We start from the raw sequence: 121,896 nt of genomic DNA on the forward strand, positions 1-121,896 counted from the left end.
TTTGACGCAACTAGATCTTATATTAGTAATATATAGATTCTACTTCTAGATCCAGAAAGCTACTTCTCTAATTCAGTTTTCTAGTTTAATTCTAGTTAGATCTAGATGTCTAGATCACTAGATCTAAATCTAGCCAGGGTTTTTGTCATGGAATAGATTTATAAAACTTCAGCCACCTACTGATCACGATATGACAGATAGGCCTACTCTCTCTACTACTAGTACTAGACTAGATCTAGTACAAGTAGATCACTACATTTGACTAGATGATTACTAGATCACAGTAAAATTCAATGTGTACTTCCGACTTTAGCTCAACAAACAAGTCTACTCCAAAGTATAGATCTACTAGTAAAGTCACAAAGTGTAAAGGATCATTATATATTCACATAAAAAAAAATTATAGGCCTAAAATGAATCGAATAATCAGTCACTAATTTGACTAATCAGTAATCTAAATTGTTTTTTGTTTTTTTTTAAATGGCAAATGTTATTGATGACTTCTGACTTGTAAACCAGTTGCAGAGATTCTAGTTTTTATTTTGATGACATGTTACGATACATCAATGATATTTAGATAAACCTAGTGGAACAGACAGAAGGACCATTTAATATAAGGCAAAGAAGTAAGATGTTTATGTGGTGGGTTTGGCACAGAACAAACTAAATGATGAAGGCAACTCGTAGGACGATTCGAAACTGTTTATTATAATATACTAAAGACCTGCAGCCATACGTGAACACATGGTGTAGAACCAAGCACAAAAGGGAGTGGAGACGACTTAGGTCCAGTAACATACGGACATTTCAGCGACCAGAGATGCCGGTCGAATGGACAGTGCCCACGTTGGTCTGCCTTGTCATGCGCGGACACAAGGTGCCATCTAGGGTGAAGGGTCACGTGAATATCGGAGTGGCCGGTATTTTCTGACAAGATATCCACTCCACTACATTTATAATCCATCAAACTATGATCAAACTCACAGAGGACTTGTGTCATTTGTGACGGCATTTCATGCATTTACAGAAGCTACAAACTATTCTACAAAAATGATAGGCTTGTCTTTGATTCCGAAGACTTATGAGGAATGCTATGTTTCCAGTGGCTACTCAGCCCCAGCTGTGACCTACATATTATGCCACACTGAGCACAGGCATAACCATTGTCCACCTGTGGTAGAATCAGTTGTTTTTTTTTCTTTTTGCCGTCTACCCTCGGCAATTAATTTTCATTGGTGTATACCGCACCTTTGTAGGTGACCTCCAGCTGTCTCGCTCTGAAGCTGTATGCAACCAAGTGCTCTCTTATTCTATATCAGTTAAAGCAAGTTGGCGCCTAAGCTTGTCTTTAAAGCATTTCTGTGGTACCTCTTTATGTGCATATGACATGTTAGGCAAATAGGTTTCGGAATATATAGGTGTTTAAAATGAAACTCCAAACATCTGGACTTCCAGTAACCAAGAAAATAAGCTTAGGATTCAAAGAGACGACACTGGCATTTCAGCTAAGACAATCAGTAAAATTAATAGCAACTTTAATTGCAGTCCACCAAACAAGATAAAAAGAAACAAGTGTGGCTTCAATAGCATTGATGATATTTAGTTTACTTTTATCTCATTTACTAGTATTACTATTTCATTGACTAAGGTTTTTTATTGTCAAATATGCATAAGTACATGTACTAGTTCCTGCAATTTGATGAAAAATAATAATTAAATTGTGTGTAGTCTATATACAAATGTTTATAAGAGATGACAGCTTAGCTTAATTTACTTAATTTCAAAACTATGATTTTGTGTTCTGACTCTACTCTAAATAAATTATATTTTATTTTAAGAATGCAAAGTTGGAAATTCTGTTCTGATGAAAAAAAATTATTAAAATAAAGTAGATGTTTATGGTTTCTTTGTATTTATTTTTAAATTATTTATTCATTAAAAATTAATTGTTCATTAACATTTACTTGAAGTAAAGATCAAAAACACAAATTCAATTCATGCAGATCACAGCCCATCACTTAAATGTATTTACTGTCAATTCTGCACACTATTCATTTCAAAATGTTGCTTTAAATTGTTATATGACACAATCAAAGTACTGGTACCTCACATTGATGTAGGCCTAAAGCACCTGAAATAATGACAAATTTTCATTCAATAACTTGTACTGTCATTTATTATCAGACGTGTTAAAACTAATGACCTGTATCATCATCATTGGCCTCCTTCAGTCATAGAAATAGAAAGACTAAGGTTTCATCTCAGAGCACACTTCCTCGTGTGGTTGGGGAGCCCTATTTCGGAGAGACACTCCTGTCCACAGATAGCGCAGGTTAAGGTGGCTTTTGCTTCGGTGGTAGGAAGGAGCTGGCAGTTTTTCGGATTGTACGTTTTTCTTCCTGAGCTGAGACCTATGTACTTTCACTGTCCATAGCTTTCTTGGTCACTGTCTCTCCATCTGTTGCGGTCTAAAGCTATGTCTTCCCAATTGTCAGTATTGATGTTCACTGATTTGAGGTCACGTTTTATTACATCTATGTAATGGAAGTGGGGGCGACCAGTTTTTCTTGTGTCAGTAGTGTGTTAAAACTAATGACCTGTGTATATAATTTATTAAGCAGGAGCATCAACAAATCTTGAACAATAATTGTCTACAGAAAAACTTTATTCTTATCCAAACAATATACATTTACAATGTATTTAAGCAAGTTAATTTATATTTATACAAATCTATATGGCCTAAAGATTATAGCGTATTTTGATGTGTGAATACCAAGTTACATTATTACATGAAAATAGTGTACTCATTTTTAAAATATTCTGGGTAATAAAAATAAAAAACTAATGATACAATAAAATTGAAGCATTAGTCAAAAAAAGAAAAATTTCACTCAAGATCTATGTGAACTCTGCTTGAAAATTAATTAATTAATTTTGAAATTAATTAAAAAAAAAAATTATGGTTCTTTAGTCAATGGAATGATAGCAGCAATTATTTAACAATTTCATGATTATCCATTCATTTCAATATACTTATAACTGAAAAATAATTCATAAGGTTTAGATACAACCATTTGAAATAATGATTATAATTTTTTTCTTAATTTGCTTAATTCAAATCTAATATAAACAAGATTTCCTCTGTCAAGAAACTTATGAGGGAACAACGTGCATGTTCTTCTCAGTAAGTTTTGCAAAGGGAAATAAAAATATTTAATTGATGTTGCTTTTTTTTTTGCCAACATTTTAAACCTTTGCACCAGGTTTTAGTTTTAAGGAGAATGCACCATATTTTATATGTTTACTTTTGTTAGATTCTTATTTTAATTTTAAAAAAGTAAAATTTCCCTTACCACTCATCCACTGCACTCCCTCTTGTTTTAATGCGGCTCAGATTAATAGTTTTCAAGTACAATATCAAACAGATTTAAAGAAATACTAAATCCAAACCTGTTGGCTGAATGACAGGATATACATAAATATGTATACAGCTTACAGTATAATATATATATCTTAAATTAAAATTGGTCCAAGACTTTTTGCAACATGATGGGATTTTCCTTTCTGGTGGTGCTATGCAGGAGTCCAAGAATCTCATCTTTTCTCATAACAGAAAGTTATCTAGTTATAAAAATAAATAAAAGGATTTTTAAAAAAATTAAAAAATATGTGTGACATGTGTTGACCATGCTAAACGTATATATGTTATTAATTATAGTTATATAATTTTGCCATTCTAAAAATAGTCTGTACCTAAAAGGAGCTACTGCGTTAATGTGTAGACATGGCCCTGACCTTAATAGTTATGAATTATTACTATAGCTGAAGGCAGATGTTCAGTTAATTTGATGCACATTGAACTAATCTAAAAGCAACTATAACATATATTATGATTTACATTTTCATGGAAAACTAGTTTTTCAAAAATACAAGTACTTCAGCTTATGAGAAAAGTACATGGGAAAAATTGCAGTACCTTACCTTTAAGAGGTGCAACCAATCATTGACTTTTCAGGAATGCATGCCTTTTTCTTGCATTTCCAAACATAACTGTAATTATACAATTAGGCATACTGGTTAATTTCTTTTGAAAACATTAAAATTAAAAAATAATATTATTAAATTGAAAACATTGTTGTATCAAACATACAAATTATCAGACAATTTTGCCTAATTTCATCTAACAGTTTATTGTAAAGGAATGGCCTGCACAACAGCCAAGGTATATTAGGCATTCATGAAAGATGAATGTGCTTAAGAGTGTTATAAATAAAAAAAAAAACTAGAGAAAAATGTTAAATTCCATCCCAGATAATTGGATGTTGCTTGACCATGAAAATCACACAATTCATAAAACATCTATTATATAACTAAAATAAAAATTGTATAGTAGTACTTACATTAAATATTGAATGGATGCCCAGAGAGTAGAAATAGTATAAGTATGATCCTTGAGCCATTCTGGGACATCATCAGAACTGGTTGCCATGGTTCTACTTGTTAATAACTGAAACATTACAAACATTTTTTTTTATTTATAATTTATCACAGACTAGAATAGAAATGTTGCCAGGAAAAATACTAATGGTTAGAATACACCTGATGCTACTTTTGTAGCCTTATTACTGGTTAAAATGCACCAAAACTTCATTAATTAAATCTGATAAGAAACATATATGTATCACACAAGTCCAAGTTTATCAGAGTGTCATAGCAAATAATTAACTAGATATGTGAGTTTTAAATTAAAGCACTGAATTTCAGGGGATAGATCCAACTTGACACCACATCATTTATTATTTCATGAACTCATGGGTCTGGGTATGGCATGGAATGGAAACTATTATTTAATATATATGGGGTGTAGGCAAGGCATGGATTATAAATTGTCTTGTATAGATTAGATTGGGTAAAACTGCCAATCGAAGATAACTTTTACTGATAGATCTGGATCAATTATAAATTTATGGGATCTAGGCCTGCATAAATTGTATCTTTTATTTATATATTTTATGTACATATATAACTAGTCTAGAATCTATAATTATATCTTAATAATAATTTTTGTAGATGTCATATAATATCTAACATATTAAGTATAGATCAGTAGATTTAGAATTTTAGCTATAGTGGAATATTTTTATATCCTAATCTGAACTGGATCTATATATCTAGAATTTAGATCAGTAGATTTAGTATTTTAGGTAGTAAAAACTTGTATATATTCTAAATCTAAACTGGATCTAGATCTAATTAATCAAGAAGCTTGGATATAGAAGACTAGTTGTAAAGATTTGACTACACTATGGCTAATGCACTAGCTTAGTAGGCCTACTAGATAGATCAAGAGACATAGTACTAATAGACTCGTCTTGCCTCGTTGGGCCTCTCAAATCAGCTACAGACTTTAGAGACAATTTAGGAAGGTGAATATCAATCCAATTCAAAGATCTACAATCTACATGTTAGAGTCTAACTAGAGATGCTAGATCTAGACAATCTAGTCTAGAAGGCTTATCAATAAAAAATAAAATCAATCATTTCTAAAGTTTGTAAAATTATATGTAGATCTAATCTATCTATTTATAATATAATAAAAATCTATGTCTACTTTTTAAATATTTAAAATGATATGGCTGATGATATTAATTATTTTAATTGAGACATTGACATACTGTCACATACAAAGTAACAAAATAATTAGATCTTATACTAACTCATAGACTCATACCGTATTGTATTAAACCTTCGAGTTTACGTTCCACTATCTTGACTTGACTATATTGACTAAATAAAGGGCACTATGATTATAGATGTAGATTATTATCTATGATGATGATGTTTATCAACTGGTAGATCTGTAAGTAGTATCGTCACTTTAAGTATAATCAGTATAACCACTGCATTTGTTTCATTCACTGTCTCGTCTGTATCAATAATCGTGTGAATGTGATGTGAAAGTGAAGTCTAGATTTAGATAGAATTGATAGATTATAGATCTACTATTAAAAAGTATTAACTATACTTAATACTAACTATAGTGTCTATACTATAGTATAGCCAGTATGACTCGTATGAGTATACTCATATACTGTAAAAGTGTATAATAGTAAGTATAAGTATAGCTATAGACAGACTAGATTCTAGATGATCGATAGATCTAGACTCTAGACTAGATCTATAAATATTCATATTGACAATTATTGATCTCATGTATGGTCTAGATCTAGATAAAATAGAGTGGATCTCATGACTGTCTATATTAGATCTATTGCTTTTTTTTTTTTTAAACGTTAAATAAATCTAGACCTTAGTCTTTAACTTTAGTCTAGGTGTTGTAGATCTATATTATTCTAGATATTATACAAGAGATCTAGAATCTAGATCAATATAAGTTCGGTTTTTTAAAAATTCGCATTCAAAATTTTAAATACCCAGATTTAAGTATTTATATACCCATATTGGTAGGTCCGAGTTAATCATTTATTAGATCTATTAAAGCATGTCTATATACAAGATTATTATTTTAAAAATATATTATTATATAAAAGATATAGTTATGAATATTTACTTTAAAAAATTAAACAAAATGAATTTTTTCACTTTTACCAATTAACACTCTGGCTAGCAAAAAGGATGACTCCTCAAAACTGTGAAAAGACGATAACTGCATGATTTGGTTTGGAATTGTATTTTGTAAGACTAATTTTCAAAACATATCCTTCATGAGAGAGAACGAAAAAAAGGTTGTCAAAAAAAAAAAAAGCTGGCTGGACTACGCAAATAATGGACCAGCCTCTCTCTCTTGATATCTTGTTAAGAACATTGGTGACCGGGAAAAGTGGATGGTTTTGTTGCGCGGGACAGATGATAAAAATGACATGTACATAAAAAAAATTCCAGATTTTGTGTAAAATACCCAAATGAGGAAGTACTGGAAACACCTATTTTAACGAAGTGGCCTTAAAAAAAAATCTTTTGTGACGATCCATTATTCAGGGAAATTGTATCTATTTTATCAGATAGTCAGAAAATTGATAAAGTTTTTACAGATCTAATAAAATATAGTGTGGGGAAGTTTTACTCTCAATGAAGGTCAATCCAAGTGGCTCTCGGAGTAAATTTCTTCTTTGGCATCCTCATCGATTTTTCAAATTGGTATGGTGCGCGAAAATGATGCGCGACGGCACTCTGATCATAAAATCTCGAAGCTGGTGTTCCATTAGTATAGTTCCATGGTCTAACTTATAATGCATACTAATTAGCTTTTTGTTGACAATCATAATGATCGTTGTTACTAAAATCACCAATGATTGTAGATAAATAAGTTTGCCCTTTGCATAAGTTCTCATTGCCTCAACACTATAAATGTTAACCAGATTCTGGAATCTAGAAAAGATCTCATTTCTAATTAGCATATTATCATGAGCCTTGTGCTTATCTGCAAAACATCCATATCCTGTTTAAAATTGTTTGACAGCTGTCATCTGAATGTCCGTGATTGTTAAGAAGATGGCGTACTGGATCAAATAGCTTGATCTCTGCTCAGAACTAGATTTAGCCATGTTTAGAGGCTACTTAGTTCTCCCGTCTCTTGCGTCACTTCCGCTTTGAACTCGTTAGATTGTTTACTTTTCAACAATTTCTCAAATCCCATCGATTCGGAAGCCATTTGATAGATCTATAGATGTGGATTCACTGTTTTCAGTATAACTGAGTTTTTAATTTAATTAATGTTAATAATAATAATAATAATAATAATAATAATAATCTTTATTATCCGTAAGGAAATTTGTCTTACAATTTGTGCATTACACCAAACAAAAAACATTATAACTATAAGAAACCAAAGTGTACATTCACACCAGACTCACTCATAATTTACATGTGACAAAGTTTATACCAGATTGTTCTTATTTAATGATTTGATTGCCAGGGGAACAAAAGAGTGTTTGTGTCTGTTTGTCTTTGCTATCGGTGTCTTGTATCTCTTTTGTGATGGTAAAATCACAAAGTCCTGACACAAAGGGTGATTCTTTATTTCGAGGATCTTGTTAGCTTTTTTATAGATGTTTGTCTCAAACAACTGCCCAAATGGGGTTTGTTTTTTGCCAATGATTTTGCCAGCAGCATTTAGGATTCTATTAAGTTTATTTTTATTTTTAATGCTCAGATTGCCATACCAGGCAGTGATATTGAAACTTAAAATATTGCAGATGTGAGCGTGATAAAACATAGCCAAGGCCTTTTCGCTAACATTAAACGAGGACAGTTTTCTTAGTAGTCGTAATCTTTGCTGCCCTTTTTTGCTGATATAATCAGTATTTGCAGTAAAATTTAGTTTATTGTCTAGGATAGTACCAAGGTATTTAAAGGTTTGCACAATTTCAATAGTCTCTCCAGCTACAGAAACAATATCATTTCCCTTCTTGTCCCTACGAAAATCGATTATCATTTCTTTGGTTTTTTTTACATTTAATAATAAAAAATTATCTTTACAGTATTCCTCAATGTGTTCTAGTTCTTTGAAATACTCATTTACGTCTGAGCTCTCTGAGAGCAGGGCAAGAAGAGCCGCATCATCAGCGAATTTTGTGAAGGAGCAACAATAACTATCGGATTGAAAATCATTGGTGTACAAAATGAACCACAATGGCGATGTTACAGCCCCCTGGGGCGCCCCTGTGTTAACTATGCGTTCATTAGATATAACATTGTTTACCCTAACCCTCTGAGCTCTCTGGGTCAAAAATTCATTAGCCCATAGTATTATGTATGGACTAATCTGCAACGCTTTCATCTTTTCAATGAGTAAATGAAGTTGTATAGTGTTAAAAGCTGATGAGAAATCCATAAAGAGCAATCTTACATAAGTGTTCGGTAAGTCCAGATGTTTGTAGACATAGTTTAAAATATTTAGGATGGCATCGTCTACACCTTTACCCTTTTGGTAAGCAAATTGTAAAGGGTCTAACTTATTACAAAGATCATTCAGAAGAAACATTTTAACCAATTTTTCTAAACATTTAGACACAATGGAAGTAAGTGAAACAGGTCTATAGTCATTCATTTCCTTTGGTTTGGAAACCTTTGGCACAGGTACAATTATAGATGACTTCCACACAGGTGGTATCTCATGGTTTAGTAATGAAGTAGAAAAAATATCTTGGAAAGGTTCAGCTAGTTGTTTAAGATTTAAGATTAATGTGAAACTAACTATAAGACAATGGGAAGTGGGAGAAATAACGTGTACACAATTTGTACCAGACTGACTGACAAAGTGAGCTCAACACAGTTTGTACCAGACTGACTGACAAAGTGAGCTCAACACAGTTTGTACCAGACTGACTGACAAAGTGAGCTCAACACAGTTTGTACCAGACTGACTGACAAAGTGAGCTCAACACAGTTTGTACCAGACTGACTGACAAAGTGAGCTCAACACAATTTGTACCAGACTGACTGACAAAGTGAGCTCAACACAATTTGTACCAGACTGACTGACAAAGTGAGCTCAACACAATTTGTACCCGACTGACTGACAAAGTGAGCTCAACACAATTTGTACCAGACTGACTGACAAAGTGAGCTCAACACAATTTGTACCAGACTGACTGACAAAGTGAGCTCAACACAATTTGTACCAGACTGACTGACAAAGTGAGCTCAACACAATTTGTACCAGACTGACTGACAAAGTGAGCTCAACACAATTTGTACCAGACTGACTGACAAAGTGAGCTCAACACAGTTTGTACCAGACTGACTGACAAAGTGAGCTCAACACAATTTGTACCAGACTGACTGACAAAGTGAGCTCAACAAAATTTGTACCAGACTGACTGACAAAGTGAGCTCAACACAATTTGTACCTGACTGACTGACAAAGTGAGCTCAACACAGTTTGTACCAGACTGACGGACAAAGTGAGCTCAACACAATTTGTACCAGACTGACTGACAAAGTGAGCTCAACACAATTTGTGCCAGACTGACTGACAAAGTGAGCTCAACACAATTTGTACCAGACTGACTGACAAAGTGAGCTCAACACAATTTGTACCAGACTGACTGACAAATTGAGCTCAACACAATTTGTACCAGACTGACTGACAAAGTGAGCTCAACACAATTTGTACCAGACTGACTGACAAAGTGAGATCAACACAATTTGTACCACTGACTGACAAAGTGAGCTTATATAAGCTTTATAATAACTAAATCTAATTGACACAAAAAAAAAACAGTTTTTCAAAAGTAATAGAAAAAAAAAATTAGTCAGTTGGTCTTTACCATCATATCTTAACAAATAGATGTTCTTACAATACACTAGCATTAAACGGTGTCGATTGAACCAGAAATCATATCTTCGTATACCAGCTGTACATGTGTTAGCCTAACATACAATTTTTCATCATGTGTTAGATATACATAAAATCATTTCCTCTAATACCGACAGAGGCAGTTGTACTAAAAAAAATATTTAATCAGATAGCAGCTATGTAAGTTGTATTTATGAGGAAGTGCTACGAAGAGCAGGATGCCAGGACATCCGCTCTGTTATCAGCAGCAGACGCCTTGGTTGGCTTGGCCACGTTCGTAGAATGCCAGTAGGTCGACTTCCACAGGACATTCTCTATGGCGATTTAATAGAAGGCAGGAGAGACACTGGTCGCCCACTTTTACGTTATACGGATGTATGCAAACGCGACATAAAGCTTTTCAAAATCGACACTAGCAGCTGGGGAAAAGTAGCACTGGATAGATCTACATGGAAAGAGAGCATAAAGGAAGGGTATCGGATTGCAGATGTCATACAGAACAGAAGCAGAAAGAAGGGTGAAAATGCAACGGCACCTGGTGATTACATATGCCCAACCTGCGATCGCAGCTGTGTATCAAGGATTGGCCTCTTAAGTCACAAAGTTGCAAAGGGAAAAGGGGGATGTTTTATTGAATAATAATTGAGGATTTTTTTTGTTTGAAACTTTTCTCTTTTTTTTTTGTAATTCTGTTCATCCAAATTTGTGTTTTCAATCTCACAAACTAGGCAACAAATGGCTGGACACTCACGTTAGACTAATTATACTGTTTAGACTTCTATTATACTGTTTAGACTTCTATTATACTGTCTAGACTTCTATTATACTGTTTAGACTTCTATTATACTGTCTAGACTTCTATTATACTGTTTAGACTTCTATTATACTGTTTAGACTTCTATTATACTGTCTAGACTTCTATTATACTGTTTAGACTTCTAGTATACTGTTTAGACTTCTACTATACTGTCTAGACTTCTAGTATACTGTTTAGACTTCTACGGATTGCTTTTTCACCCTACCGCTAGGTTTTTTTTCATGGATTGTATTTTGTGTATTCACCCATGATGGATGCCCTAATTGTCTAAGCCGTGTTAGGTCCCCAGATCAATCCTGCCCACGTGCCAAAATAACAACATCACAAAATCGATCCATCATATTTTAAAATAAATATTTTTAAAAAGCACCGTAAAATGACATGCAATACTTAAGCCATGTTATCTGACATGGCGCTCCACGGCACGAGAGGATCTTGCTACTTAGAGGAAACAACCTGAATGACACGCTCCACGGCATGAGATGGTCTTGCTACTTATAGGAAACACCCTGAATGACGCGCTCCACGGCACGAGAGGATCTTGCTACTTAGAGGAAACAACCTGAATGACGCGCTCCACGGCACGAGAGGATCTTGCTACTTAGAGGAAACAACCTGAATGACGCTCTACACGGCACGAGAGGATCTTGCTACTTAGAGGAAACAACCTGAATGAGGCGATGCTCTTTTTCATCTTCTCTCCACTCTCTCTCTCTCTCTCTCTCCACTCTCTCTCTCTCTCCACTCTCTCTCTCTCCACTTTCTCTCTATCTCTCTCTCTCCACTCTCTCTCTCCACTCTCTCTCTCCTCTCTCTCTCTCTATCCACTCTCTATCTCTCTTTTCACTCTCTCTCTCCACTCTCTCTTTCTCTCCACTCTCTCTCTCTCCACTCTCTCTCTCTCTCTCTCCACTCTATCATTCATAACTTTTTTTTTCATCTCCTATTATAGATAGAAAGCTTTTTGAGGTTCAATTTTTTGTTCTGTTTCCAAAGTACAAATCAACAACTAGATATCTGATACCTAGATGTAGACAAAGTTTAAATCACATGACTTAACCCCCTTGGACTTTGGTGACCGGTTTGCTTTGGGTTTTCTCAGGCCGTTGCTCGGAGTCTCGTAGCTTTGCTTTATTAATGGTGTCCAACGACTGGCAAGGAAAACAGATCCATTGTTCAGACTTTTCCGAAGGGGAGGACCCCCCCTCCCCCAGCTACGCCCATGTTTTACTTAGTCCTTTCATTGAGTCTCTACTTGATTTCATTATTTTACCTCATAATGTCGCTACAATATGCGAGGTGTACTTTTAAAAACAGAATGATGCGGGGATGATGGCGGTTGTGTCGACTGTTCTTTGACTCAGTCCTTCCCCCTTAGTTTTATGTTCGAAAACAAAGTTTGTGACGTCACTTCCCATTTTGTCAACCTAATGTAATCACTTTTGATAAAACGAGAGCCTTATTCAATCTATGAAATGTGTGTGTGTGTTGTTTCAACAACCCAAATGCCCTTCTGTTTCTCTTGTGGTGACACCCTACAAGTCACTGCTGCACTATCAGCCTACGATAAATAATCAGACGAAAATTTAGAGCAAAACCAGCAAGTAGTTGCTACTTCAGTAGATCCACACAACCCGCATCTTAAGTGTTATAGGCGTAATAGAAAGAAACTCGGACTCCACTGCCACCGTTGGATTCTTGGGAAATAGATTGAGCTCCGACCACAAAGGAGGAACATATTATTAACTACTTAGTATGTACTAATAATAATTCATGGGGTGAAATGCTCCCATTAGTTTCAATATATAGCAAGGAGGTATGTGGCTTGGAGAAACAATCAAATGAAACATACATACTACTTGGCAAGGAACAACATCATGTGAGTTGAAACTTAGCTGAAAGTTCGGCTCATTTCCTTGGCAGTGCATCAAACAATGAAGAACAAATAAAATCAAGATTTGGTGCCATTTTTATGAGAGCTGCCACCATAAACTATTAGAAGCATCATTAAGTTACAACACACTGTCACAAACATATTGAAGAACAAGAAACAAGGAACTTGAACACTATGAAACATAAACTTGACTATAAACAACACACAACAAATGTGCAAATACACAACAAATATATAACTTTCAGATTTCTACATAATTCTCTCTCTCTCTCTCTGTTTTTCTCTTTCCCACACACAAACACATACAAATACACACACTACACACACATGCACATGCACACCTGATAATGAAAGCCCCTGGGTTACGTTGGAAGAAACAACGGGAGTTCCACATTAAATCAAGATGACCAATGAGGCAAAGCTCTTGATAATTTTTTTTTTATCTTATTCTCATCATGGTTTATGTGATTCATTTTTAACCAATTTCGAGAAACACATTTTCTGAGATGGCAGTTTACATCTAGATCTTGATCCCCGTACAGTTTTATATTTATTTATATGTATATTAAAACTTATGGGAATATATGCATATTTGGGAAAGTTGTTTTCCGACAAAAGTAAATGTCGCAGTGATAAATCCTTGGCAGGGCGACTCCATATTCAAATAGAATCCGTTTTATTTTGAACCCATTTGGTAATGTAATTACTTGTTTTAAGGAAAACTTATTAAATCATTTGAGTTAATTCTTAACGTTTTAGACTTGCATTTTTTTTTTTTTGAAATAGAATCTTCCAGCCTTCAAGCAAACAAGATGGCTGAATGTGTGCTCGGGGCTACATCCCATTATTTCATTAATGGAAGAGATGGAAATAATAGAAAAAAAAAAAAAAAAAAGGAAGAAGGTTAAAAAAAAAAAGAAAGATAAAACTTGTGTGGATGTTGCTGAATTAAATTTGATTTTTTTTTTGTTTTCTTCTTCTCGTTAACTCCAGCTTGTCTTTCCTCAAATATATGTTTCAGCTCTGTTTCAGCTCTGTTTCAGCTCTGGGAATGTGAAGCGAACTTGGGGAAATGACTAAACCACAGAAGAGAGAGAAGAATAGAAGATTGAATGAACAGAAGATAAAGATAGCGGGACGTCTGACTCTACGACGTCACAAGAGCATGCGCATTGATTAAACGTCGGCTATGGGATCTGCTTTCTTTTTTAACTCTTTTGGTCAGAAATACAGCGCTTGTATTTCTCCGCCATGTTGTTTAGTCAAGACAGTCAAGCCTATATTTAGGACACAGTGGTTCTCAGTCTACGATCCTCAATCTTAGTTTATGAATTGGTGGACAGAAGGTGCGTCTTTAGTGATCTGTTCAATTAAAAACAAATACGTTTTGATTTTTTTTAGTGATGAATCTACTTGAGGCGGTCCACGACTAGCAGGACATAAAACAGTACCAACTAGTGGTCCTCTAAGCTTGACCAATTTGAAACCCACTGATACCAAGAAACACGTTTACTTTAAGATTGACTAGTTTCAGCTGTTTATTTTTCACGATACTACTTTTTTTCCATATCAACCAGCGCACAGATTTCTGTTCAGCGTGCGGGCCCAATATTTGAATATTGAGGATGATTGATTGTTGATGTTGGCTAGCTCTCGGCGCATGTTTCAATTTGAAAACAACCACAAGTGAAGAAAAAAACGAAAGATCAATGTTGTTTTGTCATGCCCGGAAACAGTTGTTTAAACATTGTAAAATACAGAATTGGTACTCTGTTTTTGGCCTACAGTTACATTAGAGATCTACAAGGACATCGCTCTAATTAAATTATTTAGTTATTACAAAATCGTCGTGTCTAATTAATAGTTAGAGAAACGGGTCTTACATTTTAATTCCGCGAGGAGGCACGGACATTAAAACCAAGAGGAAAAGAGTGCATTGTGGGATAGAGACTTCGAGTTGGTTGGCTACTTCTAATGGTAATGCTGGATAGATAGGTTTAGGGAAACTGAAGAGATAGAAAATCCTTTATCATCTGAAAATCATCTGCGCTATAACTGAAATAGTTTGTGAATGAAGCATTCAAATGTTTACATGATTATTACTGCATCCATTTCTTAACATATTACTAGATCTAAATAAATTATATGTGCAGGATTTCAATGGACTTATTATTGTGGACTGTCATGTTAGTATGATTGTCAATAGAAGGATGAAGGCAGGGGAATGCTGGAAGTTAAACATAATTATATAGTGTATGTATATGTATCAGCCAAAATACAAATCCAGGTTGATATATCCATAATGGTACAAATAATGAAGTTCTAATTCTAGTAGTGAGCTCAATGTTTTGAAGTGTAAAATGGAATGGCGTGGTTGATATATAACCTCTAATGACCCAAAAAATTAACGGTGTTTCCTGTGATACTTCTTTTAAAATATCAGGAATCCTCTTTACGAATTCACAATTTTAATTCACAAGCTAAAATCGTGAAAAGATTAAACATATATTATAAACCCACAATAGAACTTACATTTCAATTATAGATTCACAACACTAGACTTAATATAATATACGAAATCACTGTAACTGACACTTGCTTTATATCTTTATAACCTTGTCTATAAATCTTTACTACATTTAACATCTCCAACAACGTTTTTTAAAAAACTTTCTTGGCTATTTTTAGTATAATGGGGAAATTATGTGTCTATTTTTAGTGCTATGGGAAACATTCGTAGTTTCTCGATGATAATAAACATTTCACGAGACCTTGACGCGTACATTTCGTGTCACCTTAAAAGAAAGAAATAGATTTACATTAGGCCATCTTTATTTTGTGGAGAGTCATTTAATCTCCAGTAGTTTTAATTCTCAAGAGATTTTAACCCGTCACTTGATTCCAAGACATCTGATCTTTTTTTCAATTCATAATGTCTCGAATAAGTCAAGCAACAAGAGTCTTTTCCTAGTTTTCAGTGACGGTCAAATTAAAATCAAATGTGAATCTGATGATGCTGTATATTATACACTATTCAAGGAAAGGCTTGCCTGGTTGAGTGGTATGCGCTCTGGACTGTCACCTCGATGTTCCTGGGTTCGAACCCTGTCCGCCGCCATCCCCCCGCCGTCCTGCGAGAGGTTAGAGCTAGGATCCTCTTCAATTCTTCAGAACACCCACCAACGTGTCAAACATACAAAATGTCCTCACGGTGTAGCACAGAATGCGAACAGAAACTAGGAGACTGACTTGAACATGCAGCTCGTGACTTGAGTGACAGATACAGACTTCAGTGACAGATACAGACGTGATGAGCTACTTTCCAGAATCGTGTCAGTTCTGCAGAGCTGTTTGAGTCTAGTAAGAGTAGAATCAAGACAAGTAAGACAATGGGTTGTGAGAAATACTTTTAGTGGAAACAAGTTTGGACCGCGTTCGATCCCGTTCTTGGGCTATGTCTGGAGAACAAGACATTGTTGAATGTTACCAACTGCATAGCAGACTTTATATCATAACATAATGGCAAGTCCTTTTCTACTTTCAAAATACTTTTTTTTCCTATGTGGTCGCCGAAGCAGGGGAACTAACAATATTTCAGATTTTTTCCCCCTGTAAACCGGAAACAAATATTTGGAAGGTTGACATAATGCTGTCCTGGTGTCATCATATAATAAAGTAAACATTCAAAAAATAAATAAAGGTAAAACTAACCAAAGGTGCTATATCAAGGATTTCAGAGCTGAAAAGAGTCTAGTGATGGGTTGATCTCTTGGAGGATGCTAAACAAAAAACGTTTGGGGTTGTCATTATAATAAAATAAAAAAGGGCCGAAAAGCAACATATATGAAATATTTCGGTATTGAATTGAGAAGTGGAAGAAAAGAGATTGTACGTAGGACTAACTTTTTGTGTGGATGGAAGCGGTGGGAGATAAGTAAAAGTGATACTAGAATGCACGGACCATGTGTGTGTTGGGTGGTGGAGCGTTATAAAGTGGGTCGTTCCTACTCAAGCCAAAAGTCTACGCCAGAGAACATTACGATGCGCATGGTGACAAAAAAACAACAACAAAAAGTGGGCGCCAGGGAGAGAAGAATAGAGAAATAGAGCGTGTCGTTTCAGTTCAGTGATACAGAAACTAGAATTCATGGGCTGAAATGTATGTTAGTGGATAGCTAAAATGTGGCCCGTTTTTTTTTTTTTTTTGGAGGTTCAAAAAAAAAAGGAGGGGATATATAGAATTTGAATGCATGAAATGAGCATTTAACTTTTGTAAGTTTGGGAACCACTTCTGTCTGTCCAGACTTACTCAATTGAAGAAGTGAATTCTATGACTTAAAGATTTTAAAAAAAGGTTGGTGCAACTCAGATCGAACCATAATACTTTGATCAGAGATCCCCGGTCCCAGAATAATCTCTGAAGGTGTCACTTAGAAATTCCCTTTTAACTGTTGACGAACGAGAAATTACAACGACTAGGCCATTGGAAATGTGAATATAAGGGGTGATAATTCTCTTTAGAGAAAGTCTCCAATTACTTCCCTCTACTCCGTCATTACGTCTCGTTTGAAGCCCAACACATGAAATAGATTCGTTTCTTTGTATCTGTTTGTTGACAGAGCTCAAGTTGTCACAGAGTGAAATTACAGTCACGTCCAAAACCTAACAACAATGTTGGACAACTGACTGGGATAGTGCGCTGAAATAAAGAACGTGATTATTAGACCAACTATTAGACCAACTATTGGACCAATTATTAGACCAATTATTAGAACAACTATTAGACCAACAATTAGACCAACAACTATTAGACCTACTATTAGACCAATTATTAGACCAACTATTAGACCAACAACTATTAAACCAACTATTAGACCAATTATTAGAAAAACTATTAGACCAACAACTATTAGACCAGCTATTAGACCAATTATTGTGTGAGAGGAAGAAGCAGTAAGTAAACTGTCACCCTACCGTTGGGGTTTAGACGATAAAGTATGGCACTTGTCACAGTAGGGTTTTAGGTCTAATGATAGAGAATGGTTTATAAATCACAAATGTCACAATACTGAAGCATTGTGTATTAATGCTTGTCAAACAGAGGAGAATCCATTATATACGGATGGGCTTGTCGGAGTCAAGTAGATACATGTGGACGAGATTTAGATCTAGGGAGATATCGGAGTCATGTAAACGGGGGTTAGGGAGATATCGGAGTCATGTAAACGGGGGTTAGGGAGATATCGGAGTCATGTAAACACATGTAGAGGGGAGTTTGGTAGATGCCGGAGTCTATTGAACACATGCAGATGGTAGTTAGGGGGATGTCGGAGTCTATTGAACACATGCGGACGGGAGTTAGGGAGATGTCGGAGTCTATTGAACACATGTAGACGGGAGTTAGGGAGATGTCGGAGTCTATTGAACACATGTAGACGGGAGTTAGGGAGATGTCGGAGTCTATTGAACACATGTAGACGGGAGTTAGGGAGATGTCGGAGTCTATTGAACACATGTAGACGGAAGTTAGGGAGATGTCGGAGTCTATTGAACACATGCGGACGGGAGTTAGGGAGATGTCGGAGTCTATTGAACACATGTAGACGGGAGTTAGGGAGATGTCGGAGTCTATTGAACACATGCGGACGGGAGTTAGGGAGATGTCGGAGTCTATTGAACACATGTAGACGGAAGTTAGGGAGATGTCGGAGTCTATTGAACACATGTAGACGGGAGTTAGGGAGATGTCGGAGTCTATTGAACACATGTAGACGGGAGTTAGGGAGATGTCGGAGTCTATTGAACACATGCGGATGGAAGTTAGGGGGATGTCGGAGAAGAGGCAGACAGAAAAAGCGATTGGAGGACAACATTAAAGAATGGACAGGCCTGCCATTGAGAGAGGTTCTGAACAAGGCAAAAAAAGGGAGGAATGGAGAAAGACGGTCGACAAATCTTGCCTGGTGCCCCAACGGTCCAACAGACTAAGGGATAGGTAAAGGTAAAGGTAAAAAGGGTAATTGAGCACATGCGGACAGGAGTTAGAGAGATGTCGGAGTCTATTGAACACATGCGGACGGGAGTTAGGGAGATGTCGGAGTCTATTGAACACATGCGGACGGAAGTTAGGGAGATGTCGGAGTCTATTGAACACATACGGACGGGAGTTAGGGAGATGTCGGAGTCTATTGAACACATGCGGACGGGAATTAGGAAGATATCGGAGTCTATTGAACACATGCGGATGGTAGTTAGGGAGATGTCGGAGTCTATTGAACACATGCGGATGGAAGTTAGGGAGATGTCGGAGTCTATTGAACACATGCGGATGGAAGTTAGGGAGATGTCGGAGTCTATTGAACACATGCGGATGGAAGTTAGGGAGATGTCGGAGTCTATTGAACACATGCGGATGGAAGTTAGGGAGATGTCGGAGTCTATTGAACACATGCGGATGATAGTTAGGGAGATGTCGGAGTCTATTGAACACATGCGGATGGTAGTTAGGGAGATGTCGGAGTCTATTGAACACATGCGGATGGAAGTTAGGGAGATGTCGGAGTCTATTGAACACATGCGGATGGAAGTTAGGGAGATGTCGGAGTCTATTGAACACATGCGGATGGAAGTTAGGGGGATGTCGGAGTCTATTGAACACATGCGGATGGTAGTTAGGGAGATGTCGGAGTCTATTGAACACATGCGGATGGAAGTTAGGGAGATGTCGGAGTCTATTGAACACATGCGGATGGAAGTTAGGGAGATGTCGGAGTCTATTGAACACATGCGGATGGAAGTTAGGGAGATGTCGGAGTCTATTGAACACATGCGGATGGAAGTTAGGGAGATGTCGGAGTCTATTGAACACATGCGGATGGTAGTTAGGGAGATGTCGGAGTCTATTGAACACATGCGGATGGAAGTTAGGGAGATGTCGGAGTCTATTGAACACATGCGGATGGAAGTTAGGGGGATGTCGGAGTCTATTGAACACATGGGGATGGAAGTTAGGGGGATGTCGGAGTCTATTGAACACATGCGGATGGAAGTTAGGGAGATGTCGGAGTCTATTGAACACATGCGGATGGAAGTTAGGGGGATGTCGGAGTCTATTGAACACATGCGGATGGAAGTTAGGGGGATGTCGGAGTCTATTGAACACATGCGGATGGAAGTTAGGGAGATGTCGGAGTCTATTGAACACATACGGATGGAAGTTAGGGGGATGTCGGAGTCTATTGAACACATGCGGATGGAAGTTAGGGGGATGTCGGAGTCTATTGAACACATGTAGACGGGAGTTAGGGAGATGTCGGAGTCTATTGAACACATGCGGATGGAAGTTAGGGGGATGTCGGAGTCTATTGAACACATGCGGATGGAAGTTAGGGGGATGTCGGAGTCTATTGAACACATGTAGACGGGAGTTAGGGAGATGTCGGAGTCTATTGAACACATGCGGATGGAAGTTAGGGAGATGTCGGAGTCTATTGAACACATGCGGATGGAAGTTAGGGAGATGTCGGAGTCTATTGAACACATGCGGATGGAAGTTAGTGGGATGTCGGAGTCTATTGAACACATGCGGATGGAAGTTAGGGGGATGTCGGAGTCTATTGAACACATGCGGATGGTAGTTAGGGAGATGTCGGAGTCTATTGAACACATGTAGACGGGAGTTAGGGAGATGTCGGAGTCTATTGAACACATGTAGACGGGAGTTAGGGGGATGTCGGAGTCTATTGAACACATGTAGACGGGAGTTAGGGAGATGTCGGAGTCTATTGAACACATGCGGACGGGAATTAGGAAGTGTCGGAGTGGAGTGAACACGTGTGGATGGGAAATTGGGAATTGAGTGGTAAGGCGGGTGTGGCAGTCTTCAAGTCAACAAATGTGTTCTGTTTTCCTTAGGTCTTCATTTTGGGCTGTGATGCAACCCACGATCCTGTTGCTACTGGGAAGGACAAGATGACATGCGATGGCAGTTGCACAGTAAAGAGAACAGCGATTTGTTACTTTGTTAATACTAAATAGTGTTCACCAGATATTTTCTCTTAGTGTCACTGGTTGTTCGTTGTTTTTATACATAAAATATACAACTGCAAAGAAATGGCATTTAGACAGAGCTAGATGTCCAGGACGTTTCAGTTCAATTCATGTTCTAGAAATATAAAGTATGCCAAGCAGCTAGATGTATTCTATTCTGAATCACTTGTTTATTTTCCCTCTCTCTCTCTCTCTCTCTCTCTCTCTCTCTCTCTCTCTCTCTCTCACACACACACACTTCTCTCTCTCTCACTTCTCTCTCTCTCTCTGTATATATACATATCTTTCATTTTTATTTTCTCATAGTCTTTTACTCTGTCTTTCTTTACTTCTGTCTCTTTATTTCTCTTCTATCTCTCCTTTCTTTTTTTCTTTCTTTCTTTCTCTCTCTCTCTCACTTCTCTCTCTCTCACTTCTCTCTCTCTCTCTGTATATATACATATCTTTCATTTTTATTTTCTCATAGTCTTTTACTCTGTCTTTCTTTACTTCTGTCTCTTTATTTCTCTTCTATCTCTCCTTTCTTTTTTTCTTTCTCTCTCTCTCTTTATCTTTTTACAAAGCGTATATCAAGTCACTCTGTCTGTGTGCCTCTGTGTCTGTCTGACCAAAAGTGTCTACACGTTAGTTCTCAGACATCCAATCTCGGATGAAGCTGACATTTTGCTCAATTATTTCTTTTGCCTGACAACACAAGAATGATTTTTGTTTAAAGTAACCTATTAGTTAATTTACTAGTGGTAATAAATTATTTTAATTGGGATCTCAAACAAGAAAAAGAAATAGTATTGGACTGAAGCTGTGGTATACTCTGAATTAGTCCCCTTTATATTAGCTTGTCGTCTGAGTTGAACACAAACATGAAATAGAAACAATAGATGACTAGACGATCTTCCTTGTTCACAGACTCTTCGCTAGCAGAGTGGTTACCGCGTTAGCTTGAGAAGCCGACTGAGAAGGCGTTAGCCCACAAGTTCGAATTCAGGTCGTTTCCTTTAATAACAAAAAATACATTTAAAAAGCGATCACCTTTTTCCAACTTGTCCAGACAAGTGATAGGATCATGGTGAGAAGGCTAAAAGCATGGGATTGCGCTAAACAAAAACAATTAAATTAAGTAAATAACGATTTCTAATCACACCGATTTATTCTTATCTTATCTTATCTTATCTTGTAGAATAGTCTAGATCTATTACAAGTTTAATTCGTTTTAAGTATTTTTTTTATTTTGGTTGTTAGTTTTCATTTCTCTCTCACGCTACCTCTCTATCACGCTCTATTTTCCTTTCTCTTGTTTCTCTCTCTCTCTCTCTCTCTCTCTCACACACACACACACACACTATATATATATATATATATATATATATATATATATATATATATATATATATATATATATATATATATATATATATATATATATGTAGTCCACACACTCCCTCTCACTCTGCTTGTACCTCCAACAGACCATCGGTCACTCTGAGTGCACCTCCAACAGAACCACCAGTTACTTTTGAAGTCAGCTCGTGTTCCCGTTCTTTCATTCACTCCAAGACTAACAAATGTCAGAATAAAGACCTGGTTGAATTTATGACCAGTGAGATTTATCTTGTGGTGGAAGGTTACTCTTCCGTCGTGTTGTAGCTGAATTCAGTCCCCTGGAGAAAAAATGAATCCCCCTCTTTTTATTCTTATTCTGAACCCAGAATGTCGGCTCAGTCGTTGCCTTATTGGTCTCTGAGAAATATAGATACGTTAGAAACGTTTATCAAGATCTGTTCATTGGTTCTTGTATGAGAACATGTTTCCAATCTATGGTCTCAAGTTTGAACTTAGATTGGCAAAGGCTGAAAAATGTGTTTCTTTTTTTTTTTCTCTCAACCCCACTTCCCTCACTAGCTAGTTAGGCTAACTTTCGTGACGTCTACAAAACATCTGGACAGCTGACCACTGGTCAACCAATGACTTTTATTTCTCGCGTGATGGTTAGTAGCTTTTTTACCTTTATTTTAAATTGCACAAAACTAGTTATTTAACATCACTTGTTATTTGACAGCAATTGTTATTTAACATCACTTGTTATTTGACTTCACTTGTTATTCGACATCTCTTGTTATTTGACATCACTTGTTATTTGACTTCACTTGTTATTCGACATCTCTTGTTATTTGACATCACTTGTTATTTGACATCACTTGATATTTGACATCACTTGTTATTCGACATCTCTTGTTATTTGACATCACTTGTTATTTGACATCACTTGATATTTGACATCACTTGTTATTCGACATCTCTTGTTATTTGACATCACTTGTTATTTGACATCACTTGATATTTGACATCACTTGTTATTTGACATCACTTGTTATTTGACATCACTTGATATTTGACATCACTTGTTATTTGACATCACTTGTTATTTGACATCACTTGATATTTGAAAAAAAAATATCGTTCACCCTTCAGACCATGCGGTCTATATGGCAGATGATATGGTCATCTGTTTATGTGGCCCACGGTTAACGAGAGTGTCATGTGGCCGAGATAACGACCAACCACCTTTAATTTTCTCCAACTTATTAGAGTTGGATGGACTCAAGAGGCGCCCCAGAGATCCCAAAATTAAAAATCCCAGTCCTCACCAGGATTTGAACCCTGCGCTTCACCACTCAGCTACCGCACTTCCAGCTACTTGACTTCACTAGTTATTTGAAATCAATAGTTATTTGACATCATTAGTTATTTGACTTCAATAGTTATTTTACTGCACTAGATTTTGGATATCATTAGTTATATGATATCACTAGTTAGTTGACGTCATTACTTATTTGACATAATTAGATTTTTGACATCATTAGTTATTTGACATCACCAATTATTCAACATTTCTAGTTATATGAAATGTTTGCGTCAAAATTCTCTACTTTCAATATCAAGGTAGCACAAAATAACACGTTGGTCTATATATTCACTGGATAGCGCTCTACATCCGAACTAAGCGTCTTGATTTCTAAACTAGGAAGTCTTATTTATATATAATATTTTCAAGGATGTGTTGATATCAACCCAAACAATGAATTGGGTAACTTTTATATGGTCTGACTGAACGATACCTTTAATAAAACCTTGATTATAAATAAATGCTTTGCAATGAACTACCTAGTGTTACATATTTATAATTTGGTCATGTATAATGATGAAGTTACTTATTTGTTTCCTATTCATGTGTATTCAGTAGTCAATGTTTACATTTCTAACTGGTCATACTCGTCATTTGTTGCTATCATAACAGCTTTAAACAACATTAGACTAGACGAGATGACATCACATTAGACTAGACGAGATGACATCACAGTAGACTAGACGAGATGACATCACTACAAAATACTACAGGACATAATAATGCAGTTTTCTCGTAATTTTTTTATTTCGTCTTAATTCCCACTTTGAATGGCTTCCCCTGTTTTGTTGTTCTTAAATCTAATGCACAGCCATTTTTTTTATTACGCACTTGATGTCCATGCGGGAGTTGTGTAACTTGGAACGTAATTATAGCCATGACAGTACTTCCAATACTAATTAGCTCGATGTTCTTACTGACTTTCCAGAACTATACCTTGGGTGAGTGCGTGCGTGTGTGCTAGTGTGGTGTTTCCTTGATGCCAACTAAAAGGTCAGTTATGGCTTTGTCCTAGATTACATAACCTCGGGTAGATGAATCCAGGGTTAGCTACTGGCCTTATCATAGGATATTTTCTGTTGAAGTGCGAAGTCTGTTCTGGCCGAACGTTGGACTGAAGGGAACATTAAATACCATTATACCTTTTTTTTCCGCTATTTCCGTTTCGTAACCAAATGCCTGGCGGTTCTGAATACTTCCGCTTATAACTCTCCACCAGGTGGCTGTGAATATCGAAATAACTCCGGAAACTCTTGTCTAAAGGAGATTTGAATGTACGGTGAACAATGTATCTGAGATGTTATATAGTTGAACCATTTTATGTCTTTTACTCTTGACATATATTAATGTACGTTTATCAGAAAAGAAACTCTAGCCGATCGGGTTTACGTTACAACAGATTTAAAGTCATTTCTCGTTATCTCTTTATGCCTTGATCTATTAAAGAAGACCATAACTAGTCATGAAGTCTTTGTTTCCCCCTTCCCTCTCTGTATCTAATCGAAGATAAAAATAAACAAAACATAACGGAGATGCTCTTAAAGGAAGATGGAAATATGCGTTATGACTGAGCTATAAAGCGCTTAGCTTCTGAACCGGGGTCCCGGGTTCGAATCCTGGTGAAGACTGGTATTTTTAATTTCGGGATCTTTGGGCGCCTCTGCGCCTCTGAGTCCACCCAGCTCTAATGAGTACCTGACATTTGTCTGGGAAAACTAAAAGCGGTTGGCGTTGTGCTGGCCACATGACCGTTAATCGTTGGCCACAGAAACAGATGACCTTTACACCATCTGCCCGCGGGCACGCTGCCCTGCCTCATCGTGGCGCCCGCGTGGAAACGGCCATTAGAGGAAGTGGCTAGGCTAAATGGGTAGCAACACAAGACTCCCGTGGGGATGCCCACGGGTAGACGAGAGTCCACCCATTGTACGGGCGGGGTTGTAAAAAAGTCCCCACGAACACGTCCCACATCCATGCGCTGTTCCTCAAAGGGACCGTTACATTAATGGCGGTTCCCGCACAGCTAGCTTGGTACAGCGAAGGAAAAAGGCGGAGGCTCCCGGTGCCGTCGGCCTTCGGCCATGTGCAGCCAAGCATGCGTCGGGGCCAAAGGCATTCGAAACAGCAATGTTTTACATAGGCATTGACTCGGGTCTCTCTCAAACAGAACTGTGTTCTCACAGGTTTTTTTTTTACTGTTTGGCGTCCAAACAGGTTTTTTTTCAAACTTAGAGCTCGAAGAGCCTTCGGCTCAGCTCTTGGACATCAACAAGGTTCACCATCTGCCCTATAGATCGTAAGGTGTGAAAGAGGGAAGTTTTTAAAAAAATAACCAAAAATTAACAGAGATGGTTTAAGTTTATTTTATAAAGATATGTTGGTCTCCGTCTTCCTGCCTCAACATCCTCCCATACCATCTAGGCTCTAGCACCTCTAAATGTCAAGTGTCAACCTTGCAAGTCTATTTGTTGGCATCACATCATTGACTCTCTAGTGGTATGCACACGATCTGAGTTATTTCTTCTGATAGCCATCTTTTGATGTCTTAGAGATGATGAGTTTACAAAATACTGCTTCCTTATAAAGGACAAAAAATGAACAGGCATAAATATACATTTGTAAGAGATTTTTTGTGACCTAAATCTAGTTCTGCCATCACTCTATGTGTGTGTGTGTGTCTCTAGAGTAGTCTAGTTCTGCCATCACTCTATGTGTATGTGTGTGTGTGTGTGAGTCTCTAGAGTAGTCTAGCTCTGCCATCACTCTATGTGTGTGTGTGTGTGTGTCTTTAGAGAAGTCTAGTTCTGCCATCACTCTATATGTATGTGTGTGTGTGTGTGAGTCTCTAGAGTAGTCTAGTTCTGCCATCACTCTATGTGTATGTGTGTGTGTGAGTCTCTAGAGTAGTCTAGTTCTGCCATCACTCTATGTGTGTGTGTGTGTGTGTGTCTCTAGAGTAGTCTAGTTCTGCCATCACTCTATGTGTGTGTGTGTGTGTGTGTGTGTGTGAGTCTCTAGAGTAGTCTAGTTCTGCCATCACTCTATATGTATGTGTGTGTGTGTGAGTCTCTAGAGTAGTCTAGTTCTGCCATCACTCTATATGTATGTGTGTGTGTGTGAGTCTCTAGAGTAGTCTAGTTCTGCCATCACTCTATATGTATGTGTGTGTGTGAGTCTCTAGAGTAGTCTAGTTCTGCCATCCCTCTATGTATATGTGTGTGTGTGTGTGTGAGTCTCTAGAGTAGTCTAGTTCTGCCATCCCTCTATGTGTGTGTGTGTGTGAGAGAGTCTCTAGAGTAGTCTAGTTCTGCCATCACTCTATATGTATGTGTGTGTGTGTGAGTCTCTATAGTAGTCTAGTTCTGCCATCCCTCTATGTGTGTGTGTGTGTGTGAGTCTCTAGAGTAGTCTAGTTCTGCCATCCCTCTATGTATATGTGTGTGTGTGTGTGTGAGTCTCTAGAGTAGTCTAGTTCTGCCATCCCTCTATGTGTGTGTGTGTGTGAGAGAGTCTCTAGAGTAGTCTAGTTCTGCCATCCCTCTATGTGTATGTGTGTGTGTGTGTGAGTCTCTAGAGTAGTCTAGTTCTGCCATCACTCTATATGTATGTGTGTGTGTGAGTCTCTAGAGTAGTCTAGTTCTGCCATCACTCTATATGTATGTGTGTGTGTGAGTCTCTAGAGTAGTCTAGTTCTGCCATCACTCTATATGTATGTGTGTGTGTGAGTCTCTAGAGTAGCCTAGTTCTGCCATCCCTCTATGTGTATGTGTGTGTGTGTGTGAGTCTCTAGAGTAGTCTAGTTCTGCCATCACTCTATGTGTGTGTGTGAGTGTGAGTCTCTAGAGTAGTCTAGTTCTGCCATCACTCTATGTGTGTGTGTGTGAGTGTGAGTCTCTAGAGTAGTCTAGTTCTGCCATCACTCTATGTGTGTGTGAGTCTCTAGAGTAGTCTAGTTCTGCCATCACTCTGTGTGTGTGTGTGAGTCTCTAGAGTAGTCTAGTTCTGCCATCCCTCAATGTGTGTGTGTGTGAGAGAGAGAGAGAGAGAGAGAGAGTCTAGTTATCTTGTTTTATTACAATGTGGCCGGAATTTTTTGTTTAATATTGACGATTGGCATTTCAAATATATTGCCAGTTATCTCCACTTGACCTTCTCTACCGCCCGTGACCGGCGTCATTTGACGAGTGGACAAAAGGAAAGATCTAGTGATTTGACCGATGACATGACGGGTCACGCCCTCACGAGCTAAGGGCGAGGTGTGTGCGTGTGGGGGGCAACCAACTGATGTATCCCTTGTTACTAAGCACGAACTGGCGGGACTACTATAGTGGCGCATGCTCACGGAAGCAGAAGTGAGTTTTCAGCCCCCACAGACATACTGGCCAAATTCGACTAGCCTAGTTTTTTTTTCCTACTTCAGTTCATATAAAATAAAGACGGTAGAAATAACATTTCAAACAAAAACAAAAGGTAGAAGGTTTTCTTTTATTCCTTGCTCTCTCTGGAATCACGCGACTCATTTGTTGTTTTTTTTTTTGTTTGATTTTCTTTTGTATTCAATAAGGCGTTTAGGGCCGCATTTAAGGGAGGGCAGACAGGGCGACAGTCCCGGGGTCTCCACAAGAAAGGGGCCTCCACAAAAGAGAGAAATATTTCCGAATTTCGATGGGTCTGAAACTTTAAAGTTTTTTTAATTTTTTTTTTTTTTTTTTTTTGTATTTTTACGGCTGGGAAAAATGTCGTGATGTTACAATATTTTTATCTTGCATCCTAATGGTTAATTAAGAAACTAGATCCAGCAAGTGTAATTATGATTGTCGTAATTGATTCAATTGGATTTTCCTACACGTCTGGGTCATTTTGATGAAAGTAGTGCATCGACCTTTTTGGACGCGTAAATCGAATAAAGGAATTCCCTTTTCCAGCGTGACAGACAGGTGTCCAGGAGGTGTTGTTGTGTTTTACAAAGGACAAAAATGCTTATACATTTTTTTTTAAATGACATCATAGCATGTAAAAATTATAAATATTAAATAAAGAGTTATAATTATAATAGAATTCATTCTGACCGACTGCAATACCCCATCCACTTTTACTTGCAACAGACATTTTAAATAGATCTGTAGAAAAAGGAGAAGTCGCATTGGTAAGAGCGCCTTTTAGTAACCGACGGACATACACAATGTTGACATTGTGTGAATGTGTTTATGTTATCAGTATTTAGAATTATTCCCCATTGGGGGGGGGGGGGGGCATTCATATTGTAATGTTTTGTTTAAAGTGTTTTAAGTCAGAGTTTATAAAGGGGCTAATTCAGAACCGGCCCCAGATAATCGGAGGCTCTAGGCGAAGTGAATTTGGTGACCCCCAAATGAAATAGAAAAATTAAAATTAACAGCTATCAAATAAAATGACGCAATTTATTTAAAACCTAGTGCACACCAACAATAAGATTGGGGACAACTTTTGTTATTTTATCTCCAAAAAAATTGTTTGAGTCCTGTGCGAGGCCCCCATCAATCGGAGACCCTAGGTGGCTGCCTAGTTCGCATATGCCTAAAGCCGGCCTTGCTGATGTATCCAGAGTACTGTATAAAAACCTTCTCGACCTTTAAGGCCTAAGAGATGTAGCTGTTCAAACACTCTCTGATTTTTACTTTTCTGGTCTTTTCTCTGCTTTCCGGTCCGTGACCTCATTCCAAGCAACCAGTTCCTACAGTTCATCAGACACTTTTCTTCCCAAAACGGTGGCATGTTTATTCTAGTAGCCATGATATTTGATCACCCGAAAGCTGGGTGACTTCGCCCCCTTCGGTGACTTTGTCTATTCAATACTTAAAATGTGAAAGACATTTTAACATTTTTTTAGCTGTTTCCTATGAATTTTCATCTGATTTTCTAAGAATATAGTGACGCGGTGGCTGAGCGGTAAAGCGCTTGGTTTCCGAAACGGGGATCGCGGGTTCGAAACCTGGTGAAAATTGGGCACCTCTGAGTCCACCTAGCTCTGAGTACCTGACATTAGTTGGGGAAACGTCTCAGGATCGTTGAGTCTCTCGTGTAGCTTTCTTCTTGTACAAACAGAATTATCATTTACCGGTGTACCTTGAATCTAGAACTTAGTCTTAGAGGGAAAAATATTCAAAGAAATAGAAACAAAAATAAAATTTAAAAAAATGGATAAATAAATAAAAAATAAATAAGACTTTTTTTCGAGTCCAAAGATTAATGAGGAATGCAGTATTTCCCGTGGCTACGCAGCTCCAGCTGTGACCTACATATTTTGCCTCAGTAGTGCAGGCATAACCAGTGTACGCCAGTGTTCGATTAAGATAGATAAATAAGTCTCTATCTATCAGTGACGGTAAGTTTGTGACAGGGGCAGCACCTATATACTGTGTAGCAGAGGCAAACCCAAGACGATGATGTGTCCGTTTTTTCGTTGTTGTTGTTGTTGTTTTTTGTCTTTTCTAGATCATTCTCCATTGTAGATGCTCCTTAAATAGACATCCGCTCGTTGAGCCCCTTTGTCCTGGATGATCATTATTTTAAATGCTTGATCTCGAAGACGTTTCGACACTTGATACACAACAAAATAATGAAGCCAGGTAAATAAAGACATGAGCTTTCAAAACAAATCTCAGCTCCAATGTTTGTGTCAGCATCCCACGACCTTACAAGTCTGCGACAAACTAAATACAGCATTACTTGAACAATTACCTGAACTAGGAAGTTGACAAAGAAACATTAGCCACACAATTATGTTCAATGATAGAATGAGTTGATTTGTCCTAGACCTTGCTTTTGTTCACTTTAGCTCTACGGGATAGTCTTGCACAATTCAAAGCAGATTCTGGGGCAGTTCTTTCTTCATTAGCTCGGTGTAGGCGTACGAATGAACGTACATCCTAAATTGGTTTTCAGAGCATAAACAATGATCCGATTCCCATCAAAATGTAGAAAATTAATAGGTTAACCCTTTCAGCTTTAGCTTCATCTATCCTGTTAGACCGATGGGGCACCACATAAGATTTGTCGACAGTCTTAGGGTTAAAACCGAAATGTTATAATCTTTGTTATCCTTGAGGAAATTATCTCTCCATTGTGCATTACACAATGTTGAAAGCAGGGCCGCCGCTATCAATTGTGCAATGTTTTTTTTTTTTTTTTAGTTTAATAACTAAAAAAATACTTAAATATTTTATATATATATATATTGTTATGACTCTACATTGCGCACTGTCATTTGGCGCGACATTCTGTACCAGAGGACACGATAGAGAACAGAGGAAGGAAGATGGCCGATGATTAGCGATGTAAACAAGAAGGCCTGAGCTGTGATTCTAAGTTTGGCTCTAGTTGTAGTTTATAATTGATTATTAAACGTTCTGTTTTATATCACTTTCGTTGAGGTTAATTGCTAAGTTATAGCAATATATATATATATATATATATATTCTATGAATTTTAATTATTGCATTATCATTCCAGAACTATTTTTAATAAAAAGAAAACGGTACCCCGTCAAAATAGCGCGGACAAAATAGCGCCGACAAAATAGCGCGAACAAAATAGCGCGGAAAAAATAGCGCCGACAAAATAGCGCCAAAAAAATATATTTTAGTCATTTTGAAAGAAATACTTTAGATATAGTAAAATATGAATGGAGCCAATATTTTTTTTTGTCTTAATGTGTTATCATAATTGTTCTGTCATTTTGTCTTAATGTGTTATCATAATTGTTCTGTCATTTTGTCTTAATGTGTTATCATAATTTTTCTGTCATTTTGCAGGAAACACTTTAGATAGGCCCTATCTTAAAATATAAATAAGCAAAAATCTTCTTATCTTATCTTATATAATACAGGTAAATCATAATAAGGTAAAATGAATAATTTCAAAATATAGCATTTATTTACATTATAAAAGTGTACTTCGAAAACACGCAAAGATACTTGTCAAATCTACACACACACACACAAATAAACTTATAAAAAGTTAAATTGTAGGAAATGTCACGTAGAAATGCCATCACTGGCTTGCAGGGGCAGACTGGGTGTCAAAATCGGCCCGGGCATTTCTATACAATCAGGCCATAATTTGCATTTCGTATGATAAACATCCAATTATAGACATACCAGCACTCAAAATCCTTTCGGTGGCCCTAATGGCACATTTAGATACCGGCCCACCGGGCATTTGCCCGAATGCCCATATAGCCAGTCCGCCCATGCTGGCTTGTTTCCGTAATTTGGCAATGTAGCTTCAAGTCGTCTGTTAAGTTGGAGGTACTTTGTCTTGCTTGCTGCTTTACTTCGTCGCGGGGAACACTGTGCTTACTGCATTTTGACTTGCCTTCTCAAAATCTAACATCACACTCTGTGGAGCAAGAGTTGGTCTTAGCTCCAGCAGTTTCTTGAAGAGTCGAACATAGTCAGGACATTAAATTACTAATAATCCGGTACTTTTATACACATCATATATAAGTCCGCGCTATTTGGTCTTGCGCTATTTTGTCGGGAAATTTCGCGCTATTTTGTCGGCGCTATTTTGTCCGCGCTATTTTGACGGGTCACTATTTAATAAAAAGAAAACGATATTCATACACAAGAAGCTATTTTGGAAACTGTTAATAAGGAAAAATGGATGGATGGATTCCCAGGTTTTTTTTCCATAGGCGCCTATTCATTTCTGACCTTGAATTTTCGGGGGTTGTCTGTAATATTGGTTTCGAATGATACATACAGAAGCAAAACATTTTTGTCTTCTTAGTATCTACTTACTACATAAAAATATTGTTCCTTAGTCGAGTACCCCGAACTGTAAGTAGATCTAGTCATTAAAAACTCAATGTTAAAAACATTTTCACTTTTATGTTAAATGGCAGTTAGTTAGGCGTTGAATAGTTTGGAGTCATTATCGATGCAGATAAGATAAGATATGTCGATGTAGATCTACATGTAGCTACTAGCTGTTTGGAGCAACAAACCATTGACAACAACAAAAAGGGTGGGGAGGGGGCGGCGAAAAAAATGTTTTATTTTCATTGTAGTTATCAATCCGTGTCTGATTATTACTAATGTTTACAAATTAAAATATCTAAGTAAGAGATATCGTTTTAAGACCTTATCAAATTAAAGAATTAATGATTTTAAAAACCAGCCTTGGCAATCCTATATCGGCTATGTCACGTTTTGAAAGGATCCACAACTAGTTTATTTGACACACACACAAAAGGGTATTTGTGTCAATTAATTCAGGCAATAAATTTGGGTGAAATAGAAAATAAAATCCTTGAAATTGTAGATATAAGCTCACAAATACTTTCACAAAACATTAGATTGTACACCAGATATGTACCATACCAACTAATCACTATTATTAGCCTATTGCTTCTGTTTCTTATAGACCTCATGTTGCAATACATGAACATTTTCTGGGTTTCGTACAACTGGAAAAGGACTTCATGACTTCGTAATAGAAAAAATAAATACAAATTTAATTTAAAAATGGAAATAAAACATTTAAGTGTTCATGAGGGATATGAAAACGGTGCGAATATGAACGGGGGGGAAAAAAAGGAATAATCTACAAAAATGGTACATGGCCCAGCTCTGTCGTAATACATTCTAGAAAAAAAACAAGGGAGCGGGCGGCATTTTTTAATTTCTCACGCAGGCGGCCACAACCCTAGCGGCGGCCCTGGTTGCAAGACTAAACTATGTAGATCACAACTAGGACTTTTTAGCCCCTTGAATTACAGCGCAGTCTCCACTTGCGGCTCCAGGACACGTTTTTTTATTAGTTGTAAAAGGGCAAACGAATTATGCAATATCACTCAAAATAAACGCTTATACAACTTTCACTTAAACATTACATGGGAAATTGCGTCAGAAAATTGGAAATAATTAGTGACAATTTATGCATCTTTTATACTATAAAGCAGAAAGTAAGGCGTGTGTATGTATGTATGTATGTATGTATGTATGTATGTATGTATGTATGTATGTATGTATGTATGTATGTATGTATGTTACGAATAGAAATATAAACCTTTCGACCAATCTTGATAAAACCTGGCATAAATGTTCCTTGGGTAATAACTGGAACCGTGACGTATGTATAGTAGCCCTAAAACAAACTTAAGACCGTCAAAAAAAAAAGTTGCCCAACTCTATGAAAGTATTACTATTTCATAGATCTAGGCCATGTTTACATGAGAGAAGATCGAAAGAATCTAGATCTAGATCTTATTTTAAGAACTACACTTAGCATATTAAGTTTTTTACTTTGACATGAAAATTTCAAAATATAGTCTATTGATTGCATTATTTAATAAAATAACCTACGAATTTGTGTTTTAAAAGCATTTTTACAGAAATTCGTTCTTTATGTCTGCGAATTTAGAATTCCTGACGTACATTCTGTCATTAGACTTTAGACAAGACCGAAATGCTCCACATTTTTCTTTTCCTAGGTCTAATTCAACTCTAAGATGATAGAACTTCTCATCGCAAATATAGTTTTATAATTAAACACATGTACATGCTAATTATAGTCCATTCATGTCATACTTTAATCAAATTAACATTCAAATTTTTTTTTAAAGCATTTTTCATACATTCGTTCGCTATAGCTGCGAAGCCGTGTTGACATATATTTTAATAGTTCCATACATGAGTCGCGTAAATCTAACAAGAAAGGTCACGCATGCGCAGAGCGAAGGCTCCACGCAGGCGAAGAACGAAATCTATCCCAGCCAATATTTATCTCTAGATCCATATTTACCTACAGATCTTTTTTATACTTTAACACGTGAACATACAAAATAAAGTCCATTTCATATTTTAATCAAATTTATGTAGGCCTAGGCCTACAAGCCTATTTTGTTTATTTTAAAAAGGGATTTAGGTCGATCAGCTATTTTGATAGCTTCATTCAAACTATTTTTACATTCACGCATTCGCTTTACTTATAACATTATTATTTCGTTTAATTGTTTCCAAAACACTCTCAGTGACTATATCGATAGTGATACGCAAATTAAGACCACCTGGCCGCGGGTAACATATGGATCTAACTCAAATTCTAGATCTAATTCAAATAGGAAAGATCTACTTTATACTTTAACACATTAACATACAAAAACAAATCCATTCATTTCATATTTTAATCAAATTCACCCTCAAATTTTGTGTTTCTAAAGCATTTTTCATACATTCGTTCGCTATAGCTTCCATGTTGACATACATATAATAGCCCCATTCATGTGTCGAGCATACCGCTATGTGAACACTCTCTTATTGGACTGGCTACATGAGGCTCTATATGGGGGATCATAAATATACTAACATACAATAATTAATAAGCTTCTTGAGCCCTTGAATTCACTCTTATAATAGTAGGTCTGCATCTATTATAATAGTATATAGACTCTAGACCTAGATTTCAATATATGTAGACCTACAAGCAAATGATTTTATTTCAAAAAAGGATTTAGGTCGATTAGCTACTTTGATAGCTCCATTCATACTATTTTTTTTTAATTCACGCATTCGCTTTCTTATAGCATTATTATTTCGTTTAATTATTTCCAAAACACTCTTAGTGACTATATCGACAGTGATACGCAAATTAAGACCCGCGGGTAATAAATGGCTAGTATGTATATAATACTTATACAGTTTATTAATACATAAAAATCAAAACTATAAGTAACTAGATCCATCAATTTAACTCAAATTCTAGATCTAATTCAAAGAGAAAAGATCTACTTTATACTTAAACACATTAACATACAAAATAAAGTCAGTATTCTAGTCTAAACTACTCTTTTTTTAATGTTTCTCAGTCTGGATCTATATCACAGAGCTAAAAATAATTATCGGGATTTTTTTTTCTGGTTGGGGATTGGACAGGGTAAAAAAAAAGAGTTATTTAGAACGAAGTCATCACTTTCACAAAAGGTCATCAGTTTCATAAAGGTCATCAGTTTCATTAAGGTCATCAGTTTCATAAAGGTCATCAGTTTCACAAAAGGTCATCGGTTTCATACAAGGCCATCAGTTTCATAAAAGGTCATCAGTTTCATAAAGGTCATCAGTTTCATAAAGGTCATCAGTTTCATAAAGGTCATCAGTTTCACAAAAGGTCATCGGTTTCATAAAAGGCCATCAGTTTCATAAAAGGTCATCAGTTTCATAAAGATCATCAGTTTAATAAAAGATCATCAGTTTCATAAAAGGTCATCAGTTTCATAAAGGTCATCAGTTTCATAAAAAGGTCATCAGTTTCCTAAAAGGCCATCAGTTTCATAAAAGGTCATCAGTTTCATAAAAGGTCACCAGTTTCATAAAAGATCATCAGTTTCATAAAAGGTCATCAGTTTCATAAAAGGTCATCAGTTTCATAAAGGAAGAATTGTCTTTGAAAAAAAACTTTTTTTTTTGTGCGTTGTTTGTCTCCTACCTTGTTGAGTTACATATTTCTTCGTTTTCTGCATTCATTTCATTAAGTTGCGATACAAACACTGGCCTTTACGTACACAATAGTAGTCTTTTTTTAGCGGCCCCCGTAAGGGGAAAAAGCCGCTATTAGGTTTGTGCAAAATGTCCGTCTGTCCGTCTGTCACACTCAGATCTCGAAAACTAGAAGAGATATGAAAAATATTATTTCATCATTAAATGCGGCTTGAAAAGTTTAGGTGCAACGGCTACTTTTGGTTTACTAAAAGTAAACCGTTTAATTTATAAAATTAATTATGCAAGCGACATAAAAATACACCAATTCTAAAACAATTACGTAAATGTAAGGGAGGCAATGTTACAATATGCTAACAAAGATGGACAATTTGTATGTATTTTCAGTATCACTAAGTCAAATATATTTTAAAAATGTACAGGAAATGTTTACAACAAATATAAATAATAGTTAAAGATGTTTTTTCTGGTCAACTAGCTGCTAAAATTAAAAGAAAACATTTCTGTTTGTTTATAAAGGCTAATAATGCATTTTATATGTAAATATCACGCACATTTTTTTAATGGACTTTTTATGCAGCGATTTTCGTGCAGTAGCGTAACGTCACGTGCTAAACCAATTCCTTAAACTTTTTTAAAAAATCAGATTTTATTTATTTTTGTTTAGTGCCCCCATCCGAATAAAAGAAGATTATTTTTGTGCGTTTTGTCTGTTGGTCGGTCTGTCCGTCACGATTAGATTAAAAAAACTAGAACTCTAAAAGCTATTGAAAATCTGATTCACACTTTAATGTTCCTCCCGTAACATCTCAATAGTTTTAAGTATCTAAAAATTGATTGTTCCGGTTTTTTTTGTGCAAAACTAATCAACCCCAACAAATGTTTGTTTGCTCTTCTAACTTATATTACATTCAATTTCCATGCTTAAACGTTGCAAAAACACATTATCAATAATATGTTGTTCCGTTTTTTATGTAAATAGCATATTAATGCTAAATCAAAATCTCTATACTGACTTATATTTCATTAAGTGTAAAAATGTTCCGGATATTGTTTTATAAAACATGAATTATGCCTAATGATTGTTTGAAATCGCATAATTTACTAAAATTACACTTATATTATTTGACAATGCGTCACTATAATTTGGTTATCAATATCAAATTGTTCCGTATTTTCATCTTTAAACAAATTTTAAAAATATCGACAATAGGTTGTTCAGGGCTTTAAAAAAAAGTAGTTTACTAGAATTGATTACTGAAAATTACTTTTTAGACATTTATTTTTCTTGCTGAAACATAACATAGAAGTTTTGTAATCGATAAAGAATGTTCCGGATTTTGTTTCTTACAAATCGTCGCCAGAAATTTCCGAGTTTATTAAAAAATCTACTAACTCCAAATAATTGTTTGAACTCCCTCTTCTAATTAATAAACAAATAATCTTCTCATTTACGAAATAATGTTTTTACGGATTTTTATGAAAAATATTTAAACTCACTTTTCTCTTACAGTACATTTAACTTTCTACCTAAAACATTAAAAAATCTAATTATCGTTAATATTATGTTCCGATTTTTAAGGAAAACAGAATCCAAACACCAAAGTAAGGTACGAAAATCTCTCCACATGGCTGTAGTACATCTAATTTTTATACGAGACCATCCAAAAAATTTAATTAACGGTATTACATTTATCTGAAATTCTCTTTTTCTTTTACTATTTATACAAACATCCGGAACAATCTATTATATAAACTTTTCAATTGTGTTCATACCTAAAAATTATTGCGATGTTTTGAAACGTAAATTAAAGGTTAATCAATTTTTAATAACTTTTAGTTGTTGTTTATTTTATATCAAGATGACGGACAGACCGACTGACAGACAAAACGCAAAAACAATACGGCTTTGATCGTCTTTAAATAAATTCTATTAGAACTCAGTGCACCAATGTCTATGAACCCTCGTTAAATATCTCGTGTAAATAAAGACATTTTTTTATGGTACCGGTACTAGCCTATTGTGAGGTAATGGAATTTTTTTTTCTTTGATGTCATATGAATGGACTCTTTAAATGTAATGCTAAAAGAACGCACTCTGTGCACCAATGTCTATTAACCCTCGAAAAATTGCTCGTATTGATGAAAACATATTTTAGTCTAACTAAGCCGTGTGACGTAGTGTTTTTTTTTTCCTTTGACGTCATATGGAATTAATTCTTTAAAAGAAATGCTAAAAGAACGCATTCGGTGCACCAATGTCTATGAACACTCGATAAATGGCTCGTATTGACGAAGGTGATTATTAGTCTAGCTAGGCCGTGTGACGTAGTGTGTTTTTTTTCCTTTGACGTCATATGGAATGAATTCTTTAAAAGAAATGCTAAAAGAACGCATTCGGTGCACCAATGTCTATGAACACTCGATAAATGGCTCGTATTGATGAAGGCGATTTTTATTCTAGCTAGGCCGTGTGACGTAGTGTTTTTTTTTCCTTTGACGTCATATGGAATGAATTCTTTAAAAGAAATGCTAAAAGAACGCTCTCGGTGCATCAATGTCTATGAACACTCGATAAATGGCTCGTAATGATGAAGGCGATTTTTATTCTAGCTAGGCCGTGTGACGTAGTGTTTTTTTTTTCCCTCTGACGTTATATGGAATTAATTCTTCAAATGAAATGAAAAATGAACTCGGTATAGTAATGTTTATTAAGTCTCGTTATGTGACTCGCGTTTAAAAAAGGAATGATATCTTGATTTAGATCTTATCTAGATTTTTTTAAACTAGATCTAGATTTTTTTAAACTAGATTTAGATTTTTATTACAGTATATCTAGATCTGGATTTATATTCTAATTAAAATTATTTTAAAGTCTAGATCTAGAATTTCTAGATCTAGTTTAGACTAAAATAGACTAGATTAAGATGTAGAATTTCAATTTCTAAACTTAAAGTGTAAAAAAAAAGTGTAGATTTTCTTTTCCAAACGTTTTGATCAATATTGCAATGTTATAATATACTAAAGCTAATCTTCTATTTTTTATTTAATTTAAATTTAAATTTACGGCAAATGAATCTTTGAAACATTATTACTTTTGACCATCAAAATTAAATCACCTCTTGAATATTATTTGCGAATATGCAGATCCGACAGGGATCCGACTTCGACGGGGGCCGCCTCTGAGTTTGTGTAACACAAACTCTCTTTGTAATCTTGTTCTTTCTGCTTCAGTGTGTTTCCTTTAGGATTTGGTTGCAATAAATTTGTATTGCACTATTCTTATAATCGTATAGATTTGATATTGAAACACTGTCACAAATGTCGCCACAAACACACGCACACACACACACACACACACATATGTTCTAACTGCGCTGTACACTGAGAATATAAGAGTAAAATACACTCTGTTGACAACTGAATACTTTCATTGTCCCAAAGAGAAAACGGTTTTTCTAATCTGTCGTTCCATCAAAGGGCATTCATCTAGCTCCCGCTGTATTTCTTTGAATGAGTTGTCGCAGCATGGCTTCAGTTAGTTCGAATAACGTGTGGTATAATAGTTCATTACCTCTATAATAACTTTGTTCAATTACAGTAAAGAACCAAAAAAAAAAAGGAACGTATTCCAACTAATGGTACAGACAGAAAGGGAAAGAGAGGAATGCTTTACACATGTTTGTATTATTCGACGTCAAGAGAATTAAGACCAGTGTGGTCACGTTGTTCTGGGCTGGCCATCGACACGAACTTTAAGAGTAGTAATGGAAGACCCAAGAGTAGCAAAACACTGCCTTCCCCCCCCCCCCCCAATGAAAACAAAGGCTTGAAAAGAGACAAAGTTATGAAAACACTGCCCCCCCCCCAATGAAAACAAAGTCTTGAAAAGAGACAAAGTTATGAAAACACTGCCCCCCCCCCATGAAAACAAAGTCTTGAAAAGAGACAAAGTTATGAAAACACTGCCCCCCCCCCCCAATGAAAACAAAGTCTTGAAAAGAGACAAAGTTATGAAAACACTGCCCCCCCCCCCCCCAATGAAAACAAAGTCTTGAAAAGAGACAAAGTTATGAAAACACTGCCCCCCCCCCAATGAAAACAAAGTCTTGAAAAGAGACAAAGTTATGAAAACACTGCCCCCCCCCCCCCAATGAAAACAAAGTCTTGAAAAGAGACAAAGTTATGAAAACACTGCCCCCCCCCCCACCCAATGAAAACAAAGTCTTGAAAAGAGACAAAGTTATGAAAACACTGCCCCCCCCCCCACTCAATGAAAACAAAGTCTTGAAAAGAGACAAAGTTATGAAAACACTGCCCCCCCCCCCCCACCCAATGAAAACAAAGTCTTGAAAAGAGACAAAGTTATGAAAACACTGGCCCCCCCCACAATGAAAACAAAGTCTTGAAAAGAGACAAAGTTATGAAAACACTGCCCCCCCCCAATGAAAACAAAGTCTTGAAAAGAGACAAAGTTATGAAAACACTGCCCCCCCCCCAATGAAAACAAAGGCTTGAAAAGAGACAAAGTTATGAAAACACTGCCCCCCCCACCCAATGAAAACAAAGTCTTGAAAAGAGACAAAGTTATGAAAACACTGCCCCCCCCCCCCACCCAATGAAAACAAAGTCTTGAAAAGAGACAAAGTTATGAAAACACTGCCTCCCCCCCCCCACCCAATGAAAACAAAGTCTTGAAAAGAGACAAAGTTATGAAAACACTGCCTCCCCCCCCCCCCACCCAATGAAAACAAAGTCTTGAAAAGAGACAAAGTTATGAAAACACTGCCTCCCCCCCCCCCCACCCAATGAAAACAAAGTCTTGAAAAGAGACAAAGTTATGAAAACACTGCCCCCCCCCCACCCAATGAAAACAAAGTCTTGAAAAGAGACAAAGTTATGAAAACACTGCCTCCCCCCCCCCACCCAATGAAAACAAAGTCTTGAAAAGAGACAAAGTTATGAAAACACTGCCCCCCCCCCCCCACCCAATGAAAACAAAGTTTCAGGAGACACATGTTGGATGATGTACTCTCACTAAATCGTTTATGAACATCACTAGCATTGAGTGACATTGAGTGACATAAAGTGGCATTGACTGACATAAAGTGGCATTGACTGACCTTAAGTGACATTGACTAACATTGAGTGACATTAAGTGACATTGACTGACATTAAGTGATATTGAGTGACTTTGACTGACATTAAGTGACATTGACTGACATTAAGTGATATTGAGTGGCATTGACTGACATTAAGTGACATTGACTGACATTAAGTGACATTGACTGACATTAAGAGACATTGACTGACATTAAGTGAGAATGTTACAGTTTTGTGAGGTCAAGAACCTGTGGACTTTCTAAACTTTTGAATCAAGTGAATTGTGGCTTTCAGAACTTTTACTTCAGTTGCTACTTTTGTGTGTGGGGGGGAAGGGTTGGTTCCTCATATTGGAGATTTTCATTTATGGCGGGAACAAACTTGAAATTGGAATCTTGTTGGTGTATCCGGTGTACAAAATACAAAAGTGTCGATGATGTTTTGTTTTTGAAAGGAATAGGAGAATGTGTGTTCACGTTGTAGTTGTCCAAGCTCTTTCTGTTTGTATCACACAATAATGTCCATCAAGTGGAAGTGTTAGACTTTTACTCTAGGACTAAAAGTTCCCCTTTCAGACCTTGTGGTCTATAGGGCAGATGATGTAAAGGTCATCTGTTTCTGTGACCTACGGTTAACGTGGGTGTCATGTGGCCAGCACCACGACCAGCCGCCTTTACTTAGCCCCAACTAACGTCAGGTACCCATTAGAGCTGGGTGGACTCAGAGGCGCCCAAAGATCCCGGAATTCAAAATCCCAGTCTTCACCAGGATTCGAACCCCGGACCCCGATTCTGAAGCCAAACGCTTTACCGCTCAGATTCTATGACTAAAAACATTTTGTTTTTAAAAAAAGGTCGTCTAACTGACGAAATAAAGAAGATTTGATACGAAGATCAGCTGACTAGCATTGAGATGTTGTAAAAATTGTAGCCCAACTATTCCTCATTACGTTGGCACCAATGACGTTCAGTTTAGTGTCCTTGACATTGTTTAGTTTATGCATCAATTGTCTCACGTAAACGCTGCAACGTTGAGCCAAGTTTTTTTGCCCCCCCCCCCCCCCCGCAGACTGGAGGGACTTCAAATGGACAATGCCATTGAGAACAACTAGAACATCAAAGTAACTCTTCAGAATGACAGTCGTTTCCCACTGCCCGTCATTACAAAACATGTTTCCAATTGAGGTAAGAAAACATCTCTCTCGTGCTTCGCTAACTTTCAGCCGCGCGAGGCGAGGTCACGTGGTACTAGACTATCTATGTGCTCATGTATAATTTATTGTATGAGATAGCTTAGAGGGTAGAGTGTGTTATGGTGTATATAGTAAATATAGTATGAGGCGTATGGCCTGACCAGTTATCACACGCTTAATGATATCGAGGTAAATGCACTACAAATAATTCTAACCGCTACAAAATCCCAGATCCTAATCTTTTAGTTCTAAACACTACAAAAACTCAGATTCTAAACTTCTATTTCTATCCACTAGAAAAACTTCTAGTTCTAGCCGCTACAAGAACTAATAATCTTGTAGTTCTAGCCGCTACAAGAACTAATAATCTTGTAGTTCATAAAATTAATCAATACTTTAGTTTCCGACTCTAAGATTTGTTAATTTCTAGCTTTTTTTTTTTCTTCTCTGGAAAGGAGATGGGGTGGGGGGGGCTGGGAAATGATTTCTTTTTACTTCTCCATCACCAGGCAGTCATGGAATTTGTGGCTGATCCAACAGTAGCCTGAATGTCAGACACACGAGGGGTGGGGGAAACGGGGAGATGTGGTGGGATGAACTGGACATTGCCTTAAGAAACTTAAGAAGACAAACGTCATTCCGTGGAAACGGAAACAGAATTAATCTTCTCTATACATAAAAAGAACTCGGTGTCTTCTGGGAAAACGATCAAATTAAACAATTTAGATTTCACTGGCACCTTTTTTTTTCTTCTGCTTAATTTAAGCCTCAGTTTCGAACATTTAATTGATCAATCCAAATGGCCTTACAAATATATGTGTGTTTGTATTGTTTGGTTGGTATATTCCTGCGCTTAGGCATTCCCCATATCGAAAGGGATGGGTGCCAATTTTGATTTAGTTTACATTCTGAAATTTAAGCAGACTTTTAGATGTTCGTTCAAGTTCTTTATGATGCTTTTTTTTTAAATTGTTTTAGAACTTCTGTTGATTTGTGGGATATGGGAGACTTACTTAGACTTAGGTCCTCCCGCGCCGTCCCTGTTTGCGCTTTCCTCGTATTGGCCTCCATGTCATTGCAACTCTTGGTATGCGTAGTTCATTTTATCGGAGAACATGTCCCCCAAACCTCATGCGACGCTCTGTCACAACCTCACTTCCAGTTCGGCATAGGATTTCCTTGTTTGAGAGTCAGATCCCAAAATCCGTCTCAGACATTTTTGTTGAGCCACATTTAGTCTTTTCTCAATTTTGACAGATGACTTCCATGTCTCCATATGTGGCAGAAGAGTTGCAAAAAAAGAAGCTAATTTATCATCAATTTATGCTTGATCTTTGGGCCATGTCTTTGTCAATTTTTAGTTGTAGTCTTTTATACAGACCGAAGCCTTTTTCCACTCTTAGTTGTGATACTTGATGTTAGGGCCAAGTCAACACTTTGTCAACACTTTGTCAACACTTTGTCAACCTTTTGTCAACCTTTTGTCAACACTTTGTCAACCCTTTGTCAACCCTTTGTCAACACTTTGTCAACACTTTGTCAACCCTTTGTCAACACTTTGTCAACCCTTTGTCAACACTTTGTCAACCCTTTGTCAACCCTTTGTCAACACTTTGTCAACACTTTGTCAACACTTTGTCAACCCTTTGTCAACACTTTGTCAACACTTTGTCAACACTTTGTCAACACTTTGTCAACCCTTTGTCAACACTTTGTCAACACTTTGTCAACCCTTTGTCAACACTTTGTCAACCCTTTGTCAACACTTTTTCAACACTTTGTCAACACTTTGTCAACCCTTTGTCAACACTTTGTCAACACTTTGTCAACACTTTGTCAACACTTTGTCAACCCTTACTTAGTCGTGTTATAGTCATAAAATAAATGTCTCTTCGACATTTCCGGGCCAACTTGACGACTTCTGAAAGCCCAACATTGTTCCACTCACTAAAAAGATCAAGGAATTGGATGACGTCGATCCCACATGTAATCATGTCAACACATTCCAAACTCTTTCGATTGAATCTTTTCCCAGTTTTCTTTGGGAACAACGATGTTAATATTGTAACGCTTTTCTTTTATTTGCTCTGTTCCCCTGTCTCTTATGTTTATCTATCTGTCTATCTATCTAACTGTCTATCTATCTGTCTGACTGTCTATCTATCTATCTATCTATCTTTCTTTCTTTCTCTCTTCTTACTTCCTCTCTCTTTCTATTATTCTCTCTTCAAGTCTTATTGTTTATCTATCTTTGTTTATCTGTCTCACTCTGCTGTCTCTCTAGCTGCCTATCTGCTTCTCTGTCTCGTTCCATGTATCTTAGGTTTCTCTTTCTCTATCTCATTCTCTCTCTCTCTCTCTCTCAGTCTGCTTCGTTTGATTTGATTCTTCTTTTTCAAATACTTAGTTTTCTGTTGCTTTTTAAATTCTTCTTTCTTTCTTTTCTCTTTTTCTTTCTATTTGAATGAGTTTCTTCCTTTTACCTTATAAAAAAAATAGATTGTATCTAACGATTCTGTCAGTCCTCTTTCTTTTTTTTTTTCTTATCTTTCAAACATACATACAGACAGACAAACAGACAGACATACTCTTTATTAAACACTCAAAAACGACGTCTCTCTATAAGCACATTTCTAAAACACACTCAAATGGGACACTCGCTTGTCATACACTACACTCACACGCACACACACACTCGCGTGTTTATGATGAGCTAAAGTTGTAATCTGCCCATCAGTTTCCCAAGATGGACTCTCAGTATTTTAACGGGAGATCTGATCGTTTTATCTCTACATAATTCAGTGGTCTCTTTCGAGGTGGCATCCATTGAAAACTGCTCGACAATTCGTCTTCTCCTGTCTGGAATTCTGGGTATTTTCCACCTAATCCTGTCGCCACCACGATTAAACCCAGACCCTATGAAGCTGAAGTACAGAGATGTTTTACTGAACGTTGTGCGGTGCGGACAATTTATGAACATTATGCTCTCTAGTAGTGAGAAACTAAACTGAAGTAATCTCACACACATTTGAGCATATATTTTGTTTCTTTCTCCTTACAAAACTGTTTATGTATGTGAATTTTTTTAAAATTGTTTAGCATTTAAAGAACAAAAGTAACCATTACTCCAATTTTTAGCACGCTACAGAATATATGGCCATATTACAAGATCTTCGGGGCTCGCAAAGACCTTCCTTCAGGGAACAGTACCAGGAATAAGAAGAAGAGGCAGACAGAGAAAGCGATGGGAGGACAACATAAAAGAATGGACGGACCTGCCATTGAATGAGGTTCTAATTAAGGCAAAAGACAGAGTCCTACAGACTAAAGGATAGGTAAAGGTTAAGGTACAGAATATGATAAAATCGGACTACTAATTGCTCTTTAAATTCATGACATCTAAACATGACAGACAGACAGACAGACAGACAGACAAGCTACGCAAATTTGTTTCTTTTAGAGGCCACTAAAAAAAAAACAGAATAGAAAAAAATGCCACCAACAAGGAAGACTGTTTAGATTTTTTTTAAAAAAAAGGTAACCTCCATTTTAAGAGAGGTTTTCTTGACGTTACATTAATACATTTCTTCGATGTGAAATTCATTCCCAGCTTGCCGTGTCCAGGGAGGCTATTCGTTCAACTTTACGTTAAACTGTTGATTTAGATCTTCACAAGATTTGGAGCTCTTCTTCGGGACTTGTTGGTTTACACTTAGCGCCTGCAAGTTAAAAACACTTGCAAAATCTCTTCGCGGTTATCTCCCGCTTTGCTTATTCAATTATGCTTCCATTTCCATAGTAACCGGGGCTACAATCGAATGCCTCTACAGATTTCGTCCTAGTTCCAACACTTGTTTGTAATCTACTATGCAAAAGAACCGCTTTGCAATGTTGTTCCGTGAAAAAAAAAAAAGGTTTAGCATTCTTTTTGAAATAATTATTCTAAAAATAGATCTTGATCTAATCGTTTAAATTTTTTCCCCACACATTCATAAATAGATCTATATACATGCGTGTATGTTCGCATAATTGAAAATTGATTTCAATTTGAATTTAAATTACTTTAAAACGTGGTCTGGATATAAAAACTACGTAATATTATTTTTTCTGAGATGTTTCCTTTGAAACTGTGTTACTTGCAAAATAAAGATATTTTCTCTTTGCAATGGGTAGTTGTCGTTGAGTTATTCCTTGACCAACATATATAACTCATCTAGTGGCTTTTGAACGGTGGTCAGGACATTGTTATTTTCAAAAATTAGGTCTATGGATAAAAAAAGAATTTACTTATGCCTTGACTTTTAAAAAGTACTAATGTATAATCAAAACATATGTCCAGGCCAAGACTTTGCACAAAGTGTGCAAGCATACTGGGCCTCAAGGCATTAAAGAAATGAAATAAACTTCGATGCAAGGTCTTGACCTAAGGACACTCAATTAGTGATAATTAGCACAAGGTCTATACATTCCTAATAGGGCCGGATTATATAGCAGGCCAGTATGAAATCTAGTCGTGCGCAGTTCCAAACTTTAAAAATTTTATTTTGAGGTTGACATTTTTATCATTATTGTTCAGGAAAGAATTGAACATTGAAGGCGCCCAAGTTTCGTTAATGATGTAAACTAATTTTTAACTTAATACTTAATATTACTTTGTATAATACATTTCTTTTTGACAATGTTTTGATTGGCTCAAAATTTAGCCTTGACCTCAAAATCTTTGAGTTGAAGTAAACACACTTTGTAGTACAAAGCAGACGGCAACATTCTGTTCATACACAGAGATCTATATATAACACAGGGGGGGATTACATTTGTAATCTCAGTTGTCATCAATAGATTTGATGGCTTACCTCCCTGGAGTCAGTAAGACATGTTAGGGCACATAATCACTTCAGAAGGCAGTTACATAGATAGTGATTGTATTAAAGGAAAAGAAAGAATTTCTTAGCGTTGAAATCATTTATTATCTTTTTCATTATTATTTGAGATTTGACATTTTTATTATGTCGTAAAAAAAATATCTGAAGAAAAATTGCATTTGGCCCATGACCTGGTCAAATATTTGCAATGTCCAAATACATTGGTAACATAATAGGTAGTGGCGTTGACCATCACATTCCATCTTCCATAGTCCATATCCTTGTTAAAAAATTGTTTTGCATTAATTTTATATATAAAGTTCAACTATTAATGAATTGACTTTGAAATATCAATTAAAAGCTCGTTTTAAATTAATTATTTCCGTTTGATTTTAAATTAAAGATTAAATAACAATAAATAGATAGACATTGTGCAATTGTTTGAAGTGAAATGGTTGGCTAACTTGCAGTGGCGTAGCTATGGTGGGGGGAGGTGGTCCAAATTTGAAACTCCCTCCTGGTCACCACTTACTAAGCCAATGCCATGTTATATTGCTATTCATATTGTTATGTAAATTGGTGACCATGTTCCAGGTATTCCACACATTAGACACATACTGTTTATGTACATTATCTCATGTCATAATGTCGAATGTCAAAATGGAGTGACCCCTAAAGAGGCCAACTCCTCCGGGCCCCCTTGCTATGTCACTGTTAACTTGGCTATGCTTACATTCCAGGGGACTTCTCTAAATGGTACACTATTTACTCATCTAAATATCTGACAGACTAATCGACTACTCTAACTACATTTCTGTGGTTTTGCTAACAGTTAAATCATGAATACACCAACCTTGATTTGTAGATGACTGAATGACTGATATGGATATACTGAGAGGCAAAATGATACACCAACCTTGATTTGTAGGACTGAATGACTGATATGGATATACTGAGAGGCAAAATGAAATAACAATCGCTTTGAACGTTTCTGAGCTATTTCATTTTCTTCACTTCGATCTTCACTTCTACGCTTGTCTTAGACCTTCGCTTGTCTTACATCTTTACTTCTCTGAGATTTTGTCTTGGGTCTTCCCTTGTCTTAGGTCTTCCCTTGTCTTAGACCTTCGCTTGTCTTAGACCTTCGCTTGTCTTAGGTCTTCACTTGACTTAGGTCTTCCCTTGTCTTAGGTCTTCCCTTGTCTTAGGTCTTCCCATGTCTTAGACCTTACCTTGTCTTAGGTCTTCCCATGTCTTAGACCTTACCTTGTCTTAGGTCTTCCCTTCGCTTAGGTCTTCCTTTGTCTTAGACCTTCGTTTGTCAGAGATCTTGTCTTAGGTCTTCACTTGTCTTAGGTCTTCACTTGTCTCATGTTTTCCCTTGTCTTAGGTCTTCACTTGTCTTAGGTCTTCCCTCGTCTCATGTCTTCCTTTGTCTTAGGTCTTCACTTTTCTTAGGTCTTCCCTTGTCTTAGGTCTTCCCTTGTCTTAGGTCTTCCCTTGTCTGAGACCTTCGTTTGTCAGAGATCTTGTCTTAGGTCTTCCCTTGTCTTAGGTCTTCCCTTGTCTTAGACCTTCGTTTGTCAGAGATCTTGTCTTAGGTCTTCCCTTGTCTTAGTTCTTCCCTTGTCTTAGGTCTTCCCTTGTCTTAGGTCTTCCCTTGTCTTAGGTCTTCCCTTGTCTTAGGTCTTCACTTGTCTTAAGTCTTCCATTGTCTTAGGTCTTCACTTGTCTTAGGTCTTCACGTGTCTTAGGTCTTCCCATGTTTTAGGTCTTCCCATGTCTTAGGTCTTTACTCGTCTTACATCTTTACTTCTCTGAGAACTTGTCTTAGGTCATCACTAGTCTTAGGTCTTCGCTTGTTAGAGATCTTCTCTCCTTGATAAAGAGAGATAGAGAGAAAGAGAAAATGAGAGATAGAGAGACGGGTACAGAGCATTAAAGTTTTTAAAAATTAAAGAGATGGAAAGATTGAAAAAAATAAAGAAACGAATAAAATAGAGAAAAGTAGTGCGAGAGAAAGATACAGTACAAGTGCTTCTTTTTCCCTAGTGCCATTAGAGAATGGACTGGGGTGCCTGAATTAGCCAGGAAAACCAACGACTTAGCAGAGTTTAAGTCACTGATTAAGATGCATGACTAGATTGACACATAAATGCGTAGGACGTTGTTGTTGTTTTTTTTCGAAGTAACGTCTGTAATCTAAAAGATGAGATAAAGTAAAACAAAAAGAGAAAAATTGAGAGACAGAAAGAGAGAGAGAGAGAAAAAAAACGAAACAATACAAGTATTGAGTTCAATCAATAGCTCGAACTTAAAGACATCCTGGTCGCTATCGATTTTTTCGCCTTTTTTATTATCTTCCTAAATGGCGAAAATAATTTGTCCGGGATTCAAAGAACTTTCGCAATGCGAACCGTGAGTTCATTGCAGAGGTCAGTGCGTTAACTACAACCTTCGCACCCAATGTTGTCTTGTTAGTGAAGCCTCGGGGCTAATGATGTCAAGACTGATCACTAGTGCTCTCTGGAGTGTCCCGGGATCTCGTGTCAAAGTCATGTGATCATAGGGAATCCAATTAGCAAGTAAATAATGAGATATCATCGTCTTGTTTTCTGCAACTGTAGCTAGCTTTGGAGCAAAACAAAATGATTAGTAGACATAATTCTGTAGAGTCATTGTTGAATTTAGAAAGTTATGGGCTTACAGTAAGCTATGGAATTATTATTTTCTGGTTAGTTCAGTTTTGGTCAGAATATAGTACAAGGTGGATCAAAGTGAGGGAATGGATCATAACCCTTAGGGTAGTAAGGAAAGTCAAGTTTCCATTTCAGCATTGCAGCAATTAATAGGAAATATGATTTAGAAGTCATCTGTTTTTATAGCTGATGGTTGACGAGGGTGTCATGTGGCCAGCACAACGACCAACCGCTTTACTTTTCCCAACTAGTACCCATTAGAGTTGGGTGGTCTCAGGGGCGTCCTAAAATCCCGAAATTCCAAATTCTAGTCTTCACCGAGATTTGAATCTGGGATGGTGAGACCTCTCGGTTTGGAAGCCAAGCGCTTTGTCACCCCTCCCCCAGGGAAGATCAAAACAAAATTGTGTCGAAATGTGAATCCCTTTAGTCTGAGAAATATAATCGAAGATTTCAAAACCATTTAAGTGTGAGAAAATTAACAAACACTTGGACAATCACTATATTGTGAAAAATATAATCAAAGTTTGACAATCTCTTTATTGTAGGAAATGTAAACAAAGAACTGAGAACCACTTAGCTAGAGAAACTTAGTCCAAAGTTTTAGAACCACTGTGTGAAAACAAATTCAGTGCTATGTATATATATATATATATTTTTTTTTTTTTTTTGAATTAAGTCCTGACATTTCCTATCCGACTTGATCCTGACAGGTATGGAATCGTCTTAGCTTCCGGTTCACTAGTCGTACAGTTTAGGAAATTGATTTCAAAAATATTTGTTAATGTCCGTTTTACAGACTTGACTGTTAAAGAGATGAGTGTGTCACCATGCAGCATCAAGGACAACGCACTTCAAGAATTATTCTCATAATCCAAGCTTGTTACATGTGACATTTGTAACAATTTCTTCAAGAGAAACGAATAAGATCTTTCTGTAACACTAGCTTTTAGATTGAAATTTAAATCGGTGTTACAATAAAGTTTTGGGCATGGCCTTATTCAGTGGCGTAGCTAGAATGTTGGGAAAAGGTCCAAATTTTAAAATTCCACCGGCCCTCTCGCTTGAGGGGACGGGCCCCAAATGAGTGTCCGAAATCTGTTTTTACATTAAAAATTACGCTATTATCTCATGTCTTGATGTCGAATGTCAAAATACAGGGTCCCCTAAAGAGGTCAAGCTCCCCGGGCCCCCAAATCCCTAGTTACGCCACCGGCCTAATTGTGTGAGTCTTAGATGTATATATACAAGCACTGATAAATGTATTGCTTCATAATAATAAGAAGTTGACTCAACTTTCCATCTTCTAACACTTTCTCTCTAGATCAAACTTTACACCGGCCACTTCGTGCGGACGTCATAAAGAGATGATCTCCATACATCAAAAGCAACGTTTCGTCATCATCATCGCTCCACGCCCACGTGACATCAACAAGTGAGCGCCATTTTGTCTGGAGCTAAGAACCCCCTGCCTGTTTATGCACGGTAGATTATGTTTGTCAAGAAAGGAGCGCGGACGGCTGATCCACAAGGTCCACCAACGTTCGTGGGTGTAACATAATGCATAGGTACAACTGACCTGCATGGACGATCTACCAGTAACACAAATTTCCTTGACCCTTACAAACCCCTTTTCATACTTCCTTATAAACAAGCTCCTTTTATTAATTTTCTTTTGAACGATCTGATATCAAGTCACTCCATTAGTGCGATCAAATTCAGTTCTAGTTGTTTTTCTCCCACTTCTCATTCTCTGATCAAGCTGAGACTATTGCACAATGATTTATTATCGGCGAGAATACATGAATCAATCAAAAAATTAACCAATTAGTTCATCAATTAGTTCTAATTAATTAATTTTGTTTTATATGGGAAAATGGAGAAATCAGGAGGCTCACGTTGGAATTCAGATTAAAGCAACTTTTTTTTAAAATGGCTTTTGAAAAGGCAGCACAAAAACCTTATCCCAGATAGCCTCCCCCCCCCCCCCCCCCCAATTTTTTTTATTTAAAAAATACAGAATTTTAGTAGTAGATTGAATGATATCAAAATTTAACTAATGCGCTGTATGGAGCTACGAGTGTTTTGATAATAGTTTTTCTTAATTGGGCTCAGCTTCGGACGTAGTTATTAAAAGTTACTGAGTAGTTCTGTCAATCTTTATCAGACATAGTTTTATCTTTTCGGAGACTATGAAAGCATAAAGATTGTTATGTTTGGAAGTGAAACATCCTGATGTTTTATAGTTATAGTTATAAACTGTCACGATTTATATGCCAATGAGAAACAAAGTTTTGTCTTGAAAATTTAAAAGAAAACAAAAATGCACCCAGATCCACTCATCTTAAGAAGTACATTTAGAATCACGCAAATATATGAAACAAAGCCATTTCCTGTTAGTTTCCATGGAGATAGGTAGGGTAATGTTTCAAAAATCCTAGATCGAAATAATCCGTGCCTGTTCATTTTATTCATCTTATGTATATTTTAATAGATTGATTACCTAGATCTTTCTAGATTATGTATCTAAAAATTGCAAATTAATAATTATGAGACGAGAGTTTGATACTTGTGGGCCTACTCTCATTTTTTGATGTAGATCTAAAAATTAAATTATATGTTACATAGGCAAGGGTTGAAAAAAGACGTTACTTTTTATAACTACTTTACAAAACAACGCCTTGTTTCAACTTTTTAAAAAAATTTCACATTGAAGATCTCCATGTCCAGTCTAGATATAATGGTTTAGATCTAGATCTACGCATAAAAAAAAGATGGTGAAATGCGTAAAAACGTGTAAAAAAAAACAACAACACACACAAATGGAACGAAAGTTACGCACCAGAAAAAAAAAAGAAATAAAGCTTTGCGTTATTAAATAACGTCATGTCGACTTAATAGAAACCACAGACCTATATATAAACCTATTGGATCGATACTACCAATAAGAAATTATATAAGAAAATTTAACCACCGCCTATTCGATTGTGGAAGGTACACAGTAGGCCTTAAGTAATAGCTTATTACATGTTCCATTTTTTGACGACCAACGCAAGCGGCAGAATTAGTGATGAGTCGGTGAGAGGTCAGGCCTTTAAAAAAAATTAATAAAACAGAAAATAAAAATGTAACATTATTTATGCGTATCTTTTTGTTTTGCGATAAGTTGTAGGCTATTTTCGGTTTGGTGTGGGGTTGTTATTGTGTTGTTTTTTTAAGTAAAGGGGGATAAGCCAGTAAATAGGAATTAGTAGATAAATTTCTAGGTTATTTCCCGTGCATTGTCAGTCATTCTCAGTGTCAATTACAAACAATTTTTTTAAGTATATTTTCTTTTTTTCTCCCAAAATACTTACTATTTCTAATATGGACGTGAATGTCTCTATGTTATTACAGTGTCAGGTTAATGTTATAAGAACTTGCTCTATCTGAGATGAACTGCGCAGTGGTTTCCAGATCGGGCCTCTGTTTTGTTTTTTCTTTCCAGAGGACTGCTTTGAGGCCAGTGTCTTGTTCGGGCCTCTGGGTAAAGAATGCAGTTTTGATGGACATGGTCAGCATTCTCTGGTGACACTCCACATGGGCAGATTTCACTAGTTCCAATTTGGTGTCTCAGTTGTGTCCGGTTCTGAGTGGAAAGATTAGACGTCGATCGTGTCGAGCTTATAATGGGCATTGTCTTTCTTATGATTCGGATAATTGCTACTTTCACATGGCTGGGGGGAAATCAAAATCTAACTATTATACGGTATAAACAAGGCAAAGAACTACAAGAATTCACTCTATAAATATTTCAACGCAGCGAAGCAGGTTATCGCCTACATTTTACCTGAGTGTGGGGTGCGGTAATATATGTAGGTCAAAAGGGGGTCCCTGTTGTATTGTTACAAGGCAAATGGCTACTATAATTAACTTGTCAAGCTTAGGTGTGGACAACATATTATAATGAGGAACGTTTCAGTTCAGATCTTGTGGTCTATAGGGCAGATGACGTAAAGGTCATCTGTTTCTGAGGCCTACGGTTAACGAGAGTGTCATGTGGCGAGACCAACCGCCTTTACTTTTCCCCAACGAATGTCAGGTACCCATTAGAGATGGGCGGATTCAGAGGCGCCCAAAGATCCCGAAATTAAAAATCCGTCTTCGTCTGGAATTTATATCCCTGTTGGGAAGCAAAGCGCTTTACCACCTCAGCCACCGCGCCTCAACGGGTATAAGCTAGTATAGTGTTGGTCTCCCAACAGTCGTGGAATGACTTTGGTTCATCTTTTACAGCACTAGTTAGAAAATCCTATACTCTTCATCGAGCAATTCGTGTATATATATAATATCAGGTGACCGAGCCTCGCTCGGATGAATAATTTGTTAAGGAAGGTTATATACCCGAAGTCATTTTGGGAATATTGCTGTAATTACGAAAATGAATGATCGGGTAAAGACTATCAATCCGAAGAGTTGCTTTTTCGTTCTGTCAGTTCTCAATGTAATTGTACATGGCGATTAGAATAGAAAGTCCCCCCAACAGTAGGCCTATAGTAAACCACAGCTCACGTCTTAACGTTTTACATTGCTTCTTTCGCGTAAAACTATTGGGCTATTGTTGTAATTACGAAAATGAACGATCATATAAAGACTACTCATCTGAAGAGTTGCTTTAGTGTTCTGTTCGTTCTAAATGTAATTGCACATGACGATTAAATATAAAGTCTCTGAAGTCCTCCTATAGTCTAGAGCTAGACCAACCACAGCTCACATCCGTCTTATAGTTTTACAATCCATCTATTGTAGGCCTACTATTATTGGCTTGGAAGAAAATCTTTGCAGTGTTACTTCTCAGTTGGTTACGTTCAGACATTTAATTATGGAATTAGTATATTCATTATGGCTTTAGTACGAAACATCAAGTGACGCAAATCTCTACGTTATAGGGTAAAACAGGCACTTTGTGACAAAGTAAAATGGCAATTTTTTTCTTAATAGACTTAAATCATTGCATTAGTTTTCTAAAGAAACGTTTCCATGGGGCACCTCTGTTACGCCGAACAATATGTTCGTCCCCCATACGGGATACCTGCCCTGCCCAGCCTGACTGTCGGACTATAAGAAGTTCATAACGGCTTTTGTCATCCATTCATCCATCCCAGTGGTGCTACAGCCCGTGGAGGGATATGGCCTGCTTTTACAGATCTCTCCATTCAGATCTCTCATGGGCCTTCCGTCAACACGCCCTAACTTCAAGCTTTTTTACCGAGGTTTATAATTAAATTAAAAGAGGCTGCAGCGTACGCAAACTCGTTGACCGCTAGATGGATATCATGTTTAGTGTGAGCAAGTAAGGCGTAGAGAAGCTGTGTTATGACCATTTCCTTTGTTTTGGTACAGGACAGTAGACACCGAAGCATGAACACATGGTAATAATTCACCAGCAAAATAATAATAATAATAAGGCTTGTCTTCGAGTCCGAAAATTAATGAGGATTGCAGCTGTGACCTACATATTTTGCCACATCCAGGGCAAGCATAACCATTGTCCGCGGTGATCGATCCTCGGCAGCAGATTTTCTTTTGGTCTCAAATGTGTATCCGCGGCCTTTGTATAGATGGAATTCTTTAAGTCCGACAGTTACGCTGGACAGAGCAGTATCCTGTATGGGAGACGAATCTCAGACGAACGTATACCAGAGGAAGTCTTTTTTGGTGAGCTAAAAAGTGGTCGACGTAACACCGTAACGCTTAAAAGACCAGTTTAGGCGCCGACTTGCCTTAGCATGCGGCCTCAGAACGAGACAGTTGGAGGTCACCAGCAAAATAAACAACAATGTAAAAGGTATCAACACCACTCTACGCAATTAAAGAGTAAACAATTTATTAAGCACTTAAAACACAATAACTAATCATACATCGGTACATTTAATTTCATTACTTTTCTTTCATAGTTCTATAATAAATCAATCTAAAGTAAGATGGTGCGCAAATGTTTAATTAGGTCTAATGGTTCTTTAAAACTTGTTCTTGTTTGCAAAGAAATATTTTAGTGTACTGCGATAAGCCTAGAGTGACGTAAGCAGCGTTTTTCCCGTTTACGTCATGGAAAATTTTCATTCATAAAACATTCTAGCCAAAATTAATTTTTCGATAATGAGCCATTTTCAAACCGATATAACGGTCAAACTCGAGTTTTCCTGATGTGGCCAATGAGTTGAGAATTTTTTTCTCACTATTATGCACATACCGTGAACTTTTAAAGAAAATCGTTAGAGCCGTTTTCGAAAAAAAATTTATATATATATATATATATATATATATATATATATATATATATATATATATATATATAAATATATATACTTACATACAAGAATTGCTCGCTTAAGAGTATAGGATATCCTATACTCTTAAATAAATCGCTCCGCCTGTCTACAAAAATCAGTGTCAACCAGTATTCTCTCAACCCTCTCTATGTGGATCTGAGACATGAGTACTTTATAGAAAGCAACTAAGACTTCTTGAACGACTTTACCAAAGACCACAATACAAACAGCGATATTCTTGCAAAATGGTATGAAATTCGAGTCCGAAGATAAGTGAGGAATGCAGTATTTCCCTTTGCTGTGCAGCCCCAACTGTGACCTACATATTTTGCCACATCCAGGGCAAGCATAACCATTGTCCGCAGGTGGCCGATTTAGATTTTCTTTTCGCCGTCTGCATTTGTTCTCGGCAGCAGATTTTCTTTTGGTCTCAAATGTGTATCTAGCGGCCTTCGTGAGAGACCTCCAGCTGTCTCGTTCTGAGGCCGCATGCAACCAGGTGCTCTCTTCTATGTCAGCCAAGGAAAGTTGACGACTAGGCTGGTCTTTGAAGAATTTCCGTGGAGCGCCTCTGTTACGTCGACCACATTTTAGCTCACAAAAAAAGACTGCCTTTGGCATTCGTTCGTCTCCCATACGGGATACGTGCCCTACCCAGTGCAACTGTCGGACCATAAGAAGTCCCACTATACTGTCCATACCGGCGTTGGCAAGGACATCGCTGTATGTAGTGCTGTCCTGCCACCGTATGTCCATGATGGAGACCAAGCATCTTTGGTGAAAGCACTCAAGAAGTCTTAGTTTTTTCTGTAAAGTGTCCATGTCTCAGAGCCATAATAAATATACTAATTGCAGTATTAAATGTCATGAAGTAACCATTTTAGAAGTTATACTGCAAAGACTTTCTTACAAGCCTATAATAGCCCAATAGTTCTACATGAAAGAAGCAATGTAAAACGTTAAGACGTGAGCTGTGGTTTTCTATAGGCCTACTGTTGGAGGGACTTTCTATTCTAATCGCCATGTACAATTACATTGAGAACTGAAAGAACTAAAAAGCAACTCTTCGGATTGATAGTCTTTACCCGATAGTTCATTTTCGTAATTACAACAATATTCCCAAAATAACTTCGGATAAATATCCTTCCTTAACAAATTATTCATCCGAGCGAGGCTCGGTCACCTGATATTATTTATTTATATATATATATATATATATATATTTTTTTTTTTTTTTTTTTTTTTATTTCGAAAACGGCTCTAACGATTTTCTTTAAAATTTCACGGTATGTGCATAATAGTGAGAAAAAAATTCTCAACTCATTGTCACATTGGGAAAACTCGAAGTCGACCGTTATATCGGTTTGAAAATGGCTCTTTATTGAAAAATTAATTTTGGCTAGAATGTTTTATGAATGAAATTTTCTATATGACGTCAATTGGAAAAAAACTTGACACCGCTTACGTCACTAGGCTCACAGCAGTACACTAAGACATTTCTTCGCAAGTTTTAATGATTCAATTGGCGTAATTAAACATTTGCGCACCATATTATTGTACATTGATCCAGTATGAAACTATGAAAGAAAAATAATGAAATTAAATATCTTTATGTATGATTAGTTATTGTGTTTTAAAGGCTTTATAAATTGTTTACACTTTAATTGCTTAGACCCGTAGGTACCTTTTACTTTGTTATTATTTTGCTGGTGAATTATTGGAATGTGTTCAAGCTTCGAAGTCTACCGTCCCATACCATAACATAGGAAATGGTCATAACACAGCTTATCTATGCCTTACTTGCACAACCAGGACCGGCCCTAACATTTGCGGGTTCAGAAAGAGTAGGGATAAGGATAATAAGTGAAAATAAAGATTTTGTATTAGAAAATAAATTCGTATTTGCATTACATTTTTATTAAATGAAAGCTGACGATGCCGTTTTTTTTATATCACGCGTAGGACTGGCGTTTACCATATTGATTGACACCCCAAAATGACAATTTTGTCTTTTTAAGGACATTTTTATGAGTTTCAGGAGATTTCCAGGAGCTCCTTGAAAACAAGGAGACCACGGGAACCCTATTATAAATTATAATGGTTTAATTTAATAATTTACACCTAGAATTAGCGCGGGGCTTTTGTACCTTCGGTTCCACTGCGGCAGCTTAGGCCTAAGGCTGGCCCTGGTGATATCCAGCTCGCGGTCAACGAATTTTCATCACGCTGCTGCTTTTTTTGGTTAACCTATAAACCTCGGTAAAACAAAAGTCATGTTCCAGAAGTCACCCAATAAAACCTACTCAGCCCAAAGATCACCGCGCATAGACATCCCTTAAAGTGGTAGATAACCTCACATTATCTGGGAAGCATAGTATCAAATGACGCATTGCTTTAAAGAGAGGTTGATAAGTGATCAGGGATAGTCGTGCTTTTGGACGCCTCCAAGCGAGAGTGTGGCGAAATAAATCGCTCCGCCTGTCTACAAAAATCAGTGTCAACCAATGATTCTCTCAACCCCTCTATGTGGATCTGAGACATGAGTACTTTATAGAAAGCAACTAAGGCTTCTTGAACGCCTTCACCAAAGACCGCAATACAAACAGCGATATTCTTGCAAAATGGTATGAACTTCTTATAATCCGACAGTCACCCTTTGCAGGGCACTTATTCCGTATGGGGGACGAACATATTTTTGGCAATCTTTTTTTTAGTAAGCTGAAAGGTTGTCGGGGTAACAGAGATGACTTACAATAACGCTTCTTTAGAATACTAAATCGATGTTTTTAAGTCTCTTAGGAAAAAAAGCACGTTTTACACTATAGCGTAAAGATTTTGCATCACTTGATGATTCTTACTAAAGCCATAATAATAAGACTTGTCTTCGAGTCCGAAGATTAGTGAGGAATGCAATATTTCCCGTGGCTGCGCAGCCCCAGCTGTGACCTACATATTTTGCCACATCCAGGGCAAGAATAACCATTGTCCGCAGGTGGTCGATTTAGATTTTCTTTTCGCCGTCTGCGTTTGTCCTCGGCAGCAGATTTTCTTTTGGTCTCAAATGTGTATCCCGCGGCCTTCGTGAGTGACCTCCAGCTGTCTCGTTCGGAGGCCGCATACAACCAGGTGCTCTCTTCTATGTCAGCCAAGGAAAGTTGACGCGTAAGCTGGTCTTTGAAGCGTTTTAGTGAGGCGCCTCTGTTACGTCGACCACCTTTTAGCTCACACAAAAAAAAAGACTGCCTTTGGCATACGTTCGTCTCCTATACGGGATACATGCCCTACCCAGTGCAACTGTCGGACCATAAGAAGTCCTTCTATACTGTCCATACCGGCGTTGGCAAGGACATCGATGTTTGTAGTGCTGTCCTGACACCGTATGTCCATGATGGAGCGCAAGTGTCTTTGGTGAAAGCCTTCAAGAAGTCTTAGTTGTTTTCTGTATAGTGTCCGTGTCTCAGAGCCATAATGAATATATTAATTGCAATATTAAATGTCAGAAAGTAACCATTTTAGAAGTTACACTGCAAAGACTTTCTTCCAAGCCCAATAGTTTCACGCGATAGAAGCAATGTAAAAGGTTAAGACGTGAGCTGTGGTTTTCTATAGGCCAACTGTTGGGGGGACTTTCTATTCTAATCGCCATGTACAATTACACAGAGAACTGACAGAACGAAAAAGTAACTCTTCGGATTGATAGTCTTTACCCGATCGTTCATTTTCGTAATTACAACGATATTCTTCCTTAAAAAATTATTCATCCGAGTGAGGCTCGGTCACCTGATATTGCTAATTATTTTTTTAGCCTACCTTTTATTGTCCCGCTATTCCTGTGTTTCAAGTCTCCAAAACGTATTTTATAGATCAGGATTAAAATATTGGGAGTTGCCTGTGGATGAAAGCTAAGAAAAGAAAAATACAAGTCTATATTCTTAACTCTAAAGCATTTCCTGGGATCTATCCTACTGCCAGTGAGACAAGTTGTACGAGAGAATCAGTGCAGGTGGATGTCATGATGAGCTACCTTACCAAGCAGTTCTACTCAATCCAAGAGAGACAGTACAAAATCTTATCGGCCTAAGAGAAAGAGATCCAGCAGCGCTTACGGGGTACAGACAATACAATCGTGTGCTGGTGCGCTTAGTCATCGTCGAGTGAGAGAACAAAGGTCAACTAAACCTTTAGAATCTTTATACCAACTCATTGTTCTGTCTGGTACAAATGTTTTTCCATGTTGCTCCCACTTCCTAGTCTCGAATCAAGTGGAAACTTTGCACACAATTATTCAGTGTTCCTAACAAACCATGAATCAATAAAAAAAATAATTTACCAAGGACCAAAATTAATTGGCGATAAGTAATTAGTTTTGTTTGAAATAGAAATGGAGAAAATAAATCTTACAGTATTGAGAGAATATGGCTGTAAATGTGTAGTTCTTTTCATTATGTAAGCTTTGTTTAAATATTTGTACAAAGCTGAAATGAATTCCCCGTCTGACTGTTCTCAAGTGTGTACGTTGTTTCTCACACTCGCAGTCTTTGATCAAGTGGAAACTTTGCACACAATTATCTAGTGGCAGAGACAACAAATAAATCAATAAAAAAAAAATGAACCGTTAATGGTAATGAATTATTTTGTTTCCTAGCCATCATCAAATAAAGGACAGCCCGCCTACCCACTTGAGGCTTGCGAGTCGTAAAAACATAATCTTCATCTCCTCCATGGAGCTGTCTGAAATCAACGCCCTTCAATACTTCTTTGGTTCACTCTTAAGGAAATATTGCGCTTGAGCTGTGATTAGTATTGCTACGTATTTACTTTTCAGACTGTAATCTGTGACTCAGTAAATCATATAAAGTTTACTATTGCTTGCTATATAGTAGACCTACTTTGGCAGACCCAAACTGGACCCACAACAGCTGCCTAAAGAGGAGGAGAACTGCTGTCTGGGTGAGATTGTTCTTTTTGTTTCTACTAGAACGAGTCAAATATTACATTACTTCCCCTAAACAAGAATGCTATACAAATACACTGGATTTCTGTCAATTATTACATCCTAGCCCAAACCTTCCACAGGACGACGGGGAATGGCAGTGAGCAGAGTTCGAACCCATGACCTTCAAGACACAGAACCAGTCAGCTATACTATAATGACTCAAGAATATAAAGCAACAGCTATGCCTTTATAAGGTCGTATATAACTTATTCGGAAGTTTCTAATAAAGGCTATTTACACATAATATTTGTTCCTCTCTACTCACACATTAAAAATAAATATAAACTCAAAATCATTTTTCAAAACAAAAAATGTAAAAACTAATGCAGGTACAGCACAAGTAGAAAAGGAAAGAAAAAATCTTTTTTTCAAATGATGAAATTATTTTATTCAATGACATTTTGACCTATCACAGAACTTCTGTGTAAACACACGTCATAATAAAAAAAAAAACGTAGACAAAATAATCGAATCAGATATCTTTGACGAGATTTCAAACAATGTTCAACAGATACATTTACTTGCAACAAATTTCAAGGCAATGACCACTACTGTTTGATTGTGTAGCAACATTTTAGCTCTTTTGTCCCCCTTACCTATCCTATCTTTATTCTGCCTGTTGAAACAAGTCATGCAAGTCAAATAGTACTATAAATGTATATGTACATATATATTTGTGTATAGCCAGTGAATAATATTCAAGTAGTATGTCCTATAACCTACTTGGAACTAGAGAATAATATTTCAAAACAAGATGAACCATGAAAAAACCTAACAGAAAAGTTATGTAATGGATACATGTTAGAAAAGCTACATAAAGCTTACAACATGTTATAGACAATACAAGTTCAGATATCAGTCAGACATACACAATTTGGAGATTAAAGTGACAGGACTTGTGAGGCAACTTTTGTGGCTTCAATTGGCAAAAATTGTTTTCACCTTCACCAAACAAATCTAAGGCATCATCATTTAACTAAGAACCAATCATGCCAGGTGCTAAGGTGTTAACACTAAGCCTAAGCCAATGTGTTCAAGGTAACAATGTTGTTACCTAGCCATCAAGGCTTTAGCCATGTCAAAGGTAATGTTAAAAGCAAGCCAGCACAATCAAGGCCAAAATCTGCCCATGGTGTTTGATCAATGTACCATGAGAATCCTTGTAGTTACTAAGGTTGTTGGCAGCCACTAAAAATACTTACTAAAACAATTACACCATTCATACAATTCATTGACAGCATATCGATCCTGTTGAGCAATGCATTTTTTCATCTACTCACAGCCCAATCATCTCTCATAGAAATGTATGCTCACTACAACCCCATGCACTTAAATGAGAACAAGATTTAATTATAGGCATTCCAGTGAAGAAATGATTAGCATAGTTTCAATGAGGAAGGGTTACAACTCTTATAGCTTGAGTTTTAAATATGTGGAAACGTTACTAAATAAATACAGTATATGGCCTTGCCTGCTATCTAATAGATGTGCATTGATCATGCAATGAAGTTAAACAAATTTTTTTAAAAGATATTTCTTTCATTGTCATTTTTGCTAGCAAACTCTTATGTTGAAAATTTTTATCAAATCTCAAAAGCTTATTTTTTAAGTTGTAACAAAACACTTTAAAAAAAAAAAAAAAAAAGCTTTACAAAATTATGTTTTGTACAACTTCAGGTTCTATCAGAAACGCAATAAAATAAACTAAAGCTTTATAAAAAGAACAATGTATTTTATCTATTAAATATATGACCATAAAATGATATACAAGTTCAAATAATGGCCACTCAAAAAGTTTTAACAATTCATCATATGTAGATACAGTTGTAATCGTACTGTTCAATCTTATGTTTGTTTACACGTTATATACATATACCATTTACATATACGTCATAAACATTTCAATAATTACATTTTGTTTAGTCTCAAAATAGAATATTTTGATGCAAAGGGTTAGGTATTGACAGCTTTATCTATGGGTTGTTGTTTGTTTATGCCTAAAGCTGTGTTGATATTTCCACTTTTCTTCATTAAAGAACTACATCCACTTAAAATCCCTTCAAAAGAAACATGTGAACCACCTGATAAAAATAAAATTTACCCCAAAAAGAAATGAAAAGATAAAAATTATTATTAAAAAAAAAAAAAATCTGTTGGTATTATTAAAACTATGTTCCTAAATACAACAAGTAAGATCAATGAACCTTCTAAAAATGTTACCTTTTACATTCATTATAGATAGAGTTCAGAAAAATTTAAATTGGAAAATGTTGCTTTTTTAATTTGATTAGTATTATCTTCATCAAAATGTTCTGTACCAATGAAGTTTACCTCAGAAACAATATCATTTGACTGATACAATTCCAATACACATACAATAAAACCTTTAATGTCCAGACCAAAGCAATGAAGAGAATTAGTAAGATTTTTGTGTACAAATTATTAAGATAGGCTTTAAAATATTTTAATTTTCAGAATCTTGACAGCTAAATTGTTTTGTTTTGCAATTATTTAGTGGTTGCAGACAAAGTCTAAAAAATAATTAAAAAGAAAAAACTGAAAAAAAAAAATAAAAAAAAATAATTAAAAATTAACTAGAACAAAATTCTTTAATATAAATATGTTATCTATTTGAAAACCTTTTGTTCTTACTTTTTTTGTTTAGGTACTACTTATAAACTCAGAAAAGAAAAAGAACCCTTAAAATGGTGACCTTTGTTTACACATAATAATGGCACTGCATTTTATTCCGCTCATTTCTAAACATTTCATTCTACTTCATGTCCTTGTGCAATTAGGTTTGAAACAGCCCACTGAGAAATTGAACTTGACAAAATAAGAAGGAATGGTAAAAATCCATTAAAGGAATTTACCACGTTTTCTTGATGGTGATTCCATGTTGACATCCATGGTTGAAGAAGAAGTGCTACGTTTTCTATTTTCTGAACGAGCTCGTTCATCATGAAAGTAAAGTTCATCAACAGCTTGTGGCCTTGAGTATGAACAAGATGTAGTTGAACTGGGCCTGTTGTATCCCATATTGATATTTGACATTGCACCATTCAGACCTACTTGCGATACAAAAAGAGTTAAAAAAAAAAAAAGGCTTTTCAAATTTGTATCAGATCTTAAATTAGTTTTTAAAATAAAAAAGTATAGGAAGAAATACATTAAATACATTTTAAATAATTGAACTTTGCAAAATAATTTTTAAATTTTCATACAACAAAAACGGTCTTGCGTTCTTAGCTTAGTGGAGGCTTTATAGTATTTTGTTTTGCTTGCAATAATTACGTCTTAATTATCTGTGTTGGACATTTTATACAAAGAACAACTTTTGAGTTCATTTTTGTGTTATATTGCATTAAAGTTATCAATATAAATAGCTCATCTATAGTGTTTTTTTTAATAAACTTTCTGAAAGGTTTGGTAATTCAATTAATACAATAATTTTTAACTTAGAATCACATAAAAATATAAAAGTATAAAATAGGTGTCTGAAAACTAAATGAAAAAGAAGAACCAGGTAAAGTAAAGGAATTGGCTTTTAAACTATATCTGAGTTCAAGTGCTAGGGAAAGCTGGATTTTTTAAATTTGTTACTTTAAGATGATGTTCAGTGCACCTAGCTATCGAAACGTGTTGAAAAAAAAAGTAAATGCAGACCTGCCTACCAAAAAAAGTCCAAATGCGTAACACTTACGGTCAAAATGCGTAACACTTACGGTCAAAATGCGTATTTTGGCACCAGAATGCGTAACACTACTAACACTTACGTGATCCACTATTTTGTCATATATATATAATATATATATAATATTAGATATCATGATTAGATCTACAATCTAAATCTAGATCAATAGAGATGATATCTAGACTAGATCTATGTCTATATAATGAATATAATCTACTCTAGATCTGGGCTCAAGAGTGTTACCGATAGTGATGGGCAAAAGTTAACTAAAAAGTTGCTAACTTTTAGTTTAACTAAAAAAAATTAGTTAAGGCCAAAGTTTAATTAAAAAAAAAAAGTTTAGTTAAAATCCTAGTTTAATTATTTTTTTTAGTTACAAACTAAAAAGTTTAATTACAAATTTTACAAACTTTTTTAACATACATACCAATAAATATTTAGATCTATGTAATTTGGAGAATATATATAATAAATAGTAGGAGAATAAACTAGAGGATGCACAGGTCACTAGAAAGCCTTTTGACCTTTACTCGGTCGCTATTCCCGCCAATTCAAGGTAGACTATTTGAAAGGCGAGAAAAATAAACGTGTTCATTATATTTCTAGCAATTTTCGCTGCTTGATAAATCCTGATTAATTCCTTGCTTCTATAGATCTACATTTTGCTGCTTTTTATTAAACACCAGTGTGTTCCTGTATTAAAGAAATGTCTTTTTATTTTAAAACTTTTTACTAGAGTGTCTAGAGTTACAGTCTAGTGGCATCTAATCTATTAGTATTAGTCTATTACTACTATTAGATCTATAGTCATATTAATAGTCTATATTTAATTATTTTAGTCTCTTAGTCTTAAGTAGGCCTAGAGTCTTAGTCGACTTAGTCTTAGATCTAGATGTAAATTTAAAATTATAAGTCAATAATATAAATCTATTAATTGAACTCTATATTACTTTAATTTATTAGACTAGATCTATTAGTTTAGAGATTCTACTATTCTAGAATTAGAGTCTAGATTAGATCTAGATATATTTAGATTACTTATTATACTAAGACCTAAGATGCATAGATGATAGATCTATAATGACTATAATACTAATAATAGTCATCACTATACTAGAATTTACTAGATCTAATACTAAATCTAGACTAGATCTACATCTTCTTCTATTATAATTATACTTACTTATATTTATTATCTAGATCTATTAGATCTAGATCTACTATCTACTATTATCTACTATAGTATATAGATCTAAATACCCATATCTAGTTATAATCATAATTATAATAATCTAAAATCTCTAGATTTAGAGTTACTAAGATATCTACTAGACTCTATCTAGATTCTAGATCTAGTAGTAGTAACTATCTAAGTATTTCTTTGATTATTTTTAGATTAAAATATTAATTATTTGATCTAGGTCTAGGTCTCCAGATTATATTTCTGATCATTTCATTTGTAGAAGATATTAGATCCGCCAGAATATTCTAGAATCTAGAGTTAGTTAGAGTCAACATGCAGTTATTAATTGCAGTTTTATCATTACTTCTAAAGGTAACTTATATTAGAACTTGGACAATGACTTCTAATTTCTTTCTATAATAGTATCATTCTAGTGATTCTATTAAGATCTACATCTATCCCATAAAGACATTTAAATCTTTTTTCATGTGCACAAATAAATGTTTATTACATTTTGCTAAAGAGATTGGTTGTGCTTTATATTTTTCATGTTTGGCTGTTTGTCCTTAAAAAAGGTCAAAATAGTTAGTAAAAGTTTAACTAAAGTTTCTTAGTTTAGTTTAACTAATTTTTTCAATTTGTGATTAACTAAAAGTTTAATTACTTTTTTTTAGTTCAAACTTAGTTTTAGTTTAACTAAAAAAAAATAGTTTAGTTCCCATCACTAGTTACCGATGCCGTGGATCCGCTACAAACGTAGGTCTACTCCAAACTTTCGTAGGCCTACCTTCATCCTTGATCTATTCTATACTAAGACTAAGAATCTAGACTAGATGGTAGTAGATGTTATCGATCTAGATCTAGTCAATCTAAATTCTAAATCATAGATTGTAGGGTAATGTAGAGAATCATAACCTAATGACTAGCTAGACTCTATTCCTGTATAACAAGTTATCTAGATTCTAGATTAATCTAGATCTAGAATCCAGATCTAGACTAGATATCTACAATCATACAATGTCACTCAATGTGTTTTGAATTGATTTTTTTCTATACAAATGAATACGGGAATCAGGGATTCAACATAATTAATTTCTACTAATGAACTTACAAAAAAAAAAAAGTCACGTTGGTGTATCAGCTAACTGACGGTACCTACCTGGTACCAGCCCGCCACTCCCTCACTCTCGCGTTCTTCATTTCTAGACATCTAATTGCTATTAAGTACCAATCAACGTATAGATCTGGGCACACTGTGTTCACCCCACCTTTTCTGTTTCGCCCCTCTCCCCACAGGTGGGCTTAGCGTGACCTCCGTGACCGCTTGTAAGCTAGTCTAGAGAGGCGAAAAAAAAAAGCATACGAAATGCGTAACGCGACGGGTTAAATGCGTATTTGCGTACTGGCGGTCATTTTTGGGAGATTTTGCGTAACGAATACGCATTTTGCGTAACGGTAGGCAGGTCTGTAAATGCCTTGGTCATTGTGCTAGGCTTGTAAAACACTCATAAAACATTTGATTACAGAACACATTAAACCAGATATCAACTATGCCCTAGTTTTCTAGGACTGAAAGGGCAACTTAATTTTGTTTCTATATTTTTTTCCCTATAAAGTGAGCACATTATCATTTTTAAAAAGCTATTTTTATATATTGGTAAAAAACAATAGATGGAAAAAAAAAAGAACACATAAATGAAGCAAAACAACTTAACAGACTATTTACCCTGCAACGAGAAGGCTTCCATAACTGGATAGTCCGTTGAATCAATGTTATCTGTTGGATGAGAAGTTCGACGAGGCAACTGTCTCTCCAAGCTTCTGTTTTGTCTATTCCTATGATGGTGTGCATGGTGAGGGGGTAAACTTTTACCACACAAATATGCCAATAATTCTTCTCGTTTTATGCATCTCCTTTTCTTCCTAACCCAGGCAGCAATGTCTCTAGCACGACTACTTCTTCCACACTGAACTCCAAGACGTAGGCACTCACGTGCATTTGTAAGACTATCTAGAGTCACAAAAAAAAAAAGGGGGGGGGGAGAAAATATACAATATCGGTATATAGAATTACAAGATAAAGAGAAATTCATGCCTTTGTTATATAAAGATAATTTTCAAATAACAAACAAGAATAACATTTAAAATATTTTTAAAAAGACAATGCCTCCATTTTACAATCTATAGAGCGATAGTTTTTCCCTCATAACTAATGAATGTTAGATAGAAAACAATTGAACATTTTACACACCACCACCCCACACACACCCCTGGGAGAAATAATCTCGGTTAAGCAAATGTACAGATATAGAAACAATATAATTTCCAATGATAGGTCTTTAGATGTGGACTTAGAAGACGATGCGCTAAATTTTCCTGAACATTAATTTATTAAAGTTTTCAATGTAAGCTGAAAAACCCGAAAAGGTATAGTCTGCTCAAGATAAATATTTCTCCTTCTCTAGTCAAATTCAACTTATTTTCCTTTTTACTTTGAAAAATAACAGTCAAGCTAGAGTTTTACCAGTGTGGCTAATGAGCTAGTAATTTTTTCTCACTGCTGTACATCAACTGTTAAATTTCTAGGAAAATTGTTAGAGCTGTTTTCGAGATCTGTGTCCAGGTTCCACGAAGACATCAGTTGAATAGAGGTATTTTTTAAATAATTCATTTCTTTAAATTATCAATGAACCTTCAAAAAACGAACATTCACTAACTGTGAACAAGTCACCTAGATCCGGAGCAATTGAACAAAGATTCTTTTTAATAATGTTTATCTATACAACACACACACACACAAAAATATGGGTGTTTAACAAAAGGAAACTGTACTATAATAAAATTAAAGCAATTAAAACACTAAGTGTTTGGATTTTTTTACTAAATGACTATACAACAGTTCATGGACACAGTTAAAAGGTTTGTTTTTTTTCCAAATCTTTACATTTTATAAATACAATTTTATTTGAATGAAACGAAGTGTTACAATCATCACCATTTTATTTTTTTAAAAAGGATAATAAACAACATTTCATTAAAAACCTGTAATTTTCATTACATTCTACAAACTTTTTGGTTTAAAATACCAACTGAAAAAAAAAAAAAATTACAAAGTCAGAAATCTGATCTATTTCTACAACATATACTAGTCAAAATATTGTAACGTTCCCCACTATGCAGGCTCACTTCAAAATGCACCACACAACACAACGAACTTAAAGAACCTCACAACCCAGGGCTCCAAAGTATCAGTAACAGTTTAATTTCAAATACATCACAATTACTGTACAATTGGCAACAACATTACACTAACTGTCCAAAACCTAGTCTCTGCTCCGAACTGACTTCACACACTGTGCAGGTTCTGACTTTGCCTTGTACTGATCACATTGCGAGGTAATGTGGAGTGTCTTGACTCTTAACACACTCGCTCTTATATAGAGTCCCTACAGGCCTTCTAGAATCGGATGGAACGTCGCTTGACCACTGATTGATCACATCCGCAGTGACTGGCGTGAGTAATATTTACAACACTGGCCTTTGCCGAACGGGCGTGTACTGTCATTCCCCACGGTTTACCGCTCGTCTAGCGCTGGCCTGGGCAATTAGCATAGTCGAAAAAACAACACAGCACTACCCCCATCTATCTCACCACCAGGTTTATAACAGTATTATTAGAAATGAAGTGCAATTATTAAATGTCAAGTCCTAAATGTAAGACCACTGCATATGACAATTTGTTATTTAGTAATCTAAATAAATAAATAAATTTTAGAGTTTTTGTCATATCTTTATAATAATAATAATAATGTGCTACATACAAAAGTTCTATTGAAGATTACAGTATTCTTTTTAAAATAAAATTGAGTGAGATACATACCTTTATACAATTTAGTAAGGGATTCTGCAGCTTTATTAAATGGAACCATTAAAACATATCCATCATGGGCAGTATCTAATAGAAGTAAAAATGATAAAATAAGGAATTAACATATTATATGTACTAGTAATCATGGAATGTTATGCAATTTAATTTGATGGCAGCGCACTTGAACAAAGCAAGGATGACTGCCTGGTCGAGTGGTTTCCACACTCGACTGTCATTCAGACTTTTCGATGGTCCTGAGTATAAACCCTGCCCGCTCCCATCCCCTGTCATCATGCGAGAGGTTTGGACTAGAAAGTAAATTTCCAACTCTGAAAGAACAACCAAAACATGTAAAAACAAAACCTAGAGAAACTAGAGAGAGCGTGTGGAGATGATTATGGTTATATAGTAGCTAGACTAATTAAAAACTATAAGATCATGACACTACCACTATAAATAATAATATCAGGACGAAATTTTGTTAAAAAGAAATTTGTTTAAGGGTAGTGCATCATACATAAAATATTACAATATAATGCAAAATGAAATGTACATTCATACAACAGTCCCAATCAAACTTAACATCAGGAAGTTGGCTATTTCCATCATGGAAATAGCTTCTGTGTATCACTTTAACTTTAGTTTTGTTAATGACTTGTAGGTTCTTATTGGTAGTTAATAAGGTTTGAATTGTGCCACAGACAGAGGATGTTTTTAAGTTCAAAATACATTTTTTTTTTAATAGCAACTGAAAAAAAAAAAGGAAGGGGGGAAATGGAATATCTACTTCAACACAATTTAATGACTGGTGTTTAGACTTCTTCAAGTAGATCAAGAAAGTTGATATTAACTATTAACTTTGACTTAAGATTTAGAACTGGACTATTTGATACTATAATAAAAGTTTCATTACGACACAATGAGTCTGAATTGTTATCAAAGTACCTACACTATTATCTACAGTCCTAGATCTTTTACTACTAGTCTATATTATATAGATCTAGATTATCTAGATCTATATAAAATATGATTATTATAATTTATATATAAATATAGTATATATATAGTATTATTAGTATATATATATATATATATATATATATATATATATATATATATATATATTACTAAATACTTTTTATGTATATTAATTAATATTATATAGCTAGAAGAATGGTAAATTGACTATTTAGAAAGTTAAGATTTCAATTCAATTTCAAGATTCTAGCTGGTATCTACTAGTCTACCACTTTAGAATATAAGGTATAGATCTAAGTCTCTAAGTATAGATTTTGAATCTAGATTCTAGATCTTCAATTCATTGAATATTTAGATTCTACTTAAAATTTAAGTCTTAACTTTGTATTCATAAAATGATAATTCTTCATTTCATATTTTTTTCATATATCAATAATAATAATAGTCAATAATACTGTGAAACTAGTGTGTGGATATCCCATCGATCATCCAGCTAGAATAGTAGAATGAGAATCTATAAACTATAAAAAAAAAAAAAGTATAGTCTACTACTTACTCTAGTTCTAGATCTAGAATGAATCTAGAATTAAGAATAATAATCTAGAATCTAGATTATTCTAGATCTAGAATAATCTAGATGAATGAATACAGAATTAGAGAGTCACAATAAATAAATTTTATTTATATTACTCAATGTTAGAATTGAATAGACACTTTATTTATAATTAATGTACAACCTTTATAATTATATAACTGTGCTATTGCTGTGGACGTATGCTGAAAACCCAGCCAAAGCTGTTGCGCTGTATGTTCTTCAGCGGACTGAAGTCTAGGTTCCACTCTACCTTGACTTTCTAATTCGTCAAGACATTCGTCTTCAAAATTACTGAACCAATGGTCTGGGGACTTATCGCTGTCCTGATTTGCCTCTTGATTCATTTTAATACAGATATTTACGTTAATACTAAGATTATAAACATTTACGCATATTTAAGAAATATAATATGTCTTCAACGACAAATAGACTAGAGCTAGACTAGTAACCGGAGGTCTGTCGTATTATTGATAGTCTTTAACTCAACGGAAATAGTCTTCGCGCAAGCGCACTTTTACCAGATATTTTAGAAATTGAAAACCAATACATGAAAAATATTTATATAGATTTAGTCTAGATAAAAATTATTCTAATCAGTTTTTATTTCTTCCTAAAAATGTATTTGTCCAATGTAACCGTATTTTAACGTTATTTTAGTATTTTAATTGTAATATAATTAAATTCAAAAGAATACTTTATACTTATATTAAAATTTAAAATTATAATTATTTTTGGGTATTTATTGTTGGGCATTAGATCTAAAACAAGTCGTACAACGCAGTTAATTATTTACTTGTTTATTATTGATACGTCTATTAAACTGGAAAATAATTAAGTCTACGATTTATCAACATAAAACCAAGCCAATCAACGAAAGATGTTAGTTTATTTAATAATTTAACCTGTGCTAAGCCTTAATGATCAAAATACCTTATTTAACTTTACCCGATATGAAAGAACTAAATTGAATTAATCGTTTTAAAATAATAATGCTTTATATAAACTAGAGCTTCTTGCTTTAAAAAAAATAAACATAATAATGGAACATTTTAATAAAATTAGCTGTAAATTTTTTTATGGAAATGGTCAATATAACAGTTCTGCACTAAATAGTCTACTCAAACACCAATGGCTCTTTGAAAAGTATTTCAGTTACTTTCTATCTTTCTAAAACAAAAATAAGGGAAATAAATGTAGATTGTGCGCTTTTATAATCAAAATGACAGCTAAAATCACACCGAGCGACAGTAAGTTTCTATTCTGAATTGCTATTATTTGTCAATGAACCCATACTGCCCCTACTAACCGCGAGACCGCCATCTTGTTTATTTTTGTTCATCCCGGCGCCTGTAGTAGTCGTAAGTCTCTGCAACCAATTTGTTTCATAGCAGTTTGCCCCGTAACAGGGGTAGAATCTGCAGACATTGGGCGAATTGCTAGTAAGCACGTAAAGGTGACCGTCTCGCAGAGAAGTCTACAGACCTCCGGGCGAGATAAACAAACGGTCACATCGCATCAGGCTAATGATATGAATATGATGAACAACGTCGACATGATGAACCATGTAAACGAGAAAGTCGCCAACAACGATGGTAACAAAATAGAGGCAGAGGACATGGATACAGACCAGGATGGTGCGTTATAAATAAATATAAACCTTACCACATTCTAGTCTATGCCATACTAAACATGACTACAAGATCTAGAAAATCAAGAAGTCTAGAGTTAAGAATAAGACTGAGTACTAATAGATTAAATAGTTATACTTAGTATAACTTAGACTTATACTTACTACTAATTAGAATTACTATTAGTAATAGTACTAATAGTATATAAATAGTAATAAACGTAGTAATTAAGTAATAGTAATAAAATCTCTGGCTGACTCTCTACTATACTAAAAGACTGAGTACTAATAGTTCTACTTACTACTAATTAGTAATAGTATATTATAAATAGTAATAAACGTAGTAATAGTAATAAAGTTTATAAAGTCTCTGGCTGCTGACTCTCTACTATACTAGTCTAGTCTATAGATTATAGATCTAATCTAGTAGTATGTATAAGTCAGTATAAGAGTATAGTAATTAAACTAAACTAGCTAGACTAAGACTTAAGACTCAGTGACAGTCACTGAGCTACTACTCTCTAGTAGTCTAGTAGACACTCTAGTGAGTGACTCTAGAATCAAATCTATTCTTAGTTATTCTTATATTCTAAAGCTCTATTCTAGATCTAATTACTAATTCTATACAATACACATGAATGATACACTCACACTGTCACTGATAATCACTGATTACTCAGTACTGATTTTATATTTAGATTAGAATACTACATTATTACAAGGGTGTACATCTCTATATTATACTTATACACTTATACTTATAGATGTATTCTTAGAAGAGTCAAGGATGAATGATGCTTATTATCTCAATCTTTGTATCTGTTATTGCTGACAAAAGTAAAAAAAAACAAACATTTATTTAATTTTTATGTTTTGTTGTTGTTTTTAACAATGTCCATAAGTATATTTATAAAATTGATAGATTTAGTAGATTTAGACTTAGATCTATGGTGTTTAAATTATTACTGTAATACTTCTATTTCATAGGCTATATCTTGGACTAAACGTGGATCTAGATCTAGTCAATCTAGTCTAGAGCTCTAGACTGTTAGTCTAGAGCTAGCTTTCTAATAATCTAGATCTAGATTTTGAATATAGATCTAGAATCTAGAAATAAAAAAAACATGACAATACTAAAAAATACAAGATTTTATTGATCGCTGATGATGTCAAGTCTAAATCTAATTTATAATATCTAGATCTATGCATTATTATCATAGACCTAGGCGTTTCGCTAGAGATATAGATCTATATTTAGATCTATCTAAATCTAGATATTATTATTGTAACTTAATAGTTCTAGATTTAGAATATAGTCTAGATCTACTCTAGGTCTAGAGTCAAAACGCATGTTTGTTGATTTTTTACATGGCTCGTGCAGGACAAAAGATAGATCTAGATCTAAATCAATAATAAAGCAGAATAATTACATACGAAATCAACTGAATTATGTATAGAAACTAGTCTATAATTACCTTTGATAAAAATTACATTTAGATCTAGATCTAGACATAGCTAAATGCGGTCCGCGCACATAATATAAGCATTGACAAGATTTCTACACTAGAAAACTAGGACAGATAATAAAGCATTAAAGACCTATTGGAAACAAATGGTTCTATGTTAGAACTGGTGAAAATTCACGTTGAAATTTCCCGGGAGAATAATAATAATAATCTTTATTATCCGTAAGGAAATTTGTCTTACAATTTGTGCATTACACCAAACAAAAAACATTATAACTATAAGAAACCAAAGTGTACATTCACACCAGACTCACTCATAATTTACATGTGACAAAGTTTATACCTTAATGATTCCTGAGCTAGCCAGGAAAACCAGTGACTTGGCAGAATTTAAGTCATTGGTTAATATGCATGACTAAATGCATGACGCGTAGGACGTAATCATCTTCTTTTTTGAAGTAACGTCTGTATTATATAAGATAAGATAAGATTGCCAGGGGAACAAAAGAGTGTTTGTGTCTGTTTTTCTTTGCTATCGGTGTCTTGTATCTCTTTTGTGATGGTAAAATCACAAAATCCTGACACAAAGGGTGATTCTTTATTTCGTGGATCTTGTTAGCTTTTTTTATAGATGTTTGTCTCAAACAACTGCCCAAATGGGGTTTGTTTTTTGCCAATGATTTTGCCAGCAGCATTGAGGATTCTATTAAGTTTATTCCTATTTTTAATGCTCAGATTGCCATACCAGGCAGTGATATTGAAACTGAAAATATTGCAGATGTGAGCGTGATAAAACATAGCCAAGGAGCCAAGGCTTTTTCGCTAACATTAAACGAGGACAGTTTTCTTAGTAGTCGTAATCTTTGCTGCCCTTTTCTGCTGATATAATCAGTATTTGCAGTAAAATTTAGTTTATTAATCTGATTCAAATGACCCTGATTTTCTGAGACAGACAATGGGCATCAGGAAACACAGGCAGAGCCATGTACAAAGAAATGACTGCGCCTAATAAACTGGACAGTATTAACTTCCTCTCCCGCAAAGAACAATTTACAATCTTCCAACTAAGAACAGGACACACACCACTATTAAATTACCACCTGAACAAAATAAACTCCACACAACTCCCCCTTTGCAGACACTGCGCCCACCCCTTTGAAACCGTAAACCATATCCTCTTTGAATGTCCCTCCCTAATCCACCTTAGGCAGACCCTACTTCCACTACAGCCCAACATAACCAACACCCTGTACGGCAGTGCTGAACAACTGAAGAAAAAAACACTTTTTTTTCTTGGCACAGTCTGTAAAAGAGCTCACAGCTCAGCAGCAATAAAGCTGGCTAGAAGAAGAAGAAGAACAAACAGACATCCGGGCAGGCACTTAAAAAAACATGTTTTTTGAAAGAAAAAAAAAACAAAAAAACTCAGTACTTTATTTACCCACAAATATCTAAAATATGTTTAAGGGACCTAAAAAACATGTTTTTATATATATATAAATCGGTTGGGGGGGGATATTCTTTTCTAGCCTTGTGTTAGGACAGACAAATTAGGTCACAACCCCAAGGTAATGATTTTTTTTTTTATTTAATTCAAAATAATGTTATTTTTTAATTTTCTTGTGTAACAATATCAGACCTGCCTACCATTACGCAAAATGCGTATTCAGTACGCAAATACGCATTTAACCTGTCGCATTACGCATTTCGTGTCCTTTTTTCCCCCCTCTCTTGACTCTTACGAGCAATCACGGAGGTCACGCTAAGCTGTCCTGTGGGTGGGGGGGGGGACAGAAAAGGTATCCAGATCTATACGTTGATTGGTTCTTAAAAGCAATTAGATTTAGTCTAGAAATGAAGAACACGAGAGTGAGGGAGTGGCGGGTTGGTACCGTCAGTTAGCTGATACACCAACATGACTTTTTTTCTTTTTTTTTTTTTTTTTTTGTAAGTTCAGTAGTAGATATTAATTATGTTGAATCCCTGATTCCCATATTCATTTGTATATAGAAAAAAATATTGAAATGCTATCGATTCAAAACACATTGAGTAACATTGTAGATATCTAGTCTAGATCTGGATTCTAGATCTAGAATCTAGATAATTTGTTATACAGGAATAGATTTAGCTAGAGTCTAGCTAGCCATTACGTTATGTCATGATTCTCTGCATTACTCTACAATCTAGATCCAATTTAGTTGTAGTATGATTTAAATTGACTAGAATCTATACGTTGATTGGTTCTTAAAAGCAATTAGATTTAGTCTAGAAATGAAGAACGCGAGAGTGAGGGAATGGCGGGTTGGTACCGTCAGTTGTAAGTTCAGTAGTAGATATTAATTATGTTGAATCCCTGATTCCCGTAAATCTAGATTGATAACATCTACTACCATCTAGTCAAGATCAAGGATGAAGGTAGGCCTACGAAAGTTTGTACCAGATCCCCGGCATCGGTAACACTCTTGAGCCCAGATCTAGAGTAGATTATATTCATTATGTAGACATGGTCATAGATCCAGATCTAAGATATCATCTCTATTGTCGTATTGATCTAGATTTAGATTGTAGATCTAATCATGACGTCTAGATCTAATATTATATATATAGAGAGAGAGATCTATGTGACAAAATAGTGGATCGCGTAAGCGTTACGCATTCTGGTGCTAAAATACGCATTTTGACCATCTGCTACTACGCATTTGGACTTATTTCGGTAGGCAGGTCTGCAATATTTACAACATTCATTTTTAAGCGTAAATTTACATATAATAATGTTTAAAAAATATTTTTCTTACTAAACCTTTTCAAAGAAGAACACATATAAGTTAAAAGTAAATTATGTCCTAATTTCTATACTCTGTAATACTCTCGGATGCACAAACTCATAATAAAAACGAATTTAAAACATTTATTGATATTATGACAGCTTACACAAACATTGCTCTACCCAAAACAACAAACAAATACATCACAGGTAGTAGCTTTACAGAAAAAATGAAGGATGAAATTCAAAATTGCATTTTTGGGTACAAATCTGTTTTCCGCCCTAGTCATTTTCCTGTAGCTCACAATATTTCCAATAACCATCCTATTTTATGATATTGGCGTACACCCCACCATATTCGTTTAAAAAATTGCCCTTTATTTCGTAGCTATGGCTGATGGGCTATGCTATTGTCTTAGGTCTTAGTATATTCATTTAAAAAATCGCCCTTTATTTCGTTGCTATGGCTGATAGGCTATGCTATTGTCTTAGGTCTTAGTGCATGCTCCTTTTCTTTATATATATAGCTCAGACACATGGCATTTAGATCTAGTTTCGTTTACACTGAAACAAGGGTTTTAGAAACTTTTACTTAAGCTTGAAGGCACTAGTTGACTGGCAGCACGGAAAACCAACTCCTAGATACCCCCTCACTGGTCCACAAATGAGATTGAAAGAGATTTTAGACAATTGAGGCATCATCTAAACATAAAAGGCTTCTAAATATGCACGGAAACATGTGCATGTCTAGCCCTATGCTGTTTGTTGCTATCTGAGCTTGTAGTATTTGTTTATCACTATCAGCAATGACATTAGCGAATACGATTTTTATGTTGAAAACACACATCAAAGGGATATAACTTGTGAATGAAAAAAAAATTTTCTTAACATTTTCTTACATAAGTTTGTTATTTGCCAAGGTGTTATTAAAACTAAGAATAAGTTGAATGGGCAAAAAGAAAGGGATTATCGCTGCATGTGGGTACTTATGAAGGTGAACTCTGTGTTAATCATGCTAATGATGGGGACCATTTAAGCTGTCTGGTGGGCTTGTGATAAGTTTGTCAGTGCCTAATATAGCAAGTTCATATTTATTTACATTCTGACTTTATGTAAGGGATACAGCAATAAATAAAGGGGGGGGGGGGGGGTAAGACATAGTATTGTATAAAAAAAATTGGGGAGGGGAGGAACATCAGAGGACTGCCTTGAAATAAATATGTGTGGTGAAATTGTTAATACTTTTTTTATGTGTGTGTGTAACATCTTGAGAATGTGTTCATGTCATTTACTGGTCAACCAGATACAAACCATGGTCACGATGTAATGTCAGTCTCAAATACTGAGTCAGTCACAAACATTAAGCTGTTAACTTAATAACAGTGTTACTTTATTCAAGAGTCTAATTTTCACATCCTTGACTCGAAACTCCCAAGTTCTTGTAGAGTGATTTTATCAAATCTCAGTAGGGTGATTTTAATTTACAAATTATATAATCTTTACAAGATGTATTAATTAGTATGAAGCGAAGATATTATACGTTGTGATTTTCATAGGAAAGCCTGAAAGAAGTTATTTATTATGTCTTTTTTTTTTTTTTTTTTTAGAGAAAAGAAAAACATTTTTAAAGAGGGAAAAATTATTTTCTTAAAATCAGTTTCCATTAACTAATTGTCGGCACCTTATATTTAAAACAATTGTTAATTAAAAGAATAATACTACTTAAGAGGCTTGCATGCCATTTTTCTTTCTTTCTTTTTTTTTTTTTCTAAGTGTTTCACAAAATCATATTCCAATAATGCTGTACTTTGAAGTGTTTAGGTTTACTTTTTCCTTTATTGCAACTATTTATATTTAACTTTTGAAAATATCTTCTTTTTTTTTTTTTAAACAAGGCAATAACTGTCACAGTGACAGTGATTACCAAGGTGCTGTTAATGGAGAAGTTAAAGCCCCTTTACAAAATGAAGAAGAAATGGAGGAAGGTAATGAAGACTTGCTCATCCACTAGAATTATTAATGCATTTAATTCTTGGGTTTTTTTTTTTTTGTTTGTTAAATTCATGTGTAGATTTGATGAAAGGATATAATCTATTGAAGAATCTTATTTTCTTGTATTATTGTAGATGAGAGCAGAGCAGAGGCAACATTCCAGTTTGTAGTTGAAAATTTTAGTAAGCTTGAAGAATCTGTTCTCAGTCCTCCATGTATGGTCAGAAATCTTCCTTGGTAAAAATATTTCCATTGTTGTACTGAATAGACATAGTTCACAAAGAATGCTTGCTATTATTGACTTTTGAAATTGAAAAAAAAAATAATTTCTGGTTCAATTTTTGTTTTCACCAATAAATTTAGTTGATAGCTGATGTGAATAAGTTCATTTAGTATATTGTTTAAAAATAAAAATTCTAGAAGTTTTTTAGTAATATATTGGGGTATCGGTAAGGACTTTTTGCAATGAAGCATAGTAAATTTTAAAATAAAATGATGCTTGTTTTTTTGTTTTTTGTTTTTTTTTTTAATAGCATTAACAAGAGACAGCTAAACAAGCTAGATTTATACAACTAGATTTATTTAGCATAAAGCTAAAAAGAAAATGGAATAAAGTTTTGTTATGGTAAAATTAAAGAATTATTAGTGTTTAGGGGAAATTATTTACAAAGGCGAAAGTAATTAAGAGCAACACTTGGTGAAAAGGAAAACAAAATAGTTCACTTTTTAAAAATTTGCTCTTTTTTTGGTATTGATGATGTTTGGTTTAAATTGTATCAAATTTATAATCAAAGAGCTTATCTCTAACAATCATGTTTCAATTAAGTATCATTTCCATACAAGAATGTCTTTTCATTTTATTAATTTAAAAACTCATTTATGTTTTAAGGAAAATAATGGCTATGCCACGAAAAAATCATGCAGAAAGACAGAAGAGCCTCGGCTTTTTTCTTCAGTGCAATGGAGAGTCCGAGTCAACATCTTGGTCTTGTCAAGCTTCCGCGGATTTAAAAATGTTGAAATGGGATTCTGAAGGGGAACCTTGCAAAAGATGTAAGAAATTATAATATAAAAAAACAATTGTCATTGATAAAGCAGTTTTTTTTAGTGTGCACATTGTTTCCAGCTAGTTATATTTCTTTTTGTTCATATCTGCAACAGCCATTCAGCATTTGTTCTATCATAAAGAAAACGATTGGGGATTCAGTCACTTCATGGCATGGCAAGTAAGTTGGTTTAGCTTATTTCAATTCATACTTATCGTAGTATTTAAAAACCTAAATTTGTTACGCTTTTATGACAGTAACTTAAGATTGTCTGGAATACATAGTTGACAAATGCCTTTAATGTGTGGGGAATCAATGAAATAATCAGAATATTTTTTTTAATAACATAGTAATTCTTATGTTATTCTGTGATTTCTTAATATAAAAAAGATCCCTTCAACAAACAAACAAAAAAATTTTTAGTTGAAAACATTTCAATCTAAAGAATTACACATGAATAGTATAGGTGCTGTTATTTTTCTTTTTTTTTTTTTATAGGAAGTTCTTGATCCGTCTGCTGGTTTTATTAAAGATGACAAAATTATTCTTGAAGTACATGTTACAGCAGATGCTCCACATGGAGTCAGGTTAGTGTTTATACTAAAACTCTTTAACTTTGTCAGTTTACATTGTATTTTTACAATTCAATTTTTTTTCTTTAACTACCAGTGACATTTCTTTTAATGCTCTCTTTACAGCTGGGACTCCAAAAAACATACTGGTTATGTTGGACTAAAAAACCAGGGAGCAACATGCTACATGAACTCATTATTACAAACCTTATTTTTCACTAACAAATTAAGACGGGTAATAATTGTTTTGCTTTTTTAACAGTTCTATAATGGCTGCTTTTATTTTAAAATCTTAAAAGCTGAAATAATTCTTTCATTTATCATTCAGGTTGTTTTTTTTAACATGAGCTCATGATAACTTCCATTTCAGGCAGTTTATCTTATGCCAACTGAAAGTGATGACAGTACAAGAAGTGTCCCGCTAGCACTTCAACGAGTTTTTTATGAGTTGCAGTTTTCAGACAAACCAGTTGGGACAAAGAAACTAACAAGATCATTTGGGTTTGTTTGTGAAATTCTTTAACATTTTGGGTAACAATATTTGGTGAGATTCCATCTAGTCTTTATTTATTTATTTTCACTTAAATGATATAAATAATTATATTTCAGATGGGAGACTCTGGACTCCTTCATGCAGCATGATGTTCAGGAGCTTTGTCGTGTGGTGAGCTTAATATCCATTATATATATATATATATATATTTATATATAGTCTATATATAATGATATAACACTAATTTTTGTAGTCAATTTAGCTTTAGGATTTTTTTGACTGCTGAAGCTAGTACATACCTACTGTTATGCATTTTAGCCAAATAGACTGGAAAAATAAAACATTCATTCTGCTTTTCTGTTATGCCAAATTCCAACCAAAAAAAAATGTGTCCCCTTTATTTTCATTATCTTTTTTTTTAATAATAATGAAAAAAAATTTTTTTTATTGTTTTCCATTTCCTTCCTGTGTGTGTTCACAGTGCCATTCCCTAAGTACTTTCCTTAGAGAAAATGTATATTTAGTTCTAGAATGTTTTACAGTGTGATTATAGTTTGTCTTCATCATTTTTTTATTTTTACTAAATTTAATCTAAGCCACCATCATCCTGTATGTTACCATTGATTCTAAAAACAAAAACTGAGTAGGAACAAATGGAACCTTGTATAATTCTATTTTAAGTATCTATTTAATGTAGTCAATATTTTTTGTTTCTATATCTTCCTAAAATTTCTATTCACATTTTGTTATCTGATGTAGTTGCTAGATAACATGGAAAGCAAAATGAAAGGCACTTGTGTGGAAGGGACTATTCCAAAGTTGTTTGAAGGGAAAATGTTGGTAAGTTTGTACAAATTCTATTGTCAAATGCTTATTTGCATTTTACTTATCATATATATATAACTGAATGGTTAAAGCTTTAAAATAATGTTAAAGAAACCTTTTTGATGCAAGTCTTGAAAAAATTGTATTTTCTGTTTCTAGTCTTACATAAAATGCAAGCATGTGGAATATGATTCTAAAAGAGAGGAAACATTCTTTGATATTCAGTTGAACATAAAGGGGAAGAAAAGTGGTAAGTAAAAACCTCAGTGGACTTTATATCAGAATCCAGCTTGAACTCTTTCTCTCCCTAATTATTTCCATGCTCTGGTGTAATCATCCATTTGTCATACAGTGCCATGTTATGGTTTCACTTCAATAACCTTTTTGTTTCAGAAAATGGTATATTTAGTAGTAATTTTGGATTATGAACAAATCACTTAAAGACTAGATTTAGGAAATATTTTATGATTAAATGAAAAATATTTTTTATGATATTTTTCCATATTTGCACAAAACTTTATGAATAAAATCTTTAAAAACACTGAAGATAAAAATCTTGAGAGCTTTTCTAATGTAAGCCTCATTGAAAAGTTTTAAGCAATTAACAAGCAGTAGAAAAAAGAATAGAAACAAAGCTTATCTTATCCATTTATCTGAAAATTACGGGTTTAGCTCCCTTTCTGCTATATAAAACAAAATTAATTAATTAGTACTAAATGATTAACTAATTGGTCAATTTTTGGATTGATTGTTGTATTGTCATCGACTATGAATAATTATGCAAAATTTCAACTCAACCAAGAATGGGAAGTGAGTGAAAAAAACGTCATAATGTAATAAGGGGATTAAATCCACATATATATCCATATCTCTCATTAAGTAGCATTTATTCCCCTTTTTCCAATATAAAACAAAATAATTAATCACCAATAATTAATGAACTTATATTTTTGGTTGTTTTTTTTATTGATTCATGTCTTGTCTGGTTCATTGAATATTTGTGCAAAGTTTTAACTTGATCTGAGAATGGGAAATGGGAGAAAAAAACATGTTCATAATTTTTAACAGACAGAAAAGTGAGTTATAAAACTTATGTTTGAAAGCATCTACATTAATGTGAAAAAAATGGCCATTTAAAGTTGACACTGTTGTTCCTGAGAAAAAGAGTTGAGATCTTGTTTTCAAAGATTTTTGTATCCTAAACTTTTTTTTTTATTTGTCTCAATTTTGTTTACAAATTAAACTCAGACTTAAATAGATTTGATTTTTGGGTTTTGATATTTTCTGTTTGTAGTTGTTGAATCTTTCAAAGAGTACTGTACAGTAGAGACACTTGATGGTGATAATAAATATGATGCAGGAGAATATGGTTTACAGGTCAGTTTGTTTTACTACATTAATTAGTAGCTTAAAAGAAACAAAGACTGAAAACAACTTGGTTTTCTTTATAATGTGACCTTAGAGATTGTCTTTATCGAATTGCTGAAAATATTTTGGAATGCTTTGCTTTTAATTTTGTATCTATTTGAAAGAAAACAATGTAAATTTTTTTCTACTTTACTTTTAAATTTAACACATTATAAAATCCTTTTCTTATTTGAGTTTTTTATTGCTGTTTCTGATTGTGATCTTATAAGCACAAAACATGATATTAGCTTTCATATCTTGTACTACTACCTACATTCTATAGATCTACATATTAAAGTATACATAAAGTACTTGTCAGTGCTGCCTTGGATTAGAGAGTGTGTGGGATTATGGAGTGTCAGGCTATCAAAAGTCAACTTATGTGACTTAGAATTCTAATGATTAATTTGTCTATGTTCTATATTTTTAGGAATCTGAGAAAGGTGTTATTTTTCTGTCATTTCCTCCTGTGTTACATCTTCATCTGATGCGCTTCATGTATGACCCAGTAACAGATGCTAATATAAAAATTAATGATAGGTAAGTCCTTCTTCTAAATGCCAGCTTTAAATAGAGAATTTATAAATATCTTTATTTTTTAACCTGCCAATTGAAATCTTTCCTTTAGGTTTGAATTTCCAGAAAGGTTAGTTTTGGATGAGTTCCTTCAAAAGAAAGAAAAAACATCAGCTACATATCTCTTGCATGCAGTACTTGTTCATAGTGGAGATAATCATGGAGGACATTATGTTGTCTATATTAATCCTAAAGGAGATGGAAAAGTGAGTGTGTTACATTTTTGTTTGTCTTTCAAATCTTTCAGAGAATACTAATTGTTGGGAAAAGGTAAACTGATCATTTTCACCATTTTTAAAAATAATTTATGTATTGATTGACAGAAAATGAATATATTATTGAGTTTATTTTCAATAATAACTTATTAATTGATGTTATTGGACATAATTTTTCTGCGCATCCAGAACGGTCAGATTTTCACCAGGTTTTTATGTGACGTCACACAAACCTTTTAATTTAATCTGTTGACTTACTGTATATGGAAAACCACATAGTAATGTTTACAATCTAGTAAAATAAATTGATATAGGTCTATCCAGTTAGATCTAGATGCTTGAGTAACCATGGCATTGTGTATTTTCTCGCCTGACCACTTAACACACACAAACACTATCGTTTGGTTGTCTTGTCATGACCTACTACACGTAGCCTTGACTAGCCTTACACTGCCCAGTTTGTTAGCTTTTTTTGTGACAGGGAGGGGTTTAGATGAAAATGTTACTTTTTTTTTCTTAAGTTCGTTATCCTAATACTTATGGATTGTACCATTAGCTATGGAATAGGCCATTACTAAGCCTAACAGCTACTGTAAGAATGAACCAATATTATTGGTTAGATTAGATCTAGTTTTTGTTTTTTCAGATGTTAAGCATTTACTGTCTTTGAGGACTACCTTTTAAGTGGATGGGGTTAATTCATTTATTTGTTTAAGTAAATGTATTCAATTTAATTAAATTTATAAATATATAACTACAATAGTATTCGTTAAAACTATAGTTTATTAGTTCTGTAACTGTAAATATTTTCTGTCGTCATTTGAAAGTGGTGCAAATTTGATGATGATGTAGTATCTCGGTGTACAAAGTCAGAAGCTATTGACCACAATTTTGGCGGTCAGGATGAAGACCTTACCGTCAGACACTGTACAAATGCTTACATGTTGGTGTATATACGTGAAAGTGATTTGAGTAAGTTTGACATCTGTTATTGCATATATGTAATCTCTATATCACATTCATATGTGGGCCATAGTTATTCATTTTTACCTACTGGTTTTTCTTACTTAATTTTTTATTTAATACTCTTTACTCTTGAGTTCCTGACACATTCTTAGACAAGCAATGTATTACTTACTAACAGTGGAAATGTCTGCCAAAGTGAATTAAATTTCTTTAGTATTTTTTAAATATATTTTACAAATGAAGAAAATAGAAATTAGAATGTATAATTCATGCTAAATCAATTATGAGACAAATAATGTCTTTGTCACATGACTCCAACATATGTATTTGTTTTCAAAATATACGTGTCACAGCTAGGTCATTTTCTTCTTTTTCAAACCTTCTTTTTTTTTTGTGAATGGTAGTAACAGTTAGGCTTTTTAAATCAACATAGTTGTACTGTATATTTTATTTAAATTTTTGTTATCTTAATGTTTAGGTGAAATCCTAGAACCTGTGAGTGAGAAAGATATTCCTGATTCTTTAACTGCAAGATTAAATGAAGAAAGGTATTTTTTTTTTAATAGCAAAAGTTGTAATTGTATAAAAGGGAACCATAGCACATATTACAGTTTGAGTTTGTCATTCATTTGTTTGTATATCTCTTGTTGTTTTTTTTATTTTTGTGTGAGAATTCCATGAAGATTTTGTATCTCTCAACAAATACATTGTCCTACATATTTCAGAAAGTTAGAAGCTCTTAAACGGAAGGAAAGAACAGAGGCTCATCTCTATATGAATGTGCATGTATTGACAGAGGACCATTTCTGTGGTCACCAAGGAAATGATTTATTTGATACAGAGAAAGTGAACTATAGGTAGTATTTTATTGCAACTTCAAATAAAATTGATCATGTTATAATTGTTTTTTAAATTACCTTTTATGTTACTTTTTTTTTTAGAAGTTTTAAAGTCAAGAAAACTTCAACACTTGCAGAATTTATGGACATTCTGGCTGAGAATTTGGTAAGTCTACTTAGTTATATTGAGTCGAATGTTTACTTTTTGTAAGTAAAGCAAAAAGAATTAGCTTTCTATATAAGTGAAATGATGTTATTGATTGAATAAATTAAACACTTCTAATTGGGTTTGCAGAAATATCCTGTCCAACAAATAAGGCCATGGCCTTTTCACTGTCGACAAAATCAAACATTCAGACCAACAATTCTTGACCTTGAGGCGGACTTCAACAAACAAGTAAGAGATTTTGAAATACTGAATTTGCTTTGGTTAGCATTGCATTAGTGAGAATATAAATGTCACAGCAAGTTTCTTTGTTGTTAGTAATCAAATATGTTTAGATCTGGCCTACTCAGGGCAATCGCAGACACAGAGCCTTGCATAGTTTACTATTGTTTATAATAAAGAATACTCCAAGAATGTGAACTGCATAAACATCGATTTGCCCCTGCTCTTAAAACAAGTACAATTAGTTACCTTTAGATTCAGTTTAAATTCCTTCCTTTAGTAGTGTTTTTAACTTGACCATGTATAATTATTTTATTTCTTAAGGTCTCAGAGCTTTCCGAGCAGGAAAACCCTTGGGTCATCTTTGTGGAAACCCTCACTCCAGAAAGTGGTTTGCAGGAGTTACCACCATTTGATAAAGATAGTATGTATTTGTAGCAAAGTCATAAATTATTATATTAAAAACTTAGATATGGAGTGGTAGAAGGATTAAACACTTTGGTATGGAGTGGTAGAAGGTTAAATTTATATGCTGTTGATTAGATGATTTCAAGCTCATATCTAGTGAAGAGAGAGTTATACTGTAGTCTTCCCAACTTAAGTAAGTACTAGCAGTGCTTTTTTTTTTTTTTTTTTTTTTTCTCCAGTAGCTGGTACTCAGTGATGGATTGCGTAACATTTAACCAGTAATAAATTAATATTAAACGTTAAAATGCAAGAAAAGTAATAATTTTTTTCCACCCCTTGAAAAGGTGCTGGTAGGCTGTACTGGTGCGCACTGTCACAAAAAAGCACTGGGTTCTAGATAGAAAATCTAGTGCAAGTTTGTGGTTAATTAAGTCACCCTGGTTAGCTATTGATGACAGGAACTTAACTCTTGGACCTCAGTGTCTAATAGGAAACTTCACTTTTACTTAAAAATCTAAAACCATTTCGCATGATTGACATGTAATCTAGATTTACTATTTGTGATCGAAGCTTCTTTGATTACTTTTGTTTATTTATGTTCTGCTCATGTAATAGCAATGTTTGATAGATTCATCTACATCAGTGGTCTTCAAAACTAGAGTAATTTCATGAAAATGGAGGTCAAAAAAGAAAGAAAAAACTAAAGGTTTTCTGAAACAAAATGTTTAGCCATATTTAAAAATGAAAAAAAAATTCACAATGTCAGCCAAAAGAAAAACTTTGCATTTAATTATCTTTCCATGGGTATTATTGAATTGCCACAGGGTAAACAAATGCCCATGTGTTTACTTTGAATGACAATTTTCAAATAAGACTGGAACTAAGTCAGCTTGAGACTTTATAAGTTTTATAAAGAAGGGAAATCCAGAAATGTGTATAATCAGGCAACATCTTTTTGCTAGAAATTTTAGCCTACAAATTCATTCATCTTTAACTCTCATTATAAAAACTGTAAATAAAATATAGGCCCAAGTAGAAAATGGACATGTCTTTCAACAAATGATTAGCAACATGTTTGACCCTTATTGTACACTGACACTGGCTTTTGAAAGGGAATCTTCTTGCTTGTTTTGTTGAGCTCTTTAATGCAATTTTGGAATTATTTTATTTTTGGAGAGGAGAAACAGGAAGATCCGTCCATTTGCTATGATTTAAAGATTTGTTTTGACATGGGAGCCATCTTAACCATTTCACCACTAAGCAGTTGTAAGAAACTATCTACCCCATCCCTAAGAGAAGGGATATAACTCTGTATCAGCTAATTTAAAAAATCGATTTTTTTACTAAATTCACAGAAAAAAACTAATAACACTTAACCAAAACCTTCTTTTTATAATAGAAAAAATAAACCTAGGGTTAAGCATCATGTTTGAAGGCCTACAGAGCTCAAAAACATTAAAATATCAAGTCATATTTAGTTGCCTTCCAATCTCCCGTTTCACTAGATCTAACATATTCAATACTGGATCTAGCATCAATTTTTTATTTATTTTCACTACTATCGGTCTTAAATGGTTCTAAAACACTTACCCCAATCATTATATCCTTATTCTACAGCTTAAACATCATTAATATTCCCATTAAAATCTTATTCTATTAAAGCCTAAACATAAGCCTAAATATGTTCCATTTTGAAGGCTAGCAAAAAAAAAACGTAATTTTCAAAAAAATCGTAAAAATCCAATCTAACATGCTGCAGAGTCAAAATAAGCACCTAAAAATAGCATCACTATCGCTCTTCTAGGTCAGAGTTAGTAAAGGTATAAATAGTTTTAAAAACTAGCAGTGCGTGCGTAAACGAAACAACCCAAAATCGGCGACTCCCGGCGACTCTAGTTGTCAACCAGTAGAGGCGACTCCCGGCAACTCTAGTTGTCAAAGGGTTAAGCAAATGAATGAAATGAACCTGCAAAAAATTAACTATCTGTTGTGACAGCATGAAAATAATAAATATTTGGTATTTTATTTAAATTTGTCTTCTGCATGTCTTTGTCCAGGAGGTGGGTGGGGGCGGTGGGTCAAAAATAGCTTGAAGACCACTGATGTATGTGTTAAACAATCTACATCTAATTTCATAACTGCACATTATGTTCTATATGCCATTTATGTTTGTATACTTCTTCTTCTTCATCGTTCTCATTGTTATGTTGGAGTGTTCATATGACTAGACCAATACATGAGATGAACTGCGCAGTGGTTTCCAAATCAGGGAGCTCTCCATATAGTTTTCTTTCTATTGGGGTGATTTGGGGCCAATGTCTTATACAGGCCTCTGGGTAGAGAGAGCAGTTTTGGAGGACGTGGTCAGCATTTTCTGGTGATACTCCACATGGGCAGATTTCACTGGTTCCAATTTTGAGCTTCCGGAACATGTGTTGTCGCATTCTGTTGTGTCCGGTCCTGAGTCGAAAGATTAGACGTTGGTCTTGTCGGGATAGCTTATAGTAAGCATCATCTTTCTTGTGATTTGGATGGGAGCTCGTCCATTTCTCATTTATTTTATCTACAATTAATTTCTTCATTTCTTCTGGATAGAGTGCAGAGTTTACTTGTGAGTTTGTTCTCCCACTCTTGGCGAGTGTGTCAGCCTTCTCATTTCCTGCTAGTTGTATGTGAGCTGGTATCCATTGAATAACAGTTTTTTTGCTGTTGTGGTTGAGCTTTGTGAGTGCTGTTCTGAGGTTTTTAATATAAGGGGAATCAGAGTTTTGCAGGCTTTGGAGGGTTGTTTTTGCGTCTGTTAGAAAGACAATCTGACTGTGAGGGGAACTTGGATGATTTGCTAGCATGGTAGCAGCTAGTGCTAGTGCTTCCCTTTCTGCTCTGTGACTGTCAGAGAGCTCTCCAGTTGCAAAGGATTTTTCTAGTTTTCCTCCATCTGGCCATTCGATAAGTATTCCAGCTCCTCCATTTGTGGTGGCTTTATGGGATGAGCCATCCGTGTAAACTCTGATCCACTGATTGCTAGGGTAATTGGTATGTAGAAAACAGTTCACTATTTCCTTGAGCTCTGTTGGTCTGTAATCAGATTTTCTTTTTATGTTTTCAATATGGTCCCTTATAGTAGGAAGAGGGTTTTCGTCCCAGGGTGGAGATTCATTTTAGTGTATCGAGGATTCCAGAGTAATTTTTTCAAGTTGGTGTTTCTTTTTTAGGTTTAGAGATTCCTGTATGAAATTGGTCCTTTTGAGACGTTTTTTTGTGCCAGTTTTGTGGATTTTTGTTCAGAGTGGGTGCCTCTCCAAGGTTTCCAATTTAGTGAATTGGGAAAGGATTTTTATTTCTCTTCTTTCATCCAGAGAGATCAGGGCAGCGGTTTCCTCCATAGCTCTTATGGGTGTTGTTTTGATTGCTCCTGTCATTATCCTTAGACCAATATTTTGAACCTTGTCTATTTTTCTTAGGTTGGTTTGGGCTGCTGAGCCCCATGCTGTGGCACCATATTCTAGTACAGGTCTTACATAACTGGTATAGGTCTTTTTCAGGATGTTGTGATTAGCTCCCCAATCTGTGCCAGCTAATTTTTTCAAGAGGGATAGTCTCTGGATGCCTTTACTCTGTGTTTTATCTATTTGGTTTTTCCAGGTTAGTCTCGGGTCATAGGTGACTCCAAGATAAGTAGGGCTGTCATTTTTTCTAAAGCTTCCTTATCTAATGTTAATTTTATTGTTTGTTGTTTTGTTGACAGTGAGAATATGGTATATGTTGTCTTTTTTGTGTTAATGGACATGCCCCAGTCTTTGGACCAATTATTGAGTTTATCAAGAGCATCTTGTAATCGAAATTTCGATGTTCCTACATATTCTTCTGTGCTAATTAAGGCAAGGTCATCTGCATACATGCTGCTCTTAACTTTTTTGGGTAGGTTTTGATTTAGATCGTTTATGAATATTAGGAAAAGTGTTGGGGATAGGACTCCTCCTTGGGGGACACCATTTTTTATACCCACTGTGTGGCTTCTTTGTCCTTGCATGCAAACTAAGGCTTTTCTATTATTTAGGTATTCCTTTATCCAGTTGTACATTCTGTGGGATATGTGATGCTGGATTAGCTTGAGCAAGAGACCTTGTTCCCAGACTTTGTCAAATGCTTTTTCTAAGTCAACCCACACAATTGTTGTTGGTTTCTTTTCTTGAAAGCCGTCTTCTATTTCTTGTGTGATGAAGGCAATTTGATCTTCTGTTGATCTGCCTTTTCTAAAGCCAGCCTGGACTTCAGTGAGTAGGTTATTTGACTCAAGGATCCATGTCAGCCTTCTATTTATCACTCTTTCCATCAGTTTGCAAGTACAGCTAGTGAGGCTGATGGGGCGGTAGCTATCCAGTTTATTTCTTGGCTTGCCGTGCTTTAGTATAGGGATCATAATGGCTTTTTTTTAGATGTTTGGAATTCTGCCAGATTTCCAGCTAGCAATTGAATAATTGTAGCAGTTTTCTTTTGGCTTGAGGACCCAAGTGAAGAAGCATGTCATTTGATATTTTGTCTGGGCCCGGGGCTTGTTTTGGTTTGAGGACTTTTAGGGATTCATCTAGTTCCTTCATTTTAAGATTAGTGGTCATTCCCAAGGAGTAAGCTGGATTGTTTTCTTTAAATTTATCTTGGATTTCTGAGTTTACATCTTTATTTCTACTTTCATTAATTTGTTTGTATACAAATTACACTGTTTTATTAAAAGTATTTAATTTTTATCATTGCGGGAAAGTAAAAAAAAAGTATTTTTCATTCTTTGCAAAAATGTCCCCAAGCTTAAAATTTTAGTATGTGACAATAATACTCAATTAAAGTCAATATTTTGACTTGTAATATTACCTTTCTGTATTATTTCAATGAGAATATAATCCAATGTATGTTATTAATGCTGTACTTTTTCAGGTGATGTTCTATTGTTTTTGAAATTATATGACCCAAGAACAAAGTCCATTTCTTATGTTGGTCATTTATATGTACCTATATCTGCCAAAGCAAGTAAGTTAACAAACTTTCCAAATCAATAGATTCATTTTTACTAAACTTAATCACCTTACACTACAATAGAGGCTAAATTACTCTAAATATTATATTCATTGCATGTATTATGCCTTTTTTTTTCTAAATGTCACTAATAATTGTTTACTAAACAAAGTGTTTTTTTTTAAGATGAACTGGTACCTCAACTCAACAGGAAAGCTGGCTTTCCAGTTAACACACCTTTAATTTTATATGAGGTTAGTGCACTAGTGGCTCTTGTAATTTATTATCTTAAAACTGAATTCTATTTTGACATCTTTGTCAAGATCAATTTAAAGTGAAGGAAACAACTTTCAGGTGTTAGTAAAATATTAGTTTAGGTTTATTGACAAAGGATTGTTGTTCCAGTAGTCTGCAGTTGCAAACAACATTCCCTGGCTCGTAAAATGAAATTTGTGGCTAAAAAAAGCAAGTCATGATTTTGTTGAAATTTCATTTAACAATTAGTTTGACCATATTACTAGTGACTAATGATACTAAAATTATATATAGCCTTTGTTGGTTACCATTCCTGAGAGTAATTTGGGAAACAAGCTACTCAAAATTAAATCTTTTTTTATTATTTACCTTAGAAAACCTGTACTAAAAAATTGATAGTCTACTTTTTTAAAAAAAAAATCACTTTGGGGTTTAGCACTGTAATAGTTTGTGATTCAGTTGTTAAATAAACTAGTTTCAGATTGAATAAAGGATGCCAATGTGAATAAACTAACACTAGATTAAGGAAATAGTGTTGGTAGGGTTCAATAAATTTAAGTAAGGAGTGCAAGGATCATCAAATAAACTTTTAAAAAAAAGTCATTATGATGATTACACCTGACTCATTTATTCATTACTATTTACAACAACTCGGAGGCGCGGTGGCTGAGCGGTAAAGCGCTTGGCTTCCGAACCGGGGAACGGGGTTCGAATCCTGGTGAAGACTGGGATTTTTAATCTCGGCATCTTCGGGCGCCTCTGAGTTCACCCAGCTCTAATGGGTACCTGACATTAGTTGGGGAAAAGTAAAGGCGGTTGGTCGTTGTGCTGGCCACATGACACCCTCGTTAACCGTAGGCCACAGAAACAGATGACCTTTACATCATCTGCCCTATAGACCACAAGGTCTGAAAGGGAAACTTTTTTTTTTTTTTTTTTATTTACAACAACTCAGTGTCGTAAGTTTTTAGGTCAGCAACCTAAACTTAGACACTGAGTTGACCAAAAGAATAGGGAAGGCTTCTGCAGCAATGGCAAAACTCTCTAAGCGTGTGTGGGAAAATACCACATTGACCACGGCAACAAAAATCCTTGTCTACAATGCCTGCATTCTGAGCACACTTCTCTATGGCAGTGAGAGCTGGGCAACTTACATGCGTCAAGAGCACAGGTTAAATAGCTTCCACCTACGCTGCCTGCAACGCATACTTTGCATCTCCTGGAGGGATCGTGTCACCAACCAGGAAGTTTTGACATTGGCCAACATGCACAGCATCTATGCTCTCCTTCAACAGAGAAGACTCCGCTGGCTCGGTCATGTCACTCGCATGCCAGATGGAAGAATCCCTAAAGACATCCTGTACACTGAGCTAGCAGAGGGAGCCAGACCCAAGGGCCGCCCAAGACTATCTTACAGAAAGAAAAAGAAAGCTGCTCTGTCAGTGAGCCCTAGGACAGATAAATATAAATGCTCGAACTGTGGCAAACTCTGCCGATCCAGAATTGGCTTGATCAGCCACTCCAGATTCTCAAGACGTAACCAAAGCCAGTGACTCATCTGGGCGCATCCATTGTCTTACGAGACAGAAGGAACCATATATTTACAACAAAAACACTACACAGACATAAACCATACATTAGCTACAATTAATTTCTTGTCTTGTCATTGTGATAAGTTGAAGTCTCTTCAACATATATATATGTATCACCAGGAAGTAAAACCAAACTTAATAGAAAAGCTAGAAGATCTCAGCTTGCCAATGGAAAAGTTACTTGATGAACTGATGGATGGTGACATTATTGTCTTTCAAAGAGAGGAAGAAGAATATGCTCAGTATCCATTACCTACACCTAAAGAGTATTTCAGGTGACTTTTCACATTTTGTAGACTAGCTGTGCCCAAAATTGTCTTGTTCTCTAAAGCTAATGGGTAAACAATATATTTCCTGAAAGAATGTAGCAATCCATTGTGTGAAAGAATGTAGCAATCCATTGTGTGGAAGAATGTAGCAATCCATTGTGATCAGATTGTTTGTTTTTATAATCTATCTCTGCCAGACTGTGAGCCTGCTTTTCTGGGAATTGCTTTCAATGCCTGTATAGATGGAAAATGTTTAAAAATGTAAAATGTTTTACATGTTTCGGATGTTCCTTCAGTGTTGAAGATAATTACTTCCTAGTCCAAACCTCCCGCAGGACGACGGGGGATGGGAGCGGGCAGGGTTTGAACCCGGGACCATCGATAAATCTGTACGACAGTCCAGCGTGCAAACCGCACGACCAGTCTGAAAGGAAAACTTTACTACTGCTTTACTTTATCTGTGAGGGACATTTTTTACCCTATGTAGAAGAATTGCATCAGAATATATAAATAGCTACAAACTAGGGCTGCCTCCTTGTGTTTTTATAAAGAAATTTGTGTAGATTTCTGTAAAAAAGAAATTTGTGTAGATTTCTGTAAAAAAGAAATTTGTGTAGATTTCTGTAAAAAAGAAATTTGGAAAATTAATTTGCAATAAAAATTAATCATGCACATAGGCCTAGGCTTTTAATAAGCTTAAATTAATTATCTTTTTTGAAGTAGCACCTGTATTTTAAGATCAGATAAAGTTAATCCATGTTTTTACTTCCACATAAAGAGACAGTGAGAGCTCAAGCAATAAAATCTTAACTTTATTTGATCTAGAGCTAGAGAGATTTAAATAATAGAGGGTGGGCGTGGAACTCAGGCATAGGGAACAGTAGGCACTAGGACTGATGAGTTTAAAAATTTTTTTGGAAATGCTAGTGTAAATTACTTTCTTTTCTGTATATAAATTTTTAGATTTTTCATTTTCTTACTATTTATATTTTTTTTTATTCAACTAGGGATCTTTTCTATCAAGTTGAGGTGACTTTCTGTGATAAATCATTGCCAAACGACCAAGGTTTTACATTAGATTTGTCTCAAAAGATGAACTATGATCAGATGGCTAATGCTGTTGCTAACCATTTAGGCACAGATCCTTACAAACTGCAGTTTTTTAAATGTCAGGGGTATGAGCTGAAGAATTATTTAGTTGAAGTATTCTATTTGTGTAATCGTGATACTTAACATCTACTTATGTATAAAATATTGCTATTGCAGTTATAGAGATGGTCCAGGAAACCCAGTCAAGTGCACTTATGAAGGAAATTTGCGGGATCTCCTAGTCTACTCTAAACCCAGACAACCTAAGAAGTTGTATTATCAACAGGTATTGATCCTAATAGCCATAAGTTCTGATGAGTTTTTCTGTCTAAAAGTTGAAATGAATGTGCATACAAAAACTTTTTTTTTTACCCAGTTTTTTTTTGTAACATTTCTATTTGTTCTCTTGTTTAGCTTGACATGAAGATCAGTGAACTAGAAAACAAAAAGCAATTTAAAGTGTTGTGGTTGAACAGCAAAATGAAAGAAGAGGTTTGTAGTAGTAGTATCAGCTACAGTAAGTGACATGATTAATAAGAGTATTTTTAAATTGTCATCTTTGTCATGTACTACTGTTTATTTTTAACTTGGCAGAGATAGTTTGACATAATATTTATTTCACTTACAGAGGGAGTTGGTCTTGTATCCCAACAAAAATGGAAAAGTGCAAGATTTGTTAGAAGAAGCCAAAAAACAGGTTGAACTATCTGAGAGTGGTTCAGGCAAGTTAAGGTAAGTAATGTTTTTAGTCACTGAATCTCTTCAAAGATTTAATGACAGTGGTAGATTTACTCCTACTTTAAATATTGTACATTTTGTATTGTGTCTTCCACTAGATTGTTAGAGATCATTAGCTACAAAATTTTGGCTGTGCAGAAAGAAGACCTAGCTTTGGATCACTTGGTCATTGGAGGAACTAAAACTTACCGTATTGAAGAAATACCAGCTGATGAAGTCACTATGGCAGCTGATGAACTGCTTATACCTGTTGCTCACTTTCAAAAGGTAAATGTTTGTGCATCTAACAAACACGAAAATCAATTGTGGCGTACCTTTTTTTTAATGAGATTGCAGACCTGCCTACCGTTACGCAAAATGCGTATTCGTTACGCAAAATCTCCCAAAAATGACTGTCAGTACACAAATACGCATTTAACCCGCCGCGTTATGCATTTCGTATCCTTTTTTTTTTCCCCTCTCTTGACTAGCTTACGAGCGGTCACGGAGGTCACGCTAAGCCGTCCTGTTGGGGGGGGGGGGTGCAGAAAAGGTTGGGGAACACATTGTGTCCAGGTTTATACGTTGATTGGTTCTTAAAAGCAATTAGATTTAGTCTAGAAATGAAGAACCCAAGAGTGAGGGAGTGGCGGGTTGGTACCGCCAGTTAGCTGATACACCAACGTGACTTTTTTTTTTTGTAAGTTCATTTAATTAGTAGAAATATGTAGATATGTTGAATCCCTGATTCCCGTATTCATTTGTATAGAAAAAAATATCGAAGTGCTATCGATTCAAAACACATTGAGTGACATTGTAGATATCTAATCTAGATTTGGATTCTAGATCTAGAATCTAGATAACTTGTTATACAGGAATAGATCTAGCTAGTCATTACGTAATGTCAAGATTCTCTACATTACTAGATCCAATTTAGTTGTAGTATGATTTAGATTGTCTAGATCTAGATCGATAACATCTACTACCATCTAGTCTAGATCTAGACTAGATTCTTAGTCTTAGTATAGAATAGATCAAGGATGAAGGTATGCCTACGAAAGTTTGGAGTAGACCTACTTTTGTAGCGGATCCACGGCATCGGTAACACTCTTGAACCCAGATCTAGAGTAGATAAGATTATATTCATTACATAGACATAGATTGATAGATCCAGATCTAGTGTAGATATCATCTCTACTGTCGTATTGATCTAGATTTAGATTGTAGATCTAGATGTCTAATCATGACATCTAGATCTAATATTATAATTATATATATATATATATATTAGGGGTGCACCGGATAGTCGCTCCGGCTTCTGCCGAATATCCGGCATTTTTTACTATCCGGTGCTATTCGGCTCCGGTCGGATATCACTACCGGATAGTAAAAAATACACCTATTTAATATGCATAAAGTGGACCTCGTTCCATTAATGTCTGTTGTAGAATGTATTAATGTTTATATTAAAACAAAATAATGTGCTTAAAAATACAGCCATTATGAATATGCACCAAACATCATTTATTATAAAGACAAGGCGTGTTAATAACTTAATATTAATAGAAATGAAACTTTACATCATACAGAGCAGCAATGGCTGACACTTTTTTCAATTTGTCTTGACCTTTGAGTAGGTTAATTAACATGTTAAAATGCTACATTCCTTGACTACGTCATGCTGACCAGACGTCTGTCTAGCTGTGCGGGTATATCTCCAGAGGTAGAGATGAACAACTCCCACCCCTTTTATTTGTTTAGTCCATCACATTGAGTTTTTTTTATAGGCAGGTGACCACAAGTTAAATACGATGGACGTAGGTTTAATGTCAGCGTATTGACACTCTCTAGAGGTCACACCTTTCGAGGGAACCGAGTTTGTTTATTTAGTAGTTAATCTTTATTACGGGGGCTGGACTACCATAGCCACACATCTAAGGTAACCAGGTATATTTCCAGATGAACAACCCCCTCCCCATTTTATTTGTTTAGTCCATTACATTGAGTTCATTGATTGACAGGTGACCACAAGTCAGATACGATGGACGTAAGCACTCTCTAGAGGTCACACGAGGGAACTATGTTTGTTTACTTAGTAGTTTGTATTAATTGGGGGGGGGGGGGGTGGACTGGACTTCAAGCCAAACATCTACACGGGTATCCGGACAAAGAGTTTGCTTATTTGGAGAAAGATCTTAATCACGTGGTTGGGCTAGAGGCCACACCTTTTCAAGTGTGCCAAGTTACTTGAACATAAATCTCAATTAGTAAGCTGTACTAAAGATCACATGCACCTAAACGAGTAACGTTTAGCTACACAGAACACAAACCGCGAGATTATATTGCCCAGTAAGCCAGTAACTAATTATTTTGTAGAAGACACGACCAGGGCTATCTTTAAATGGAGAGCTAAACACCCCATACTCTTTATTTTATTTCTTTGGTCCTTGACACCCAATTTATTGATAGACATTGACCATTTTTAAGCCAGAATGAAAAAAACACAACTTGCTAACAAAGGATATTACACTGTCAATAAATAAATAAATTAAATAATTTTTCTAACGTGTTAACTTTAATATAACTCCTGCAGTTAAGTGTCTTGATCTGATAACAATATTCTTAATAATTTGTGACAGTCAATTAACTCCTTGTTATTACTATTTTTGTTTACTTAAGATGCGTACTTAGCCACTGTGTATCAGGCTAGGACGACTTTTACACACCTGACATCCATAGGCTTATTATCGTTCCGTTTTGTATCAGTTACTGAAACCACGAATAAAATAATTAATAATTAAGGAAGATGTTTCTAACATACGTTCTTTGCATTTAATGTTTCTTACGTACGTTCTTTGCACAATAAAATAAAACAAAGATGTGCATGTTTGCGTGTGTGTATTTTTTTGCCTTGTATTAAAATCTTTAGAAAGAAAGCTAATTTCATTGTTTAATTCTTTTGACTTAATAAATAACGGAAAACCTTACAGTAAATTTTAAAATTGCATAAAATAAATTGAATAATAGCACCGCAGTTAGATCTAGCAAGCAAAGAAACAATATGCTGGAGCGTAAAAAAAACAACCCATGACCTCTAACTAGTGGACGGGTATAATTTATCTATATGCTTGACTGACCATGCCAATGTGTTATCTTTTTTGACTGACACACAACTCTATTGCGTGCGTATGCTCAAGGAAAAAACAATGCTTGATGGTTAACACAAACAACTATACACACTACACTAGGACTACATGTGTAGGTTCACTAGGTATATCTGACCAGGTTGTTGGTTTGAAATTCATGATCACATACATCCGACCACTATACAAGGCAGAGTGTACTTTACTTATGAGATTTACATTAGTAACTAGTTAAATATATACTAACATTATTTACATTGACCTTCCTACACACATCCTTTACAGTTGGTGGCATCGTACATACACACAGACACACTCATGCTATACAGATTTTTAGAAATACTGTTAAGTTTGAATAAATCAATCAGTAACAGAGTTTGAAACAATAACGTATATAAAAGAAAAAAAAAATAAAACCAACCAATATAGGTATGTTATTTAACAGTTTCGTAAAATGTTCAGCAACACAAGCTATTAACAAGACACTTAGGTATCCGGCTCCGGCCCCGACCGAATATCAAATTTTACTATCCGGTCATATCCGGCCCCGGCCGGATATCAAAAAGTACTATCCGGTGCATCCCTAATATATATATATATATATATATATATATATATATATATATATATATATATATATATATTTATATGACAAAATAGTGGATTTCGTAAGTGTTACACATTCTGGTGCCAAAATACGCATTTTGACCATCAGCGTTACGCATTTGGACTTTTTTTGGTAGGCAGGTCTGAGATTGATTGATATTTTTTAAATTAGTTTTAGTCCAAACTGCTTACAACCACCAAAATTAACCCAGCCTTAGAAAACATCTAGAAGTGAGTTCTCTATACAAAGATTTTGTACAAGGAGGATTGTTATCATTTTGACAAAAAAACTTTCATGTCACAATGTGACTAATTATTCTTCCATTTTGGAAAAATATAAACTCAACTAAAATTTCTCTAAAATTTACCAAACTTTTTAAATTTTATTATTTGTTTGCTGGTTTTGTTTGTTCTTGCATCCTGTGTATAAAAATGTGATTAAGATATGTTCCTAAACAACATTAAATTACTCATCTAAAAAAAATTAAATTTGAGATTGATTTTGTGTATATTTCTTAATTTCAGGAAATGTATCAGACATTCGGCATACCATTTCTTCTCAAGATAAAAGATGTAAGCCATTATTTTATCAAATATTGATTGGCTATGACATTAAGTACTATAGTATAAAGAAGAAATATGTTTTATCCTCTGTTTACAGAATGAGCCATTTAGTGCAGTTAAAGAACGAATCCAGAAAAAACTTGATATTCCTGATAAAGAATTTGAAAAGGTAATAGCCATAATACTTTTTTAGATAAGTCTTTCAAAACAAGGCATAATAAAGATATGTTTTCAAATTTTAAAAAATGGTATTTTTCGCCATCAACTCTGCAGCATTGTTTTATATATATATATATATATATATATGTTGGCCTCCTTCAAACGCAGAGCAACTATGGTTCATCTCAAACTCTTTTTCATGTGACAGTGTAGCCCTATTTTGGAGAGACACTCCCCGTCCACAAATATCGCAGAAGGGAGATGAAATCCTGGGCATTGTTTATGGTCGGATATCGGCCACACAGCAGTTCCCCCCCACCCCTTCCACCCAGCTGATGTGACTAAAGGAATGGAATATCTGATACAGTTTGGGGTCAGTAGCTCTGTCAGGCTGTAGCACGATGTGCCACAATATGCCTAAGGGTCACCAGCTCCTGATTTTTCCTCAGGGTTGTCTCCCGAAGCCTATCCCGTGTTTGGGTATAGCCATTTCTCTTGCCACTTTCAGATTGTGTCTTGTGTTAAATACATTTTCAGCTGATCCTCTTTACATATTTCACATTATGGACATATTTTGACATGGCTGGTGCTTTGTACTTACATGACAGATGTATATCTGAATTCAAATTGATCTCCTCAATGTCTAGTTAAAATTGTGGAGGAAAAAGAAAACATATCTCATATTCTTTTTGACTGTCTCAGACTTGCCCAATTAGGTTTTGACAGGTCTAGGAATCAACATGCTTTTGTCTTTTTGATGATAACATAAAAGCTTTGCACATGACTGCAGGGCTTTTGAAATAAAGGATTTGAACTGATAATGATAAAATGATGTATTACAACTTTGATCTAAATAAAACTGTAACAAGTATCCAATGTTTTCTGTGTCCACAGTACAAGTTTGCAATCATTGTAATGGGCAGATTAGAATACATCTCTGAAGACTCCCAGGATATTAAAGTAGATCTCAAAAAGTTTATACCTCATGCAGTACAGTCAGGTCAGTACAGGGTTCCATTTGATTTGCTCATGATAAGTTATTTTATGTGGAATACTTTTTTCAAAAACATTTTCATTTGCATAAACTTCTTTCTATCTTTTGTTATCTTCTTTTCTTTCCAATCTCTTCTAAGTGTTGGTTTCCATACCTATACTCCACCATTGGTAGATCTGTTTCTATAATCTAACACTAATTTGTGATCCACCCTTAAGTCCCTTGTATTACATTTATTCACCCTGACCTGCCCAAAACAATCTTCTCTTTATATGTCACTGTACAGTGCATTTAGTTTAGCTTCTGAATGGTGTCCCCATCTAATTCTATCATTAAAATTTTCTAAAGATTTTCTTTTCCTAACTACTATTTATCTGTTGATTTAGTATGTGTCCAGGTCTCATTTATTTATTTTCCTTCTTAAATACTGAAAGGTTTTATTCCCTTTTTTTTTTTTTTTTTAAGTTGTCAGTAATTGTATTATCTAGTTCTGTCTGTTTATTTGTTTGACATTATATCATACTTGTTTTTCACATCAAGTCATGATAATCAAGTAGTTATAGAGTACTCTTTTCCCCAATTTCATATTCATATATATGTGAAATCTTTAAAAATTGTAAAAATGGATGTAATCCAAAATTGTCTTTCAAATGTCTTTTGCTATTTAATTTATCAAAGTAATTTATAGTGACACATTGTGTTTAATGCTTATGTACCTATATATTATATAGGTATGGGCATGCAGGCACGTCCTTGGCTTGGATTAGATCATGTAAACAAGACACCCAAAAGAGCAAGATATAACTATTTGGAGAAAGCAATCAAGATTCACAATTAAAACTAGAAATGGGCAGCTTTAGACTTACCAACTGTTCTACATCTCAGTAACAACACTAGTACTTTCTCTTGTAACTTAAAAGTGAAGTCTCATCTAATATATATATATGGAGGCTAGTTTAAAGTTCTTTCTGACACATTTTTTTATATATCAGAACTGATATATACATTTTTTTTCCCCAATTAATAGTGCAATATTATGTCATTTTTACTTTAAAAAACAAAAGTTGAAATCTTGATGGATTTGTTCTTATCTACTTGAAATGAAAAGGATAAACATTTTGATGCTGTTGTTTAGATCTTGTAGAGCTGTTCATCAGCTGTGCTGCTCACCAAGTAAGTTCAATGACCAAGCACTGTTTGGAGTATTGTTGACAAGTCATGTTTAGTACAGTGTCCATCTATTATGCCATTAAAATATTGAGAATTTGTACTTGCATTATGTATGCTCAGAAGTCACATTGTTTTGTGTGGATGTGTGAGTGACTTGATAAGAATGCCAGTGCAATTCATTGAAAGTATTGATGTAAATATCATTATCTGAATGACAGGTGTTTTTTTTTTTAAGTTTTTGATCGGCTCTCATAATAACATAACATCACAGCAATGACATAGAAAAAAAATAATGAAACTACCCCTTTTCCCCACACTCTCTCTTTCTCATCTTGAATGTTGATGTGGATGCAACATGTTAACCATTTTGGCTCTTCCTGGTATGACTGAAGAGCAGAAGTAGGAAGCCTCAGGAGTTATTTCCCATCATCTAAAGCTAGTCTAAATACTCATTGACATGTTGGCTCCCTCAATAATATTTGTTTTCTCCTTAGAGTGGAATGTTGTCACATGGACACATTTCTTGTATAGTTTACTTCAGTTACAAGATTTAAAAAAAAACTTTGAGTTGTAGGTCAATTAACATACAATATAATTACATGCTAATACCAAAAAAAAAAAATATGTGACAAGTGATTTCTTCAATATCATGTTGAAACTCTGAAGGTGCTATAAGATTTTGTTTGTCAAAACTTTGTTTTACTATTGAATCAATCTTACCATCTTATGAGTCTTTCCTGCATAGAAAGCGAATCAAAGATCTCCAAGTTTTTATCAAATCTATACTTGAAACTTCTGAACTCATTAAGAATAAATAGAAATGTTTGCAAATAAATGTGTTTTTATAAAATTGTGTTGTTGTTTTTTTTTTTTATAATTTTTCAAAAAGATCTGAACTGACCCAATGAATTTTTTTCCCAGTAAGTTATAAAAAGGTTATTCCAAATTTCTGTTCTTCAAGTTTTGTTCAGCAAGCTAATTGCAAATTTTTTTCTGTTGCAGTTTTTTTGTTTTGTTATTTCTGGGGTTTTTTTTTTTGGTTCTATACATTTGCACTACAATAAATGTCAATATTAGAAACTTTCTACCCATAAACCAATGAATGGTTTCTTAAAGCAAACGATAGACGTTCATATTTCTTCTTCCTGACTAGACAAAACACAGATTTGTGAACAGATCAGAAGGTCAGCTTAGTAAAGTAACCAACCCTTTATAGTTTGAGTACTTGGAAGTTGCAGTGGATTTTTTTGTTTTTCCTTTGCTATTTGTTGTGAGTTTAGCCACTGAGTTGGTTGATGGTGGAGTGCTGACTGAATGAGCCTATTGTTGTTCTTGTAAATTATTTTTGTACATTCTTCTAAATATTTTATTGAAATGGTTTGTTGTACATTTTTAATTCAACATATTCATGCTGAATATTTTTTTATCATGTCAAAAGTCTTTAATTCACAATCAGGCCAAAACTAAGTAATTAGGTCAGTAACTTAGTCTCTATTTCATTTTGAATCTGAGTTTATAGAACAACAAATTTTTGGGATCAAATTTCTTTCCCTTGTCAAGTTTGTACAGATGAAACTGCATCGTTAGTAAACCTATCTTCCACAAACACGTTTGCCAATACTGGTCTGCCTGAGAAACGATGGAAGTGAGAATCAAGAAAAAAATAGTTTTTGTCTAATTCTGCAAGCAGTGGACAATATAGATCTAGATCTATTTCTGTTCATTTACTAATTATGTTCATTTTCTTTAATTATCCTTAATTTCCCATGCCACCACAAAGAGGAATTGTATTTTGAAAATGCCAGATAGGTATTTTTTTAAATTCATTTCCATACAATGAAATAAATCAATAAAATCAATGCAAAGTATTATTTGTTTCATTTTCCTAGTTCAACAAAAATAGTAATGCCACAGGTTTGACTGTTGGGATAATCCCCCAAAAAAAACAACGTGAGACTCTAGTTGGTTCATACTTTGCATGGTTAAGTACGCACAAATGCATGGCTTTTGCAAGGGAGGATTTGAGTCTCTCAAGCATAGAAAAGAAAGATAATTATAGCACATTTTTATTTACAATATGTTTAGAATCCAAATTTACGTATTAAATGTTCATTAAAGCTAGTCAGTGTTGGGGTTGTATTTTTGCCTTGGCTCGTCTGCCCCGGGCACCCCTGATAGTTTATCAACAAATAGTCAATAGTACATGTTAAGTACTCGTTCAGTGAACATGCCTTATTTACAACTAGATGACTGGTGAAAGATAAAGGCATACGTTGGTCACAATGCCAGCGATACAATCCGGGCTCACTCTGATCACAACCAAATACTGCCCATGCATAACGACCAAGTATGGCCAGAGTCCCAAGCCTGAGTTTCTAAACAAGACAAATACGCATTTCTATAATCAGTTTCCTGTCACCTGATGCACATACCTTGGCGTGGTGTGACAGCTTGAGTGCCTCAATGACCCTCAGAGCTATACCGGCGGGAGCTCATCACTCCTGGCAGGTACTACCAAGCCGGACTGGTCTGTTAGGAAAGAGGCAAGACAAAAGGTACATCTCCCCTCCCCGGGACATAAGGGCTGTGCAATAGGCTAACAACCTATACATGGGGAAAAAAAATAGTGTTACAGAAACCCTAAACATAGAGACGAGAGTAGAACTCCACAAAGGAGACTTAAGAACATGGCGTCGCAGTATACTAGAGGAAGCCATAAAAAAAAAAGCTAGCAAGGGAGAGTGGCGTGTTTTCTCAACTTACAGGCAGTCCACACAGAGAACGTCCACACAGGAACAACACTAAAAATAACTTTCTAACTCACTGCTTGGTCACACACACCAGCTAATCAAGCACTGACCAGCGGTCAACACCGGAAAAAGGGACAAGACCCGTAACATCCGTTCTATTTATAGAGCCAGGTCATGACTCATCTACACTAGCTGGCGGGAGACAGGCATGCACTCAGCACTAGCCTGGATAGTTTACAAAAATTAAAATACAGATATAAATAGATAAAAAAATTAGATCTAGGAGCGCCAGCTCACAAAAAGGAAACTTTTTGCAAGAGCATTAAATTAGTTCTTGGACGCTTTAAAATGTTAAGCTTATACATTTATTTTTTCATTTATTTTTTTTTGGTTTCATAACTTTTAATGTATTTTAAGAAAGTTTGAATTGATATGACAGTAGAATGTAGACTATAAAATTACCCGTAAGAATCTCTATATAGTCTAATATAGAACAAATGGACCTCAATTCACCAATCGTAAACAAACAACATTTAACCACGTGATTCTCTGCTATCTCTTCTATACAATTTACGTAAGCCATAAAGGCTGTCACGTGATACGTTTTTCCCCATTGTTTTATCAATATTATCACGTGGCTAAATATTGTTTGTTTACGATTGGTGAATGATTACCAGTAAAACTTAATATTAATCCTATCAATGGAATTGAGATGCTACAGAAGGATCCTAGGTATCACGTCTTAAGACCGCATCACAAACCAAGAGATTAGAGACAGAGTTAGCCTACTGCATCGATCACCTGATCGTAAAAAAAAAACGCCAACTAAAGATCTATGGCCATATTACAAGATCTTCGGGGCTCGCAAAGACCTTCCTTCACTGAATGATGCCCTACCAGGAAAAAGAAGGAGAGGCAAACTAAGGAAGCGATGGGAAGACAACATCAAAGAATGGACGGGCCTGCCATTGAAGGAGGCTCTGACTAAGGCAAAAGACAGAGAGGAATGGCGAAGGACGGTTGACAAATCTTGCATGGTGCCTCAACGGTTCAACAGACTAAGGGATAGGTACGGTAAAGGTAAAAAATCTATTGATAAATTTTCATGCACAACTAACTTTCAAAAACCCCAAAGCCGAAAATCATTTTACAATTGTCTAACATTTAATGAATGTAGGAAATAAACTCAATTTATTATGGTTGAACAAAAGAATAAGCCAACACAAATTTTTGGTGGCCAGGTCGGGGTGACACTATGAGTTGACCGCACCAGGTTACACCCACCCTATTGTGACGCATCTGGTTGAGATAATACAATCTGTATACAGTTGATTGGACAAGCATTAGAAGTTAATTCATTTAAATAGGGTAAAACATAACAAGCGATGGATGGTCACTAAAAAAGAAAAATCCTTTTATGCATCCGCCGTCAAAAGCAAACTGGGAAAATCTGTAAGTAAAATGAAAACTGTATTAGCCTATTCGTTAGTGATTTTTTTTTTACTCCTAGCTGTGAATTACAGTTGGACACCGATCGTTGAGGAGGAAAGACGAATAAAAGCCTTTGAGAGTAAATGCTACTAGATATTGCTGAAAGCTGGGTATCAGATACTAGGTAGGCCCAAAGTAAACAAGTCAACACTCAGATGACTTTAAAAAAAAATGAACTCAATAGACTACTGTGAAAAGAGCAGGTTAAAATTCGGTCATATTGTAAGCCATGGACTCAGGGTCGCTGCTACCTATTGTTCAATGTGTGCATTGCACGCAGTCGGCCAAATGTAAGGGGCGGCCAAATCATTATTTCAAGATTATTTTTAGTAAAATAATAATAATAAAATTACTTAAATATTTTATTTAAATTCTAATGATTCCATTATCCTTTGAAAACTTGCCGGGGGGGGGGGAGACGATATTCGTACAATAAGTTATTTTGGAAACTTTACAAGGAAAAAAAAAAGCGGCGCGCGATGGATTCCCATGGGTTTTTCATTAAACGCCGACTCGCCCTGGCCTTAAATTTTCGCGGGTTGTTTGCAATATTTGTTTCGAATTGAATAGCCCGCCCTGTAAGTAGATCTAGTAGCCTAATTAGAAAGACAATTTTATAACATTGTCACTTTTATTTGAAATGGCTGTTAGTTGAAAGTAGAATAATATTTTTGGACGATTATAGAGTGTAGATGTAGATCTACAATAAGTTCATTTGTGTTCCAGTTTAAAATAAATTTTTATTATCTTCTTTTAGTAGTAAGTTTCTCAAACTTTGGGTCCTCCCCGAGGTGGGGGGGGGGGCGAGTACCTTAAATGGGGGGGGGGCGCAACTTCCTGACAAAAAGGGGTGTCAAAGAGTGTGTGTATGTTTCCTAGGCGGCAGTAAGAAGAGGTTAAGAGATCTATTGGTGATTATGCATTGAGGATGATGAATTTAGCGTAATGCAAATGTGAAACGGCAGACAATCATGAAAGTGTAAAGACGTTGTTTTGTGGTGAGCAAGATTTCGTTTAAATACTTTAAATATCAGTATATTTCATTAATACTACATCTCAATCTCAAGTTAATATGTGAATATTGTAATAACAGTTAGGCTATATTGAGTTAATGTTCACATAAGAAGTTTCTTCAAGTTATTTAAAGTTTATTTAGTAAAAATATAAAACACCTTTATTGTTTCAATTGTGTTGGCTGTTTGTAGCGACAAACCAACGACTAACTAACAACAAGAAGAGGGGGCGTCGAAATTTTTTTTTATTTTCAGTGTAACTTATCTGAATATTAGTAAAATTATATGTTTAAAAATTAAAATATAATAAGTAGGAGACCTTGTTAAATGTACAATATGGAAGAAAACTTTTTCAAGAAAACATTTTAAAACGTCTCCGCTAGTGTGATTCTTCTGGATTTTTGTCTCAAAATAGTCGAATTTCATCTGTCTATTGCACTTTATTATAGTGACGACTTTTGTGTGGAAAAAAAAACAACGTCCGCGACAAAGACATCTTACTTAACAGGAAAAATATTTTTAAAAAGATCACGTCCATTACAGAAGTAGCCTACGAGCGCAATATGTAGGCCTACCTAGAATGTCCCTTGCATAATAGGGGCCTACTACTGGCCAGGGCTGCCTCTTTATTATAAGATTTAATATGGCCCTCGACTTCTTTTTTTTATAGGATGAACAGGGCGTTCTGAAAGAAAACACATCGATATTAGCCTTTTTTAAATTATCTCTTCTTACTAAGAAAAAAGGCCAGAATATAATACGCGCGCATCAGTGCCGAGTCCCGCCCGGAATTAAACCCCTTGCCGACTTGAGCGAAAACATGCCGCATCTTCAATTCTATCTCCATGAAGAAACTTTTACGATTAAAATTTAAGTAGGCAACACAATTTCGGAAAAAAAATGTCCATTATTTTTGGTGAAATGTCATTTCCTAAATTTGGATTCTATACATAGTGTTAAATACACAAATGAAAAATAAAACCTAAATATTGTGTTATAATTAATACTAAGTTTCTTTTCTTTTTCATTACATTCTTTAAAAAAAATGCAAAGTTAAAATTGAAAACAAAACATCTTAGAGGGCATGGGGATACGACAACAATGCGAATATGAAATAAAAAGGAATCGTCTACAAAAATAGATTTAAATCAAAGATCGCTTTTGGTAGGCCTACAGTCAAGCTCAGTCTTAATTATATTTTTTGCTAAAAAAAAAAGGGGGGGGGGGGTCGGCATTTTTTATTTTGCACGCAGGCGGCCCTGCATGATGATGGACTCGCTCTCAAAAGTCACATATATATCTATATAGATCTATAAAGATCTAGATTAGATCTTTAGGCTATAGAATACTCTACATCTAGAGCTACTCAATATCTTACTATTAGACCAATATAAAAACGTTAACTCAGTCAAGTGTACGAAAAAAAAATCGCACAATTTCTGTGACGCGGCCTTCATTCAAAATGGCGGCTGAGGGCGAAAACGTGACGGGGGACTCCGCAAATTCATCAACTCCGCCTAATAATGAAACATCTAAAGCTATTTCATATACATTAGAAGGTAATCAGGACTGTGAAGAATATTTGTCAAAGCGTTACTAGAGATATATTTGTTAAAATGTAGAATAACAGTAATAATCAAAGTTAAAGTTAGATAACCTAACCAGCATTCATGATTCATCATAACCATGCATACCATGTCCATAAGGAACCAGATTTTTTGGGTAAATAATGATAATAATAATAATCTAAATCCTAAAGAAAGCCACTTGAGGACTTAGCCAGCACTCATTGATAATACAGTAGATTCAAGAATTCTAGATTTAGAATCTTAGTCTTAGATCTAGACAATTTATTAATTAAGGGAAACTCCCATGGTTTTTCAAATTTGAGTTATTGACATATTTAAATTCTGCATAAAAAAAGTTGTAATACTAAAGTAATAGTGAACATTTTTTATTTAAACGCTTAGAAACATTTATATTTAATAAATTAGTCAGTAAATTCTTGACATAAAAAAAAAAAAACGGGGTTCTATGAGATTTTGATTTAAAAGCTAGTTCATACATCACTTCCCTCAACAATACTGAAAGAGAAACTAGATTTGACCAATCGTATCTCTTCATTCTTACAGTAGCTGTTAGGCGTAGTGACGGCCTAGTCCAGAGCTATGATACAGTTATATATATACATCAAATACATGTATAAATTGTATCTAGATAGATAGATCTAAAAGCATTAGGAGTTATAATCAACTTGAGAAAAAGAGTAACATTTTCATCTAAGCTTCTCTCTGTCCCAAGAAGTGTGTCTGACTGATTCGAACAAACTGGTCAGTGTAAGGCTAGTCGAGACTACGTGTAGTCGGTCATGACAAGACAACCAAGCGAAAGTGTTAGTTGTGTGTTGAGTGGTCTGGCAAGAAAATACACACTGCCGTGGTTAGTCAAGCATGTAAATCTACTTTTAATGTAGTACGCATTTTTTCTTTGCTTACAAGATCCTATATCTAACTGCACAGACCAAGATATATTTCTTTTACGAGAATGTAAACTTTGCTGTATGGTCTCCTGTTATACAATAAGTCAATAGATTAAAACACATTTGTGATTTCACATAGAAACCCAGTAAAAGTCTGACTATTTTGGATGCGCAGGAAAATTATGTTGGAAAAACATCAAATACTAAGTTATTATTGCAAAGAGAAAAAAAAGAATCATGTATAATATTCATTATTTGTAAATCAAAACACATATCAAAAAATAGCCAAAACCATCGGAGTTTCCCTTTAAGAAAAATTAAGTTTTAATTATTGAGCGTGCTTTGAATTTAGAATAGAATACTAGAGATCTTTAAAATCGATTCCAGTTATAGATCTAGATCTATGTTATTATGATTATCTAATTATCATAATAAATGTAATGTCATCCTGTTGTATTGTTAGAGAGAGATAGAGATCTAGATGTAATTTAAATTTGCGTCTTTGTTTGTCTTTGGAAGAAGCCTCCTTCAGGCTCCAATGTAATATGTGTGGACCGAAAATATAGAATTGTTTGTGGGGACTATTACAATTCTGGAAAGAAATGTGGGCCGCTCTGGTTTTGTGCATAGTCACGTGAAAAAGGACCAAATATATACTACATATACACGACTTGTTTGAACCCTCTTTTTTGGACAGCAGGATGACAAAAGTTAGTTTGATGCTTGTTCGCAGGTCAGGGTCAATGGTTTGAATCTCTGTCTGGGCTTGCCTATGTTTTACTGTATTTTATTCACCTTCTTCTCTTAATAACTTTGGCTTTTGGTACCTTCTACTTTTGGTTATCGTGGGTGGTTCTTGAACACATCTCCAGTGATAACTGTGTGTAATTGAGTATTGATCTAACTTTACTTAATCCTGTGTACCCCCAGTGTCTCCCAGGATAGCATAGCCTTAGGGTTGAAATGACACCTGTCCTGGTTACACTCAATGGGTGTATCTTGTCAGTCCCAAGCCCAGATAAAGAAGCAGGAAGGAGTGATTGTAAGGCTAGCAACATCACTAAATTATTACTACAGAAATCATAATCACAACAAACCATATAATTGAGTATCAATATATGCTTTAAAATATTAAAAAAATATATTATATAATTCTAGATCTCATAATACATAGACCTGTAGTCATGATACTAAAGACAGAGCTAGGTCACTAGGTTATCAAGGCTAGATCTATAATCTTTTCTATGTATATCAATTTGCATTTTAATCTAGAATTCTAATTTTTTAACATGTTTAGTACAAGAATTTGAGTAGAATAGCTGAAAAGTCCTTAGTCTAGAATCTAACCTAAGACAAATAAAAATTTATTATTTCAAGTATCGGACAATTTTTTTACTTTTTTTTTATAAATTGGTACTGGTGAGATCAGTGGGCAGACTACAGACCATTGCAGTTGATTGAAAGTTTCAGTTTTTTTTTTATATATTTTTTTTTTGTGTGTTTTATTTTAATTGTTTTTGTTTTTATACAACACAACTTTCATGCTTATAGCATGCTATGTTTCTATCTCTTGTGGCCAGTTGGGGTGGGGGGTATCTGGGAGGTTTCCTTGCTGCCTTTAGGCACTCAGTAAACACAATTCTGTCTGGTTTTTAACTCGAGGTCCTTGATGAAGTAGTCTAGCAGTTTTTTGTTACATCCCACCAACCATAGCTACTTTCCAAAAAAAAAAGACTTAAGCCATTCTAAAAAAAAAAAAAACTCCTTTGTTTTTTTTTCTATACAAGTCTTATTACATTGAATAAAATGATGTGTTAATATTTGTGATTGACAGTTCTAATGTAGAGTTTTGAAGCTCAATTAAACATTATATATTGTTATAAAAAAAAGCTGCAGTAATGCTCATAACTTTTTTCATACTTTCAGCTCTACAACTTATCAAAGATGCCCAGCAGCAGCATGGTCTTAGACATGGAGACTATCAAAGATACAGGTAATAGAATTTTATCTACAAATGTAATTTATTAGCTTTAGAATCTATTTCATAGTATAGAAAGAGCTAAATATTATCCATTCTTTCTGAATTAAAAATTTGTCTACATTTTTAACATTTCAGAGGTTACTGTTCTAGAAGAATCAAAAGAATTAGAAAATCATTACATTTTCCTCAGGGAAACAGAAACAGGGTAACACCTAAAAAGATCAAAGAAGAAATACTTACAGACACTAGGTGAGATATAACCTGTATATATGAGTTTCTCACATTTCATGCCTAACCAATTAATTAACTATTTATAGTTATGTTCAGAATTTAAATTGAGCAATTTTAATCTATGATATTAGTGCACATTGATTGATGCCTTTAAAAATCTGTATTTTCATCCATTGTTGTTAGATACTTGCACTTGCCACTGTTTTGTGCAGAAAGGTGTTGGGCCTATGCTATGCAGCTGAAGTCTGAGGCTAACACAGAGCCACGTAAACGGTTTCATATGATTTCTAAATTGAAGAAGGCAGTAGTGTATGCAGAGGAGTTAGAGTCCATTGGAAACAGTGTTAAATGTGATGCTCGAACCAAACTGGAGTGCCAGGTATTCCCGATAATGCATTAAATTAGCTGCAATCTAGACTAAAAAAAAAAGAGCAGCCATTTATTATTTTGATGATTTTGTGAAAAAGTTAAAATAGAAAACCTTCAATACATCTTTATGTGCTTATACCTAATAGGCTTACAGTGCTTGGATCAAGGGATGTTTGGAATTTGAAGAAGGAAAATGGGAGAGTGCCATGGAATATTACACTAAAGCAAAGTGAGCTAAGCCTGCTTAATACTTATTATCTAAAATTTAAAAAATAGAATATTTACTAGTTTATTTTAGTCAAACAGAATGTTTGTACATGTGTTTCTCACAGAACTATTTATGAAAAGTTGGCTAATGCATTTTCTGAAGAAGTGCAAGCAGTCTACCAACAACGTGTGGATGAAATAGCTCCAAACTTAAGATATTGTGCTTATAACATTGGTGATGAGTCAGCATTACAAGATCTTCAGAAGATGAGGATTGCAGCTGGGGGAGATCAACTCTCTTTCAAATTGGATGTTAGTCCAGAATTACTATTTTTTTGCTTAGTTAATAGTTAATAAGTGAAAGTTACTATGTCAAATTAGAAAGGATCAATTGTTACCTATTGTAGTTAATATGACAAACTAAAATGTTCAGATGAAGCTTTTTTTTCATTGTCTTATAATTGTTTTCCTTTGAAAGGATTTGTTATCACAAACTAGAGAAAAACAAGCTGCCACTTTGTCAGAGGTCACCTGGAGAGGGCGAACAGTCCCTGTGAAAGTTGAAGCTGTTAGGCTGTTTCTTTTAAACATGCAGGACTTGAACACAGAGCTTGCTGCTGCTGAGAGTCTGGACAGTCGTGTTTCTATTTATGAAAGTATTCTCAAGCAGTGTATTGATGCCCAACAGGCTCTTCGAGATACATTGCAGGAAGATCAGGTATTAAAATAATTTTCTTTTGGAAACCAATCTTCACAAGCCAGCTTTTATTTTTTTTATATTTCTCTTGTATATCATATTTTTTCATGCTTTAAGCATGCTCAATGTTTTGGTCCAATCTCTTCTGCGGACCTGTGGTGGGAGAAGGTATCTGTGCTGCCTTTAGGCACTCAGCTAACACAACTCAGCCATACATCCCACAAAGCTATGGGAAGCAATAAAACGAATTAAATTTATAAAATGGTTACTTGTGAATTGTTAAAATTGTTATAAAAGTTTCTATTCCTCTTGTATTTTATATTAAAATACTTTTATTTCTTTTAGCTGTTGATAAGATCTATTTTTATTGAATGACCTTCATAGCGCCCTATGTTTCTTATCGTGGTTCAAGATTTGAGTTGCCATCATATCATTCAGTTATATTTGAATGATTTTCAAATTCTACCAGAATTGTCAGGTGATTTGTCATGTTTGACCTACCTAGCGTTTCTGCCACTCTTTTGTTGAACTTTTGTTGTTCAGTAGCAATTTATTTATTCTGTTTGATTTGAATATGAATAATATTGTTTTACTCAACATTTATTTTTTTACATGAACCTTGTGAAATTTGTGCTTTTTCCCTTTACCTATCCCTTAGTCTGTTGGACCTTTGGGGCACCAAGCAAGACTCATCGACCATCTTTCTCTATTCCTCCCTGTCTTTAGCCTAGTTTAGGTCCTCTTTCAATGGCAGGCCCATCCATTCTTTTATGTTGTCCTCCCATCGCTTTCTGTCTGCCTCTTCTTCTTTTTCCTTCTACTGTTCCCTGAAGGAAGGTCTTTGTAAGCCCCGAAGATCTTGTTATATGGCCATAGATTTTAAGCTTGCGTTATTTTTACTATAGTTAGCAGGTCATCATAGGGTCCGATCGCTGCAGTAACCCTGTCTCTAATCTCTTGGTTTGTGATGCAGTCTTTGAAGGTGATACCTAGGATTCTTCTGTAGCATCTCAATTCCATTGCTAGGATCCTCCTCTCTAGCTCTGCAGTCAGCGTCCAAGACTCACAAGCATATAAAAATGTGGTCATGACCAGGGAGCGCATCAGTCTTATTTTGGTGCTGAGGGCTAAGCCTTTGTCTTTCCATATTATTTTAAGTTTTGAAAGGGCTGCTGTGGACTGTGCTATTCGGACCAATAGTTCGGGTTTTGTTCCCTCATCTGAGACAAATATTTATATAAATAAATCTATTATATCTTTAATTTTAAAATAAAGATAACTTTTAGCATTCTCATAGGTGCAACAAAGTTTGCTTTATACTAATATAGTAGTAGTAGGCCTATCAATGTGCATATTAAATATATATAAAAAAGAAATGTTTAAACATACATTTAAGTAGATTATAGTAATCTAAGTAAAAGCATAGAATTAATAGTTTGTATTGAAAGATATTTATATATATAAATATATATATATATATATCAGTAAATGTTTTCTTTATGTCGTGAAGATGTAAGAGGCATCTTGCTTGCAGGTTTTTCGGGGTTGCCGACCCCCCCCCCCCCCCCCCCCCCCCCCCAAGGCAAAATGGGGTTCAGTTGCTTGCATCCATGCTTGTCTTACTCCAACTGTGGTTTTGAACCAGTCCCCAACATTATTGTTGAAGTACACCGCAGTGGTGGCATCTTTGTAGAGGTTCTGGATAACTTAATTATGTTTTTATTAATGTACGTTTCCAGAGTGCCCTGTGACATACTTGATTGAAAGCTTTCTTGAAATCAATAAAGACATGGAAAACATTCTCTTGGTGTTGGAGATATTTTTCACAGACAATTCTGAGGTTTAGAATTTGTTCTGTTGTGCTGCGACCTTGTCTAAAACCCGCTTGTTCTTCTGATATGATTTTGTCTGCTATCAGTTTTAGTCTATTTAATATAATTTTGAACAGGATGGCTTATGAGGCTGATGGTGCGATAGTTTTGACAGAGTTGAAATTTGTGCTACATTGTACCTAAACATAAATATACAGCAAAACATTACAATTTAAAGAATGGTATATATATATTGAGGAAAACATTTGTTTCAAATATGCTTACCTAGAAAGATATTCTCTCATTCCAAACCAATAATTAGTATTGAAATTTTTACAACTTTGTTTTTATATTTGAGGGTTCAAAAAACAAGTTTTATATCCGAGATAAACTGCATTGTGATTTACTGATCAGGCAGTTCTCCATATAGTTTAACATTAAAAAAAAAAAGGTTTGAAGGACTTATCAGCATTCCCAGTTGCCATGCAATAGGGGAATGTTTCTCTGGTTCCAGTTTTAATCTTTACAAAATATGAAATTAAAAAAAGGAAATTCAACTTTAAAATGTTGTGTTTTTTAGGTGTTTAAGGCAGCTGTGCGGGGTCAACCTATTGAAGGAAAGATATCCAACCAACACTATCTTCATTCATACCTAATGTATATTCGTTTGACTACAACTGTGGATAGAAATTTACTTATGATAGAAAATCTAAAACAAAATTTACCTGAAAACAACAGAGAGGAAGGACGTAAAATTACAAAACCTCAAGATTTGGTCCGACTTTATGACATTATCATACAGGTAACTTCTATTGTAATTATTAATGTGAACAATTGGATACATTTACTTAAACTAACTGTCAGATTCATTTGTGTATTTTCAGTTTAAATGTCTTTTTCTAACTTAAAGCATTGTATCATTCATGCTTTAAATACATCAGTGGTTACTTTTTTATACAAATGTATTACAGCGACAAATAAATAGTTATATTATATTCTGACAGAATCTAAATGATATTCCAAATCTTCATGGTATACAAGAGGATGCTACAATAGTTTCTGAAATTGAAACTTCAGTTTTAGGTTATAAAGCATTTAGGTAAATATGTTACTCCATCTAAACATTTTGTTTACCTTTACTTATATTTATTTAAATATCTAACAACTAAATAGTGATGCATTGTAAGCTGTGATAGACATTGATGATTGCTACAAATTGTGGCTGTTGTTCTCTCTTAGGTCATATTACATTGCAAGATCCTATGCCAGTGCAAAGAAATGGAAAGAAACTGTGTCGCTGTACCAAAGAGCATTGGATAACTGTAAAAAAGCTATTGGTGGTCTCAAGAAGCAAACACAAAATGGCAAAATTAAGGTGAATATCTTCATGCAATGTTTAATCAAACTTCTTGGCTCAAAACTTGATACAAGTTTATCCTGGCTTGTAGGAATTGACTTAAGAAAACTTGATACATGTTTATCCTGGGCTCTAATCATTGGTTTCATTTGTTTTGTTATCCTTAAAATATTTTTTATTTTTGAATATGTTTTTACACCTTTTTTTGTTGTTGTTTGATCAGCAAGAAATCTCTGCATTAGAAGAACTTGAACAACATATTAGTGGACAGATGTTCTCATGTCAAGCTTACAGCATATTGGACTCCAGCTCCACTGGAGAACAGACATTTTCTACACAAGTCACTGATAAGAGGGTAAGGAATAAGCTCAAGCCTTGTGCTGCACTATTTAGACCAAGGGTGTCACTTTTCTGGGATACCTCAGAAATATGCGGTTTGAGTGCTTAGATTTTTTTTATTCCTGTGGGTTTATTTATTCAGTACAAAAAAATCACGGTTTTGGTAGAATATCAAATTTTCTCCACCTCATCCCTATTTTCTAGGTCTAGCCTAATTTTTAGGTCTTGACTCAATCAAACTTCCTTTTTAAAACAAAATTGTATATTCCTGTGTGCAATCCACAAGACTTTCACTTTGCTTGTGAGCTAATTGTGATCAGAGCTAGATTTAGATGTAAACATTCAATGTCAAACATTCTTAGATCCAGACTCGAGATCAACAAAAAAAAATTAGACTGGACATAGTTGAAAACAATGAGAAGATACTGTGTGCAGTGTGATGAAATGTTGCTCAAGTCTATTTCATGCAGTTGATATAGTTTTAAAAACATACAGCAAGCCTTTCTCAACCAGTGGGACATGCTGAAAGGTTGAATTTCAGGGAAAATAAATGGTTCTTCTGATTAAGACATAATTACTTGAAACATTTTTTTTAACATATTTTTTTTTTTCATTCAGCCACTTGAGGACAGACTGGATGAATACTTGCTTGAGAAATCATTGACATCTAAAAAGGCAACATTGACAAGATTCCCTCCTGAGTTTGAACCTATTCCATGTCGCCCTCTGTTCTTTGACTTAGCATTAAATCATATAGAGTTCCCATCATTAGAAGATAAGTTAGAACAGAAGAAGGCAGCTGGTGGAGGTCTGACAGGAATGGTCAAAGGATGGTTGTTTGGAGGTGGCAAAAAGTAAACAAAAATGGTGGTTGTTTTTTTTTTTTTTTAATTTTCTTTTGGAGTCATAATTTATGAAAGCAGAACATTTAATTTCAGTTTTTTCAAGTTGATGGGCCATTTGTAAATTATATTTTCTTATATACTACCACTACATTTGTTTAATTTACTTTTGACTAGTTCTCATCAAAACTTAGTGATTTTGTGCTAGTCATCTCTTCAAGACAGCTTTAGATGTAGGAGGAAAATATTTCTAAAATGTGAGCCAAGTTTATTGTTACAAATATGTTACAATTAAACCACCATTTCTTGAGCATTTAGTAGGACAGTGAGTTATCAACTCTTGCTTTGTTTTGTTTTTTTAAACATGAAAATCTCAATTAGATATGCTCGAACTAATTTGAATGATTCTTCACTTGAAGATGACTATGTCAATAAATATGCTTTTTTTTAAAGCAGCTCATCTTTGTTTTGGTAAATCAAATCCAGTCAAAAAAACTTTCAATATTTGTTGAATTGAATAACTAATTGACTTAGTGTGACTATGAAAAACTAACATGACCCTATGACTTTATCTTAGTCATGTTCCAACATGCTAACACCTGCTGACAAATCTGAAGTGGAGAGTTTCGCTAGAAACTAAACAATGTCAAGGATGCTCAATTGAACTTCACAACTGCCAACTAAATAAAAATTCTGCTGTGTGAAAAAGGGAAACAAAAAACTAATCAGTTAACTTTGAAGACACAGCTTCCTTTATTTTGTTAACTGGATACACCAATTAGCAAGTTGTTTAAAGTTTTTCCACCGTGCATGAGGATCTCCAATAGCAGAATCATGTTTTCTCTCCTGTTCATTGAGTTTGAGTTGAAGGCTCCATAGTTCTTTGTGTGCAATGTTTGGCTGCAGGTTTTTGTTGTCTCTGTTTCTGTACTTCACTTTGAGTTGAATCCCAACAAAAGCTCAAGAAAAATACATTTTATTTGTAGGCGATGCTTTGATTTTGTTTGATGTATCAATGAGTTCATAAAGACAGCTAGTTTAAATGCTGTATCAAAGTATTTGCTCTTAAAACATGTTTTCAAACTGTATTCCTTAGGAGTCTAAGAGTTGGTTGTTATTTTTTTATTTTAGTTCCATCAGTGTGAACTAGTTTTAAATTATATTTTATGTTGTTTCAATCAAGTTGACTATGTGATATATTACAAAAGTTGTACAGCTACCAGAATGTATGAATGCATAAGATGGTGAAGGATATTTATTATTTTTATCATCAACTTGAATTGTTTCATTATATCTTTGTGAAGTGTAATGTTACTGTTTACCAAAGTAGAATAACACTTCATTTCTTCTTGAAGACTAAAGTTATTGTATGCTGCAAGTCTTATGCAATTTGTGTTAATAGCATTTTCTTTTTTTCTACTAACTAAATTATCATTTATTGAATGTTTGCGATCGCTAGCTTTATCTTCTGCTGACTTATTTGCTATTAACCAAATATCCTTGAATTGTTGAACCAAGCACAGGAGTAGTGAGTAAGTAGACTTACACAAAGTAGTGAGACACAGGCTTAGAACAGCAGAGTTTACTTTGAATAGTTCCTGTCCATAAACCATTTTCTGCTCTGTTCCACTACACATAACTGGTTGTGTTTACGGCACTTCACTGGAACAGCTGATGGTATCTTAAATGTGTTTATGGGCTCCTCTTTCAGGTGGACAGTATTTGTTTGTTCTTTCTAGGTATCAATTGGGGATTTCACCAATCGCTCAATAAACAACAGTATGAATTCACCATCATGCCATTGTGGTAGGCTTGGTTAGGAGTATTTAGTATATTTAATCATTGCCAAGTAATCCACTTAACTTCTACTTTGTGTATGTTAACTTGGTATGTATAAAAGAAAGTCACCAATTATGTCCTTAACAAATACCTGAACCCAAGAGTTCATGGGTGAATTTGTACTTGTTGTACAGTATTGAGTTTTGTGCATTATTTTAGTCCAAGTTTGTAAATGCTGCAAATAAAAGGTGGCTGGATAAATTGTAGAATGTGTCTCCATAAGTAATGAACCTTATGAAAAGAAATCAACCCTATGTGATGGGACTCGTGAGTATAATCTTTATAACCACTTACCTATATAAACAAAAAGTGTGCATGAAGCCAAGTGTCTCTTTGTAACTTTGTTATAAAAAATATGAGGAAAAAAAAAGTTAGACCTACAAGTATAAAATTTAGAAATTAAAAAAAATACAAGACTGTCAGATTTCCCTCCCCCCCCAAAATCTCATTACATGCTGCCAACTAATATTGAGTTAAATTAACTCAGTTGTTGTTTTAAATAGAAATAGATATTTATTGAAATTTATATTTTGTTTTTCTTTAAAAATAATTTTGTTTTTGCTTTCCACTTTGCATTTACAATGTAATTAAAGTACTGGTATGCTCACAATCTAGTAGATTATGTCTTGTCTGAATGTAATCAAATAATGTATTGATTTCTATTCTTGTTTCTTTGACATTGGGTTATGGCATCCAGTTGTACATGCTATCTCTGTCTAGTAAATTTGTTGATTGGCCCATTATGACATTTGATGTAAGTTTGTCCTTTATTTTATTTCCTGCAGTACTTTACAGTTTAAACATTAAAAGATCAATTTCTTGCATTATGAGCTCCTGTTTAGTATATCAGTGTGTCTGCCTTGATAAATGTGGGCCTAAGTATACATTATAAGTTTTTATAAGTCTATATGCAGAGTACTAAAAAAAAAATGCCAAAAAGAAAGGGGGGTGTGGGTTTAGATATTTTTATATTTAATTGAGAAGCTCAAGAAAGAATTTATGTAGGACCTTTTCTCTGTGTGTGGAAAGGGGGGGAGGGAGAAAAAAATAAGGATGAATTTACACATGACTTTTTTTTTTCGTCAGCTATAGATCTATATGGCTATTAATATATTTAATCAAGTGTTGCTTCCCTTTGACCTCACCGGTATCAAACAAATGTGCACCATTTAAACGAAAAATACTTCTTTTTTTTGTTTTAAAGACAAAGCTTATATTAATTGTGTTTCTTAATAAGTTTGGATCAGTCATGGGATTAAATTTGTAATAGATCTAGACTAACAATAATAAAGTTGTGCAATTAGAAATTCTTAATTGTTTTATGTTAAGCGCAATTTCATGATTTTAGCTTGCTCAATGCGCTACGATCCATTAAAGTGGCCACCTTTTTCTTTTTACTCAAACTGAGCTGCACAAACGTTTCTAGCAGAAAAGGTTAAAAAAAAAAAAGATCAAGTTAATTTATAATTAAACTACATTTTAAAAAAAAAAGTATTTTTATCGTTTAATGAAGAGCAGTGATGTTTGATACCAAACAAAAAATATATTAATTACCGAAAGTTAACTTTAAAAAAAAATTGATTCTTGTGTTGTCTAGTAAAATAAATTATTGTC

General features: G+C 34.9%; 4 protein-coding genes and 1 long non-coding RNA gene across 6 annotated transcripts; 3 read left to right on the forward strand and 2 right to left on the reverse strand.

The window, feature by feature from the left end:
- Nucleotides 1-2,647: 2,647 nt before the first annotated feature.
- On the reverse strand, nt 2,648-5,915 carry LOC129924626 (uncharacterized). The gene is made up of 4 exons (XR_008776641.1): nt 5,732-5,915; nt 4,401-4,507; nt 3,982-4,050; nt 2,648-3,621 (listed from the first exon to the last, which is right to left on the reverse strand). It is a non-coding gene; the product is annotated as an uncharacterized LOC129924626 (long non-coding RNA).
- A 13,376-nt stretch (nt 5,916-19,291) lies between these two features.
- LOC129924713 (cingulin-like) lies at nt 19,292-20,326 on the forward strand. Its single transcript, XM_056021209.1, has one exon. It carries the CDS (start codon nt 19,292-19,294, stop codon nt 20,324-20,326), a length of 1,035 nt encoding a protein of 344 aa, XP_055877184.1.
- Nucleotides 20,327-61,768: 41,442 nt separating this feature from the next.
- On the reverse strand, nt 61,769-72,218 carry LOC106054742 (HUWE1-associated protein modifying stress responses-like). Its single transcript, XM_013210738.2, has 4 exons — nt 71,867-72,218; nt 70,164-70,238; nt 68,010-68,294; nt 61,769-64,474 (listed from the first exon to the last, which is right to left on the reverse strand). Exons 1-4 carry the CDS (start codon nt 72,066-72,068, stop codon nt 64,266-64,268), a joined length of 771 nt encoding a protein of 256 aa, XP_013066192.1. The 5' UTR covers nt 72,069-72,218; the 3' UTR covers nt 61,769-64,265.
- A 616-nt stretch (nt 72,219-72,834) lies between these two features.
- Nucleotides 72,835-104,744, forward strand: LOC106054731 (ubiquitin carboxyl-terminal hydrolase 7-like). 2 transcript variants are annotated; one of them, XM_056020861.1, is made up of 32 exons: nt 72,835-72,971; nt 79,477-79,566; nt 79,708-79,810; nt 80,463-80,626; nt 80,735-80,799; nt 81,118-81,206; nt 81,318-81,426; nt 81,562-81,692; nt 81,801-81,855; nt 82,444-82,524; nt 82,669-82,759; nt 83,804-83,886; nt 84,347-84,456; nt 84,545-84,698; nt 85,535-85,679; nt 86,152-86,221; nt 86,399-86,530; nt 86,615-86,678; nt 86,808-86,909; nt 87,225-87,324; nt 92,241-92,333; nt 92,505-92,572; nt 94,286-94,440; nt 95,442-95,609; nt 95,701-95,809; nt 95,938-96,015; nt 96,152-96,255; nt 96,360-96,528; nt 100,515-100,562; nt 100,651-100,722; nt 101,607-101,712; nt 102,438-104,744. In XM_056020861.1, the coding sequence occupies exons 1-32, from the start codon at nt 72,944-72,946 to the stop codon at nt 102,542-102,544; spliced, it is 3,243 nt and encodes a 1,080-aa protein (XP_055876836.1). In that variant the 5' UTR covers nt 72,835-72,943; the 3' UTR covers nt 102,545-104,744. The 2 variants fall into 2 exon arrangements, with proteins under 2 accessions (XP_055876836.1, XP_013066181.1); XM_013210727.2 differs by lacking the exon at nt 72,835-72,971 and adding an exon at nt 73,025-73,358.
- A 4,789-nt stretch (nt 104,745-109,533) lies between these two features.
- LOC106054720 (signal recognition particle subunit SRP68-like) lies at nt 109,534-121,106 on the forward strand. Its single transcript, XM_013210720.2, has 12 exons — nt 109,534-109,689; nt 112,536-112,602; nt 112,726-112,839; nt 113,005-113,200; nt 113,337-113,419; nt 113,523-113,709; nt 113,876-114,115; nt 116,486-116,707; nt 116,910-117,004; nt 117,145-117,280; nt 117,486-117,617; nt 118,220-121,106. Exons 1-12 carry the CDS (start codon nt 109,593-109,595, stop codon nt 118,457-118,459), a joined length of 1,809 nt encoding a protein of 602 aa, XP_013066174.1. The 5' UTR covers nt 109,534-109,592; the 3' UTR covers nt 118,460-121,106.
- Nucleotides 121,107-121,896: the final 790 nt, after the last annotated feature.

This window comes from Biomphalaria glabrata, chromosome 2 (assembly GCF_947242115.1).
Source record: "Biomphalaria glabrata chromosome 2, xgBioGlab47.1, whole genome shotgun sequence".
In the NCBI taxonomy this organism is placed as follows: domain Eukaryota; kingdom Metazoa; phylum Mollusca; class Gastropoda; family Planorbidae; genus Biomphalaria; species Biomphalaria glabrata.

What these genes read in the sequence shown, in the direction of transcription:
- LOC106054731 (XM_013210727.2), top strand. Translation starts at nt 73,253, where the DNA reads ATGAATATGATGAACAACGTCGACATGATGAACCATGTAAACGAGAAA. An exon ending in TGTTTGAAGGGAAAATGTTG is followed by an intron (nt 82,525 to 82,668) that starts GTAAGTTTGTAC and finishes TTCTGTTTCTAG; the next exon opens with TCTTACATAAAATGCAAGCA. An exon ending in AGGCGGACTTCAACAAACAA is followed by an intron (nt 86,910 to 87,224) that starts GTAAGAGATTTT and finishes TTATTTCTTAAG; the next exon opens with GTCTCAGAGCTTTCCGAGCA.
- LOC106054720 (XM_013210720.2), top strand. Translation starts at nt 109,593, where the DNA reads ATGGCGGCTGAGGGCGAAAACGTGACGGGGGACTCCGCAAATTCATCA. An exon ending in GAACCAAACTGGAGTGCCAG is followed by an intron (nt 113,201 to 113,336) that starts GTATTCCCGATA and finishes TATACCTAATAG; the next exon opens with GCTTACAGTGCTTGGATCAA. An exon ending in CACAAAATGGCAAAATTAAG is followed by an intron (nt 117,281 to 117,485) that starts GTGAATATCTTC and finishes TTGTTTGATCAG; the next exon opens with CAAGAAATCTCTGCATTAGA.
- LOC106054742 (XM_013210738.2), bottom strand. Translation starts at nt 72,068, where the DNA reads ATGAATCAAGAGGCAAATCAGGACAGCGATAAGTCCCCAGACCATTGG. An exon ending in CCTTACTAAATTGTATAAAG is followed by an intron (nt 68,295 to 70,163) that starts GTATGTATCTCA and finishes TTGTGACTCTAG; the next exon opens with ATAGTCTTACAAATGCACGT. An exon ending in GGAAGCCTTCTCGTTGCAGG is followed by an intron (nt 64,475 to 68,009) that starts GTAAATAGTCTG and finishes TATCGCAAGTAG; the next exon opens with GTCTGAATGGTGCAATGTCA.
- LOC129924713 (XM_056021209.1), top strand. Translation starts at nt 19,292, where the DNA reads ATGTCGGAGTCTATTGAACACATGCGGATGGAAGTTAGGGAGATGTCG.